Source organism: Harmonia axyridis, chromosome 7, assembly GCF_914767665.1.
Source record: "Harmonia axyridis chromosome 7, icHarAxyr1.1, whole genome shotgun sequence".
NCBI classification, from domain to species: domain Eukaryota; kingdom Metazoa; phylum Arthropoda; class Insecta; order Coleoptera; family Coccinellidae; genus Harmonia; species Harmonia axyridis.
In genome coordinates, this window is record NC_059507.1 from 21274593 (window position 1) to 21400558 (window position 125966).

General features: G+C 33.2%; 15 protein-coding genes across 20 annotated transcripts; 6 read left to right on the top strand and 9 right to left on the bottom strand.

Annotated features, from left to right (window-relative positions):
- Positions 1–2713: 2713 nt before the first annotated feature.
- Positions 2714–5757, bottom strand: LOC123684293 (acidic leucine-rich nuclear phosphoprotein 32 family member B). The gene is made up of 3 exons (XM_045623490.1): positions 5340–5757; positions 4136–4277; positions 2714–3885 (listed from the first exon to the last, which is right to left on the bottom strand). Exons 1-3 carry the CDS (start codon positions 5442–5444, stop codon positions 3812–3814), a joined length of 321 nt encoding a protein of 106 aa, XP_045479446.1. The 5' UTR covers positions 5445–5757; the 3' UTR covers positions 2714–3811.
- A 3865-nt stretch (positions 5758–9622) lies between these two features.
- On the bottom strand, positions 9623–11914 carry LOC123684380 (KIF-binding protein). Its single transcript, XM_045623616.1, has 2 exons — positions 11511–11914; positions 9623–11457 (listed from the first exon to the last, which is right to left on the bottom strand). Exons 1-2 carry the CDS (start codon positions 11725–11727, stop codon positions 9884–9886), a joined length of 1791 nt encoding a protein of 596 aa, XP_045479572.1. The 5' UTR covers positions 11728–11914; the 3' UTR covers positions 9623–9883.
- A 6328-nt stretch (positions 11915–18242) lies between these two features.
- Positions 18243–19419, top strand: LOC123685083 (deoxycytidylate deaminase). Its single transcript, XM_045624664.1, has 3 exons — positions 18243–18382; positions 18442–18677; positions 18778–19419. The coding sequence occupies exons 1-3, from the start codon at positions 18366–18368 to the stop codon at positions 19134–19136; spliced, it is 612 nt and encodes a 203-aa protein (XP_045480620.1). The 5' UTR covers positions 18243–18365; the 3' UTR covers positions 19137–19419.
- Positions 19407–20304, bottom strand: LOC123685086 (copper transport protein ATOX1). The gene is made up of 3 exons (XM_045624668.1): positions 20147–20304; positions 20009–20090; positions 19407–19665 (listed from the first exon to the last, which is right to left on the bottom strand). The coding sequence occupies exons 1-3, from the start codon at positions 20168–20170 to the stop codon at positions 19529–19531; spliced, it is 243 nt and encodes an 80-aa protein (XP_045480624.1). The 5' UTR covers positions 20171–20304; the 3' UTR covers positions 19407–19528.
- A 22-nt stretch (positions 20305–20326) lies between these two features.
- Positions 20327–21293, top strand: LOC123685084 (transcription initiation factor TFIID subunit 12). The gene is made up of 2 exons (XM_045624666.1): positions 20327–20850; positions 20913–21293. Exons 1-2 carry the CDS (start codon positions 20437–20439, stop codon positions 21117–21119), a joined length of 621 nt encoding a protein of 206 aa, XP_045480622.1. The 5' UTR covers positions 20327–20436; the 3' UTR covers positions 21120–21293.
- Positions 21294–21425: 132 nt separating this feature from the next.
- Positions 21426–23957, bottom strand: LOC123685079 (E3 ubiquitin-protein ligase SIAH1A-like). Of its 3 annotated transcripts, none has more exons than XM_045624659.1 (4): positions 23756–23957; positions 22748–22924; positions 22570–22695; positions 21426–22416 (listed from the first exon to the last, which is right to left on the bottom strand). In XM_045624659.1, the coding sequence occupies exons 1-4, from the start codon at positions 23792–23794 to the stop codon at positions 21598–21600; spliced, it is 1161 nt and encodes a 386-aa protein (XP_045480615.1). In that variant the 5' UTR covers positions 23795–23957; the 3' UTR covers positions 21426–21597. The 3 variants fall into 3 exon arrangements, with proteins under 3 accessions (XP_045480615.1, XP_045480616.1, XP_045480617.1); XM_045624660.1 differs by lacking the exon at positions 23756–23957 and adding an exon at positions 23519–23672; XM_045624661.1 differs by lacking the exon at positions 23756–23957 and adding an exon at positions 23478–23658.
- On the top strand, positions 23953–25706 carry LOC123685082 (palmitoyltransferase ZDHHC3). Its single transcript, XM_045624663.1, has 5 exons — positions 23953–24181; positions 24230–24381; positions 24470–24649; positions 24827–24923; positions 25006–25706. The coding sequence occupies exons 1-5, from the start codon at positions 24069–24071 to the stop codon at positions 25265–25267; spliced, it is 804 nt and encodes a 267-aa protein (XP_045480619.1). The 5' UTR covers positions 23953–24068; the 3' UTR covers positions 25268–25706.
- An 858-nt stretch (positions 25707–26564) lies between these two features.
- Positions 26565–39674, bottom strand: LOC123685078 (transportin-3). The gene is made up of 10 exons (XM_045624658.1): positions 39425–39674; positions 39018–39373; positions 38367–38913; positions 34429–34775; positions 34023–34345; positions 31835–32047; positions 31627–31769; positions 30958–31187; positions 27269–27718; positions 26565–26729 (listed from the first exon to the last, which is right to left on the bottom strand). The coding sequence occupies exons 1-10, from the start codon at positions 39539–39541 to the stop codon at positions 26669–26671; spliced, it is 2787 nt and encodes a 928-aa protein (XP_045480614.1). The 5' UTR covers positions 39542–39674; the 3' UTR covers positions 26565–26668.
- A 525-nt stretch (positions 39675–40199) lies between these two features.
- Positions 40200–41289, top strand: LOC123685085 (60S ribosomal protein L44). Its single transcript, XM_045624667.1, has 3 exons — positions 40200–40356; positions 40509–40682; positions 41121–41289. Exons 1-3 carry the CDS (start codon positions 40354–40356, stop codon positions 41256–41258), a joined length of 315 nt encoding a protein of 104 aa, XP_045480623.1. The 5' UTR covers positions 40200–40353; the 3' UTR covers positions 41259–41289.
- LOC123685081 (phytanoyl-CoA dioxygenase domain-containing protein 1-like) lies at positions 41281–45427 on the bottom strand. Of its 2 annotated transcripts, XR_006748252.1 has the most exons (6): positions 45267–45427; positions 44004–44156; positions 43661–43928; positions 43236–43481; positions 42978–43186; positions 41281–41465 (listed from the first exon to the last, which is right to left on the bottom strand). XR_006748252.1 is itself a non-coding variant. In XM_045624662.1 (5 exons), exons 1-5 carry the CDS (start codon positions 45285–45287, stop codon positions 43029–43031), a joined length of 846 nt encoding a protein of 281 aa, XP_045480618.1. In that variant the 5' UTR covers positions 45288–45427; the 3' UTR covers positions 42975–43028. The 2 variants fall into 2 exon arrangements, 1 of the variants encoding a protein (XP_045480618.1); XM_045624662.1 differs by lacking the exon at positions 41281–41465 and having other exon boundaries at positions 42975–43186.
- A 12550-nt stretch (positions 45428–57977) lies between these two features.
- LOC123684235 lies at positions 57978–76518 on the bottom strand. Its single transcript, XM_045623412.1, has 3 exons — positions 76093–76518; positions 60695–60894; positions 57978–58195 (listed from the first exon to the last, which is right to left on the bottom strand). Exons 1-3 carry the CDS (start codon positions 76169–76171, stop codon positions 58145–58147), a joined length of 330 nt encoding a protein of 109 aa, XP_045479368.1. The 5' UTR covers positions 76172–76518; the 3' UTR covers positions 57978–58144.
- A 1384-nt stretch (positions 76519–77902) lies between these two features.
- Positions 77903–80132, bottom strand: LOC123685419 (mitochondrial ribonuclease P catalytic subunit). Of its 3 annotated transcripts, none has more exons than XM_045625108.1 (6): positions 79665–80119; positions 79360–79593; positions 79047–79260; positions 78727–78979; positions 78334–78666; positions 77903–78276 (listed from the first exon to the last, which is right to left on the bottom strand). In XM_045625108.1, exons 1-6 carry the CDS (start codon positions 80041–80043, stop codon positions 78145–78147), a joined length of 1545 nt encoding a protein of 514 aa, XP_045481064.1. In that variant the 5' UTR covers positions 80044–80119; the 3' UTR covers positions 77903–78144. The 3 variants fall into 3 exon arrangements, with proteins under 3 accessions (XP_045481064.1, XP_045481063.1, XP_045481065.1); XM_045625107.1 differs by having other exon boundaries at positions 77904–78276; positions 79360–79583; positions 79640–80132; XM_045625109.1 differs by having other exon boundaries at positions 77905–78276; positions 79360–79583; positions 79665–79805.
- A 1441-nt stretch (positions 80133–81573) lies between these two features.
- LOC123685421 (lipase 3-like) lies at positions 81574–95344 on the top strand. Its single transcript, XM_045625110.1, has 7 exons — positions 81574–81772; positions 82849–83168; positions 86544–86790; positions 92931–93089; positions 94532–94619; positions 94680–94822; positions 94888–95344. The coding sequence occupies exons 1-7, from the start codon at positions 81641–81643 to the stop codon at positions 95035–95037; spliced, it is 1239 nt and encodes a 412-aa protein (XP_045481066.1). The 5' UTR covers positions 81574–81640; the 3' UTR covers positions 95038–95344.
- Positions 95345–95457: 113 nt separating this feature from the next.
- Positions 95458–99423, top strand: LOC123685417. The gene is made up of 8 exons (XM_045625105.1): positions 95458–97687; positions 97835–98004; positions 98058–98202; positions 98416–98546; positions 98602–98769; positions 98829–98985; positions 99039–99251; positions 99303–99423. The coding sequence occupies exons 1-8, from the start codon at positions 95573–95575 to the stop codon at positions 99390–99392; spliced, it is 3189 nt and encodes a 1062-aa protein (XP_045481061.1). The 5' UTR covers positions 95458–95572; the 3' UTR covers positions 99393–99423.
- On the bottom strand, positions 99414–107251 carry LOC123685418 (apoptosis-inducing factor 1, mitochondrial). The gene is made up of 11 exons (XM_045625106.1): positions 106785–107251; positions 106653–106729; positions 106443–106598; positions 106315–106384; positions 106122–106261; positions 105913–106043; positions 105492–105859; positions 103743–103861; positions 103458–103682; positions 100805–101110; positions 99414–99905 (listed from the first exon to the last, which is right to left on the bottom strand). The coding sequence occupies exons 1-11, from the start codon at positions 106894–106896 to the stop codon at positions 99633–99635; spliced, it is 1977 nt and encodes a 658-aa protein (XP_045481062.1). The 5' UTR covers positions 106897–107251; the 3' UTR covers positions 99414–99632.
- Positions 107252–125966: the final 18715 nt, after the last annotated feature.

Sequence of the window (125966 nt, forward strand, 5' to 3'; positions counted from 1 at the left end):
TTTAAGCTCCTTTTTGGTAACGTGTTTTGTTAGTGACAAGTGACATTTGTTTTGGGACGAAATTTGAATTTCAAACATAGCAAAGATGGAAACTTTTAGATATTCTTTTAATAATATTACTTATGATGTGACAGAAACTGCACAAATTCATCAGAGACTTCAAAATGGTAAGTAAATGCGTGAAATGTTATAGGTTAATGTTTCTGTTGATTGAAATAAAAATTTTCTGTTCGTAATGATATCCTAATCGGAACGCATTTTTTTTTATTTTCGTACTAAGAAAGAAATTACTTTTTCCAGATATTGTTTTCTGCCAGAAATACTTTGAGGGGAACGCTTCAAAATCGGACCATTCATTATCATCCTCAGAGTGTCCTGATTCACCCTGCATTTCAAAAGAATCGAATTCTTGAAAAAGACCTCGATCTGAAAGTAATATGATACGTCAGAAGAGAAAGAGAAAAAAAGACGCGAAATAAATCATTATATGATCATAGAAAAAATATGGTTGAAATTGAAGAGAGGCGATTGAACCTCCTTTCCCAAATATCAAAGGATTTGAAGGAACAGACTAGGTTGATGGCTGAAAAGAATAGGTTGACGGCAGAAAGGAATGATATATTAAGGAAATTGTTAACTAACAACTCAAAAGAAAAGAACTAATATAAAAATCAACTCGCAAATTAATTTTATATGGACCACTTGAATTTGCTGTGATAATACGGGAAAGATTCTACAATTGCATAAATAAGATTTCATTTATTGTTGAATTTGAAAGAATAAATAAATATTGTTTTTTTTTACACTTGTTATGAGTGTATTAGCTAAAAGCCTCTGTTCCAGGTTTGTAGTATGAAATAAATGATTTGAAAAAAAAATTATATTTTTCCTTGATTACTTTTGGTTCAATAAGTATATTTGCACCTCAAAACTTAGAACAGGGATTCTACTCATGAGAAAGCCCAAAGCGATCACCACTTGCTAAAAAGCATTCCTGCTTTGCGATCATCTAAAGTGTGAATAACATTTTTTTTCCAAAGGAATTTTCTGTGGACCGCTCGAATTTGCAGCGATAATATGGGAAAGATCCTTGAATAGCAAAAATTAGAAGATTTCATTTATATATAGAATTGTTGCTTTATTTTTTCTCGAAACTGAATTATTGTTGTTTAAAAATTTTTATGTAAACTCAGTCTCTGATACCAGCAGATTTTGCTGTTTGGGAGAGAGGAATGAATGAATAAATAAATATATATACATATAAAGTACATACATCAAAAGCTGTTCGGGACATTCTGAAATGTTCTTTGAATAGATCTCCCATATCAAGAGGAATTGTATTTTCATAAAAATTTTCATTTTTTGGAATTAATTCGGCCGAATTCGGAATACTCGACTTGCATTCAAAATTAGTGGTTCAAACATATGATGGGAATAGTGTAACCTCGGGAGAAGTAAACGGTTTACATTTACAGGCAAAAATCAAATATATAGCACCAAAAGCAATGGTTACTCAATACTATACACACGTATTCATTTAGGTTTTTAGTAATGCGAGCACTTCAATTCAACAGATTAAAGTTTTTTCTCAACCCTTTCAGGATTTTCATCGTATTATCAACAATTCCCTATTAGTACTAACATTTTTTACAATAATTATTATGCAACTGACAAAGTAAAGTTCCCTAGATAAACTTATTTGTCCCTAATCTCAAAATATATATATGCACATTAGGATAATATTTTTTGTGATCATCATCTTATACTGTCTCCTTATAGAACCATATTAAAACCATAAGTCTATAGGACTAAAAATATCTTCATAGATAGGTACCTAAAAATTTGCAATTTCATTAGATAAAAATCTTCAAAACCTTTTTGCATCTTGTTCTTCATTTTTACGGTAATTCTGTTCAACGGTTAAAAACCGAACACTATTGATTGTCTGTGATTGGAGATTCATTCAAGATGAAAATTTGCATTTGGATGTAAAATAACAATTTCAAGCCCCGTACAAAATTTCATCAAGACCATAGAAAATTCAAGTTGAATATAGAAAAATAAACAAAATTTCGATGATTACAGATACAATCGAGTTGAGATTTTGCGTGTATTCCGAATGGAGCCAACGAAAACTTTGGAAATAAAATTTCCACCTTAACATGGAAATCTGAAAAAACAGTCATACTTCCATGTCGATTTCTGATTTGTGGGAAAAACCCATTTGTTTTTTTTTCATCCTCTGATTTTGAATAACAAATTATTATACAAGAAAAAGAAAATTTTTTTGACTTCAAATGATAGAATCCTTTTGAAATTTTAACTTTAGTTTCCCCCATTTCTAAATTAAGGTAGGATCAGATGATAATTTTTTTAGTTACGTAGAAAAAAAAGCTTCATAACGATTAACTTGCGAAGCATCCAACAGATTTTGCCCATTAACGAGTTCAAAAAAATTTGTACCCTGAAAATTTCAAACTTTCAGCACTACCTGTTTTCAAGATTTCGTGTACACGTCGACCGGACTAGCAGAAACGATTTTGACCTCTCTAATTCCTCATTTGTGAATCAAATTCAATTATTTAAGATTATTCTCAACCCAAAATTAGAAAACTGCAAACATTTGGGATAAATCTGAAGCTTTCAAGGTTCAATCCATTATAGGACAACCAAAAATTATGGTAATGATAAGAAGGAAAATAAAACCAAGAGATATGAAACAATTTGTATCCATTTTTATAATCACTCAAGAAAGTTCATACAGCACTGTTACAAAAAAAATTTAGTTATGTCGTCAAACTTTGTCTACAAAATAAGTAAAATAGGCGAAATATTTTCACCATCCAAGATATACATAACCTCATTTCATCAAGAAATTTCTTGTGTAGAAAGCCAAAACAATTAAATATTCACGAAAAAATTTGTTAATTTTTTTGGCCTCTCAACTTTCTACAAAAAATTTACTGATAAGACTCATTGAATATATATATCACATAGTTGTAACTCGTTTCGACAGAATTACTTTGTTTGTGGAATGGATGAAACCAAAATGTTTCAGTTCGTAACAATCACCTAAATTAAATTCGAAATTTTGATGATTCGAAAAAAAAACACAATTCAACGGATTCAGCTCAAGTTTGTTACTTTCATAATGTTAAATTACACAGGAAATTAAATTAAAGTTTTTCATGCACACAGGATACAGCATTTAAAACAGTTTCAGGGATTAAATTCTATTCCGTCCTACTTATTGTTATTGCCATCATCGATAATAACACACAATTCATCCAGATACCAGCCAGAAACATAAAAAGAAATATATGTTCAGTGTTAAAAACCATCGCAAACTCCTCGCAATCAACTTTCACGATTTCTCAATGGATTTCAAACCCAAAAATTAAAAATTACTGTACTAAGAGACAAACTTAAGCTTATCTTTAAGTCTATTTTTACACAAATGGACATTTTTTTACAAATTAAAGATGATACGTAATAATAAGTTAAACGATAAGAAAGAGTCAGGTACTGCGAGTTCTGTCGCAGTTCAAAACAAATTCTCCGTTAGATATTGCTGCAAAGGTCACAAGGTAGATCGTGAACACAAATATGTAATATTTTCCTAGACTATCAAACGAACTTCGATTTTTTAACAATTCGGATGTGGTTGGATGCTGATTGAGGTGAAATTACACAAAATAATTATTGAGAATTTGTCGAGTCTATTTACAGTCACAATGTAGCTTGGGACTTTGCACTTCAATAGTCTGTCACTAGTTGTTCACACAGATAGCCGTACAGCTACCCAATATTATTATGCATCATCTTCTTCTTCACCTACACTTTCTTCTCCTTCTACTGCCTCTTCTTCATCATCGTCATCTTCCTCTGAAAAAAAATTTTCATTATTTATATTTATCAAATAACAAATAGGTTTCTTCAGAAATCTAATTGGAAAAATAATTCGAGGAGGCAGTCAAAACACAATTTAACCTAACATGGCGTCAGTGACATCACTTGGAAGTGTAAATAATGGAGTATCATTTATGAAATGAGTGATTCCATTATTAATTCAAGAAATACAACATTTACAAAAGCACAACAGACTTTTTTTTCGAAAATATATGAAATATCTTACCGTCTCCCTCAATTTCCTCATCGAAACCTTCTGGGATATCTTCATCATAATCCTCTTCTTCTTCCTCTACTTCTTCACCTGCGGATCCTGCACCATTCTCCTCTTTATCTTTCCTTGCCTTTTTCGCGTCATCTGTTTTGTCCTGAAACACAATTAATTCACATCAAAGTTTGAAGAAATATTTTTTCTTTTGCTATTAGAGTTGTTGCCGCAATTTTCAAAACAAATTTAGGTACTATAATTTTTATCTCAAGGGAGGAGGTAAACGAATGTTGAAAATTGTTTTCAATATCATATATGTACAAAAATTGATTCCAATTGGATGTATCTATTGAATCAATTGGAAAATGTATTGAAACAAGGTAATGTATAACATGAAAAAGATATAATAATTAATAAATTCAATTATCAGAAATGATTAAGAAAATTGCAATCAATTTCTCAATGGAATTAAATTTAAAAGACTTTCGAGGAAACGAACTCGCCTTGCCAATGCTCAGCACTTGAAATGTGAATGACAAGTTAGAAATAAAAATTCAAACTTAACCGCCAAATGCAATACAGAATAATCAAATGATCAGCACGCGCATTTGTTATTCAATATAAATATTAGAAGTATTCGTGAATATTCGATACAAACTTCATGATGGAAAATATCAGTTATAAAATATTGAAAATAAATAAAAATATCTGAAATTTATATGCAAAGCGTTCAAAATAGTCGCATCTTTCGCAACAAGCAAATAATCTCAAACAGGGTACGGATGGTGACTATTGATCAGCCATGTTGAATTGAGCGCCAAGCCTCGCAATACGAAGCGTCTAGCCTCCTTCCGGGTACCGAAAGTATTATGGCGGGATGGACAGCATGTTTACATCCAATCAAAATTGCCGAAATATTCAAATATTAAAAATTTTTAGAAAATACACGAGCTGCACAACAGATTTAAATAAAACTAATACCTCTAACTAACTTTTCCGAATGCCAAGCCAGAAAGAAAACATTCACATGGCGGCATGTTAATGTCGATACTTGTGGAAAGTGTTAAAACATTCAAATCAACAACATATATTTTATTTCCATAATTAAAAACCTACTATTCATATAATCATGCAATAAACACATATGCCGTAGTTATATTTAGCAATCAACCACTAAAATAACTTCCAATAAGAAGTTTTGATTATCAAAATTTATTCTCACCTCTGCCGCTCTCTTCGTTCCTTTTAATTCACATTTCGCATCTCCGGAATTCTGATCATTCTCGATCTTGTCAACCGCAACTTCGTTATTTTCTTTTGAACTCATTTTGTTTATATTTTAATTTGTTCTTCACAACACACCAAGCAAGTCCAACGCGATTGAGTACACTACTAACCGGCACCGCGAGATATCTGTAAGTGATCGTTCAAAATTTAATATGGCGCCGTTCTAACGAAGACCTCCGTTAACAGCCGAACGGCCGATAGACGGACGTTCGGCTAAATTACCGAAAACGAAAATGCTACCGCGTCCGACAAAGATAACGAAAATTTCGTGGAAGATTCATTGGAATTAATAATGGAATAATTGAAAAAGAGTTTTTATAATTTTGAGGATATTGAGAGTTGTGAGCCTACGATAGATATCGGTTCGAGATTAAATTTGTCTTATCTGCATTTCCGCTAGGTGACTTCTGAAATGTTTTTTTAAGATTTCGAAATTTGGCGGCAAAGGATTCACTTATTTTGTAAATAATATATGAATTTATTTGGTTTTTTTAACGTTCATTATTCTACTACAATGGAGTATAACTTCAATGGAGTCCAAAAAATGTTTGCTTTGCCTTATCTTCAAGGTTATAACACTTTCCAGTAAAACGTATCATGGTTCTTGCAATTATAAAATTTATATGGGTCGATAAAGGTAATAAACAAAATGTGTGACAAAATGTGCTATAAGCCCAAATGCCTTATTGTAAATAGCAGTCTGTGAAATAATATTCCAAAAATAAAATTCAAATAACGCAAGAATTATGCCATATTTTTCATCTTGAACGATAAGCGCCTATCTCCTTCGATCAAAAGCACCTTTATGTTCATTGAAAAGAGATGGAAGTAACGCCAATTATCATCATGGTGGCTGCATTGAACGAAAAATTGTACTGCGCGTTGAATGTTCTAGAATGAAATGCTCTCTTTTCCACCATGTTTGCTTTTCCTAAACAGGAAGTTGAAGAGATTGTCTTCAACCCATCTACGATTCCATGAGTTTTATTACTGATTTCCCACAGGTTCAACCAGATTCAAGGAATAAATTTAGGCATCTCATACTAGTTAGCTGAAAGAATCAACATCTCTTGAGATCTGTTTGTATGGCTATTTTCTGTTGCATCTAATTCAATTATAGATACAAAATCGAACTGTTATTCACGAAAAACTTTTTTATACAAACTTGATTTGAGAATTTTTTTTTAATATATAGGTTCTAATTTTCCTTATGGAAATTCACGTTCAATATAATATACAGGTACCTATAATACTCATAAATGTTTTTGTAGTTTCAGTCAGATGATTAGCAAAAGATTTTTCTTCAATTTTGAGATACCTCCAACCTACAATTTATAGATTGATTGTTCAATAAGTAAGTGAAAACAGTTCAAATATTCTCATGATTAACTAAATTAATATAATAATATATACCTATATAGGTATCCTCTTCTTTCATGGGAAAATTTAGTTGACGGTACATTATTTCTACTATAATTCCAGAATATTAATCGATATTGTTTATATTTTTGCTGATCTCTGAGAACTCAAATGATAAATCGTGAATTGAAATAGAAACATCTTTCAATAGGCTTTTACCTCTACTCTGTAATTTCTTTTAATAATAATAAATCCACGTGTTCTCATAGCAACTTTTTGGCGGATGCGCCGTGTTTACTTCAAAAGTTTATGAGACATTGGCGAATATAGTATTTCCCTAGAACGGATAGAAGATATAATTTCCCTAAATCTTTTATGGATAGGGGTATAGTGAAAAATTATCCTAATTTCTAATAAACTGGATTATAATTCAATTACCAAAATGTGCATCCACCAAATCCAGCTTAAAAACTGACTACACTAGGAATGTTAACTAATCATAATCTTATGGTAAACTTTCGTTCTTATCACAAAAATCATAAGTTAAGCTTTCAGCTATATTCAACAGAATTATGAACACTTCCCGAATAGTGAATAATTTCAATATTACAGAAGTATAGATGCAGGTTTACCAAGATTTCAAAGTATCTCATTGTAAATCAAGCTTTCATAAGCTGAGTAATGAGATGAATATGATAAATTACAATTTCGTCTCTCATGCGTTGAAAGAGAGTGGTTCGACTATCAGTATATGAGATTAATGCATTTCTTTAAAATAATGCTTGAGATTAGTTGAAGCATTAAGATTTTTATCTAGTCTTGAGGGTTATTTATTCCTTTAAATTTCTTTTCTTAATATATAAATAAAAGAAAGTTCAACCTTTTATTGTACCTAATACTTGTTAACCTACGAACTATTAATGAGGCATTATTCTTGATCCTTATATCTATCATATATCCTCCCTTCTTAACATCTGCTCCTTTCATGGATCCCCCATTCCATTCACGTTATTTTTCCCTTGTGTAATTCTTATTCACTAGACTAGGGATAGGTTAGTTGAAACCAGTAGATATTGGATTAGAACTTCTCAGAAAATTAGCATACTCCCGAATGTCAATTCATTTAAATTAAAAATGGTAAACGTGGACAGTATTTTTATTCTCAAACGTTTTTATTTTTCTAAATTGATTGATAAAATTTGAGATGTTATTTTTATTCATATATGTATTTCTCAATAAATATAAAAGAAATGATCAGGACGTATTACTTTTAATCATTCTATATTTTACACATACACATTTTAGATATTCTATTTTGGTTCCTTATTATTTTCATTCAAATATATTTATAAGAAAAGCACAACATAAATTTAATACATTGTCGGGCCATCTAATGAATCATATTTAAAAAAAATCTGACATCTATATTATGAAATAATAAATAATCTCAGAAGATTAGATTTTCATAATTTTGGTCATTGTCAAAATGAAAAATGTGAAAAAGGCAATAATGGTTCCTCTGACTCTCTGGAGCATATTCCAGAGAAATTATGAAACAAATATTTTTCTTATGAATTCATAAAATTACCAACTCTAGGGTTCTACAAAATTTGAACAATCAATATTTATATTGGCGGTTAGTTAATTTTTGTGAACCATGCGCTACGTAAATACATATTGTGGTACCTACCTATAGCCATTCTTCAAGGACCATGTGCTCCATCTATTTTATTATAATAGATGCTGCTAAGCATGAAATGGAGAAGTCGCAACAAGTGTTGAGGCATATCGTAATGAATTCAATGAAATTTGAAGACTTCACATTCAATGTTCGTTGGCAACATTGCACATCTTGAATGATATTCTCGAAATTGAACCGGAAATGATGCAGCCACATGACCACTTTTGATGCTGCTCTGCGCAGAAAATTACTGCGCCTAACCGAAGGATCGATAATTGAAATCTAAGGGTTTCCACACATCTGGCGATTTGTCAAGGGTGTTTCGTTCACCTGGACTTTGGTTTTTGTTTCTTCGAAAATCGTTTTGAAAGTCGTTCAAATAAAAAAATTTAGTTGCACATTTTGTATAATTTGGAATTCAAAAATTAAATATGAAAATTCGTTTGTCCGCTGTACAGAAATTTTCTCTGACCTCTTGCACGAAATTTTGTATAACAATGCATAAGTATTGATAGTCTAATTCTAACGATGAACTAACGGGAAGCGACCGAAAATAAATAAACCAAAATCTGACTGGCAAATTCTAAATCAACTTTTAGTCTCAATGCTAGTTCATTTAAATCACAATATTGTGATTTAAATACCTTCTTTCCACCCGCTTTTCATCGTTAGTTGGGTTGTGCGATATTTAGCTCTAAGAAGAGCGAAAACCATCTATCATTACCTACATACCTCCGATGTCAGCACGTTTCCCTGTGGTTATTGATCTGGACTTTTGCCAGTCCGATTTGACTGGTGTTATATTAATCCTCATACCTCCAACATGATCCATTAATTTCAAGAAAATCAATTAAAAAAATTATTACTGATAAACTGGACGATATAGAATCATGAAATTGAGTCTAATGTATATTTTTACCCTAAGGTAGATTGTTTGAATATTAAGAAAAACGGTTTGTTTTCATATTTGTTGAGATACTTTGTGATAAAAAAGGAAACGATATGAAGTGAATCAAGTGGGGCAATATTAAATAGATAATTTCTATAGAGTGAAATTCTTTCATTTTTTATTTAGTTCCATGATCATTCTGCAAAGAATGATCACATAATTTTTGTTGAGACATCATGGGAGAAAAAATGGATTTCCTGCTACCTGTCAAATGAAAAATAATCCATTTAATAAAATAACTTTAATTTGATTCGTATATTGAGAATCATAAAAAACAAAATGGGTTTGGATCGACTGCAACAAAAATAAAACAATATCACATTGATTTGAGATTATATAACAACTAATGTGTGAATTCAAGCATCTATGTTTTGAATATTAAACTACAAAGAATCAAGAACACAATAAAACAGTATTACAATAAATGCTTCCACAAAAAATCGACGTTATTCTTATCTCATGTCCTTATATCTATTTTGGATAATGATGTTTAATTATCAGTGTGTATTTCATTCTTCAATAAACAAATTTTGGCTGGAAGTAACTCAACCATTTCCTTACAAACACCAAACTCAACCATAATAGAATCTTTTGCATCTGGATATTTTTCGCAAAATATCAATACTTTCTGATATGCCAGTAGACTAGCTTCAGTGTTTTCTAGCTTCTTACATTTGTCTAATGTGATATATTTTCCAAGTAATACTCCTATATAAAATTGTGCCCTAGCATAAACCATTAAGTAATCATCAATCTGCTTGGATTTACCCTCAAAAGATCTCAAAAATAACGTAAAATAGGCTATTCCTTTGGAAATAATGTTGTTTATTTTAGAGAGCGAAGCTGGATTAGGTCTTTCATTAGACTCTCTCTGTTTATCCAATTTTATGTCAAGAAGATTTATATAAGCATTCCCAACTTCATACCACATTTTTCTACAATGACTCAAATAAAATTTTGAGTTTATTTGTGATAATAGGTTCTCTATCAAATCAATCCTCCTTTTCTGATATTTGGCTTGATTATCAGGATTATCATCAAAAAAGAGTAAATCAAGATATAACTGACAATGATTAAGGTTAATATCTATAAAATCCGACGCTAAACTTTCCAAGCTGTAATATTCCTGACTTTTCAATAACCATTTTTGTGAATTCAAAAATACAGCTTTAGCTTCATCTAGTGTTAATACATATTTATCACTAACTTCTTTTTCATATTCTTCAAGATTCAATGATTCAAAATATAAATTGCCCAAATCGTCTTTAGATACTGTAGAATCTGAATTTTGAATATCTGCTAAATCAGTAGAAGATGGCAAATAATTAGGGTCATCCTTTTCTGTTTCAGCAAGTAATCTTTCTTTTGACTTAGAAAGTAACAATGACCCATATTGTGCCCAACAACGTGCTACATCGGCATTCCTATGATTGAATTCTTCTATTTTACAGTCATACATTTCATCATGAATTTCAATACTGTCAAGTTCCTTTTTATACATATCTAAAATATAGGAAGCTGCACTCAAATGATGCCTTGCTTGTTTAAAACCTTTCTGTTCAGCGAAAAATTGAGATAATGTTGCTGCATTCAGTGACCAGTCAATATATTCAAATTCATTGTAAACAAGTTGCCTTTTAAGGGTTATATGACAATAAACTGCACTTTTCAGTGCATCTTTCAAACTCCCATGAATTTGTGCCAGATAATAATATGTAGCTGTACATATCTTTTCAAATCTTTTCCATGCTTCATCACTATCAACACATGTAGAATCAAGTTCAAATAAATCATCCAAGCATTTGGGTGGCTCAGAATTATTCTTATTTTTTTCATATAATTCCATTGATTTGGAAAGATAACTTTTACCTATTCCTGGTTCGCTTTTAAACCATAATATACCAAACTGATTATAAGCATTCAATGTAATACTTATGTAATCAGGCTCTTCCATAAAATTATCTATGAGTTGGAGACACTTGTTCAAATGTTTTTCAGCTGTTGAAGGATCCTCAATTTCAATTGCAATAGTACCCAGAAAAATGTGTACGGTTCCAAGCATAGCTATAAAATATTCTTTCAAGTAAAATTTACAATTGCATTGAACATATACCCACCTGACAGTTTTTTTTGCTCGTCTTTACCCAATTCTCTTTCCTTCAACAAATTTTCAAGCGAAGTATTCATTGAAATCAATATTTCTTTTGCTGCAAATTTAGAAATGAAAGGTTCTTCAAGTGGATCATTCTTCGAATCTTCTTTTATTAGTTTTACTACTTTATGATATTTTTCCTTCAAATCATTGAGACTTTCTTTAAAGTCCAATGTTGTCATTTTCGTAGTAATGCAGAAACAATTTATCTCTAGTCTTTTACGGCTCAAAATTTAGCCTCTAATTGCTTTTAAACCAAATCGTCAATTCCAAATTATTACCACAGATTATTAGATAGTCTTTGTTATTACTTTTTTACCAAAACTCAATACATAACACAATCATAGACCTAACATGGCCTGGGCGTTAGTAGAGTTGTATTGTGACAAGGATAGAAACCTTAATGAACAGTCATAGACAAATATTCTCTATATGCCCTTTTTTGAGTTATCTCGTTGGCAATTTGACTATCGTTGCCAACGAGATAACTCAAAAAAGGGCATTTTGAGTTATCGCAGCCTACCACTTGAAAACTGATTACTGAGCATGTCAGGTGGTTCTTAAAATTTGAAACTCTGTGGTACTCAGAATAAGAGAGATATGCCAAACATATGTTATATATTCGAAATCAGGGGAAAAAGAGCTAGTCAAATATAGAAAAATATACAGGGTGTTCCATTAGAAAAATTGAAGTTGCAATCAATATGTGGCCCACTCTGTATATATTTCGTTTTGTGAAATCATTTTAAAAAACACTAGTTGATTTCGTGAAACTTTTGTAGAAAACATTTTTTTGTACCTCTTCTAGTAACAAAGTTAAAGGGGGGATCAAATTATGGTGAAAAACCCGGTACATAAACGCCCTCATTGATTTGTTAGCGTTCAATTCTTAGTTCTAAGTTCTTAGGTTTAGTCTTAGTTCTAAGGACTGGTGCATAAATCCACCATAAGTCACTATAAGCGCTATGCCACCTGGTGACAATCAGGGTAACTGAAAATCTTGACATAGTTCTTATATTCTGCTTTGTGTTTGTGTGATATTCTACTAATATTTATATTTTTAAATCATTTTAATGGTTATGAGTCGTTCGAATCGCTATTGTTCAGTTCCTCAGTGTTTTCCCTGGGAAAAAAAAAGTTCAAATATCAATTCTATCACATGCATCGATACATGTAGATGTGTTTTTCAGCGAGCTCTCGAATATTGAATTGATACAGAACCCTGACAATTTCAAATCTCGAAAACTCTGGGTTAAGTTGTTTTTTTTGCATATAGTGTGCTACTTGTATTATCTGAAAATGCCTCCAAAACAACAAACGGACGATTTGAAGTCTATAGTTAACTCTTCATTACGACAATTGTGGGTGGATCCAGACTTTATCAGGACGATTGTAGATAAGGTGACAGATGGAATATCGAAAGAAGTAGATAAGAAATTGATATTGTTTGAAAACCAGCTGATGGATCTTGAAGACAGACATAAATCCAAAATGATTAATATGGAAACTGAACTGAAAAATTTGAGGAAAGAAAATGAAGAACTAAAGAGGACCATTGAGCAGCTTGATCAGAATACACGTAAGTGCAATCTCAGAATTTTCAATTATCCGGATACTACCAAGGAAAGCACGATAAGTTCACTAGTGAGCTTTCTCAATTCTAAAATGAACATCGACCTCAAGGAAAGCGATGTACAAGAGTGTCACAGAATTGGAAAACCGAATGATAAAAATCGGAGAGTAATATTGCTTAGATTGAGGGAACTTCAGACAAAACATAAAATTTATAAAAACAAAAAACTTCTCAAAGGCACTGGACTGGTAGTTAGGGAAGATCTATCGTCAACTCGGCGAAAATTAATGGAAGAAGCAATAAAACGTACAAATATCAAAAGTGTTTGGTCCCAGAACGGAATTATTTTTGTGAGAAAGAACAAAGATTTCAAACCAATTTTTAGTGTAAATGATTTAGATAACTTGTCACTTTGATGGAGAATAATTTCATAATTTTTATATATGGTTCAAAGATTTTTCTCAATAGTTTATAAGGGTTTTTTTTTTTTTTTTTTCGTGGTTTAAGAATAATTTTATGAGGTCGGCTCGCTGAACGGAGAGAGTATTAGTTAAATTCTGCATTAGAGATGCTGGACTTTTTAGGTAATTTGGATGAGATGATTGAAACAGAGGTTGTGGACGGTTTTGAAGAGGCTTTTAGGGAGGTAAGGATAGATGATTTAACTATTTTACATCTAAATATTCGAAGTGTTCGCAAAAATTTTGAAGAGTTTCTTGTATACCTTGAATCTGTAGATGATAGAGTCGGAGTTGTTGTATTGTCTGAAACTTGGAATGTGGAGGAGGTGAGTCGGTTCAGAATTCCTCACTTTAATATATTTTACAATGAGTCAAGATTCAATAAAAATGATGGTTTGATTGTCTATATTCGCGATGTGTTCACTGCGCAGGTGATCAATTATTCCTTGACTGAAACAGTGTTATGTAGGGTATTGCTCAGGATAGAAAAACTCAGTATAGGAATCACGGCATCATATAGGCCACCCTCCACTGATGCATTGCTTTACATTAGAGATGTTCATGAATATATGAAAACTTTGAAAAGGAATCCACTTGAGATATTCCTGGGAGATATTAATTTCAATTTGCTGGACAATTCATCATTGGATGTCACAAATTATCATAACATGTTAAGTGAAAATGGTTATATTTCTTACATCAATGAAATAACAAGAGAAACGGAAACTTCCAAAAGCATATTGGATCATATTTTTATTCGAAGGGCAAGATACATCAATGACTGTGTCACTATAAAACCCCTAGTTGTACGGGCGGCCCTCACGGACCATTTTGCTACTCTCGCCTCCCTTAGATTCAAGTTTAAAATCATCAATCGTTCACCGGGAAATTTGATGCAAATAGATCGGACCGATTTCGATAAATTGAGTCAGTACTTGAACGAGGAAGGCTGGGAGGACGTTTTGAAAGCTAGGGATGTACAGTCGAGTTATAATATTTTCATTGATAAAGTTCAGGGGTTATTGCAGCGTTGCTCTGTGAGGAAAACTGTTCACCGAAAATTTGTAAAGCTCAAACCTTGGATTACTCGCGGTTTGATTGAGTCCATAAACAAAAGGGATCGTTTGAAGAAAAATCTCACCAAAAATTTTTCAATAGAACTTAAAAATGAATATTGTCAGTACAGAAATAAATTGAATAAACTTATAAGGATTACAAAGAATGATTACTACATGTTACAAATAAAGAATGCGGGAAACAATTATAAAAAAATATGGAAAACAATTAATTGCGCTACTAATAATAAATCTGATAAATCCAGTTCGAGCAAGATTAGTTTAAGAGATGAGAATGGTGTGAGTATAACAGATGATAGGGAGAATGCGGCTATATTCAATAATTTCTTTGCTAGAGTGGGTACGAATATAGCTGAAAAAATAAAAACGGTTAAACCAGATGCTTGTAAGAGAATTAAGACTAACAAAATAATCCGGGAATCAGTTTTTCTATCTCCAGTTACAGAGAACGAGATAATAGAAGAAATCAGCAGCTTAAAGAATGACGCTGCGACTGGACCTGATAAGTTACAAGCTAAATTGTTGAAACGTATACACATGTTTATCACTAAACCTCTCTGTCATATTATAAATTTAACATTCACATCCGGTTCACTTCCCCTTCAATGGAAAGAATCTATGATTGTCCCTGTTTTCAAAAGTGGGAATCATGATAATCCATCTAACTATCGGCCTATCTCTCTCATAAATAATTTCGCGAAGATTTTTGAAAAATGCTTCAAAAGGAGACTTCTCTCATTTTACGATCAGCACCATGTTATCTCGGGCAAACAGTTTGGTTTTAGAAAGGGTGTCAGCACGATGGATGCTGCTTTGGATCTAGTGGGGAGGATTGTGACCAGTTTGGACGAATCAAAAAAATGTATGACTGTATTTCTTGATTTAGCTAAAGCGTTCGACACTATTTCACATGAGCGGCTGCTTACTAAGCTCAGCAATACGGGAGTGAGGGGAATCGCTTATGACTTGTTGAAGGATTACCTGAGGGACAGAAGCCAATGCGTTAGAGTTGGTAATTCTCTTAGCGATTCAACAACGGTCGTGTCGGGGGTACCTCAAGGTACAGTCCTTGGACCGTTGTTATTTCTTATCTATTTCAACGATGTTTTTGAGATGAATAATATCTCCGATAAGATCATATCATACGCCGACGACACTGCAATTGTTTTCGTGGGTGATTCATGGGATGCCCTTTATAGAACGGCGGAGAGTTGTCTCTTTGATCTTTATGAGTGGTTGAGTTTCAATTCAATGTCCTTGAATTTTTGCAAAACTAAATTCATTACCTTTTCGATCACTATTGATGGGCAGCCCGATAATGATCTTTTAGTTGTTCACAATGATGAATGTACTCTCCAAAGTTGCGCATGTCCATCAATCTCGAGAGTTAACGAGATAAAGTACTTGGGTATCATGGTGGATAAATACCTGAGATGGGAGGCGCAGTCCGCTATGTTGATGAAAAGGTTGAGATTGCTCCAGCATAAATTTTATGTTCTAAGAGATATATTCAATACGAAAACCTTATTATTACTTTATAATTCTTTAGTAGAGTCAGTTCTCAGGTATTGTGTGATTGTGTGGGGGGGTCTTACTAAGAACGCTGGAAAGGGTCTACAAATATCACAGAACAGTTTGATAAAAATAATGTTTAGAAAAGACCTGCTTCATCCTACGGATGAATTATATTATGAATCTGGGATTATGAATGTGAGGACGTTGTACATTTATCAGACTCTCGTGTACATGTTCTCCCAGGATCATCCACTCATTGAACTAGAAAGAAGATACGTGACCAGAGCGGTGGACAATGAGTCGCTTGAGATTAGGTTGTTCAGGAAGAGTTGCTCACAACGTTTCATTTTCTATATTGGGCCTAAATACTATAACAGAATCCCACTAAATGTTAGAAAAATTAAGAATAGAAAAACGTTCAGTAGGGAGCTCAGGAAACTTTTGTTCGAGAACCGATTCACCTTCGATTTGTGAATTTGATATATTTCATTTTGTTTTTTTTTTTTTTTTTTGGAATCTTTAAGCTGTTGATTCTTGCCGTAAAGTGCAAAGTTTTTTGTTCTCTATGTCCGCGCCTCTCCTTTCATCTCATCTAGGGTTTTCTTTTGTTTTATTTTTTTTTTTTGTTTATACTACTTGATAAGCCTGTGCTCAAAGTCCTCAGAAAGTCGGAACAACATGAACAAGCTCTGCTTAGTTGTTGTTTCGTCTTGATGGGGATAACATTGAAATTGTTGTATGTATTTTGTACTATATTTGAGCACATTGTAATTGTGGTTGGAATCTCAAATAAATTGAAATTGAAAATTGAATAATGTTTTGAATGTTTTCAAAATATTAGAATTATCCTAGATTGTACGGAAATTTTTAAAAACCAAAATGCCTTTGCTGCCGAATTAGATTTTACTCTCAGTATGAATCGAATAACACAGTTAAATTTATGACGGGAGTTTCCCCTGGAGGTTTAATTACTTTTATTAGTAAACCATAAGACAGAAGAGCATCTGACAAAACTATTTTTCAACAAATGTGACCTGATTTTGAAGTTAGAAAGGATGCTATTATGATGTCATCACTTTAAAGAAGAGTTGATCAGGCCACTCTTTTAAAAAAATAAAAAACAGTTGAGTACCAAGGAAACGTTGTTAAATGCTTAAATAGCAGTTGCTCAAGTAAGTTACATATTGAAAGAGTCAATCAGCGTATTAAGATATTCAAAAAAAGAATGTAAATTGCAGTGGTCTCTTGAGAAGAAAGTTAAAGAAGTATTTGCAATTGCTTGTGCTATAACCAATTCAATATTTTTAATATTTTTTAAGGAATTAGATTATTTGAAAATAATGAAATACAGCATTTTCCAATTAGTATGCAGCAAATGGACTAGTTCTTCATAAATTGATTTCTCGAAGAAATTATTTATAATAGACAATAAAAAAACTCATACTGAATTTATTATTTTGAAATCTTCAAAACTAAGGTATCTTCACCCAATATTGGAAAAATTCCTTAGAAATACTTGGACATGTACTATGAAATTCTAAAAAATTTTTTTCAGGGCATACGGATCATCTCTATCACATTTTATGAAATATTTGCAATTGAATTTTCATTAGTCCAGCCATAATATAATTGGATAAATAGGTTTCAATATGATTAGTTTTAAGTAGCATAGTTATATAAATTTATTTTCAGAAACATCTTATGTAAATTGAGTTATCTCTTAATAAATAAATAAAAAATGGACATGTGACTTTCTGTAGTATTCCTGAATATATTCAATACATTAGCATTTGTAATACTTTATTGGGACTGTAATAATTGAAGGTAACGTGGAGTGATCAATTCGGACAATGTCAATATTTAAAGTTCTAAGTCTGCCCACCTTGGCGCTGCATTCTTATTTTCAGATGCCTTTACCCACGTTTATTAAGTCACTGTACCCACATTCATAGATATGAATATTATTTATGTCTAGCCCACATTAAAAAAATAATATAATAAAATATAAAATAATATAATATTAAGGTCGCCAACTCTGTGTAAGATACTATTCTATGCTTCAGAACAGATACATATATATTTAGTGTTCTGTTCTGTGACTTGTGAGAGTCATCCAGTTAAAACACAGACAGAAATTTTTGTATGTAAATATAACCTGATTTGAATATTATAAAAGAATAATTACATAAATCAAGATGAATGCGGATTCTGAGTAAGAGAACTACCACATCCAAAACGGATTATAACTAAATTAATATTTTGTATTTTCAGAGATATAAATTGCAAACGGAAAAACTATATTAGTTGGCATGATTATTTTATGGCAACAGCTTTTTTAGCAGCCAAAAGGAGCAAAGATCCTTGTTCGCAGGTGGGAGCTTGTATAGTTGATAGAAATAAGAAAATAGTAGGAATTGGTTATAATGGTATGCCTACTGGATGTAGTGATGACGAGTTTCCTTGGTCCAAAGAATCAGAAAATGCATTGGATAATAAATATTATTATGGTAATTAATCAATTTTTGAAAATATAGATCTGAAATAATATGTCCAACATGAATAATGATGTTATCACCAAAAATTCATTAATAATTATTATATTTTCAGTCTGTCATGCTGAAGTAAATGCAGTTCTAAATAAAAATAGTGCTGATGTGAAGGATTGTACCATCTATGTGGGTCTTTTTCCATGCAATGAATGTGCGAAAGTAATTATTCAAGCAGGAATTAAAGAAGTCATATATTTATCAGATAAACATTCACACAAAGCAAGTACAATTGCTTCAAAAAAAATGTTAGACGCTGCAAAAGTTGAATATTGGCAATATCTGCCCCAAAATAGTAAAATTGTGATAGATTTTAATGAAATTGATTGGAATAATATGAATCAACTTCCTAAAACTCCAAGAAAAAGTGATGATGAGATGGATGATGTTGACAAACCTATGAATGAATTGAAATTATGATAGAGCCTATTTAATTTTCAACTTGAAAAAGATGTAGTTATACAATCAAAAAATGATAACCAAGGCTAGTGAATGATGAATGATTTAAATCTTTGGATTACAAAGTGATAGCTATATCACATTGGAAGAATTTTAAGACTTGTAATGAATTTCTATAAAATTGAACCACGAAAAAATTCTAACCTTAGGTTGAAATTATTATATTTCATTATACTCTGTTTCAAATATTTCATTCAAATTATAGTATTTTACTGAATAAAATGTAATCTCTACTTTTTATAAATATGAATTTATTTTTCACTTGAAATTAATACATTTTATATAATAGATATTTAAAAAATTCTCATATTTTACATATACTGAAGCTGCGCATAAGGGATAAAATTCTAATATTAAATGTGAGAAGATAAGTATTTGACTTCTTTACCAGTCTTCTTTATAGTTTCTAGAATCTCTTCAGATGATAGTGAAGTTTTCACTTCAACTTTCTGATCAGGCAAACTGATAGTAAAATCTTGCACTCCCTTGTCTAAAACAAATAATTGAACAATTTCATTTTTGTTAGATAACTAAACAAATTACTAAGAAATGTATGTAAACTCAGTTAATAAATGTTTGTAAGGTAAGAATAATCTGTTGAACTGGTTTAGAATTCTTTCTCAATGAATCATTTCAAAGTACTTATGTTAATTTGAATTAAATATTACATTAGGTACTTTTAATGTGTGATAAGGATTCTAGAGAAATGATAAGCATTTGTGATGACTCAATAAAGATATGATGTAAATATTACAGAAATAATTCAACATATACAGAAGAGCAAAGAAGATGCCGTTTAGACGAATATTCATTAAATAAATTGGAAAATTTACCTCTCAACTTTCCCAAAACTCTTTCTACAGCACCCGAGCAGCCTTCGCATGTCATTTTCACGTTATATTCATGTACTTGAACCTTTGAAAAATTAGGGAATATTTTCAATTATCCATCATCTAACAGTCATAACTTACCGCAGCCATTTCATATGCTGGCATAAAACAAAACAAATAAATCGATAAAGATTCAAGGAATTTGAAAAACAGTTGTGATTCTGTCAATCATGTGAGTTGAGACGTGTATTTTATTCATAGAAAATATTTATTTTCCATGGTCAGAACAGAACTAATAGTTTTTGCTTTTTTCTATGCGTCACACACATAATACTTATGCATAGGATTCTATGCATACTTCAACCTCAAATTTATTCGAGTGAAATCTCGATCTTTATTTTTAATATAGTGTTAAATGAAAATTCAAAATCATGTCTGTTCCCGTACAAAATATTCAAGGAAATATGATTCAGTCCTCAAATATTGTTCTTAACCAGGTTCCTTTAACACATACGATGATTACAAATGTAAACCCGAGTAATGGAATACCACTGGCAACGGCAATTCCACAACCTGTAGATCATCATCAGCCTGAATTAAAGCAAACAATGGTAGTTGAAACAATGCCCATACAGAATTCAAATATTATTCAAAATGCAGCATTAAGTTCATTGACTCATGGTGTTAAATCATCTCAAAGTGGCCCGACAACAAGCACAGAGAATGCTCCAATTTTATCAAAACAACGTTTGCAAGATATCATAAGAGACACAGATCCTACATTGAATCTTGAAGACGAAGTTGAGGAGATAATACTTAATTATGTTGATGAATTCATAGATAAGGTAAGTTGAAATTGATATATGTACATATTATATGGATTAGTGAGTTCAATGTTCTTTTTCAGGTTCTCAATGGTGCAGCACTTATTGCCAAAAATAGACATGTATCTACAATTGATGTTAAGGATGTGCAACAATATCTTACCAGAAATTACGAAATGTGGACACCTGGTTTTGGAACAGATGAACTGAAAACTCTTAAACGAAGTTTCACAACTGAATCCCATAAACAGCGTTTAGCATTAATCAAAAAAACACTGAAAAAGTATTAAGAACACACACATATTGTATGTGGAAATTATATGATAGGAATGTTGCAAAAAGGAATGTATCATCAATTTCATATATAATTTTTTTATATGAGCATCATTCGAAATGGTGAAAATTAATTAATCTATTTTATGCTGATATCCAGTTATAATTTTCATATTAAATTATTAAAGAGATATTCTGATCTGTTTAAATATATCATTGTCAAAAATGGTCTAAATTGACATAATAGGAAGTGAAATCAAATATCCAAATTTAATAATAATAATATGTACATATATATTATTATTATAAATAATGACAAATCATTATATTTTTGGGTATATCTTTTTCAATTGAATAAGTATACCTATATATTTTAAATTTATGTATAAATACATAACACAAAACAAAAATAACATATTAAACAATAAGGGAAATTACTCATGCCAGTGCAATGCAAAGACAAGTCCTCATTTAATAAAAATTCCTAACCTAATACTACTGGTTGGTGGTATTGGGCACCCAATGCATATCTCTTTCGGTCGTTTTAAAAATTTGGAATTTGAATTTTAACTGTCCACTACTATCAAGGTAAGTGATTAAATTTTTGAAAGGGATTGCAAAACAATTCTCATTTCCAAATATTTTATTGCAGTCAGTAGTATCATTTTCGCAAATTTCAGTCTTTTTCAATTTTCTTCGTCCGTTTGATATTTCAAATTTATAGTTATATTCTTTAGCAATATCTTTACTTCCTATTAATTGAATTGCCCAATATGCCTTCTGTAATTTCACATCTCTTCTATGGCGCAGAAGAAAATAGTGTCTACCATTCATGAAGCTAATGATTGAGAAATTGTTGACATTCACTTCCAGATTTATGTTTGCGATTCCTTCGTTATTGTTCCGCCATACTTTTTCTTCATGATATCGTTCAAAATGGTCAACGTATTCTTCTATTGGCCCCACATATCGGCAATTTTCATAAGAGTCTTTAAGAAGGCATTTGATATCTCGAAGTATACATTCCCTTTCATGGGCAGATTTATCACTTTCTCTTTCGAAATATTTGGCGCATCCTCTTTCTAAATATTTACAGGTTTTGTCGAAGTTGTTCGTGGGAGTCAAATTTAAATCGCTCATAAACTTTTCCAAAGCATAATTTCTTGTTTTAGATATCAAGGCCTTGCACAGTGGACATTGACTAACCTTTCCAGCAACACATACCTCGCACATGCTATGACCCTCTGTGCATAAAACTATGGGTTTCTTCATAAGGTCTTGACATATAGGACAGTTTACTATTTTGTCAACTACCTGAAATGAAAATAAAGGATGAATTTATGAATCCCAATCTACTTCAAAACATTTTAATTTAGCAACAATCTATGAAAATTTTTTTAAATTCTGACATCTGAAGAGAATTTTTTAATAAACCATTTCTTGAAATTATGAAAGAACTTGATTGACCTTTGATAAATTGTTCTCATCTAGAAGCTTATTTGTTGGAATAGGAGCGACATTTGGTGTTGGAGTTGAAGTATTTAACCCCTTATTTGAAACTTCTCTAGTCGAACAAGTATTGCACATTTTACCCTAAAAATATAACTTTTACAAGTTCAAGATTTATAAATGTACGAAATTATACCATCCTTCCATCTTGTGAAGGTATGTGCCGTGTACATTCTTTACAAAGAATTTTTCCACAGCTTCTGCAACTACATTTCTTTTTATTTTTTCTTGAATTAAAAGTAAGAGGCCTCTTACATACGTTACAGTTACAAAAAAATTTATTTCTTGATTCCATTTTACTACTCAGCTTTTCCTGAAAAAACATATTTAGTCTTATAAAATCCATGATTTCAAGGAGTAAATATTTTGTTTAATTTTTGGTTATGATTTGGGGGATTCCCTCAAGATAATTTTTTTGAAGGAACATAAATGGACAAGATTCGACAAAAAAAAAAACAACTTTGTTGGTGTGGGAATCAGTATCGATTGTTTTCCACAGTTTCTCCAGAATAAAAGATAAAAATTAAATATTTGCAATATTTCTACAAATTTGTATTCTTCTATAGTTAGAAGATGACAGGAGTAAGGAGATATCAGTATAGATTGTTTTCATAGGTTGAATATAAATTATCTTCTGGCCTTACAGTGATTGTTATTTATTACATTAAATTATGAAATAATACTGCGTTTTTACTCTTCATCAAGTATTATAAAATAAAACAAGTTATTCATGAATGAAATTATTCTTTATGATAATCTATTACTTCATAAAAATGTTTTCAATAAGAAAGGAACAATATAGAAAAAATATAAAGTTTTTCTGAGCAATTTCTTAATTATGTTATAATTTATAACGCATTACTCACTTGAAATGAAACCTTAATTTGTACATTATATACAATCTCACCTTTTTCGAAGATTTTTTTCAAAATTTTGAGGGGAACAGGAAAATATATCAAACACCATCAAAACTCATATTACTAACAATGCGCAATTGAATAAGCAGATGCCGATTATACTTTTTTGTGTATAACAATATGGAATCATATATGTGAGGAAATTGTCTGATCTAATTTTTTTTTTCTAATTTGTTGTAACAGAGTATTACACCATTTTTCTGCAATGTGTATTGTTTCAAACTTACATGCCTAAAACTTCCAAATGAGTTAATTTTTTGTTTCATTAAAACTCGGGTATGGAAATTCTATAACAGAAGTTATTTCACAAAATCCTACTGGTTTCATTCACAAAGTTAGCGTAGCTACCTTGTTAATTAAGCGGAAAATACCCCGAACATAGCAAATCAAGTCAAATTTTCTATGGTTCCAATTATTCACAGAGTATTAAATGATTATTCCCTTCTATCAAATTTAATAACAGAAACAACGTATAAACAATTATTATGACAAAACAATAAAATCGAAGTCGGTTTTTTATAAGCCGTCGAATAAACGAATATGTTGGTGAAAGACCCTTGTGGTATTGCATGTATCATTATTACCTATTCAGCTATTTTTTATGCAGATTATGTAGTTGTAAAATGGATAATTTTACAGACTATGGTTAACAGGTAGCTCAGAAAAAAAGATTTTCCTTGGCTAATTTCGAATTTTTTTAGCCTATGGGGAGCCTTCAACCTTCTTACATTTAATGCAATTATTTTCCTTTTATGTATGTCCCATATAAGAGCCGTATTGACTGATCCTGGAACTATACCTCTACCAGAAAATAGAATGGACTTTTCTGATTTACATTCAAATGCCAGCTTGGGTAGTTACAAGAATCTATTTTATTGATTAAGAACATTCAGTTTTAGCCTTAAAATTTTAATTTTTAAATATACAATTTTTAATTATAGGATGTGACTTGGTTAATTGGACTATTTGTACAAGGTGTGAAACTTACAGACCTCCAAGGGCCCACCATTGTAGAATTTGCAAAAGATGCATTTTAAGAATGGATCATCATTGCCCATGGATCAATAATTGTGTTGGAGAAAGAAATCAGAAATTTTTTCTACAATTTCTTATATACGTTGGTATGTTCACATTTTTTTCAAAATATCATTCTTGTGAATCTGTATAATTAGGTATTTTTTCATTTTCTGGAGTATTTCATTTTAATTCCATAATAGTTTGAGAAAAACAAATGGACAAGAAATAAAAAGGTAAAAATTTGATTACAAGAAATTCTACTAAACTAGAGTTGTTTTTAGGAGCTCTTGCAGGATATTCTGTTATTCTAGTTGTAATTTCTTGGTTAACAGAATGCTCCACATGTAGCAATGACATTATTATTAAACAATCCAGAATGTAAGTATTGGGATTCATAATTGTTGAGAGTTGTGTTTGAAGAATTCAACTGGAATTGTTTACTGAAAAATATATTTTTCAGAATGCATTCTGTAATTCTCATGTTGGAAAGCACCCTATTTGGTATGTTTGTGATGGCAATTTTCATTGATCAAATGCAAGCTATTTTGGGTGACGAAACAGCAGTGGAACAAATAACTCATCAAGGTCCATATAGGCCTTTCAAATCTAAGATGGCACTCTTAACAGAAGTTTGCGGTAAAGAGCATCCACTTCTTTGGCTGCTTCCATGTTCTTCCGTTCATAAAAGATATGAGGAAAACCTTTTAAATTATGAAGTATAAAGATCTCCTATGTTATTTTTTGGAATAATGGTGCACTGCAATTTGAAGCAAATTTAGTTTCAAAGTGATAACCTCTTCTAAGCCATTTGATGTGAAATGTTAAGAATATTGCACACAGCTTAGTTGCAATATTTGACTAGAGCAGGCGATTTCATATCATAAATCTCCCTATATCAAATATACTGGTCCTTATTTTCTTCCACGTCAATATTCTTGATGAATATACATATATCGAAGACTTTACATTGAATGTACAAATAAGAGTATTCTACCAGAAGCTCAGTAAGATTTTGTGGTTTTGAAAAAGCAGTGAACAATTTGTCATCAAGATGAAATAGGTTTCATTTTTAATCCGTTATTTGGGCAATTCCACATTTACAAGATGCATCAAAATGTAAGAAAAAAGAAATAAATCAGCAGAAGTAATCAAAATACAAAAGAATATCTACTTTTAGATTCATTTTATTGTACTTTCCAATGCATTTAAAAACTTTCAAGGGACCAAATTTGGATTACAAGATTCAGGTTTCTTACTCTTTCAGGTTAAATGAAGATATTAAACTTTCTGTCTCTTGTTATTTTTGCATTTAAATTTGATGGTTGCATTTTGTAAAATTTACAAAATAAAATATTATATGGAGAATTCTAAATGTCTTAGATGAAAATAGAATTGAATTATAAAGGAATAAGTTGCTGTCTGCTTTAGGCTCTATTAATTCAAAATTTGAATGAAGGGAAATAGAGTAAAGAAGCTATGTTTTACCTGAAATGAGAATTATTTGTAAGTATGTGCATCTTAATTGGGCACACTGTACATATTTTAGCATTTTATTATAAATGTAAGTTCTATTTATTCATTTAGTTGTAATGAGTAGATTAACAAAATTCAATGTGAAAAGTTAAAGCTAATTATTGACGGTACGGATTATATTATATTGTGCTCTTCCTCAGCGAAAGTTTTGTCATCCCTCCATCTTGAAATATTCTTAATCTTGACTTGAACTGATTTTTATTTTGTGAAAAGTGAAATTTTTTGTAAATATAATTTTAAGTGTTATCAATTTCTTTGTAAAAAAAAAAAAACATTTGCTGCTTTTCCAAAATAGAATGCCAAAAATGATATTACTATTGTTAATAAAAGATGGAAATTAATGATTTTGTGTTTTTATTAATAAATATTTAACTATTACAAAATTTAAAATGGATGTGACCAATGCTTGTTCGTCTGTCTTTGTAGTTTTGGATTTACGTCAAGTGAAAAGGACTTGAACTACTTCCTGAATAAATATTGACCAAATAAAAAATAAAAATTTATTCTTCAATTGGATAAAACTGTTAAAATACAGTCTACTTCTTTAAACATATATGTATATATATTACAGTATCTTGAATAATATTTTATCAGCGGTAATATCTGATGAGGTCCTTCAATGCATGTGTAATAGCTTTTGATGTGTCAGATCTGTAAAAAATGAAAATATTAAATATTTAAAAGGAAATTTTGCCTAATACAACATTATAATAATGAAAAGAAAGGTATTAGAAAATGGAAGAAATTTCTACCTCAATATTTGCCAATTTTATACATATAGAATGCGAGGGAGTCACTTGGAGGAGACATTGGGTGTGTTCAGCGGACACAACAGTTGGAAGAATTTTCGCTGAATGAATCTGATCAGTGAGCGCATGCTCAACATGTTTAGTGAGTGGACACCATTTTTTTGAGCGACTTTGAATTGCGCTCACACATTGTGAGAACTGTCAAAACAAAGGTTTTAGAGGTTAGGTATTTTTTAACCGTTCAGTTCAGAATACCGCTCTCTGATCACTTTAATATCTGTGAACGCTCAGGGATCAGATTTGCAACTGATCTTTCCGCTGAACGTAGCCATTAAGATACATGACGATTTCTCGTATTCTGGGTTGCGGAACATTTTCTACCATTAAACGATCAAAAACTACTTGAACAATTAATTAAAAAAAATAAATTTGTTTACTCACTTTGATATCTTTGTATGTATTTCTTCCAATTGGTGAGGAGTTGCAGCATTTATACTGCCGTTATCTTGTTTGGGTAAAGTCTCTAGAGCATTAGCTAACCATTCTTTTGTTACTTGTCTATCGAATTCCAATAATTCTACTATCACATCACTTAATTCGCATAACATATAAGAATGAAGGTAAAAAACACTAGCATGTATCAAGTTTGTAACCAATTGCTGACCAAACTCGTTAAGTATACGTTTTACTAAAGAGTTCCTCATTTCCCAATCTGACTGTTTCTTGCCAATATGCCCAGTGCTGATAACATCATACAAAAATTTCATTACTGATGTATTTGCTTCTTTATGTACAAGTGAACATGCGGAAAGAGCACACTGAATAATTGGACCCATCGCTGTACTCCGTAAAAAAGGTATAGGAGCTCTTTGCATGAATCTTGCACATAACCTGAAAAAAATTGACAAGATAAGAGGAGATAGATTTTTGTGAAGAATATTTGGCAGAGTAAAAATATTTTCCTACCTACATATAGAAAAAACTATAAAAATTCGAATAATTCAAAACCTATCACGACATAATGAGAATAAAACTGGATTGGAAGAATTATACAATGACGTCATTTTGATTAAACACCATTTCTAGAATAAAATATTCTAGTATTTTGTGTGAACAGATTCATTTTATCTATAGAAAGGTTGTTAAAAACTTATGGCCTTAAAACAACATCGAATGAGGAATTCTTCTCAATTTTGGTTATTACTGAAATGCCAAACGAAATTTAATTATTATGGGTTCCATTAATAGTTCTTTTAATTAGCTGCAGAAACCATTCCATTTCAGTTTTCAAAAATGGTAAAATCATTTTGTTACAGATGCACAATGCCAAGAACTATCTGTTCTTTTATCCCTTGATTCATCAGTCCGTCCCTTCTTTTTCTTCATCTCAAACATTTCCATGCCTCCCTATCTTGTGCCTTGCACTTAATTTTTTTCAACCACTTTCCTTATATTGTCAACCCATCGTTTCTGGGGACGCCCTACACTTCTTTTGTTTGTCTGGGTCTCCATACGGTTGTCCTATGAGCCCATCTGTTTTCAGTCATACTAGCTACATGATCAGCTCAATTCCACTTCATCTCAGCCTCCTGAATTAAGTCTCTAACCTTGGTCTGCTACCTCATATATTCATTCCTAATTTTCAATTCTATTTTTCTTGTGATGAATTCTGTTTTATATTTGTTGTCATCTTTTAATTCTATATTGAAGTCTCCTGCTATTGTGTGATGTACTCAAGATCTTGATTTAGGGTGATACTATTTAGTCATCAGCAAAAAAAGTGAGTGTAAGGTATTCTGATCACTTAAGGGAATACCTCCTCTGACAGTGGAGTTCTTGTACAGGTTCTTGATGGCTCTTAGTTAATATATTGGTTTCTTCCAATACGTCCCATAATTTTTGATATGGGTATGCTGTCTTAAGCTTTTTGGAGGTCTACAAACAAATGGATTTCCTGGTCCTTGGCAGTTTTCTTTTCTATGCTTTGGGTTGTCGTAAAAGAGTGGTCTACGGTCGATCTTCATGATCTTAATCCCGCCTGTTCCTCCAATTCTATCTCTTGATACTTGTTATCTTCAATATTTTCCAGACATATACACAATCCTCTATAATTAGAGCAATCTTCATGATTTCCTTTTTTGAAGATTGTAGTAAACACATTTGAAATAGTTTTCTAAGATGTCTAAATAAGTTTCCTGATCCATGTTTTAACAATTCCCCCTGGTATTTCTCCTGGCCAAGTAGATTTTCCGTTTTTCAGATCTCTACTTTTTTACCTCTTTAAATCTTAGTCTTGAAGGAGATGCGGTAATTGTAATCTGTTATTGTGTTTTATCATTCAATTTGATTTTTTGTCTATCTTCATTCAGTACTTTTTCGAAATACGATTCCCATTTGTTCACTGATATAATAAAAATAAAATCTTTATTTTGGTTTTGTCAATGTTTTATCAATCTCCAGCTTTCTGTATTTTTCCTTCCGCCAAGATAAGTGAAGTTGCATTTTCCCTCCTGACTCTCATTTTTCTTATGTGTTATTTTTTCCTTATTAGTGCCTGCAGCTTTTTATACCCTTGCTTATCTTTATCAGTTTTGGTGTTTTAATTTTGTATTTGTAGTGGCATAATGCATAATCCTTTAATTAATTCATAATATTCGTCTGTATCTGTATGCCACAAGCATCTTTCCGTTAGCTTCTCATCTATACCTTTTAAACTTCAAATTGAGACTTAACAAAATCAAATTGGGAATTACCAAATTCAAATTGGGAATAACCAATTTCAAATTGGGACAATTTTTATTGCTATATATGATTTTTTCTATGAAATTCATGCATCCTTGTATGTCCTTGTAGGGAGTAGCGAACAAATCTATACCAAAGTTTAATTCAAAAAAATGCTCTATATCTAAATGTAAGATCCAGAATATTTTCAAAATTACATTATTGAATGTTTTTTACAGATACAAAAAGGGAAATAATGAATGCCCATAGAAATGAATGTTGTCCCAATTGAATTTGATTATTCCCAATTTGAATTGTCCCATACTCTTATTTATTAATTTTTTATGTAATTTATGGCAATCAATCATAACTAATGTTAAGAGGATTTAAGATGAAAACAGTGAATTAACATCAAGGTTAAAACCTTAGAATATAGATAGAAGGAACGGAAAGTAAACATTTGCTCTCGAATAGAAGAGAGATGGAAGTTTAGTGTCACCAATTACAATTGAGCTAGCCGATTGTGTGTGCAAGCCATAGGCGTGGAGAATCCTGATTTGATTGTTGAATGCTTTATCAGGAATTCTCTTTTCATAACTTCACAATAGCTAAATCATTAAACTAAGAAAAACATTGACCCTTTTGAAACACGAAAAAAAATTTCTGAATAAACCACATTGTTAACTATTTTTGAGCATGAATTGATAATTTCGAAATCAATCAAATTATGTTACGCTACTGCTATAGCGTGCCGTCAGACAAGGAGTGACGAATGTTGGCATCAAAACAAATGCATCAGTTACAAGGCGATTTCTGTTCCTCTTATTAATGTTCTAAGGTTTAATCTCAATTTTATGTTGAAAAGGTATAGTTTTAATGTGCTCTCATGCACCAGGCTGTTAAGTTTGTATTTTATTTGTTTGTAATTTTTCTGTTGGCTGCTACTCTAACCTGAACAAATTATAGCAATCTTTGTTTATCTAATCAATCTACCGATTTGATGTCCTTTCAGTTAAAACAAAATGCTTAAAATTTTAATTTCCCATATTTAGTTTCCTTTTTAGGTTTATGAATAAAAGGATGAAGGGGTATGTTTGAAATGTGACATCTTAACGATATTCCAACCCAAGTACTTAATATTTGTTTTTGAAGCAGAATTACCCATAATAATCTCAAATAGATTGCTATGATATAAAATGGAGTGGATTGAAATTCAATTAAGTTATAAGTTTATTACTTACATCAAAATGATGTTCACAAAAGAAAACTTCTGAATCAATAATGAAAACAAACGTCGTTGTATATGAAACTAGATTATTCACATATCCAAGTGACATCACTGACGCCATGTTAGGTTAGAATTGTTAGATTGAAGAGCATATGAAATAAGTGAATATTTTCAAACTTACCTAAAAAAATCATCAACAGTGTCTGGATGCTTCACCAATCCATTTTGCTGGAATAGTATGAATGTCGGTTCAAGAAAGGCATGCATCATATCTATCAACCCCAGAACACATGTTAGATTTGTGGCATATTCGTCCACCAATATACTCCCAACATACAAAAGACAGGAATGCTTGTAGTTACTATAGATAACTACAATTTGATGAACTAAATTCTGTAAAACTTCTACCAACTGAAACATATATAAATAAATTAGAAATTTTCTCCCTTTATTATTGAACTAAGTGGTGGTTGTTAAAGGGGCATAAATCAGTGTATGTTATTTGGATAACTACCAAAAGATGTTCTCCTAAATGACAGACATTGCAAAGTGGAAACCCCTACAATTGACAATTTTCAGGGCCAATTTGTCATAAGATTAAAAGCCGATTTTCACATATTATGTTGCTTGGACCATTATGAATATTTGTACTTTTATTTTGCAATCAATTTCTAAATTTTAGTTTGATCTGATTGGTACCTACTTTTTGAATTAAAAAAATTTATATGGTATAACTTAGGAATTATACAATATAGGATTTTGCTCAATAACAAATTGAACCAACATATTTGGATCCTCAACCTAATCATTTTACACTATTTTCTGCTGAAAAAGTATATCTCGAACTCACCTGTTGACTGACACATCTTAACATAAACCTTAGACACCTACAGCACCTTTCCATTATTCTACCATCATTTTGATACTTATCAAATGTCTTTGATAATATAGGCCATACTTCTAAAATAACAGACTTGCAGGGGTGTTCTTCGTCTAAAAAAAATTATTCATTATCCACCAATCAGCAACAGATAAAATACACACACAAAACAACTCACCCTCTATTTGCTTGACTGTAACACTCCTCAGTATAGAAGACAGTCTGTCCAACCAAATAACAGGATCAGATTTTGTGCCTTTAGAGGTAGGAGTATTTTGCTCTATTAACTGAACTAGAGGTGTTATTGGAATAAAACAAATTTCTCGGAAAGCTACAACAGCATCATTTCTAGGCATATAACCAATAATTGCCGCTACACCCTTTAAAAGACCTACGACATCGATATAAAATAAAATTAATAGTCCACCTGAGATGATGCAATCTAATATGCTCGATAGGGTAAGGTAATAGGCTATTTGACAGCATTTAAATATTTTCCTATAGATTAGAAAAATATATGCTTTAATGACAACAAAAATGTTATTAAACCTCAGATAATTCAAATTCATCTTGGGATGAGAAAAGAAGTGGATTTGACAAACTTATAATTGGAGTAAATTTGTGTTATTTACATTTTTGATATTTTTGCTAATTTCTATATTTTCTACAATAAAATATGACAGTTATTTTGAGTTTGAACCGATTAATTTTCTCTCAAGAACAGTCATTGACAACTTAGGGCATTTGAAGATTAAATACTAACTTCAAACAGATTGCTATTAGGCAATCCAGAGACCTAACACAAGTAAAATTCAATGTGGAAGAAGTTGGTCTCATGTTACATAAGAGTAAAAAGTGGTGTTACTGTTTGTATTCTCGATTTCCTCTGCATATTCGAGTTCTTTTATTAACTGTGGACAATGATTTGAGCTTAAACTGAACAAAATGCTTCGTACGTAAAATAAATTAGTTGGCCGTGGATCTTGTCATGGCAAATGAGTATTAGATTTTATAGCATATCCAAAGTCAATTGAACTAGTCCATAAAAACGCTTGGACCAGATATCGCTTTGAAGTGGATACTGCGATCCGCTAAATACCGGGGTTTATTTTAAACTATTGTTAGGCAATAAATTCACTGGTCCCAAAGGAATTTATGGAAACTTTTATATAATGGAAATATTCTGGCGTCCTCCAAATGACTTTGGATATACTATACCATGTTCTGTCTCAATTTTTAAGCGTATTAAGCAGAATTTTGAATTTTTATTTGGTTTTGTGTAGCGTTGCCCATCGCAGTTTGGATCGTCGGTCGATAGGTAGAGGTAAGCAACTAAGCGAAAGAAGAGCTCGAAGATATTTTATAGGCGGAGTAGATTAACAATGGCTCCTAAAAAAAGTGCGGCGTGGAATTTTTTTTCAAAGTCAAAAAAGAAACAGACTGTCGCCAAAAAAAAATTGACCAAATATTATTTATGAATGCATATACTTTAGATAACCAAAAAAACATTTGAAATAATTTTATATTTTTTACATTTCTTCTATAGTAAGAGAAATTTTATTTTGTCATTGTTGATTTTAAGATAAATGATATATTTTTGAGTGATATGATGTATACATATTACGTTTATATTTTTTATTAAAATGATTTGTTTCAATAAAAGATTTCTTCATGAATAATCTATGATAATGATTTTTCAGGAGATTTATAACTTTCAAAATTATTGTCGTGAGTACCCATTCCATATTTCATAAAAAAAGATGAGAAATATACTTGATTATAATATAATTATTAATTGAATTATGAGACACTTGAGCCGTCAAACGAATCGAGACGAATGCTCTTCGCGTCGACCGCCGAGTTGAACCTTCCTTCACCGAACTGAACTCAGTTCAACCGAGTTCAACTCGAGTAGATCGTCCCATCACTAGTTTTGTGCTGTTAGACCACATAAAAATAAGAAAAGCTTGAAGCCAATAGCACTTTTGGAGTTATATGGTCTCCATATCTCAAAGAGACATATTCTGTAGTTGTGCCAACTGACACTATCAAAGTGACTTGTGATCTGGTGAGAGTTCAAATGAATCAAAAGTAACCATTAAAATGGCATATTGCTAAATAATAAGAAGTTTATTACTTTATATCAAAAAAACCCCTACAAAAGAAAATTCATAATGACAACCAATGCTTTCATATCTGATATTTAATTGTTTTTTTTTTAAGGAATACCTATGCAAATTGAAAATATTTATATGGTCAAAAAACATCACAGTATAATTTAAGATTTTAAAATTTGTCAAATAGCCTTTCAAGGGGACATAGTATTGAATAATTGAAAAAAGTCACCCTATACATTCTCTACTCACCTATAATCGCGTCATTACTTATACTGAATTTGTCAACTTGGTGCAATATTTGCAACAAGAAAGCCATATGTTTAGCCATGTGACTACCACATGTAGTGCAAATATTCTGCAGAGCTATAGCGGCAGCCGGACCAATACCTGGTTGTGGTAAATAAGATACCAAAAAATGCAATATAGGATCTAACGTGTTAGGATGCAATTCCACCCAATCGCATAATTCTCCAAGGAGCATAACCGAAGTATACTTGACAGCAATATGTGCGGTTTGGTCCTGAATATTCAGTATTGCTTCAACAACTTGGGGCACAATTTCGTTTTCATCACTAAAATATTCAAAAATGAGAAAAACACTGCCAAGCACAAACTCTACACATTTTATGATAAAAATAATTTTTTGATTACTCACGGTAATATATTCTTTCCCACAGATTGCATAACAAACAAAGAGGCTTCACTCTGATCCCAAGTCGCAGTCGGGTTTTGTAAATTTAAAAACATTTGTTTGAAACAATTACTACTACCAACAACAAAAACAACGTCTTTTATCAAGTCCGATGCCTTGGATCGGAAATATTTGAAGTCATCATTATCTTTAAGAAGTCCTTCGTGATCTGGTTCTATTTGACAGTGTCTGCACAGAGCAGTTATAAGCCTTTCTACAAATGGTTTGAAAAGTTCATTGCTTTCTTTGCTATTCTTATGATATAATTCTTCGCTGAGAACATACCAAAGACTGAAAGTTAGGTCAGCTACCTAAAATCAATAAATTAATTAATTGCGAAGAAATATTTTTTAAAATCTATTATTGATTTCAGGGTAATCATGTAGAATAGGTATATGACCTTGAGATCTTCGAATCTGCTACGTCAAAATAGCAGCTACATGCCAGATTGCAAAATTCAAAATAAGTTGAAGTCAATTAATTGAAGCAAAGTAAGAAATATTTTACCAATCCCCGCTATCGATAGCAACAGTTATAATAATAGGTTACCTATATCTCCGACTATAATTATTTTGATTACCTCTGTTAATGCTACAAAAAATTCATCCTATCAGCCCAGATGTTTATGTAAATGCATTGGCTACTGACAGAACTTCGAATGGAAAGGAAAAAACATTGTTATATCTACATGATAATTGATTCACGTATATAATTTACTAAACCAAAAATATTTAGTATCTTTTTTGTAAATAATACGGAACGCTTGTAAGCAGAAAGGAAGATTTTCATTGCTCAGTTCTTTCCTCCATAAGTTCTATATTCTAATTGAGTAAAATATTCAAATGAATTTTCTGAAATAAATGTTTCTTTCCAAGCAATATATTGAAAACTGGGAACTCTGAATTAAATGGTAATAATATATCATCATCACACAGCTCTCTACATGACATGAGCCTCCCTATTAGTAACGAATAAATAAACGCTTCTTCCAATCTGGCAATGTAGCTGCCAATTGGACATAGAAAATTGGATGTCTTTTAAGGGTCTTGTGGTCATATATCTACATGATTAGCGATTTTAGAACTAATGAGCAGGGTAAATAAGAAAGAATACAGCATAATGTAGTAGGTACAATATAACCTAAAAAAATGTTATAACATAACTATCATTATTATTGGAATGTTTATAAAAAAAAATTGAAATGAAATAAATGACAGAAAATGAAATACTAATACAGATTGATTTTATATTCAGTACACAATTTTCAAAGGAATAAAATAAATCATGATATATGAAACGAAAAATTGAAAATATGTATGATATACATTAGTGTTGGGCATAATCGGATGTTTACAATACTCGGTTATTCGATGACGGAGAATTTCAAAAATCTGATGTTTATTCGAATAAAAATCCTCGTATGCTATATGACCTTCAATGCGTTGAAATGTTGTCGGCATTGGCCAAAGATTTACGAACACGTTGCTCTAAGTATTATCATTATTTGAACTGGGGTCGTTTTGCCTCGGTAAGCCTTCCGGGAACTGCGACCATGCAGATCTTTTGTTCACTACCCTACTCATTCATAGAAACCCAGAGAGGTCGTCAACGACGTTAATAAAATTGACAACCTCCCTAGGGGCCTTGGCCATTACCTCTCTGGTATCCAGGACCGGCTTGCCCATGTGAATGGTTCTTAGGCCAGCCAGCTCTGGACACTTGCATATCAAGTGTTCAGCCGTTTCTACTTCCGATCCACAGAGCCTGCAAATCTCGTCTGCTGACTTACCCATACGGTACAAATGATGTTTGTACCGACAGTGCCCCGTCAGCAGTCCCACCATCACCCGAAGCTCTGCTCGTGACAGCTTCAGGAGTTTTCTGGTGTAAGTAGGTGAAATCTTCACGAATTTCTTTGCCTGAGCAAGTCTAGGAGTGTTAGTCCAGTGGATTGTCCTACTGTTCAACTCCCATAGCTGGACCGCAGCTTTGTATTGGTCTTTTCCTATCCCACAGAAAGGCTCAGGTCCAGCAGGTCTTAACTCTTTGCGGTACAGGAATTCCAGTGAAAATAGAACCCTAGCGGTACACTAAAAGAATATCGCGTAAGCCGGCCGCGGCGGAATGATACAAATCATACGCATTTCTCGAATGAACAACCGTTTCCAGTCAAAACAAAATGAGTCATAATACTCTGTATAACCCAATAAACGGTCCGCAATAGTGGTGTACGATTTGAACCGGTGTCCCTTTTAGGTAGAAGACTGAATATATGGTGGTTTAAATTTTACCCCACCGTCCTGCACCGTACAAAAAAAGCGTGGTTCAAAATTTGAACCACTGTACTTGAAAGAGTTAAACTTGATGCACTTTTTGCAAGCTCATCCGCTCTCTCATTTCCTTCAACCCCACAGTGCCCTGGTACCCATAGTAGCGTAAGTAAGTAGTGCGCTAAGTAATAAACTACACATTTTATGCCTTTGTGGACATTTGAATCATTCAGTCACTGGAACAATTTATTACTCAGCCCAAGATACGTCATTGGAAAATCACTCTGATGTCTGAGATTTACGACATTCATGATATTTTCAAATTTTTTATTTCATTCACACCAATAATTAGGAAATACTTGAGTTTCTATTTCTAATTTATTTGAAACTGGAGTTGAAGTTTCTTAAATTGTATATAATATGTAATAGGCATGTCAGAGTGATCTCAACAAAATAATAAAATTTCGGAATTGAAGGCAGGAAAGTAGGAAGCTATAATATAATAAATGAATTATTAGAAACCCTTCTTCCTTATTCCTATTAAATAAAAAGGGATAAGCTCTCATACATTTCAGTCTCTTTCAGTTTGAATGTTCCAACGAAAGACATTTCATTTGATGGATGATAATCAAGTGGCTGTGTGTATATTTAGTAAAAAAAATTCAAATATTTTGAAGGAACAACTAATCGCAGACAATATCTCTTGAGAATTCATCCTATCCATATAAAAGAAGATAGCATCGAAAGAAACAAAGCTATAATATAATAAATGAATTATTAGAAACCCTTCTTCCTTATTCCTATTAAATAAAAAGAGATAAGCTCTCATACATTTCAGTCTCTTTCAGTTTGAATGTTCCAACGAAAGACATTTCATTTGATGGATGATAATCAAATGGCTCTGTGTATATTTAGTAAAAAAAATTTCAAATATTTTGGAGGAACAACTAATCGCAGACAATATCTCTTGAGAATTCATCCTATCCATATAAAAGAAGATGACAGAAGCATCGAAAGAAACAAAGAACTTACAACTCCATCCACATCCAAGGCTGCCAGCAATTCATTAGAACCTATTTTTTTTTTAAAAATTTGGATAGAAATGCAGAACAATTGAGGACCCATACAAAGCAACTGAAACATTTTGGAGCTATGCAACGCCGATAAATTCAAATATTCAACACCTCAGTTTTCAGTAAGGTGCTGCAAAATATTCCCACAAAAAAAAAAGATCAACCACACACATATTCTTCGCTTATCAAGTCCAAGTTATTTTATAATTCGTTATTCCTAAATCATAATTCTTTCTTATCCTATTCGATTCTAATCATCAACACTATTTAATTTACGAGCACGAGGATAGTAAATTAAATAATCGAGGATTCCTTGTTGGTTATGAGTAGGTACATCATAGGAATAGCGAATTTAAACGCAGACTTTGGAGATGCGAGTTTCCGCACCGAAGATTGAGTGCTGAGTATTTGGCGATGTGAACATTTTTATGCTTGGAAGTTACCGAGGATTTTAAAAATCGGTTAACCAAGTATTTCTCTCCAAGGATGCTCATCACTAATATACGTACATATTTGTATACATATAATTTGTAATATTATGAGTTGAAAGTCCACTTACCTCATAATCATGATGGCCAACACACATCAATACTAAATCTAGGGCTTTGACTGCATAGTAGTATGACTCTCTAGTACTATTATTTATAATTTTTTCTAAAAAGGATTCAGCTAATTCTGAAAATATTTTGCAAAAGTTCTTTGATTTATCTTGATCTTCATTTGCTACAGATAAATGATACGATCCTTCTAATTGTACTATGTTATTGAAAAGGAAACTTTCAAGTTCAATAATATCATCTTCTAAACATTGAAGTAGCATACAAATACAGTGAGTTGCAGCATCATGTAGAGGACCTGATACAGTGTTTTTTGCATCCAAGATATTAAATGCATTTATAATTATGACATTATTATGAGAGCTCTTTAGTGGAATTGCTCCGATCGAAACCCAAGAGGTGAAACAACATAAAATTGTTATGTTTACTAGAACATTATCGTGAAAATTCCCAGAATAATGCTTACAACAATGCTGTAGAAATTGTTCTATAGTTTCTGCACATTGCTTGAATTCATCAACAAGTTCTAAACGTCTGTTTTCTCCTAATCTGAAAATGAAAGTCATCATAAGGCTACTTGTTTCAATATTGCAAAATATAGTATCAGGAAAAATTAAAATTTTTGTCCTTCTTGATTGTGATAAGATACCAACCTTATATTTCTTTTCTCTATCTCTTCAGGTAAAACTGTAAGAATTTCTAACAGTGGCCAAACATTGGTTTGTGAAAATTTACCAATAAGGTCTAAAGGAGCTCTTTTCCATGAAGTCATTTGTAATGCCAAATCGGCCAAAGCTAAGCATAATTGTCTAACAATAGCACTATTAGTATTTTCGTTCACTTGACTGATATGTTCTACCAGAGAGTCTCTAAGGGAACTATGAGCTTCTAGTGGTAATTCATGAAAACTATTCAAAATTTTAGACCTCATAGTCTGTGCAGCAAAGGTACAGGATTGTAAGTCCTTCTTACGATGTAAGATTTCATCTGCGATTGTCCAAGCATAAACCTAAAATATAGCTTTCATAACAACCTTAAAAGGGACAATATGATAACTTACAGATTTTTGAAGACTATCCAGCCATTGGGCTGCTTTTTCATTTTCGTTAGCATTTTTGCTGTCAAATAAGGCAGATAAAGCCAAATATACAATATCCAAAGAGGGTTTTTCTTCCATTTTCCCAAAGGGAAAATTTCAGTTATTAAAAATTATTATTCAATTTCAAATATTATTTTGAAAGTACACCGGAAAGCGAAACACTCTGCATATTTTGACACAAAGTCAAGTCAAAACTGCAGTGTTACCAATGCTACTTCACCGAAAAATCCGAATTCTATGTCAAACAATCCGAAAAAATCCGCGCCATGCGAAAAAAACCGGTTCATAGAACCATATATTATTTAAAAAAACTCAAAAAATTTGATATTTTTCATCCGCTCAACGAACATCACAACATATTAAACCATCCTCAATAGAAAGCAGTGAGTAACTTATGATAACCATATTTCAAGAATTCCATATCTTTCAAACCGGCCCGATATCTATTGCCTCAATCAGTAAATGGAAAAAAATCCGAAATATTTTAAAATTCGAAAAAATCCGCCAGACCCAAAAAAAAATTGGATTAAAATCTGCCGATTGACAACGCTACAAAACTGTAAAATATTTATAATCATAGAAAGAAGTAGTTGCTTTGAAAAATCTGAAATGAAATAATTTGTTACTTAATAATTTTTCTAAAAGTGCCTTTCAAAGAAATTTTAAATGTCTACAAACTGTTACTTATTTTACTTGTAAAATTTTATCTCTTCAATTTGAAGTCATTGCAATTTTGAAGTCTGTGCATTCTTTGTCCATAGAATATAAATAAAAATATCCGTATTCTGAGTAACCTCTTCTTTAACGCGTTCTTTTAGAGATTCCCAGGGAAAGATTGGGTAGAAATCCGTTCTTACTTTGACGGATCGGAATTTTTAAAGAGTTTCAACATGGTGAGTACATTTAATTTCATCTTTAGAAATCGCTTTCTGATTCAACAATTATCATTCATCCATTGCTACAGAAATTTTATCATTCTCTAAAATTCTTATTCGTCTATTTATTTTTCTTTGAGTAGTCGTTTTAATATCAATTTTTTTTTTAGGTTAACGTACCGAAGACCAGAAGGACCTTCTGTAAAAAATGCAAGGTCCATAAGAATCATAAGGTTACCCAATATAAAAAATCGAAAGAACGTCATGCTGCTAGAGGTAGAAGACGTTACGACAGAAAACAGCAAGGTTTTGGAGGTCAAACCAAGCCTATTTTCCGTAAAAAGGTACATCCACATCTAGAATTTGAATATAGTATTACAGTTGAAACTTCATGGTTAAATCCCAATTAGTTGATTTATCTTGCAACTTGAATAATTTCATCAAATATTGTCACATAACATAGTTCACATGTATTTTGCTTTGAAATTTGTTTGTTGATAATTTTAGTTCCTCATTTTGTTATAAACTAAAAAGGCTTAACATTATTGTCTTCATCTTAATTACCATTTGCTGATTTGTTTATTGATTGAAATACAATTATTTTGGGCTTGGAAAGCATTACTTTCTAGTTTGGATATTTTACCTTGATGTTGATATAAAATCTACAAAAAACGTAAAATAGTACCAAAGATCTCATAGCTGCTATAAGTTCACGTCTAGATCTTTCATACCATTTATTTGAAATTAAGATGGATTAATTACTAATGAAATAAATTTTCTAGGCCAAAACAACAAAGAAAATTGTGCTCCGTATGGAATGCAGTGACTGTAAGTACAGGAAACAAGTTCCTTTGAAGAGGTGTAAGCACTTCGAACTTGGAGGTGACAAAAAAAGGAAGGGACAGATGATTCAATTTTAGTTGTATCAATAAATAAAGTTAATTAATTAAATGTTTTTGTTTTCATTAGTATTTGCATGAGTAGTGATGCTAATCCCAATTCAAACCGATTATTTGAAACTCAACAATATAATTCTACTGATGTTCTCAACTATTTCATACGTAACAAAATAGAAATGTTCATTTCATGTTGGTTGTTGAAATTGATAATTTGAATCAAGCTAATAGAGAGTTATTGCAACGCACAAATAAGCTATCTTTTAATAAAGGATCCTCTATTGTGGACGTTAAAAGTGAACTATTGCAAGATGCTTTTAACGAAAGTTAGTAAAGTGACAGATATTTAAATTTGACAAATTTATATTTGGTCACCTTTATTTTGTATTCTGATAAATCAAATGATTCATTTGGTAAAATCGAAAATGAAAGAACAAATAGCGTAAGCAATTTTAGCTGGTTCCATTATTGAGGAATTGATTTTTCATAATAGATACAGTTGGTGTAGAAAATATATCAAACCAATTAAAACAAATCGACTAGTTGACTTGAAAAATTTTAACTGCAAGTCCTAAATCATTATCGAAGTTTATTTTTATAACTGCAAACCTTATTGTGGAAAATCATGGACACTTCTAAGATAATTTGAATGCACATAAGTGGCTTCATAGAAATAGTTATCAGCTATATGTACAGGAAAGCTATTAGCTGAATTGAACTTAAATTATATATTATATTACCTTAATTCGTTTTTAGTCTACCAATTCGTAATATGGAAGGAGCTGTACCAAACTACTGGGGTTTTATTGATGGAACTATTAGAGAAATTTGTTGACGCAGTATCATCACTATGTAAAATATCAGTCTACTTTATGTACCTGTTTGAATGGAAGTCAATCAAGTATTTCTTTTTATGTGAAACCACCAGTATTGGAAGATTATTTTGTTTAACAGAATTATGTAATGTATTTTTGTACCTTTTCCTACAATAATTTTGAAAAAAGTGTACTTAACGTATAATTTTATAATAACATTACTGATAATTAATTTGGTTCTGTATTGTAATTTGCTTTTTTTAAGCTATGTTGATCCAATATATAAAAAAGTACTTAGGTAGCAGTTTATTATTTTTCTTTCAAAACAATCCCATTGGTGTGTCCATATTACAGAATAAGTTATTTATATTCAATATAAAAAAAATAATATTCACTATGCAGTAGCATTCTATAACAATACTACATTATACATATAGGTAAATTCTTATTTCTAATAAAATTCAGGATTTATCAGTATTTTAATTCTTTTAGTAGGATCAAATTAAATATGATGTTTTGTTGAGAATCGTATAAGTTCTTGAAAAATTCGTTATTGAAAGCACATTTTTTTCCTCGAATGAAATGGTTCCCACAGATGCCCAAAATCAAGAAATAAATTGCAAATTTCTCAAAAAGTTTACTTCATTACTTTGTTTACCTAAACAGCTACAAATATTTATAGGTTAGTTCTTGCTGAATATAACGACGGTAAATATTCGGCATAAACAGATATCTGTCAAAATAAAGGATCCTTAAATAAAAGTTGGTCGCCTGTATTTAAATAAAGTAAAAAGGGAGTAAAGGGAGGCCTGTATTTTAGATTTAGACAATCCTTAATATCTGACTCAATGCGCATGCGTACATGTCAAAATAAGAGATCCTGTAATAAAAGATCGCTTATTTGTGTGTTGCAATAACTCTCTAATAGCAATGAAAGCACTTTATTCTTCACATATATCTGGTTAATATTTATTCAATTTTAAAATATTGATAGATATGGAGGTTGTGTCCAATTCTCCTCAGAAAATGTCGTCTTGTGCCCTTCATATATGTGGAAAGTGTAAATATTTCTTGATAGTTGTGAGGTATTAGGCTTGCTGAAGTGCAATACTTTTCCGTGAATGACCACACAGGTTCCTGAAATGCAGATTTAAATATGGGGGGCTAAACTTCTTGATTAATTCACCTTTCTTAACTGCTACGGGAGCAAAGTCTGTTTCTTTGAAGTTTAAATTTTCTCCAGTGTAAATTGTGAGGGTACCCGATGTTTTATCTGGATTTTTTATGAATCGTCTAAAGAGAGGACCTTTATGAGAACCTTTTTGAAACCAGAGACATCCATTTTCTATGGTGGCATCTTCAAGAGCAATCCAAATTCCATAAAGATTTTGTGGGGAAGTGTATAAATATGATGCGTCTTGGTGGGGGGCAACTGAAAGTTAATAATTGATGAAATTATTATTAGGAATAGACTTATTGTAGTGATACAGTAGAAAAGAAAAGCATGATAAAACTATGCTAAACCTAAGGTATCTTGGTGAATAGAGTAGGCCATGAGCCATGGTGTTGTGAAACTGTTTATTCTCAAACTTTTACCAAAATCTAACTAACCTTCACCCCCTATCCTGGGGTTTTTGAATATGAACATGCTTTGACATATTTTGGGGTCAATTAGATTTAATTTTCGGCAAATATTTTTTATTCTTTCGTCAAATGTATATTTTTTGAATACTGGATTGAGGAAATGTAAGGCATGTCCAATTTTGTTGAGGCCCAAATACTCCTCATCAACAGTGAGCTTTCCATTAGTGTCCACAGATCCTTCTTCGTAGAAGAAGCTTATTTTATGAGAGCTATCTAAGAAATATTTTTCTTTCGACTGAAAATTTGTTATAGAAATTTAATTTGACTGTTAAATATTTTCTAGGGTTTAAATTGAATTATTTATTTTCACCTGTGGTGCATCGTTTTGTGTTGAAGCTTTAAATACTACTTTCTTTGTTGCATCATTGGTATTTTTTATTATCTGTCTTATTTCGTCGACCATTTCATTACATTCTTCGGGTGTGAACAGATTTTCTATCAGAGTGAATCCGTCTTTTTCAAGCTGAAATTGATATATTTCTGAAGAAAAATATATATTTACCGGGTTTTTCACCATAATTTGACCCCCCCCCTTCAACTTTTTTACTAAAAGAGGTACAAAAAAATGTTTTCCACAAAAGTTTCACGAAATCGACTAATGTTTTTTAAAATGATTTCACAAAACGAAATATAAACAGAGTGGGCCACATATTGATAGTAACTTCATTTTTTCAAATGGAACACCCTGTATATTTTTCTATATTTGACTAGCTCTTTTTCCCCTGATTTCAAATATATAACATATGTTTGGCCTATCTCTCTTATTCTGAGTACCACAGAGTTTCAAATTTTAAGAACCACCTAGCATGCTCAGTAATCAGTTTTCAAGTGGTAGGCTGCGATAACTCAAAATGATCTTTTTTGAGTTATCTCGTTGGCAACGATATGACATATAGTCAAATTGCCAAAGAGATAACTCAAAAAAGATCATTTTGAGTTATCGCAGCTTACCACTTGAAAACTGCCAGCTTGCATGCCAGGTGGTTCTTAAAATTTGAAACTCTGTGGTACTCAGAATAAGAGAGATAGGCCAAACATATGTTATATATTTGAAATCAGGGGAAAAAGAGCTATTCAAATATAGAAAAATATACAGGGAGTTCCATTTGAAAAAATGAAGTTGCTATCAATATGTGGCCCACTCTGTATATATTTCGTTTTGTGAAATCATTTTAAAAAACACTAGTCGATTTCGTGAAACTTTTGTAGAAAACATTTTTTTCTACCTCTTTTAGTAACAAAGTTAAAGGGGGGGTCAAATTATGGTGAAAAACCCGGTACCTATATTTAACAGTAACACAAATAGTATGCATAAATACTCGATAATACTATAACAGTAAAAAAATGTCTAACTGTAAGCCGTTTTCAAATCACTGATTTATTAAAATATTGCCGTAATATTATTAATATTAATTAATATTATCATTGAAATATTACCTACCTATGTTTCACTTTAAGTCGTTTTCAAAAGTTACTAATTTATTGAAAAATTGCCGTAAATCTAGTATAGGTTCGTATCATTGATAATATTCATGAAAAACTGAATAAATATGACATATTCGGATCTACTTACATCTTCAGCTATAAATTCCATGGTTAATAATGATGCTGTACTGATACAAAAACACTTTGTATGGATAGATGAATTTCCAACTATACTTTGTCAAGTTATAAGTTGAATTGTTTATCTATTGTTGACGACCTTTATAATTACCCATGGTTATCAGAATTGCTTTGAAATATCTCGTCAAAGTAAATTGATTCATTCTAAGAAATACACAAAGGACAAGAAATAATATTTAATATGTTTATTCCTTATATCATTTTTACAATATAATTTTTTTTCATTCAAATGAAATTTATTTTTCACTATACATCATCATGTTGTTCCAAAGTAAGATGAGTAACAAACTGATAAGGTAGCTAAAATAAATAAGGATAATTTGGATTGTAAACATAAAAAGTACCTATATACCTAACTATAATACCGCCTATTTCTGGATAAAGGAAAATCAGAAATTTTATTACATCCATAAAATTTAATATTAAATAAAATTATTTCGAATATTTCCCTCCTGTCAAAAATTCTATGTATCTGGAGAACAATTATCGAAAATTACAGCGACTATTTCCCTCGTCGTAATTTGCACCAATCAGAAACGCGCAATTTTGAATTACAAATGGATTCTAGGTGGAAAAACTGTTTGGCAGGACCTGTCAGCAGTTTATTCGCGTTTACCCGCGGCAAAACTTGACAGTTGTTGTCACCAAAAATTACAATACCTTTGAAAACAAAAGTAATTATAATCTCCAAGGACACCAGAAAACGACGCTCAACAATTTTTTCTGATTTTATTGTCAAGTGCTAGTTAGTCAGCTTATATCGTGAAAATGAGTCGCTTTGGAAGCGATTCTTTGTCTAATATTGATCTAGCGATTGAGAAAAGTATACCGTATAATACCCTCAGAACTCATACTTCAATATGGAAACAGTTCATGACATTCTGCAAAGCAAAGAACTATGAGCTTATGGGAAACACAACTTTAGAACAACTAAACCTAATTCTGAGAGATTGGGCGTGGAATATGAAGAAGGAAAACGGTGAAAATTATTATACAAAGAACTAGTTGTGAAGACAATGTGGAACACCGTCGCAAAAAAAATGCAAATGCGTTAAAGTAAAAAATTACCGAAATGTATTTTGTGAAGAGGAAAATAATTTTTGACATAGTAGGGAAGCTCGTAATGCGAAAAGAAGGAATTTGCAGACGTGTGCAAATAAAAGGAAGTGCAGCTCTGCTTCATTGAAATTGGATGACTATTATGCAATGATTTCATTATGGGATGAAAACAAAATTCTGATGGTTAAACGTTCATCTAGAATAACAACTGATAGATTATTCTTAACGATTAACCTATCATGGAACAAAGAACTTTCAAGTGGATGGTACAAAAACACTCCAGTAGGAAAAAATGAACTTTCGAAATGGACTAAAGAAGCGGCAGAGAAGGCAGGATTGAATACAAAAGGAATAAAACTAACAAACCACTCTATGCGGTCGACAGCAGTCAGTAACTTAGCTAAAGCAGGGGTAGGTGAACAACAATTAATTAAAATTACTGGCCACAGTTCAGCCAACTCAATTAAACCTTATCTGCAAATGGATAATGAGCACTACTCTAACATCATAAACACCCTTAGAAGTGACGCCTCAGAACCTCCAGCTAAAAAGCAGAAAACAGAAGATCCTGCAGTCACTCCTCCCGCTTCTCACTCAACAGATTACATTAATGATGTACCTACACCCCACATCTTCAATGAATCAACAAAAGTTTCAAACAATACCCCTATCGTGTACCAAAATTGCAATTTATATTTTAATTGTACCATAAATAATTAAATTTGTAGTATTTTGGATGAAATAAAATTGAGTATCTGTTTTTCAGTTTTCAAATTAATACCTATACATAGGTAATGCATGCAGAATAATCTGTTACTCAGGAAATAGTCTTGTCAAATACCATTCGGGCATCTAATTTTTCCTGTGAAAAAAATCGAAAAAACACATTGCAAAGTAATATTTTTTGACAAAAAGCATTCGTGCAGGTGCAAAAATCCTCGTCTTCGACTCGGATTTTTGTTGCCACCAGCACTCATGCTTCTTGTCAAAATATTACTTAGCAACGTGTTTTTTCGATTCTTTTCGGAAAAATTAGATGCCCTTATGATATTACTTACGAATATTTCCCTCCTGTCAAAAATTCTATGTATCTGGAGAACAATTATCGAAAATTACAGCGAATATTTCCCTCCTGTCAAAAATTCTATGTATCTGGAGAACAATTATCGAAAATTACAGCGATAATTGCATTGTAGGAAGCGAAACTGCACTGCGATAATTGTTCTGTTCATAGATGCATAGTTTCTATGCATCTTACACAGTTCAAATCTATGGCAATTCCATTCTACATCAGTTTGACAAGTAATGTAACAGTTCATTCGGGAAATATTCCTCCGAATTACACTCGTGCATCAAAATGACCAGATAATTTCGCATTCCAGCGTGTTTTCTTTGAAAAACTGCATTCGGTCATTTTCATTTTTGGAGAAAGAGCCCTCCACCTTCGGTGTCGGGCTCTTTCTCCAAAAATGAAAATGAACTCATGCAGTTTTTATGACAACACGCTGTCATGCAAAATTATCGGTAATTTTGATGCACTTGTGCAATTACCTACGATAATTGCATTGTAGGAAGCGAAACTGCACTGCGATAATTGTTCTGTTCATAGATGCATAGTTTCTATGCATCTTACACAGTTCGAATCTATGGCAATTCCATTCTACATCAGTTTGACAAGTGATGTAACAGTTTATTCGGGAAATATTCCCCCGAATTACACTCGTGCATCAAAATGACCGGATAATTTCGCATTCCAGCGTGTTTTCCTTGAAAAACTGCATTCGGTCATTTTCATTTTTGGAGAAAGAGCCCTCCACCTTCGGTGTCGGGCTCTTTCTCCAAAAATGAAAATGAACTCATGCAGTTTTTATGACAACACGCTGTCATGCAAAATTATCGGTAATTTTGATGCACTTGTGCAATTACTTACGATAATTGCATTGTAGGAAGCGAAACTGCACTGCGATAATTGTTCTGTTCATAGATGCTTAGTTTCTATGCATCTTACACAGTTCGAATCTATGGCAATTCCATTCTAAATCAGTTTGACAGGTAATGTAACAGTTTATTCGGGAAATATTCCCCCGAATTACACTCGTGCATCAAAATTACCGGATAATTTCGCATTCCAGCGTGTTTTCTTTGAAAAACTGCATTCGGTCATTTTCATTTTTGGAGAAAGAGCCCTCCACCTTCGGTGTCGGGCTCTTTCTCCAAAAATGAAAATGAACTCATGCAGTTTTTATGACAACACGCTGTCATGCAAAATTATCGGTAATTTTGATGCACTTGTGCAATTACTTACGATAATAAACTGCATTTGCTACAGAGTATTCATCTGAAATGTCTAAACTCCGTAACAAATTATGCAAACATATAAGAGAGTCTATGAAAAATTTTAGGAATGCTTTCAGGTATTGATGTTATTATGTTTTTATAGATTTTTATATATTGAAGCAAGTAGTATTAACTCTTTATTTCTTTGCAAATCAATCATATAAATAATAATAAAGGATATTAGTATTGTAAACATAAAATATATCTTACAATCTATATCTATACCTATATATATTTCTTGAATGAAGGAAAATAAGACATTTTATTACAGCCATAAAATTTAATATTAAGTAGTTACATACAAAAAGTGGTTTTTCTTTCCAGCGAGCATTTTTTGAGGTCTGATAACAGAAAAAGTCGCTGGAAGCCAGATCTGGCTAATACGGTGGATGCAGAAGCAATTCGAAGCCCAATTCATGGAATTTTGCCATTGTTTTTCATTGGTTTGTGACATGGGGCACCTTCTTTTCTTCAAATGGAGCCGTTTTTTTAACGATTTCATCCTTTAAATTAAACGATCCAATAACGCTATATAATGATCGCTGTTGATGGTCTGGCTCTTTTGGAGGTCATCAATGAATGTTATACCTTGCGCATCCAAGAATACTGATGCCATAACCTTGCCAGCTAACGTTTGTGTTTTTCCCCGCTTTGGATTCGCTTCATCGTGTGCAGAGTCCACTCAGCTGACTGTCGATTGGACTCCGAAGTGAAATGATGGAGCCATGTTTCATCTATTGCCACATATTGAAGCAAAAATTCAGGTTTATTGCACTTAAAGAGCTTCAAACACTGCTCAGAATCATTAACACATTGTTGCTTTTGATCGATTGTGAGCTCGTGAATGATATGATATACACATTCAGATTATATCTTCACAATATCTGCTATCTCGGTCAACTTCACTTTACGGTCATTCAAAATTATTCTGTGAACTTTTTCAATTTTTTCGTCGATGACAGCCTCTTTTGGTGCGTTCACCGTCTTCGGTGCTCATTTCACTACGTTTAAACTTAGCATACCAATCAATGATGGTTGATTTTCCTGGTGCAGACCCCGGAAACTCTTCATCAAGCCAAGATTTTGCTTCAACTGTATTTCTTATCTTCAAAAAGCAATATTTTATCAGTACACGAAATTCTTTTTTTCATCTTTTTTCAAATAACAAAAGTAGCTACATTCACAAGGCAATATCTCACAAACTAATGGTCGGACTGCTGTCAAATTTTGTCACGTATCGTTTGAAGGTTAGTAAAAACTAAAAATCATACGGGATAAACCCAATTACAAAATCAAACATAAAAATTAATGATAAAGTAAAAGTGAAACGCCTTCAACATAAACTTTATAAAACAATGGTTCACTTTTTATACAATAGCCGAATACGATGGATTCGTAAAATTGATCCCCATCTGACCAAAGACATTCGCCATCCTTAAAGTTCTGGGAATTGTTGATACCCAAGCGTAATTAAACCGATAATTCGGAACACCAAGCAAGACTGGTCCACTAATATTCCTGGGCAGGACATGAAAAACAAAGAAGGATAGAAGCTCCGCCGTTGATGACATCCCTATATAAAGCCTACTGAACAGCAGCACATTCTACGAGTTCTCAACGTCGCCAAACGGAGCTAAGCTCTCATACGGGTTACCGAGAAGCTCATCCGAGAGATACCCAGTCAGTATGAAGCACAAAGAAGGAACCTATTCTGCACACTCTCGATCGATCCTATCACTATCCAGCAGAGTATAGGAGCACCACACAGAGGATGCATATGGGGTCTAACCAAGCTGATGTACAGATGTTTAAAGGTGTTGATATCCCTAAATCCATAAGTATGCCTCATAATGAAACCAAGCGCCCTAAGACCCCTATCGACAATACTCTCAACATGCTTATCAAAACTCATCTTGGAGTCATACATCAACCTTTTTCAATTTTTTTCCATTCAGTATATATCCTGAACAGGTATTTGTTTTTCTAGATATCGACATATGCTCACACTTCTCAATCAATCAATAAGTTTATTAAGACAATTGTCAATAAACATACAATTCGTTACAGAGGATTCCTAATGAATCCTGTGAGTAACAGAAAAATAAAAAAAATTCCTCAATTACTCCCCGAAAAAATTAAAGTACTTATGGCCTATAACTATTCTATAATTTTCAACATTCACTAACTTAACCTTAACTCTAATATACACATTATGTGTGATCTCATTCCCCACAACTGTGGCAGCAGAGATCTCGCACCAGAGATGAGATGTTTGTTACCTTCCGTATTCATTTTTTCGTTCATCATGTCTTTTTCCACTGTATTCATCCATCCAGTATACCTTTATGTTTTCTTAGATTTGTCGTTTTCATTATCTTGTGTTCGTAATTAATCATTCCATCCTATTAGTCCATCGAGAATATGTTTGAATGTCCCTTCGTTTTCAGGATCTTTTAACCATTCAGAAACTTTTTTTTTGAACGCTGAAGAATTCATTGTGTTTCTCAGACTACTCGATACAACGGCAAAAATTCTAGGTGCCAAGTAAGAAGCAGATCTTCGATCAATTCTTTTATTAGATCTAATGGTTTTGTAGGCCTGATCTCTTTGGCGTGTGTTATGAAGGTAATCGACTTTATTTAATTTGATCTTTGAAGCATGCACATTAGTTAAAATCTTCAATACGTATAATTATCTTATATCTAAGACTTGAGACAACTGGAACAGCTTATCAGACGGGTACGTTCTTTTTTTGTTATGAATAATCTTGAGGATCCATTTTTGTATGACGTTCAGATTTCTAATATGTCGTTCATATGCACCACCCCATCCTATGATACCGTAACTGATCTGAGACTGAACCAACGCATAATATATTTCAGATAACCTTATAAATTGGTTTTTGTTTTTAGCCTGATGAAGGAGCTAAATGCTCAGAAACGTTGCCATTGAATAAATTGTATACAACTGTTCCTTGTGACTGATATTCCTCACCAGCATAATATATTATTTTAAGATACTTCCTATCTTTCAAATATGTTTCCAGTGTTCTGAACTTATGAAGAAGTCGTCTTAATTTTCCAACCAAGAATCGAACATGATGGTCCCATCTTAGGTGAAAGTTTATTATGACTCCTAAATATTTAATACTTTTTACACACGGTATACGTGTATTATCATCCATTTGTAACTCCTTCAGTAGTCCAGACTCATATGACGCGAACGGTATACACTTTGATTTCTCCAGATTGAGAGTCAGTTTATTACGCTTGAATCAATTTTGTAGATTTGGAAAATCATTTTTTACTTTCAGTTCCAAGTCGGTCCAATTGTCTGCTGCATATTGTACTGTTGTGTCATCTGCGAAGCTCATAACAAGACCAGAACTCTTCATTTTTAAAAGGCTGTTTATGTATATTTGGAACAGCACTGGTCCCAAAACTGTTCCTTGGGGTACTCCGTACTCAACCGTTCGTCTGCCACTTTCAGCATTATCTATTTTGACAAACTGCTGCCTATTGTTCAAATAGCTATTAAGTAAATTGTGAACAGGTCCTCTAAATCCACAGTTCCAAAGTTTGTCGATCTTTTTGTTGTGATCCACGGTGTCGAATGCCTTCGAGAGGTCCAAAAATATTAGAAGTGAAGGTATTGTTTTATCAAGATGTTCGTAGATTTGTGCTGTTAATTCTCTTATGGCATCCTCCGTGGACCTGCCTCGTCTGAATCCATACTGATTATCGTGAATTATGTTATACTTATCCAGGAATCCAATCATTTGCCTCTTCAACACCGTCTCAAAAATTTTTGCAATACTCGAGATTAATGTGATCGGTCTATTGTTTCTAATTTCTGATTTATCACCACTTTTATAAATTGGAGTAACCATTCCTAACTTTAATTGATCTGGGAAGATACTTTTCTCCATGCAAAAATTTATGATGCGTGCAATGGGTTGTGAAATGACATCTTTTATTTGTTTTAGAGTTTCGGATTTCAGTCCATCAAAACCTGCATTAATAAACACTCCATTATACCTGCATCATCGCTCAAGCCTCTCAAGATCAGACTGAAAATTCAATGAGTCCATTGTTAACTGTTAGAAAAATCTTCAAGTCATCGGCAAATAAGAGGAACCTAGCAAACCTAAAACAAGTTGTTATGTTCTCAGTGTACATGAGAAGAAGGAAAGGTCCAAGATCATTGCCCTGCGGAACACCCGATTGAGTGACGAAAGATGAGGAAAAAAAATTTCGAACTTTAACCTTCTGGGAACGGCCATCCAAAAATGACATAAACCACTCAAGCAAATAACCTGTGATGCCAAATGCTAACAGCTTCCTCCGCAAAATAACATGATTGACCTAATTATACTAATAGGTCTATAGTTGCACACATTCGTTTTAATACCAGACTTGAACAATGGCTTCACTATGCTACATTTCAAAATTGAAGGGAATATGCCCGATATGTTGAACAATAACTGAAGCGGAAGAGCAAGGGATGAAGAACAGTTCCTAAGGAAGAAGGAGGAAATCTCGTCAGGTCCAGGACCTTTTCGGGTATCCAAAGACTCTAGCCGACCCAAAACCTCCTCAACAGAGAAGGACAAAATATTTTCACAAAAATCAACGGGCGCTGGCACCTACCGATCATGAATTGTTACATAAGTGGATTTAAAATATTCGGCAAAAAGCTCTGCAATATGATGGTCGATACCAGCACTATGACCATCTAAGTGCATAATAAGCGGTAGGTCATTAATGCCTTTTTTTTAGAATTTGTGAAATTCCAAAACGATCTTATAGTCTTCCTCAAAGAACCTTCCACGCTGGAAATATACTCTGCATAACATGTGGCCGCTCTAGCAGTACTCTCTGATCTTAATTTACTAAATGTGAAGTAGTCCTCACAATGTTTGTGCTCCTTATATTGTCGGTGGGCATTTTTCTTCTGGAAAATGAGGCTCTTTAAATCCGAAGAGAACCAAGGAGGAAAGGTCGACTTCCCAATGCGGATCTTGAGTACAAACTCCTCTATGGCCCCCATGACCACTTCATAAAAAACATCGATTAGGTCGTCCACTTGTATGGAATCACCCAGAATTTCAGCCCAGTTCAAACCTGAAAAGTATAATATCTGGGAATAACACTAGACAGCCAACTTCTTTGGAGGAAACACATTGAGGTTACGGCTAACAAAGCAACAAAGGCCTTGATGGCGTGCAGACCTTTAGCTGGTAAGACTAAAGATGTAACCCAAAAATACTGCGATGGAGGTACGTTATGATTGTGAGGCCGATAATAACTTATGGGGCAATAGTTTGGTATGCTAGAGCCGAGGCTAGAGCAAATCAGAACAGCACGAGGAAAGCCCTTGATGCAATACAAAGGTTAGCCTGTGTTTGTATCACTGGAGCTATGAGAACGTGCACAACTAGGGCAGTGGAGATCATCACAGATCTCACACCTTTTCTTCTAGTGATAGAGAGAGTGGCCTATGAGGCCACTCTAAGACTATCTAGGGAAGGTCTGGCAATGAGGGAATTAGGAATAAGAGAGCCTGGTCCTCCTTGACTAATTATATTATATACCATATATACCATAGAACCTTCCCAGATGATAAAAAATTAGCATCTACAATCCCATAATTTAAAATATTGCTAGCCTTCCATAGAATTTGCCCAAAATGATCTCAGGATCAACAAAACTTTAATTTAAGGGAAGAAATAATATAAATATGGCTATATTCAAGCGTGCCGTAATCTAGTCATAAATATATCTGTTGAGCGTCAGTATTTTCAAAGGTGCCGCATTCAGATCTAAATATTAGGGTCGAGCTTCAACATGTGTTTATTACCCCTATTTCAACGAGTATTTTGCGCTTCATCAAACTTGTCGGTATTTCTTCGACAAACGTTACCATCTATTTTTGAATGAAGTGCGGCTTCTTTTTATTTCATACAATTTTATAAGGTTCGGTTTTTTAGATCTTTAGGAGTTATCTCTTTATAGTCTTTATATGTACCTATATAAATATCAATGGTTTCAATAAAAATGAGTAAATATACAGGGTGTTTATGATTAGGTGCGAAAAAATTAGGGGGAGATTCGTTTTCAAATAATAGGCTGGGTCTTTCAAATAAACTTTTTTTGAGCACTCTCCCGCTTAGTGGGAAAAGTAGTTTTTTATTTGTGAAAAGTTAATAAATGTTTTTTTTTTTTGTTACATTCATTTTATATTTGTACCAGTTCTCAATGAAAATATCGTTTTGACATCATTTTTCTCTTGAAAACCAAAAAAACTTACAAAAATAAAGTTGAGCTGACATTTCATGCGAGCGAGAAGGCATTCGAAAAATTTGTTGGTGGTGTTTCTCTAATATTCCAAGGGGTAGAAAAAGCCACTCTCCGAACTTATTTCGCGATAATTTTTCTTTATTCATATTTTACAATGAGTAAATTAATTTTGGATATACTAATCCATTCTTAACAAATAAGATCTCTTGTAATTTTTTGCTTTTATTCACAGTTTTCGAAAAAAAAAACATCAACAAATAATAAGTCTGAGTTGTGGAGGTTGGAATTATTTTCGACCTCAAATTTATCCAATAGGGGGATCTCAAAACGATATTTTTATCGAAAAATGGTACAAATATAAAATGAATGAAACAAAAATAAACAACAATCATAAACTTTTCACAAATTGAAAACTACTTTTCGGGAGCCATCTTAAGGGGGCTGCAGCTAAGGAGATGGAGGCGCAAAAAAAAGTTTATCTTAAAGTTTTATCTTAAAACTTCAACGAAAGTATATGACTCAAATTATGAATAAAAAAATACTATAAGAAAATATAACGGGTGAAAAAAAAAATCTTCGAAAATGGGGGGCGCTGTCTAACATATTGCCACAGGCGCAATTGTACCTAGATACGGCTCTGGCTCTGCCAATGCTAATTGGCATGGTATCCTGGGCAATTTTTGGGGCGGTCTTGGATGAGTACAAGGTTACGATTTTGTTGAGATTTGAGGAGGAAATAAGTATCGCTGAGGGTCTCTTATTGAGAAGGATTTAGAACTCAAACGTCGTTCGCGAAACCGGACTAAGAGTAAAACAATTTCTTCTGAAGATCACAGTAATTTTTAACAAGGTCGAGTCAAATAGTAAAGGAAAGTTAGTAGATCAGAGAGTTTAATAAATTTTCAGTATTTTACGAAAGAAGGAATTGTTTTCGCTCTGAGGAAGGAACTAGGCAGAAATGGAAAAACAAGGATTTATTTTTTTGGATAAAGTTTTTAAAATTTGTTCTGGTATGAATTAGATTAGCTTGGAGTGCGCGAATAGGAAGTGGAGTTATTAAAAAATAAAAAGGATATACACGTCTCGTGTGATAAAGTTAAAGATTTAAAACTAGGTATAGGAAGGGCCTATTAACTTACCTAGCACCGCGGGATAAGGGCAACTTAACAATTTTTTGGCAATTTAATTTGAATTTTTTTATTTGAGAAAATTAATACTTTTTCGATGAAGATAAGTTTATTTGAGTAGTCCTGATTCTCCCAAATTCAAAGTTGAGTAGACAATTTTGGTTATTTTTTTTGAATAATAGATTCTTTGAGACATTTTCTTTTCAATCATAAAGTTTTTGGCCGTTGAGTCAAATATATATATAAATTTTGTGGATATTGTAATTTTGGATATTTTTTATTTATTTTTTGCTTTATTATATTGGATTTTAAAATTTTAATCGATTTTAATTAATACAGATATCTAATCCTGTCCCTGTAAAGAAAGTCAAATAAAAAGACCTGTCCATAGAAGCGACGGGCCGAATTCACAAATAACACCTTTGTGAAGTTATATAATTATTCATTCTCCGAGACCTCTGGAAAGCCGCTCTTCCAGGGGTTGAAAGAACATCTCAACCGGAGATAAGTGAACGTTGGTCAACATTCTCTGACCAACCCGTTCATTACACTAATACAAAATACAACTTCAATAGCACACGCATGATCAGGTATTAACACAAATTCGACCTTATGTACAGTGCATCCCATTTTGGGTGAGACAGCCAGGTTTCTCGCTTGTTATTTAAGATAGAGCCTTGCGGTTTTCACGTTCCTGTCCTACTTTTTCGTGAAACTCAAGTTGGTCTAATCAGATTTTGCATAACTGTTTCCGTTCGAGAGATACAGGGTGATTTTGGAAATTGATACTTTTCGGACCCCTTCTTTATCTCCGAAGTTATTAGAAATAATGCTGAGGTAAAAACTACGTCTGAATCAGAATTCTGCGTAGAATCCAGTGGCGTACTCAATATTTTTTTTCGGGGTATGGTTTTGAAGATTCAACACAAACTTATGTTTTTTTTTAATGGAACACCATAAGAATCATTACTTCGTTGAATTCGTTATTTTTTTCCCTTCAAAATGATATATGACACTATGTAGGTAGGATGTTCAGAAATGTTAAAAAAACACTAAAACATCAAATAATGATGATTTTTTGTTAATGGGCAATGGATTTCCCATAGAAAAGAAGGATCAATAATGATAACAATAATTTATAGTGATGTAAGCTAGATCACATTGGTTTTTTCCCTCCAATGCCTACTTGATAAAACAATGCTCCCAAATGCATAGTAGCCATTATAACAACAAGGATGTTTGTGTCATCAATGACCTACTACTTTTAAAAATCGAAAGTAATAATCCTCTTATTGAAACATAGAAAATTAATGGCCCATTTACAAAAAATCATCATTATTTGACGTTTTAGTGTTTTTTTAACATTTCTGAACATCCTACCAACATAGTATCATATATCATTTTGAAGGGAAAAAAATAACGAATTCAACGAAGTAATGATATATAGGGTGTTCCATTAAAAAAAATATAGGTTTGTGTTGAATCTTCAAAACCATACCCCGAAAAAAAATATTGAGTACGCCACTGGATTCTACGCAGAATTCTGATTCAGACGTAGTTTTCAGCTCAGCATTATTTCTAATAATTTCGGAGATAAATGAGGGGTCCGAAAAGTATCAATTTCGAAAATCACCCTGTATCTTTTGAACGGAAACAGTTATGCAGAATCTGATTAGACCAACTTGAGTTTCACGAAAAAGTAGGACAGGAACGTGAAAACCGCAAGGCCCTATCTTAAATAACAAGCGAGAAACCTGGCTGTCTCACCCAAAATGGGATGCACTGTACAGTAAGAGAGCATTCGTTCATTGGTTTTTTACATAGACCAATTGCAGCAAGTAGTATTAACTCTTTAATTATTTGCAAATCAATCATATAAATAATATATTATATATAAACATTTTATTTTATGGATTTTTCGATAGTCATTAAATTTTAAAATATATAAGTGTTTTAATAAATATATTTCCCGCATTATGATGTTTTTTGTCGATGATGACTGAACTTCAGATCTCGTTCTGACCATCTTCGTAATGTTGAGAACTCCGGGAAGAGATCTAAAACAATAAATTGTTATTATGGTTTATAAATTGTATATATGTTACGAGGGCTACTATTTATGTGCTGAGAATTGGCAACACTGATATTTCCAGGTGAAATCTGATACTGACATCGTAAAATTTGAAATTTTTTGTGTTATACCTAAGTACTCATAACGTTTTGAAGTACGAGCACAATTTTTGTTGATTACAGTAAATTGAAAATTTCATCTCTGCCAAAATATGGATTTAACTCGTGAAAATTTTCGAGCTATGAAAATTATGACTTTCGACGTGGTCTAACTTAAAAAAAATGAATCTATCAACTAAATTCAACTTTTGGCGATGAAGCAGCATTAACATGGAGACACTGTATATCGCTTGTACATTGATTTCAAACGTGGACGTAGTTCGCTCACGCAAGAAGTTGAAGAAGGTCGTCCAAAATACGTCGTTGAAAATATTGATGCTATGCGAAAACTAATTGGAGAAGATCGACATGTGACATATCAGAAAATCGAGAGATGTTTAAGCATTAGTATTACTAGCATACATAAGATTTCGCGCGAACATTTGTGTGTTCGGTAGCTCTGTGCAAGTTGGATTCCACATTTGTTGAATGCCGCTCAAAAAATTTCTCGTGTCGATTGGTGCCGTAAAATGATTTCGAAATACCTACGACTGTGGTGCATCCAAAGCGGTGTCGAGTCGTGGATTTATGCATACGAGCCAGAAAGTAAAGGCCAGTCGTCAGTTTGAGTGTTTCAATTTGTTTGCCTGAAGTTTTCGGTAAATAGAGAGAAACACACCCAAAACGACTAATCATCTTGCATCATGACAATGCGAGCTCATCACACATCAAATGCAACGAATGAGTATCTGGACACACAAAAATCGAATCAATGGATCATCCGCCTCTTACAGCCCTGACTCGGCGCCGAATAACTTCTTTTTCTTCCCAGAAATTAAAAATATATTTCGTGGACAACGATTTTCATCGCCTGAAGATTAGGTTGAGGCCCTCAAAACGCATGTTTTCGAACCACCATCTTCTGATTGGAAAAAATGTTTCGAATGATAGTTCCATCGTATGCAAAAGTGTATAGATATTAAAGGCAATTATTTATAAAGCAATAAAAATATTTTGCATCAAAATCGCTTGTTTATTTTTTGTATTCTCAATACATAAATAGTAACTTCCGTATAGTATAAGATCTCAGAATTAGAAAAATGGATATGTCACTATTTTGAGACGTACTCTTGTATATTGTTTTCAAATGAAAATCTTCAATTTAGTAATTTTTTTCAACGTGTGATGTTTATTCATATCTACATGATGCCCCTGTATAAACTTAGAATATAGATAGAAGGAACGTAAAGTAAACATTTGTTCTCGATCCCGAATACAAGAGAGATGAAAGTTTAATGTCGCCAATCACAATCGAGCTAGCCGATTGTGTGTGCTAGCCATAGGCGTGAAGACTCCTGATTTGATTGTTGAATGCTTCATCAGGAATCTTTTTTTCATAACTTCACAATAGCTAAAACATTAAACTGAGAAAAACATTGACCCTTTTGAAACACGAAATTTGTATGACTAAATCACATTGTAAACTATTTTTGAGCATGAATTGATAATTTCGAAATTAATCAAATTATGTTACGCTACTGCTTTAGTGTCCCGTCAGACGAGGAGTGATGAATGTTGGCATCAAAACAAATGCATCAGTTACAAGGTGATTTCCGCTCTTTTAAATAATGTTCTAAGATCTTCCGGATACATTTGATCTTGGACTGACCAATATGGCAATTCAGAATATAATCAAAGACTAAGTATAGTCTGTGATATAATCTCATAGATTAATGAAGAATAAATAATCTTCGAAGACTAGAAGCTAGGTTATTTCAACGCGTAACGATGGGGTTATTGGGGGACATAACTGTTAGTTATGTATTAAAAATGTTATATTTGCTAACGCCATTTAGATGTGAGACTAAGATATGTTTCTATGAACATAGACACAGGATAAATACTCTGTGGTCGTTCTGTGATTTGTGCAGTTAATAAAATGGCGGTTTGAGCGTTAGCAGACTTGAAAGTTCATGTTGTTTTATTCCCAATCCTAAACTAAAATATTCAATATCCACCGTTTTCCTACAATAACTGGTTATGAAGTAAGTACCGAAGCAGTTTTTAGCATTCAAATTTACCCAATATCCTTCGCACTGCACTGGTCTCATTCCGTCTGTCAGTGGCGTACGCTTCGCTCTGTTAAGAGTAATGAATATGGCCATCTGTATGACAAAATGACTGTTCGATCTTGAAATAGAGATATATTCGAAATGGAAATCAAATGAAATGAACAACCTACTCCTAACTCGAATTTCTGAGTGTCTCCATCCTTACAAGTATTCTAGTGGAAAATTCCGATACAAGAAAAATTCGATGAAAATAATTATGAAAAGCGACTGCTTTGAACTACGCTAAATTTTATAAGAATTCTATTAGCAAATTACCCATTGTTTGAAGAATCGTGATAGTTGCTGATATTGGAGGGGGTTCAATTTTAGTTTGACGTAGGGTTTGTCACTGATAAATCTCGATCCAATCAAAATTTCTCCTTGCTCTTGTGTTGGATCCAGTATTGGAAGTAGTTCTTTATGGCCCCTCTTTCCCATACCACCATAGCAGGAGTGGCCAAAATTTGCGCAACCTCCTGAAAAAAGTAAATTCTAATTCAACTAATGATTTTGTTTAGTTATATTTTTATATAAAGTCATATTGTAGTTAGCATATTTTTTCAAATTAGTTACCTAATTATTAATTAATCAATTATAAAAAAGAGGCAGTGGCGTAGGGCTTGCGAATTCGTTACACTATTATAATGTACTAGAATGTGGTATGAAATAAAAAACTTCTTACATTTTTCAAGAAGAATAATCGTGGAATGAAATCGTTCCTCATATATTTTGAATGCCATTCTGAGGAATGAACATTCTGATTGGAGAATTGAAAAGAAAAATAATCACAAGAGGCAATAAAATTCGGCAACGTTTAAAAAAGCGAACGCCCTATGAGTGCGTGTAATTTTTTTAGGGGCAATAACTCGTGAACAGCACTATGAGAGGGGATTACGCCCAAGAGCGTAGAAATAGCGGGGGTACTGGGGGTAATAACCGCCCAAGAATTTCAAAATATAAAATTTCAGAAATCTCGCAAAGACGAAGAATGAGAATTTCTCCATAAAATGAATCAATAATAATTATTTTACTTTCCTTCGAAGTCGACACTTCAGTAAAAAATCGGAACCCTTTAAGGTTTACGAGTTCATTATCGCTTTCAAGATGAGTACTTTTATTGCACTACGAGCTCGCCTTTGTCCGAGGTTTATTATTTTCTTTTATCTATCCGTTTTCTCGGCATCGTCCCTTATTTGCCATCTGTGATTTTTGAATTCGTCATAGCTATACACTTACCCGTTGTTTTCAGTTTTTTGTATCATTCTCGTCACAAAATTCCAATACTGTAGTTATCAAAGAACTGAAATGAGTAATTCGCATCGAAAAATTGGCTTGGCTGTGTTGCAAAAATTTATTGTGTTGCATTCAAATTGCAATCTATTCGTGAAGACATTAGTTTTGAATTGACTATATCTACAGGGTGTTTCTAAATTGGAGGTACAAATGAAAATGACATATTTCTCGGATCATTTCAAGAAAAAAAGTATTATATCATGTGTCCGCAAACGCTTTGTTTTCGAGATACAGGTGTTTTTCTCTAATAGCTCTTTCCCTTCACAAGACATTTAACTTGAATTGGCATAGATATATTCCAATTCAAAGTTTTCATCATGTGATATCCTAATTTTGAATGCAAATCTATAGGGTGAATATTTCTGGAAGTGTAAAAGCTTCTTTCCTCCAGAATTATTTTTTTGTGAACCACTGGTAGTTTAGAAAAATTCAAAAAAAAACTCTGGTTCAGTACTACACTTTTTGGTTTGTTGTAGTTTTGTCGTATCTGCAATTGATTTCGAGAAAAAATTCAAACAGCTCTCTATAATAATCCTCAGGAAAATCCAAATTACTATAAATATCAAGTTTGGTAGCTGTGATACATAAATTAATTAGAAGTTTTGGTACTTATCTACCAACTCTGTAGCGAAGATTAATAAAGAATCGATAAACTGGGTTCAGCATCACAAAGAAGTAAGAGTACAAGAAACACCCTGTATCTCGAAAACAAAGCATTTGCAGGCTCATGTTTATGGGCCATTTTATTTTTGAAATTATCCAAGAAATCTCTCATTTTCCTTCGTAACTCCAATTAAACACCCAGTACAAGATGAGAACAATCGAATTGGTAATAAAAAAAAAAATATTTCGAGTAATTTGGTTCAACTAATAACTTCGTTATCAAACCTTTTTTTCTCCCATTATAGATATGAGTAAACAAAATGGGTAAAAGAATAACGGTCTTTTCAGTCTGGGTTCCCGGCCACTCGGGAATCAGAGGGAATGAGGAGGCCAACACACTTGCCAGAAAAAAAGCACAAACTCCTTTCATCGGCCCGGAACCTTTCTGTGGTGTAGACAAATGCACCTACAAGAAAGAGTTCCAGGAAAAAGAGGTAACCGAAAGAGAAAACTCTGGCGGAATCTTCCTGGCCTGGATCACTCCAAAAAGTTTCTTCGAAACTTAGACTCTACAAGATCCAAGAAGTATCTGGATCTTAGTAAGAATATGCTACACCTCCTCAATGGATTCCTCACAGGGCATTGCCGCCTTAGGAAACACCTCATGAGAATGGGTCTTACAGAAAATGACGAGTGCAGATTCTGTGGGGAGGAGGAAGAAACTCCGGATCACCTGGTGACGGAATGCCCCGCCATCGCTAACCAACGCAAAACCTGCCTTGGACACGAAACTTATAGAAGTGAGGAATTAGCCTCCTTGAAGCCATCCCAGATATTGGAGTTCATCAGAACTCTGGAACTGGAAGGCGATCTGTAGATCACGTTATGGAGAGAATAGCTCTGATGGGGGGCACAATAGACCATTAGATCGCAGTGAAACCTAACCTCCTTAATTAAATCTAATCTAAATGAGTAAACAATGTCATCAAAAAACTTTTTTCGATTACCCCCCAAGAAAAAAAGATCTACGCTCTTGAATTCACGACAAATAGCTCTTAAAAATTGAAAGTCGACTTCAAATCAAAGTTCATGTCCATTATGTCCATTTCACTGTTAAGACATTTGAAAGATAAACATAATCTTAATCCTCCATCAACGCAATTGCTGTAGCAATTAATTTCAGTTCACTCGACATCAAATTGTTTCGTATGTGTCAAACACAACAAGCCATTCGTATTAATTCTGGTAACCTTTTATGTTCACAGAAAATTCTATCCGGCTTCTACAATTCCTAATCTGATGAGTGTGAACAAGCGTGGATGGAAATCAAATTACCGAGAGCGATAATGTTCGTTTGGGACTCCAAGGGAGATTCAGATTGCTATTAATCAGATGGCGCCACAGGGGTTATGTAGTTACGCCAAGAAGTAAATCAACAGTCGTTACAATCTGGACTAATGTTGTGTTGATCCATACTGTTGTTTTACATGGCGATAGATTAATATTCGATTGTCCGAATAAATTGGCCTTTCTCTGAACTTTCGGTGGAAAAACTATCGAAAAAACCTAGAGCCGGTCAATTTTGTTAATGAGCAAAATCCGACTAGGGATTCCAAATATCGTTCTAATTAGAACTGTGATTGCGGGAATTTGGAAAGTTTTCTTCTTACAAATATTAATTTTAAAAACTTGCCGACGTTTCGGAGACAAATTTCTCCTTTTTCAAGGCTGTGGGGACAAAAAGTGAAAATTAATGTCATTGGAAATTGAGAGCCATGACAAAGCACCAACCTTATTTTATTTGAAGATGAAATTTTGTAGAAATTGTTGAAAATAAAACATGTAGAAAGTGAAAATTAGCATTCGCCAGATATATCATGGATGCTAATAGTACCTAACAGTATCGTTTTAATGATAATTTCAAAACCACGAATTCGATGGAGATGATTATTTTGCATTTGATGTGAAATAAATAATAAAATGAATAATTTTCATTGAATCATTATATTGGAAATATACAACACATATTATTTCAGTAAAAAAAATATTCTATCGAATTGATATTTTGCCAGGTACCTATACAGCATATTCCTATATTGGAGGTACAAAAATATGTCTAGTCATTTTGAAAAAAAATATATATATATAAACATGGGACCGCAAACGCTTCGTTTTCGCGATACATGTTGTTAAAGGTTGATTTTTTCAAGTTTTTTCCTCATAGCATCTGCACTTCGCAAGATACATATTCTACTGAAATTTGGCACAGTTGTTTCAATTCAAAGTTTACATCAAGTCATATGATAATTTCGATTTCAAATCTAAAGGATGACATTTCTTCTGGAGAAGTGCACGCTTTTTTCCTCCAGAACTTTTTGATGGAACACTGGTAGTTTTCAAAATGACTCAGTAAGCTTTGATCTAGCACTCAACTTTTGATTCCTTGTAGTTTTATCCTATCTGCTACCGATTTCGAGAAAAAATATTTCGAAACTATTCTCTAGAAAATCCAAAGTATCATAAAAATCCAGTTGGGAAGCCCTGATGAGTAAATTAATTATTAGTTTTGGTGCTTATTTTCCCGAATTGTAGCAATAATTCAAGATACAATAAACACGTATACAGAGTGTTAGTTTTACTTAAAAACTGACTATTTATTGCTCTGAAACCGGTCGAGATATGGAAATGAAATTCCGTGGGTTTCAAGAGGTAGTTATTACGCATTTTCTGACATGCAATTAAGAATTTTATGTTCATCATTGGTGCGCATACGGGTAATGATCTCAATTTTTTCAAGATAAAAATGGTACGCCACTGAGATATTTCAAGCTAACAATCATTTAGAATTATTCGTTCAATTCGTGACAAAAAATCTCTCCTGCCTTTTTTTCGTATGAGGCACCGTTTTTGTGCGACAAAATAAAACATTTTAAAGCGTATTTTTTATTTTTTTGGTACATTGTCCAGTAGGGTTGTTGTCGCAAATTGGAATTCAAAAATGATTTTCAGTTTGAAATATCCTAATGGCTTACTATTTTTTCTCTGAAAAATTGTAATAATAAATGAATGTTCACTTTTTAATAAAAACTTTAGCACCCTGTATTTCGGAATACGAAGCATTTTGGAACAAAAGTTATATAGCAAAACTGTCATTATTTTTCATGCAGAACCACTCCTTGAAGTTTGTCGCACTTATTTACTAACACCCCGTATAATTACAAAATTAGCAGTAGGACTTTTTCTTCTCAAAATTAACCAAGGAATCTTTCATTTTCATTTAAACTTCCAACAACCAGTTCCGTGCAAATTTATATTTTCAGAACAAATGGAAATTCAATGAGAACATCAAGAAAAAACTGATTATTCAATAAATCTGACTGGGCTGAAATTTAACGCATTCGGCAATTTGTTGAACATTCGTGTTAATTTTCCTTTAATAAATAAGCCTTAAAATTTCCCAGTTCACGTTTTGAACTCCAAATGACGAGGCAAAAAAAAACATCCATCCACTGTCCGAGTTTTTCTCACAAACTATCCGATGCAAAATAATAATAATAATAATAAAGGTCATTATTGAGAAAAACTTAGAAACACATTGAAAACACTATTGGGGGCGAGATTTAGCCCGCATAACTTATGTAGACAATATATATAATAAATAATAAATTTAAGGGTATAACTTACAGAATCATATTTACGTAGACAGTGTATCAATCTCAGACAAGAATTCTGTAGTATTTGAATCCTATTTTCATCGAAAGCAGTTAAGCAGGGACTGTAAACAGCATCACAATTCACATTAGTTCATATATGACAGTATACCGTAGACTCACACAGCAGAATTTTACTGGATTTACTCAGAATACCTTTAAATTGATATAAATACCTCAAACTTGCATAAGCTCTCAATAAGCAGTTGGATATATACCGCAGGGCCCCTGCAAGGGACATCAACGCCCGCGTGCGGAACATATTTTGGCGCCCTTTAAAGGGGGGAGGTGGAGAAAAGCACTGCTGGATAATCGGAATTTTTTTTTGAGTTTTATTGAGAATTTAGTGTAGAATGGTTGAAAATCTATCAGCAACCTTCATTGCCTTAAGAACTTTATGGTGTTAGTTGTAACATAATACATTCCAAATGAAATTCAAAATTCAAGCTGTATTCTTCTATAAATTATTCATAAAAGCATAAACATTTAATTAGAATCAATCCAGAAATTGAATGGATGTTTTTCTAGATTTGGCTGCTTCAAATTTTTTTATATTATCAATCAATTTTATCGAGTATCTCTTGCTCTATATCTAAGATTGCCAATCCAGAAAATTTTTCTTATGACATGGTAGCCTTCAAATCAATTAGTTTTTAATTATTTTTAATTTAGTGAATGATCACTCACCAGAAGCAACAGACACAAGTAAAGTGAGAAGGATTCTTGAGACAATACTAAGATTCGGTAGAGAAGAAGTTAGATTATTTTCAAAAATATATTGTAGAATTTCAAGAGGATTCAAGAGGCTATTTCGTACCTATTGCGACGTTCGGAAACTTGTATAAATTACAAGAAAGAAGTTTGGAAAAAAAATTGTTGATAAAATTTGAAAGAATCTTTTTCGAAAACCTTTGGTCCATCGGTTCTTCATGCGGTCTATAAGAGGTTTTGGCGCCCTTTTAGAGTGGCGCCCGCGTGCGGTGCACGCGTTGCATGCGCGGTTGCGGGGGCCCTGTATATACCTACTGAAACGCATATCGGTATCGACCGTTAGACCCAAATTTCTTGTAAAATCCAGAAAACTGATTTTGTTGCCATCCATGATAACATCCTGGTTAAAAATCTCCAAGAACCGTATCATTTCTACAACCAAAAAGTTGACACACTGATTTATTTGCGTTCAAACGAAGACAAAAATTTCACACATATTATTAAGATCATAATTTAGGGCTACTACAGCCTGTAATGACTCGCACGGCTAAAACGACAAATTAAGTCAATTAATCGTCTGCATAAAAAAAAAGTTACCGAAATACATACAGAATAAATAATAAAAAGAAGTGGTCTTAATATAGACCCTTGTGGAACCCAATCCGAAAAACGAGGACAAATTGTTTATATTCTATAATTTATCCCCCTATCTCTAGGATATAATTTTTGATTTCAAAGGCTGGAAATCAAGGAATCAAATTGAAGTCATTAGCCGAAAACTTGATGACATAATTATCATCAACTATATTCTCCATACAAGGTTTGATATTCCGTTGTTTTATGGGATAAAATGATGAACACTGATGAATTTCCCATTTCCGCATGAACAAGATGCATTGTGTATGGGAAAGAGCCCAAAAACCTAACCACTAACGAACAAGTCTGAATATCCATAACAAATTTCATCAAAATCGGTCATGTAGAACGCGAAATATTGAGTTTGGAGTATTTCCTGTTTTCGTAAGAGCAACCCTGGAAATTTCCCTTTGCGCATGTTCAATGTGGCCCTTCCATGTGTAAAAACATAAAGAAACATCTATAGCCCAAGCATTTCTAAACAAAATTCCATTAAAATCGAATATGAATAGAAAAAGTTAAGGCTATGACTAGGATTTAGTGCTACACAAACTGACAGACACAGAATCAAAGTTAATCAGGATGGATTGAAATGTATCGTGCGAGGAGTGAATCGGTAAATGAGAATCACAAAAAAGAGCAAAGAAAAAACTACCATTGGTAGATTCGGAAGCAAATGTTGAGCGAAATAATTCTACACCTGAGCATCCGCCAATTTGCAATGTTGGTAAATTATTTGGTGGTTCAATTCTATCAGGAAAAAAAACGACTTGAAGGTGTGCGAAATGATTCCTTTGATTTTGATAATTTGAAAACGAAATTCATATACATGGTGAGCCAATAGTGCTCAATTGGTCGGTAACTTTTGGAAATATTAGGCTAGGAGAATGATTCAAATATTGACGGAATTGACAGTACCAGGCGCATAAGCTTAGATTATTTTTGACTCTAAATGCTGGTCCGAACGGGGTGAAACACGATACCACTCTGTTTTTTTAAAAGAGATTGCCCAATTTTTATATCATACTCATAATCTCTATGAAATTCCGTTTTTGAAATACTCCACCACTTGTCATTATTTAACTGTGGACAAATTCCATGGATATTAATGTTTAAAAGATCATTTCTTCGAAACCTTCGAAATAACTCTACGATTTTTTTATTCCTCCAAAAGTTTTCAAGTCTTCTGCAAATTCGATTATCTCCCTACAGGTGGTCCGAAAGCCTCTAAAACTTTTCAAAAATGACCTTTAAATAATGTCATTAATCCCATTTCTTTCAAGTCTTTTCCATCTGAAAATATGCAATCATTTTTCGAACTTCTTAAGAAAATTCAGAATGTTTCTTTTTTTTTTACGCGGTCTCCTTTTCATTTCCTCAAAATTAATGGCTCCAAATATTTAGATGATTTCTTTGATTTGGCTTATCTTTAATTGAAATTTTTAGGAGGTATTAAGTAGAGTTAAGTGATCTTATCCCTTTGAAACTGTGGCTTAACTAGAGGGGGGTTATCCCACTTCGAAAAATCAAAATATTTAAACTTTTTATTAAATTTCACTTACAATTTTTTTCATTTCTTCTAATCAATGGAGAGGTGGGGCGGTTATGTCCCCAATTGTTACATGCTAATGTGCATGAAAAGTATACTACCAGACCCCGAATAAAATACATGAAATGAGAGGCATTTTGAAAACTATTCATTTTAGGCACAACATGTCTCATCAAAAAATGTCACTAGGGTATCCGACAGGCAAAAAAAAACCAGGCCATGCCATTTAAATGAACGGGCTTATTGAAATTTTTTAAAGGTCATTTTTAAAAAATTGTGGTGTCTTTTGGGCCACCTGTAGAATGATAGGTAAATTTGCAGAACACTTGAAAATTTTTCGGAATTCAATAAAAAAAATTGTACGATTATCTCGAAGGTTTTCAAGATACGATCTTCAGTTTAAACCTTTATATCCATAAAATTTTTCGAAAAAAAAGGCCTACGTCAAAAAGTACTACAGATAAATGAGGGTGTATTTCGAAGTAAGTATTTTATGGAGATTATGAGTATGATATAAAAATTGGGCATTCTCTCTTAAAAAACAAAGTGGTGTCTCGTTTCACCACTTTCAGACCAGCCTGTATGTCAAAAAATAATTTAAGCTTATGCGTTGGGTACTATCTATTCCGTCAAAATTTGAATTATTCTCCTAGACCAGGCACCAGCCTAATTGAAAAACTGCCACCTGTTAAATTTTCAGAATTTTCATATGTTGTAGAATATGACCTCCTGAACAAGAAAGTCTATGTCGCCTAATAAAGACGGTTATTATTATTATTATGTGTCCAACTCAATCCTATGAGTACTTTTCGAGATATAGGTTTCAAAATTGGAAAATGGAATTTCTTTAAAGTAACATTTCTCAAAGGAAAACATCTTAGGTAATAATTTTAGACTGGTTTTTGATAAAATTATTGTTAGTTACGGGGTGAGTCAAACATCGTTCAAAATGAAATTCGTTTAGTTCATAATTCATAATTGCATTTTTCATTTTTTTGTCATTACTCATTTCACTATTATAACATCAAGCAGTATTGGCTTTGCAATGACTAGTTTTTGAGATACATAAGGGATAATAATAATGTTTGACTCACGCCGTATCTCATAATATTTTTTATTAAAAACCAGTGTAAAGTTATCACCTTCTGGTTGAGCAATATTTGTCGCGCAAAAGTGTTTCATTCGAGATGTTTTCTTAGGAGAAATGTTACTTTGAAAAAATTCCATTTTCCAACTTCGACACCCTGTTTCTCGAAAACTAGTTGTAGGATTGAGTTGGACCCATATATTCTCTTGTTCAGAAGGTCATATTCTACAAAATCCGAAAAATTCAGACATTAATTTTTCCAAGAGTTATCGACCGATTGCGCACCCTGTAGAAACAGTAGAAAACTGATTGAAAGGAATTAGATTTTTCCAATTCTCTCTCTGCTCTGTTCTCCGACACCACTATATGTGGGCTGGTAAAATTGGATACTATAAAATGCGCAATAAAAAAGGGATTGATATGAAGATTAGAAATACAATGAAGTTTTGATCGAAATCGACTTTCTCCATATTGTTTTTCCTATTTAAAAGGTATCCTATTTCTGTTGATTCTCTACCTTTGTTGATCGATTGTATTTTTACTCGACCACGTAACCAAAACGTTCGTATAAATCCTTTTATAGCTTGTATCCGACACAGACTATAATCTGCGGATTTGATCTCAATTTTTTATTTTCAAACGGAATTATAAAGTGGGTACACCTGAAAAGATTGTGATTGCGTTTTCAGCATTTTCTAGATATTATCCTCATACGTTTTCAATTGGTACGTCCAGAATTGATTTTTTTTTGGGTTAGCTGTAGAATACGCTCGATGGCCTTTGAATAAGTCGTTTATTTCTGCTTTTCACTTGCTGAAGAGGTTTTTAACACTCGTACGTGTAGGTCAACAATGAAAACAAATTATTTTCGCTATCCCTTTTATGAAAGACTGCTGCTTTATTGTAATCACGTTTTATATCAGACAAAATACAGGGTGTCCCGGGAAGAATGTAACAAACGGATACCATGAATGAAGGTCATCATGGAGGACTCGCATCAAGAGGGATATACAGGGTGAAGTTCATCTTATGAGTGAAATTTCATAGTTCAATCACTCTTTAACTAATCGACCGAATAATTTAAAATTTTGTCACCCTTTACTATTGCCTTTTTTTAATATTTCTGAAATCGAATAAATCAGATCCGTTCTAGAAAAATTTTTGCCTTTTTCTATTTTCGTGACTTTTGGATCAAACTGTAGGTAAACATTACGATTTTTTTCGTTTTCGTTACACATAATTAATTCATAATAAAAATTGTAAATCTCTTCTTGACACCGTCTTAAAGGTTGATCAACAAACATTCCCTTCCGAGTGATTTTTTTTTAGTTCAATAACTCTTCAACTAATCTAACAAAATATTTGTCACCCTTTACTATCACCTTCCCCCAATATTTCTGAAATAGAATAAATCAGATCCGGACGAGGAAAATTTTAGACTTTTTCTATTTTCGTGAATATTGGATCACCCTGTACATTAATATCATGATTTTTTTTTCTTTTCAGTAGTCACAAAGAAATAATTCAGAATAGTAATTCTGAATCTCTGCTTGGCACCGTCATACAGGATGATCAATAAACATCCCCTACTGAAAGAAATTTCATACTTCAAAAAATCTTCAATTTATCGGTAGGATTATTTCGAAAACTGTAGTTTTTCACCCTTTATGATTGCCTTCCCTAAGTCATTCTCAATTTATTTGTTAAAACTCTCAATCCACAAACTGGATAAAAAATAGAACCAAAAACAGTAAATAAATTGAAAAAATTTGAACTTGAAAACAATTAATCAAAAACAAAATAAATAAAATATTTTCAGTTCAACAGGAATTGTTCAAAATGGTATTCCTTCATTTCAATACATTTTTGAACACGTTGATAAAAGTTTAACAAATTTCGCTATCGTATTCGATTCACATACAACAATATTTCTTTGCAGCAGTTGCTCCCTACTTTTAGTCTGTACCGCATAGACCTCCTCATAATAAATAATACAAGGATGTCAGATCACGTGATCGAGAAAACCAAGCCACATTTACACCTCTGCCAATCCATATGTTTTCAAAAGTCTCAGACAAATATTCGCGCACTTCATTTGGATAGTGCTCTGGAGCTCCTTCATGGTGCAACTACAATGTTTCAGTTGGAATGTTTTCTAACAAACCTGGCAAAGTATGTTTCGAAAAATTTTTATCTATTTCTCCTGTTTACCTATTTTCGAAAATAGAAGGACAAATCAGATGATTGTTGTAGCTACATCACCAAACATTTGTCGAGAATCTAACTCGGGAATTTTTATGAATCACTGATTCTGGATAATCCAGAACCCATACGTGAAAATTACGGGAATTGTTGATTCCATCCCTACTGAATGGCGAACTGCAAAATTCAAAATAATTTTTTCGATAGGTTCAAGATTTTTTGAACTATGAAATTTCACTCATAAGGAAATGTTAATTGATCATCCTGCATTATGGCGCCAAGCAGAGATTTAGAATTTTTATTATAAATCAATTATTTGTGGTTACGAAAACGAAAAAAAATCATATTGTTCAAGTACAGGGTGATACAATATTCATGTAAATAGAAAAAGTCAAAAATTTTCCTAGTCCGGATCTGATATATTCGATTTCAGAAATATTGAAGGAAGGCATTCGTGAAGGGTAAAAAAACTGCAATTTTCGAAATAATTCTACCGACAAATTCAAAATTTCTTGAACTAAGAAGTTTCTTTCAGAAGGAAATCTTTATTGATCAGGGTGATAATTTTAAATCTCTGTTTGGCACCGTCATACAGGGTGTATGACGGTGCCAAACAGAGATTTAAAATTATTGTTATGAATTGATTCTTTGTGTTTATTAAAACGAGAACAAATCATGATATTTACGTACAGGGTGATCCAATAATCACGAAAAAAAAAGTCAAAAATTTTCCTATCTGATTTATTTAATTTCTGATTCGGATCTGATTTATTTAATTTCAGAAATATTGTAGAAGACGATAGAAAAGGGTCTTCCATGATGACCTTCATTCATGGTATCCGTTTGTCGCATTTTTTTTTCGGGAAACCCTGTGTAAGACCAATTGAGGAAGAATATGATTTTCACTCCTTTTCTGAGGAAATACATTTTAACACTAAAAAGATGGAGATACCTGAGAATACTAACTTGAGTGGAAAGAAAAAATTGAGAATTTCACATTATGGTTCATTACTATAATAACACTTACAGCATAAAATATCTCTACCCTCGAAGAAAAAATAAAAAAATGTATTCATTACGAAATTAAGTTTCTGAGGAATGTTTTTTTTTATTCTGATTAAGTGATTTTTGCCTTCAAAATTCAATGATCAATGAATTCAATTGACCTAGGGGAATAAATGAGGTTTAGCAACCGGTTTTGTACCAATTTAGGTGAAAATCTAACCGATAGTGTAAAAGGTGTAGTGTTGTTTTTTTATAGCATTTGTTTTCTCTTTTGAATAAATGATGAATCTCTTAAGTTTATATTGAATAATTCGAAATAACCAGATAAAACCAAAAATAGTTCGGAATCATAATTTTCACGAAGTTGAATCTGTCAAACGAACCTTCCGATTAGAAATTAAATGAAATCTTCACAGAAAAGTTCGCTGAATGTTTTCCTTAGTTTTGTTCCGCTAATGGAGATAGGATTTATGAATCGCTCTATTCCGTTTCCCAGAAAAGTCGAGAAAACTATTGTGAGTTAATTTGTTTACTCTGTCGACATTAAAACTAATCGCTAAGTTTTCGCATTAGTAATTCTATTTTGGTAATTAACTGCAAAAATACAAAAACTTTGGGCCGGATGATTTTTTCATCCGATTTTAGTTCACCTGTTTATTATTACAAATATGCCACGAATTATTTAGCTATACAGGGTGTTTCCTAAACATGCGGCAAAAATTCAGGGGGTTGTTCCTTGGACTATTCTAAGAATATTTTGTCCTTTGATGATTTTTGAAAAACCTATTTGTTTCGAAGATATAGGGGAAACAAAATTTCAGATAATAACATTTTATTATGAAAAATTACATGAAAATTCAACTCAACCTACAAAAACTGTTGAAAATGACCACCTCTAGCCAGCATACAAGCATCCAATCTTCTCCTCATTGACTGCCGAATCCTTTCAAAAACACCAGGATCATTTCTTATTAAGTTACACCCAGCAATGATCCGATTTCGCAAGTCTTCCACATTTTCTACTGGAGTGGTATAAACTTATCAATTTTTAGTCAAAAAACTGGCCGTTTTTAGTAATTGGAATGTTGTTAAACAAATTTAAAAATAAATTGTACCTACTTAGTAAACACAGTGCGGTACGCATTTTTATTTAAACTATTATTAATTTTAAAAATATGAAAAATGTTGTTCGCCCTGTATCTTCGAAACAAAGAGGTTTTTCAAAAAATCATCCAAGGACAAAACATGCTTAAAATAGTCCAAGGAACAACCCCCTGAATTTTTGCCGCATGTTTAGGAAACACCCTGTATATATTATCGAGGAGTCGCTTAAGCAGTGAGAGAGTAATATTTCGAGATGATACTACTACTTTATCTACCACTAATTGATTACTTTAAGATTTTTGAAATGAACAACAATAAAATCAGTAAATAATAGAACAATAAATAAATTGCCGTCTCTATTTTGACCTTCAGTAAAAGCTGCATAAAAAATCATTAATCTCAATACATTCGCATAAACACATCAGTGACACTTATGACTTAATTAATCAGGTTTCTATGATATTATAAATGTTAGATTAAAATGTGACATTAAAATAAAAATGACATTATCCTATTTTTTCGTAGATATTCAATTCTCAATATTGAACTAGCGGTTTAGTGCAGAAAGTATTCTGAACCTTTCCCAATAAATCATTCAGTAAAATTAGTTCAGGAATTCCATACATTTTAATTTCAATGAGAAACAAATGCCTAGATTTGGTTAATTGGTCCTTTTCGATGTATGGGGTGATCAGGATGTAATTGATGCTTGAATTAGAGGTATATTCAACAAATAATTAGGTACAATTGATAAGCAGGATTTGATTGATCACAATAAACAACAAGAACCGTATAATAATCCGAAAAGTGAAAATTCCGATAAAGTTTTTCCGAAATTGATTTCATCTATACCTACATAATATAAATTTTAATATTCACTTATAATATTCACTTGAAACGTCAAGTGTTTGAACTTGAAATTAAGTTGGTACTTGAGAATGATAAGTAATACCTACCTATATGTTTTAACTATATGTACACAGTTTGATACAGAAAAGAATTTACAGAAAATCATAACTCTGAAAATGTTGGGGCTACTTATAGTTATTGAATACAATCAGCATGATTAAGACAATAGGCACTTGTTTCAAATTTCGTAGCTGTGTGTCGTAATTTTTTTTGAAGAATTGGTATATTTTTTAAAATTTGATTCCTTAATTGAATTAATGGATTATGCTAGGGCAAAGATGAGAAGTATGTTGAAGCAAACGATTTTTGTAGCAAAATTAATGCAAATAGCTTCAATGTTGCATCAATTAAGTACCATCATATCATTTTTCATTGTTGATTTCGTGATGTTGCTACAACTTCAGAAATTAGATATAAATAGTTTGTTTGTTCGTTTTCCAAAGATTTATTTTCCTAGCTCAAGAACTTGATCCATCAATTGAATAAAACAACTTTTAAAGAAAATTATATATCGGAAACTTAACAACATGAAATCATGAAATTCAAAGATATTTTTGAACTATGATACTAAATATGTAATGTTTTGTATCACAAAATTCTAGCTCAATGGTTTTGGAATTATAAATTTTTGAAAATTTCAACCAGATATTCATTCCATCAAACTCTTTCGAGAGTTAATTATTGGATAATGATCATTTGAGAAGAAACAGGAGAGACCGACCATATATATTTTTTTTATTTCAATGCAACTTTGAAATTTCTATAGCATTTTATATGGTAGATTTTTGAAAAATAAATACGATGAAATCAAAAATAAAACATAATTTGAATTCCAATATATATTCGAAATAAAATAAAAACTTACGTTTTCCTTCTGAAACTCCGAAGTTCAGTACCAAGAAAATGAAGAGAAAAGCAAGTAGATTATACCAACAACAACCCATGAAGAATCTGTTGATAGTAACAAGTTCGTAATTTGTGGTCAACTGCCTGAAGACCGCTAGCTTAGTTTCTATATGCAGGAAATTTTCAAATATTGTGGCAAGTTGTTAAGAAAGCACAACGCAAGCGCAAAAGCCACCATCTCATTGGCCACGAGAGAAAATTCAGAGATACGGTAGAACAAGATGAATAGTCCATTCGAAAAAATTATAAAATCATTAACTTGAAGTCAGGAGCTTTTGCGCGCTTGTTTAAATTCATTCTCATATTGTATGGATGAACCTTCAATCTGTTATTTTAATTTACAATATAATAATTGACTCTGATTCATATTTATAATTTTCAATGTGACATTTCATGAAAACATAGAATACATGACACTTTCAACACAAAGTCATTTATCTTCTTTTAATTATCTTTAAGAAACAAATAATCGTATGAAAATGATAAATTAATCTTGGAGGATTCGATATATGCCATTGACGCGGTGCTCCACATCGACAGGGATGGACTAATGTAGTAGTATTTTTTTTTTGTAGAGGGGGTTGAACTCGAATCTTTTTTAATTGCCTTCAACCTCCTATCCTATCTGCCTGAGTATTATCAGAATGTAGATTGAATTGTACCGATTTATGGCAAATAAATGTATTATTATTGTCTCTAGTTGGGAAAGAGATAGAAATCTTACTTTTTATAAAATTACCTTGAGCACTACGTAATAAAAATATTTTCGGTCACATAGAATGTTCAGATTTTCTTGTGCGAGTTAAAACTTTACCTTTTCAATGGAAAACTTATCATTTTTTACTATTTGGGTTTCTACATTTGAAATATAAGATGTAGGTACTGCATATCAATCTTCACTTCGAAAATATTGACGGTTTTCTAAATATTCAGCATTACATGATTTTTTCAATATAAGTTACTTGGAATATTATGATAATAAAGTTATGGTGATTCTTATTGGAATTTCTTTCTGGTCAAATATTGTACATGAATATCTCTCTAGAACTAAAATGGACTCTAGTAACAGTACAGGTTAAAAAACTTGCTGAATGTTTATAATAATATAGGTATAAATTTACAAGATGAACAAACAAAGACAACAAATTTTATCACCATATGACGAAATCCAATGGTAGCATTGGAATTTTATGGTAAGCATACCAGTATACTACATGAAATTTGTAGAGCCTTTGTTTGGGCATCTTATTAGAAATCGATAATATATAGTATGTTTTATGATGAGAAAATTTTGCAAATTTCCATTTACAAAATTTAACAAACTGTTTTTTATACACACCATAACACATTTCAGGTATACTATTTGAGAAATTAACTCATGTATTATATATGAACAAAAATAAATTTCAATAGGACTCACCATATCTTTGTAAAATCAAATATTCTGAGTGAAATAATAAAAAAAAAACTTGTCTTGCTAAATATCTCGAAAATCGTAAATATTTTAGAAGTAAGAGTATCTTGAATTTTTTATGTAGAAACCAAAAAACTTAGAAAAAAACGATTTTCCATTGAATAAACAAAGTTGGGATCCATCTAGGAAAAACTGAACACTATGTGACTGAAAAATTACACTTAAGCAGAAAATTAATAATTCAGCTGGAAATCGAGATGTTTCAGATTTAAATCGTTGGAGAACGAATAATTTTTGTAATTAAAAACGACCCCTTTTCAATCATTTGGATATTCTATAAGATAGGAGGAAAAAATAAAACATTATATAAAATTGGTAGTGCTCTTAAAATTATTCGTCTGTTGTTTAATACATATAAGTTATTCTTTTATTGTTTAATGCATATAAACGAAATGTTTTTTTATTGTAAAGTTTTATACATATACAATATTATAATCTTTGAAATTAGCTTATTGTAGCATATAAAATCCTTAGACATCCAATTATTTATTGATTGAATTCAAAAAATTTTTCATTTCGAAAATATACTGCTTACATTCAAGGTTTTCTTATACACAGCCACTTATCAGCATTTTTATTGATGTCCTCAGTTTGATCCTCCACAACTCTCAATGGTATATGTAAATGTTTATTGTTATGTTGTACAATTCTCGTATATGGTCGAGGATACTACAAAAATTGATTCATCAATTAAAATGGAATGAAAAGATAGTGCTGACTACGTACTTTAAAAAATACTTTCCCGTCATTTCTGACAAAGGATAATTGCAACAGGCTCTGTTCTAACCACCTAGAAAACATTATTTTATCCTTAGGATCCTTCAATAAAAAGAGATGACTTCTCATCAAATCTCTGCTCAATATTGTGGAATTTTTTCCACAATGTAAAGCACAGTAGAGTAAGTAAGGATCGTCAAGAGATAGATTTTCCGTTAAAAATAAATCGGCATTCCTTTTAACGTAACCCCATTCCTTTTTTGGCCATGATTCCATATGTTTCCTTCCAAGAACCACTACTTTTTTGTTTCTCTCAACAAAATGCGCAACAACATGTGCTAACTGGAAAAATCTTTCATGAAATTTCAACAGAAACACTACAAAATTCACATCAAAACTTACAAGGGTTGCATACACTTTAGTAGTTTGATTAGTTCCACAAACATAGGCAATATTAAGTCCATCTATAATAACATCAACATTATTCAAAGTCTTGAGGAATTTTTGAAATCTAGATAATTCTGCTGGTGTTGTTTTGCTGAATATATTTTTTCCAACAATAACATTTTCAAGAATTTTTTTCTTCAAATTTTCAAATACATCATCGCTAATATTTGCAACTTCAAGTTTCTGTTTACAATTTCCACAAAAGCCACTGAAATAAATAACATTTTGATACAAATATCTTTCTATCATCAGGATGCATTTTTTTACTTACTTACTTGTTATTTACAATTGAATGTTCATAAGAAAGTCCGGAATTATCTAACACTTTACAGAGTTCCAATGATATATTATCAGTTAAAATGATATTATTGTCAGAACACATTTTAAGGAGTTTATCTAGATGTAGTAAGATTTCTTTTCCCCCAGATAACTTTTTCAACTTTTCAAAATATGCTTTGAACATGTTAGCATGGGGTTGTTTCTGTTCAGCTAAAAAATATTAATTTTAAACATTTGGATTATCTAATTATTATAATTAAAGATATATTATCTCAGTTGATTGTTTTTATCTTTTTAAATATTACTCACCGAACATATCCCTTAAAAGAGTAAATGCAGTTTCCTCTTCATCATTTAAGAAAGCTCCTGCTATTACAGCACTATAGACAGTACCACTTGGACTTTCAATTTTTTTCAAATCATCCAATAAAGTTATGCAATGTTTCCAATTAGCAGTTACTGATAAAGCTAATATAGAATTTTCTAGTGAAGTACAATCCAAAATAGTTGATTTTTGTTTCAAATTATTGTACCTACAATATTCTTTCATTAATTTTTTCAAGCATTAATACAAGGTTCAGTAACTGACAGTTGTATTATTAACTGTTGCTCACTTGTTGAAAGATTTCCATCATTATATCGTTTATAAAAGTATATCAGAAACTGCTGATTAATCAGAAATAAATTCAATTTATTCTTAGTATCTTCATCAAGAAATTGTATATACTTGAGGGCAGTACTGAACTGTTTGTTATTTATGAAATGTATAAGTAAGTTACGATCAATATTTTCTGTTGAAAACGCTTCTACATTATTCAGTATTGTGTTTTTCAAACTAGCTACATCCTGAGTACTTTCTATTACAGGGTCAGAAATAAATTGTCCCAAACGTTTTTCGTTCTGCATTTTTTTAAATGCAGCTCTTCGTGAATATCTTAAAAGTCCCATTGCATTAATGTGCCGTAATGGTATAAATAATCTGGATAGGAACATTCTATCAAGGGGATAGTATTAATCAAAAATATATGTAAGATGTAAGTAAAAACAAGTAATTCACTAGGGTAAGGTTATGTTGTTTAGTATATAACCTATAAAAATAGTCTACCATAGAAATTATAGATAATGCACAGAATATTAAAATCTATTCGGGTATGTACCAAATTTATGGCATGCATCAATTTCATGTTGATTTATAATTTAGCTGAAAAAGAGTTTGAGTGGTCGTTTATTGAACAAATAGATCTTTCATTCCATCACTACTTCGGTTTTTTCGAATTTTGAACAGGAAATGGTCTAAAACTAACACGAAAATGAATATTGTTGCATCAATTCAAATTTACATTCTGGGTAATACCTCGAGAGGAAGAGAGTTCGATTCCCCCACAGAGATTCATTGAAATTATAGCGAATTTTTTTTGCTTTTTGATAATTTTGTACTACCATCTGGAATGCTTCGACAATGCAATTTCAAAATTTTGCCCCTCATAGCCCAACCAGTTGTTTTTTTCAATTATGTTAGAGAACCGGAGGAGAAATTTAGATGACCGTTATACCCGCCACTCACGAGGCGTTTTTTCGAGCGTTTGGAAGCAGGCGTCGAAGAGATTCAAATTTCCAGTCGAGTTGAAATTTTTTTTTCGCTGTAGGCATGTAGTTACAATAAAATTTTTGTTCGACTTAAAAAAAAAAAATTCACAGAAATTCTTAGAAAAATGAGTTGATTCAGAAAATGAAATTCAATTTGATAACCGAGGAAAAAAAATCAAACTTTGCAGGTTTTCCGCCATTTTGATCTCCCACATAACCCCCCTTATCTTACCTAGCCATCACCAAAAAAAAAGAAAGCACTTGCTCCGATGTTAATACAGAACTCATTGAGATTACAAACATGTGTTCCGTTGAAAGTATTTAGCATTTAACAGTAGCTACTTTTGAATGCAAAATGGTAGGAATTTTCCATGAGCCAATGTGTAAACATTGGCATCCAAATAATTCGAAAATATTGTTTTTCATCTTTGTGAAATGCATAATGACTTTATCCCTCTTTCAATGAGCGTAATATGGAATTCTGTTCATATTGGTTGAGCTGTCATGTGTTATTTATTATACAGGCGGCTTAATAAAGGAGGTTTTTCAAGGATGAAATTTGAAAAGGCGGCCAGCAAACTTGGCCGAATTGCCGCCCCTCAAATTGAGGCGCCTGATACGATCGCTTCCCTGTTTCACCCCTGCTGATAATTTCGTTACATGAATGAACGAGCGCTTAAAAGCTAATAATAAGAATTAAAATAATTCCTGGAGCTAAATCAAGGCTGTTTTAACTTTTCTTCAATCCATATTCATTATTTACACTGAGCGAATTTTTTTAAGTGTCATCGTGAAAATACTTTATATCAGAAGCAAATTTGATATTTCTGTCCTCTCAATAGAGCACTTGATTTAATCTTAGATCTAATTTTAATTGAAACAATCATCGATGAAACATCTGATAACATCCCTGAATATCTTTGCACATATTTACTCGAACTATAAATGATTTCTTGATGGTGTACGCGCACATTTGAGAAATTTCGTTGTGAATATATAATTTATGATGTCTGTTTACTTTTTTTTTGCTTGTTTAGTTTTCGTTGTACTGAGATTCGATGCAAATGCTGAATCTTTCAATAATCCTGAAAATAAAATCAGTTATTATCTGCATCCTGATGCAGGGCTAAATATTGTAAGTATGGTATTTTCCTACACTAAAAAAAATCGAGTCGAAAATGTGTTGAGTTTAACCTTATTTCATTATTCACGTTTTCATGTATAATTATTTTTCATGCTTTCTTTAGCTTTGTTTGATTACAGGTATTTGAAAGTTTTCCCTCATAAAATTCAGGCTGATTTCTTTGTATTTGTAAATGTCTCGAAATTAGTGTTTCCTACAACTGCTATGGAAAGTAGATAGCTTACTCAATTTCGAAACTTTGTACCTATTGCTCATACTGTGAGAAATATTATTCCACACGGCACTTTGCCCACACCTCGCTTGGTAGACCAATGAAATTGGGCTTTTGATAGTCGTTTCTATGAAACAAAAGAAACAAAGAAATGAACAGATAATGTCAACAAGGCCATTTTGATTTGAATCAAGTCCATTACTTGAATTATTGAAATTTGTGCAGCTGTAGGAAATAGTATATTGTGCAACAAGTGGAGAAAGTCCAACTTTTCTCGCGAGTGTGGAAGTTAGTGGCACGAGCCTGAAAGGCGAGTGCCGCAAACACACGATCGAGAAAAGGACTTTCCGACTTTCTCCACATGTTGTACACTACACTTTTCCTACAACTGCACAAATTTCAATAATTCAAGTAATGGACTTGATTCAAATCAAAATGGCCTTCGTTAAAAGTATGTGATAATTCATTGCGTTTCCATAGAAAAAACTCAAAAGCCCAATTAAATAATTGTGTGAAATAATATTTCCCACAGTATAAGCAATACATGGTTTTGAAATTGAGTAAGCTGTGAAGAATACGCTACTTTCCATAGCAGTCTTAGGAAAAAGGACTTTTCCTAAAATTGGGCTTTTGAGTCGTTTCTATGGAAACGCAATAAATTAGCACATCAATGATCGAAGGCCATTTTGATTTGAATCAAGTCCATTACTTGAATTATTGAAATTTGTGCAGTTGTATGAAAAGTATAGTGTGAAACATGTGGAGAAAGTCCTTTTCTCGCTCGTGTGTTTGCGACACTCGCGAGAAAAGTTGGACTTTCCACACTTAGGTATTGAACAATATATTTTTTTCTTAGAGTCAACTGTTGGAAAAGTATGGATATCCTTTAGAAACCCACGTGATACAAACAGAAGATGGATACCTACTTAGTGTCCACAGAATAGCTAATGGACATCAATATTACTCAAATTCCCCTAAAGTTCCTGTGCTTTTGGTCCATGGATTGATGAGCCAATCTACAGACTTTGTTAATGCTGGACCAGGTAGAAGTCTTAGCTATTTATTGGCCGACGAAGGGTATGACGTGTGGTTATTGAACTGTAGAGGTAATACACATTCAAGACGTCATATCACTTTGGACCCCGATAAGGATAAATCAAAATTTTGGGATTTCAGGTGATAATTTTTGAGTGCTCGTTCACATAATAGATCACATAAATTCATCAAGATGTCTAAGTTTTTCGAGTTTTGAACCGGAAATGATCTCAAATGATAAGGTTTGATCCGTAGATGACTAAGCCGTCCACAAATTTGGTTTTGTCTGTTGTACTGAAGTTTGGTTTTTTTGTTAATTTCAAAATTGCAGATTCGGTTGTGATGAAAATTTTCATTTGAATGATATGATAGCTAATTTGATTTTTCGTGCAAAATTTCATGCTCATAGGGTAACCAGAACTATATGTATAAAATTCAAGATTATGGAAAAAGGTCAACCAATAATTCCATGTCCATAGAATAGTCGGTACTGAGACTTCGGGTGTTGATAGGAAATGCTAATTTCAGTCTCCGACACGACAAGGGTGAATTTCTTTTTTTTTTTTTGGGGGGGGGGGAGTAATCGAAAAAATTTTTTTTGACGACACTGTTTATTTATATCTATAATGTGAGAAAAATATGTTTGATAATGAAGTTCGAACCAAATTACTCGAAATATTTTTTTTATTACCAATTCGATTGTTCTTATCTTATACTGTGTGTTCCTGAGTTTGAGATATTTCTTGGATAATTTTAAAAATAAAATAGGGGTGATTACTCCCAGTACCCCCCCACCCCCATTTCTACGCCCTTGGTGTCTCCGAGCGGAATTTCAAGCTGATTTCATCGCTAGAGCCGTAGAAAATTCTAGAAAAGTACTGCAAAAAACAAGTTAATACTGAATATTTCCGTAATTACAAATCCGATCGGGTTGAGATTTCGACAATATACAGGGTATTCTTTAATGGAGGTACAAAGGTAAATAACAGATTCCTTGGGTAATCTTTAGAAAATAGTCCTATATAATCGTAATCGCTTCGTTTTCGAGCTACATGGTGTTTCTTGTAAACCTACTTTTTCTGATGATTATATCAGTTTATCGAATCTATTAATTTTCGCTACAGAAATATTGTGTAAATAAATACCAAAACTGATAATTAATTTATTCATCATAGCTTACTAACTGGATTCTCATAATAATTTGGATTTTCCTGAGGATAAATGAAGGATTGTTTCAAATTTTTTTCTCGAAATCGGTAGCAGATGTGACAAAACTAGAAGAAACCAAAAAGTGTAGTACTCGACCAAATATTCTTTTTAATTTTTATACTACAAGTACTCCATTAAAAAAAATTCTGGACGAAAAAAGCGGGTACTGTTCCACAAAAAAATATCACCATGGAGATTTGAATTCAAAATTAGCATATTACACATGGGCGCCCGCAGGGAGGGGCCAGGGGGGGCCATGGCCCCCCCTGAGATTTTGATTGCCTCATTTTTCAGCACAAGACCCTCGTCACCCTCAATATTATTTTCTCAATCCAAAGGGAAAAAAGGAAAGTAATGGATTGGCAGCAATTTTCCGGTTTTCAATGTAATTACATACTATACATATAACAATAATCGGCAGAGGTATTTTTTTAATCGAAAACTTTTTTAGGCGCGTTGAGCACTTCTTGGGTGAAGAAAAATCATGGAACCGAAAGCACTCCATGCGTGTCCATTTGTTTATAAATTCATCTTATATATACTCTCCATGCGTGTCGGCAATCGGCATTTTCTTTGAACGTCACCAGATGATCGTTTTATGGGCGGCTTCTTTTTAGGCGCTTTCTTTGATGTGGGTTTCTTCATGCGGCTTCTCTCATATTTCAATAATAACTGTCCATTCTCCGATCAAGATATTTTTTTTCTCGAGAAGAAGTAGGAATGGAGGGGATAAATATAGAATTTTTTCATTTGTATTTCTATTCTAGACAAACCACGTTGAGAGTGTGTTCAGAGAGTATTTTTAATGTCTGTGACTTCATATTACGTTATTATAGATAAGTTCTATAAATAATTACAAAGCTGATTTTTCAGTTAGGCGCCTTTCGGCAGTGCCCAAAGACTGCTCCGTTCCTTGTTTTTTTTTGTTTGTTGAGAGTCATTTTTACTTATGTTCATGTTTTTATGATAGATTTACCCTTGGAAATATGGATATTCGGAAATTTTTCGAAAGGAAATCAATTGCCGATGACAATTGCAATCAGCCTCCTAAAAATATTAAGCTTTATATACAAATGGCGGCTCATTCCTCCAGTACTAATAAAGAAGCAATACAAAAAAAAGGAATATAGCGAAATTCAACATGCGGGCTTGAATTTTCCCAAATTTTGCGGTGGACTTTGGACAATCAACAGATATTGGAAATTTTATAGCTTTCTCATCTATTCAAAACAAACAAAAATATGATTTACTAAGAATGCCATATAAGCCACCAGCAACTTCTTATTTTAGACAAGATGTTGGACCAAATGAAAGACCATTTATTTATAAATGGCTGGATCAATATGAATGGATGGTTTATTCCAGAGCCCTTAAAGGTGCACTGTGTAAATACTGTGTAATATTTCCATCATCTGTGATCCATGGTAGTACTTTAGGCGCATTCATAAAAAGACCATACATAAAATACAAAGATTTACACATGCAGGCAAAAATTATGCTAGTTCCGCTTGGCATAAGGATTCAACTGTCCGTGCTAAAAATTTTATTGATGTGCTATCAAATGAAAAACCTGACATATTGTCTTCAATAGATGAAGGTAAGAAAAAAAGTATTGCAGAAAATAGACAAAAAAATTTACCGATTATAAAAACAATAGTTTTTTGTGGAACTCACGATATACCTATACGAAAGAGCAACAAGAACTCTGGCAATTCTAGTGATCTTTTGAAATTCAGAATAGACGCTGGTGATAAATATAAATACAGAAATAGAAAGAAACGGAATACTGATGTCGCTTACGACAATCAGGGACGCCTTATCGTTTTTCAATAATTTTCATTTTGCCCCCCCTGAGAAAAATTTCTGCGGGCCCCCATGATATTACATGATCAAAAATTTAAATTGGACTATCAGTGCCAAATTTAAGTTGAATATCTTGTAAAGGGAAGGTGCTTTGAGAGAAAAACTTGAACTTCAAAACAAAGTGTTTGCGGGACTTTTTTGTAAATTGATGCGATGAATTTGTCATTTTCGTTTGAGCCTGCAATTTAGGAACAATTTCTATATACTGATGGATAAAGAAAAAAATCATTTCAAGCTTCTTAGAAACTTGCATTTTTTGATAGCTTCATCAGAACCATAGACAATTTTATTTCGGCTGAAATGCCGAGTCTTCTTGTCACGATCTCGACACCCAACGAAAATTTGAAATTTCCTTTGAAAATTAAGTTGAAGAGATTTTTCTTCAAAGGAATAAGACTTCTAATGTCATTGAGTATAAATCAAGATAGCCATGATTTTTTTTAGTTGGCATGAGATGGGAAAATACGATTTACCAAATACTATTGACTACATATTGAATGCTACCAATCAGGAGAGTCTGTTTTACATCGGACACTCCCAAGGTACGACAACATTCTTCGTGATGGCTTCCTTGCTGCCAGAATACAATAAAAAAATAAGACACGCTTCTCTGCTTGGACCTGCAGCACTATTCTCTAATAACATGGATATTAAATATAGGACAATGGCAAAGTTTCACAAGGAACTCAAGGTGCTAAATGAATGACATTCTACTAGGAATTACACAATTTAAAATGGTTATAATGACGTCACTGTGAATTATATTTGACATTTCTTACGTCATTTATGTTCAGTAGGTTGAGCGGTTCAAACGTGGAAAGATATACGCTTCAACAACGTTTAAAAATTGTTAAAATGGTGTATCAAAGTCAGTGCTCATTTAGTCATTTGTGAATACTGAGAATACACTGGTGGGCAGAAATAACGGGTCGTTTGTTCAAATACATTTCTTACTTAAAATTTTCATGAGAATTTGTCATGAACGGGTTGTTCAGAGTATGTTGACCAACGTTCACTTATCTCCGGTTGAGATGTTCTTTTAACCCCTGGAAGAGCGGCTTTCCAGAGGTCTCGGAGAATTAATAATTATATAAGTTCACAAAGATGTTATGTGTGAGTCCGGCCTGTCGCTTCAATGGACAGGTCTTTTTAGTTGACTTTCTTTCTCTAGGGACAGGATTAGTTTACTGGGTCAATAAAAGTCGATTTAAATTTTAAGACCAAATATAATAAAGAAAAATAAGAAATATCCAAAATTACAATATCCCCGAAATTTCTATGTTGACTCAACGGCCAAAACTTTATGAAAAAACAAAAAATGTCTCAAATAATCTGTTATTCAAACAAAAGAAACAAAATACCAACTTTGAACTTGGGAGAATCGGGACTACTCAAATAAACTTATTTTCATCGAAAAAGCATTCAAAAATCAACAAATAAAAATAAAAATTAAATAGCCAAAAGACTTGCCCTTATCCCGCGATGCTAGGTGAGTATTTTAGGCCCAGCCTAAACCTAGTTTTAATTTCTTCAAACTGTTCACTCGAAACGTGTAATTCCTTTTATAATAACTTCACTCCCGATCCGCGAATTCCGATCTAATCTAATTTATACCAAAACGAACTCTAAACTTTATCCCAAAAAAAATAATCCCTGTTTTTCTATTTCTGACCTAATTCTTCCTTTCTCAGAGCCAAAACAATCCCTTTTCTTGAATACTTAAAATCTCGAAAACTCACTCATATACCAATTTACCGTCTATTTAACTTATCCTCATCAAATATTACTCTGATATTGAAAAGAAATTGTTTTGCGGTTTCGCGACCGACGTTCGAATTCTCAACCCTTCTCAATAAGAGACCCTAAGCGATACTGATCTAAAAACTTCAATCTCAACAAAATCGCAACATCGTACTTATCTAAGACCGCCCCAACAATTCCCCAAGATACCATGCCAATTAGATCATTGGTTAGAAAATTTTTATCCTTTTTCAATAAGAGACCCTACCTCTACTTCAAACTAAATTTTTCTGTCGATTTCAGCAAGAAACATACTTCGACTTTGCCTAACGACCTTTTTGCTGTGTCATTTGAGAACGACCCTGACGGTTTTTCGCATGTATCGAACTCAGATAAGTCAAGATTTTCCCATATCTAAATTATTTTTCTTATCCGTAAAAAATATATCGATTTCACCAAGGCAGTGAGACGATAACTAAGAAAAGCATTGATTGAATAATAAAACATCCTTATTCTAGGATAAGATCAGTTTACACAAGTCACGATCGCTCTTTTGAATTTAACGTCCATCTTTCTGAATAATAATTCCAATAATTTCAAAAATTTCCAATAATTTCCGATTTACTACAAATTTTCCATATAGTAACAAAAAGAAAATTGCCCTAAGAGGAATGAAACTTTTTATTCATTTTATACAAAAATAATAGGCTTTTTTTTAATAAATCAAAAACTTCGAAATTGAAAAACTGAGACTGAAAATGTCAGTATCAGAATGAAGTATGACCTCCCCTAGCTCTGATTATAGCTTTCAAATATTCGAATATTCTCTTATGGAATATTCTCCCATCCATGACGGAGGGCTTCACGGAGCTGTTGTAAATTATTGGTCGATGATTGACTCACCTTCCCTGTTGTTCTCATAGATGTCCGATGGGATTCAAGTCAAGACTTCGTGCTGGCCAGTTGAACCTTCCAACCTCATTCAAGTACGCTGTCACTATTCCAGCAATATGTGGACTTGCATTTGACAGGCATTAAAATTCCCTCTCTCCCAGTAATGGTATATAAGGTACAACATGGTCCACAAGAATTTCCTGGCAGATTTTCAAAGACCAAATGACGACAAATATGGGTCTGATTAAACTCATATATGACTCCAAGTAACTGAACTCAGCCGTCGAGTCCTTAACGAAGATCTTCAAAACGTCATTAATCGCTTCAACACGAATTTCTTCTTTGCCTAGTCAGAAGAACTTGATCCCAGAGGATATCAAGGACTGAGGACCGTCAAGAGTTCAATCAGCTCGACGCTAGAGTCAAGGAAGCTCTCAGAAAGGTCCGGAATGATCGTTGGGAATAGACAATAATCTCTTTTTCCAAAGAAGACAACAGTGTTTGGTGGATGGCCAAAGCACTGCGCTCAGATAGGAAACTAACCCCACCGATTCACGGTCTACAAGGAATGGTATACAGTCCAGAAAAAAAGGATGAAGCTTTCACAGATAACCTCGAAAGCCAATGCAGCCCTAATTACAACTATGTGGATTTGGACCACATCGAGGACGCAGCCGCAAAGTGAGAAAAGACTTGAAAAAGGAATCAACGGAAGCAGTTGGTTTTGCAACCGTTCAGGAAATCCAGAACACTATTATGTCGAGTAAAGTGAAAACGGTACCAGGACCGGACGGCATCACTAACTTGACGTTGCGAAACCTCCCTCGAAAACCTTAGAAGCATTGATGAATATAGTCAATGCTACGCTACGACTAAGGTACTTTCCAAAGGAATGGGAGAAAGCCAATGTGGTCTCAATCCACAATCAATCAATCCTCTCGTGCATAGGGAAGGTTACGGAAGCAGTCATTCTGAAAAGATTAAAGACAATAACGGAAGGAAAGAAGATCATACATTTAGAACAGTTCGGTTTTCAAAACCAACATTCTACTGTGCAACAAGTGCTCCGAGTAGTGGAACAAATCATGGATGGGTATAACCCATAGACGTATCAAATAAGTCTATGGTATAACCGCAAACAAGTCACAGGGGCTGTGTTCTTGGATGTGGACAAAGCGTTTGATAAAATATGGCACAAAGGACTGTTATACAAACTGCTTGCGTCTGGTTTCCCACTCTCCATAGTCCAACTTCTTACCTGCATTCTCGCAAGTTCTCGCCAGATTTGACAGAGTATTGTCTTCAGAAAGGTATTTTTCAGCCGGAGTCCCGCAAGGATCTCTGCTATCTCCATTATTGTTCACAATATATGTATCCGACATGCCAAAAACGGAGAAAACCTCCAAGGCACTGTACGATGACGATACCGCCATTCTTGCTAGTTCGTGGTGTCCCAAAATGGTAACGAAGTACCTGCAAGTAGCCATCTACAGACTTCAATCTTGGTTTGCTCGATGGAGAATTGAAGTAAACCCTGAGAAGAGCGAAGCCGTTCTTTTCAGCCGAAAGAAAAAAGATCCCCAAGGATACGTCGTAATGTTCGGTAGGAGGATCGAATGGAAAAACGAGGCCAAGTATATGGGAGAAACTCACTTGCCGCGTTACAACCGCTACTTTGCAAAAACAGCAAAATGTCTCTTTCCAACAAGCTTCTTCTCTTTAAGTCCACCATTCGGCAAGTCATGTCTTACGCATGCCCGGCTTGGGGAGACGCCGCAAAGACGCATCTGCAGAGACTTCAAGTCGTGCAGAATACGATCCTGAGACGAGCCATAAATGAACCATGAATTGTCAGCAACGTACGGATACATGAAGACCTGCAAATACCATTCCTAGATAACCATCTAAAAGACCAGAGCGTGAAGACCTTCAGTAGGATGAAAAATCACGCAAACCCCCTTATAAGCAAGGCTTGTGACTATAATGAAAAAGCCCCTAAGAAACACAAAAGACCGAAGATGGCACTTCCCTAGGAAGTGTGTGTCAAGGCCAAACTTACACTGGCACAGAGATTGTATAATGATTACACAAATCTTCTGAGTGGCATATTACCACCTGCTAGAGAAGATCAAAATAGCTCACCAGAGGTGAATTATATTGAGATTGAGCAGTAAAAGGCTAATAGCCTAACTGCAAAAGAGAAAGAAGTTCTAAGAATTGCCTCTACCTACCTTATTGCTGTTAAAAAGCTATTTATAAAAACCAACTCTCTGTGCGACCTCCTAAAGACACACTTCCTCAAACCATAAGAGATCCTCTAGACGTCTATAAATGCGTCTATGACTATCAGCACCTCGAATGCTAAAACTAATATCAGGGCCAACTCAGCTTCTATCCAAGAAAAAAGATGATTTCGTCGTGCAAATTGATGACGCACAATTAGATGCTCTCTGAGAAGTTCTGGATTTGATTCTGATTCACTTATGTTACCTACCTGACGTACCTCCATCAAACGATTTAGAACATCAACGGCAGTAAGATGGCGATTTCGAAGACTTGTGAAAACCATAAATCAGTCATCCCTCAACGATGTGCACCGTTCTCTTCCAGATCCAGGTCTTCTGTTCAGCCTGCCTGCCTCCTGATGCCTTGTCAATATTCTCTCGAATGTGGATAGGCTAGCATTCATTCTTCTAGCAACATATCTCTGGCTCAGCTCATTTTCAATAAGTGCCATTATTCTTGCCCAATCTTCAACTGGAAAACTCATTTTATGAAATGTTTCATTCAGAGAGTGGTTAACAAAATTTTCAATAACCAATGTTGAACGTAACTGATAAACGATGAATCGTGAATAATTATTCGAACATGGCTTCTTTTATCGAGTTTTTCAGCCTATATGTCTATAACAGTCGGGCATACTTAGTTGTTTTTCTAATGAAAGATAGATGAAGAACAAATTATTATTGAATCAATTGGAACATGTAAGTATATTGGAAAAAAGAGTGTAAAATCTTAGAGAATCTTTTCTTTGGCTCGTCAGTGTATTTAAGAAGAATTAGTTAATGGACTCATAATTCGCCGTATTCAAGACATGTTTGAAAGTGAATTTTGTGTACGAGATACAAGAGTACCAATGCCAATTACTGAGCAGTACTCGGTACCACTTTCAACTTTGTCTAGAATACGATGAAATGATGAATAATGAGTCGATTAACTGAATAATGTCGTCCATGAAATATTCCCAAATTTCTCTCAGTATTCACAAATGAGCAATGAATAAAAAAATGTTTCTAAACGATGTTTAAGCATGTATATTTCCATCCTTAAATGACATAACCCACTGAACATAAATGACTGAAGAAATGTCAAAAAATAATACACCATTATAACTATTTCAAATATATAATTTCTATTGGAAACTCCTATATTATAAGATGAAGTAAAAAGAAAACGATTATTTTTGCAGGAAAAAAAGCTTTAATTACCATAATTAAAATGATCCGATTGATGTCAAATATGGGCCGTTTGGTTCGATAACTTGTTGCCATTATAAAGGTAATATCATTACGCCTCTCTTTTAGAAGCCTTCCCTATTGGAAAAAAAAAATTCAGAATTGAGAAGAGGCAGTTTCTGGGTGGTTGCTTCCTTCAGCTTGGTTACCGTTTCCACCGGCTAACCGCGTTTCGAATATGACCGTTTTCGCTTGACGTTGTTGTAAGTGATCCACTTTTCACCAACCGCTTCAAAAAATGGGTCGATTTTGTTGCGATTCAGCAGCGATTCGCAGATGGAAATTCGGTCCATGAGGTATTTTGCGTTAACTCCTGTGGTACCCATACATCGAGCTACTTCTTGAGACCAGCCTTATGCAAATGGTTCCAAACGGTTTTTTGTGGAATCTTCGACTCTTAGGAAATCGAAAGAGTGCTTATATGACGACAATGTACCTATATGCGTTTTTTTCTTTGCTAGAACCATCTTCGACTCGCGTTCAAACAAAACTGTCAGGAAAGTTTTTGTAGTACGAAATCTCATTTTCCTAACGCCATCTCTTAGAACCCGAACGGACGTACACAACGCGAGATACAGATAACTAAAGCCACCTATTGGAAAAATAATGGATTTCTTTTTACTACACTTAATATTCGATCTTATTAATTTTTCTTATTGTTTTATTAATATTTTAATTTCAGCTAGCCTCTTTGATTTTCAATGTCCATGAATTTTTGCGCCATAGTGAATTTTATTTGGATGTGGTGAAAACTTTATGCCTCGAAGGACAGGAGACTTACGACTTGTGCAAGGCTTTGTATACAATTGGAGCTGGTTATTCTCCAACTGAGTTTAATATGGTAATTTGTTTTATTACTTACGCATAGAAGACAAGTTGCATGAAATACTTAAATTAATCTATAATCTATGCATAAAATTTATGTATTATAAGCATTTGTGAATTTTGATTAATGATAATATGTAAGTAGATAGCGCGTGAAGGGAGAGGAATCGACTAAGCTTGGCGCATAGATGATACCTCCAGTGCTACACCATTTTTTCTAGTTAATACCAAGCTTCAAAAGGTGCCTGTCAAAATTTCGCAATATTGAAGATTAAGTAATGCTACATATGTTGTTTGAAAAATGGATAAAAATGAGTTGCGTGTATAGTTATGGTAAAAAATACCGTGCAAGCAAAGCAATGGCTTGATACGTGTTAAGGTACGGTTTCCTCGGACAGTTTTCATAGACCACCTCGTCTCGACGACATTATCTAACCAATCGCAATTCTAGCAATCGCTAGACTCCGCTCCATCGCCAACAACGGTTAAAAGGTGGTATGCTGACTTAAAAATTAGGCTCTAATGATGAAGTGATTGCCTTTTTCGAAAGCAAGGACGAATTTTTCCATATGCAATATGCATCAGTCTTGAAGATGACTATGTTGAAGTCTTATTTTCAAGAAAATTTGTGTTTTTACTAATTAGGCTCAAGACTAATTGCGTGACCAGTGAAACGCATGATTTTTGCATCAGGCCATCAGCTGACCGGAGTTACAACATAATTTTATTGGTTCTATATAGGGTGCTTCATTTAAAAGTGTCCACCCTCAATAACTCAACAACGAATCAGAATTTGTGAAAACAACAAAAAACATTTTTGATGACAAGAAACATGATCTGGGATACGAAGTTTGCTTCTACAAGTAACTCCCTGGATCTGGTTGAAACCCCATCAGGAATTTGAATAGGGAAAGTGGGTAGTTTTGTAGCACAAATGTATGCATAGATTCAAATTTATATGAACCTGCAGTTTGTGTTCTATAAGGTGAATATTCACAAAGTTATAGGGTGTTTTTTATGGAATTATGTTACCGATAAAACTAAATGAAACAGAGATGTTCTAATTGATCGTATAATTTATATTGAAAGAAAAATATTTTTAACAAACAGTATTAGTAAAAATTTACTGCAAATCCTTAAAGTGCTCGCCCTTAGATTGCATGCAGCGAAGAAATGTTAAAAGAGGTACCCTGTATATTGAACTAATCAATTCTATTCTATCATTGGTTGATATTCAAATTCTGTCTTTACTGGTCTCAACTCAACCTTTCTCCCTTTAATGTTGGAGTCCGTGCTTCATCCTCTACGATCGACCAAGGGCTCATTTATGTATAATTAGATCATTGATATTGAGTACAAATAACAGAATACAAGTACATAACGTAAATCAATCAATAATGAATGGCTTCTGATGGCTGAATGTTGTGCATTATATATTTGATTATTATTTATTTTCAGACAATATTACCGGTTATAGCTTCCAACTCACCTTCTGGCTTTGCTGTTAAGCAAGGTTTCCATTATTTCCAGTTATTTTTGAATGGAGGTATATAATTTATGTTCTCTGACAAAATAACGTGCATTTTAAAATTAAGAAATCTTTTAGGTCTGTTTAGGCAATATGACTACGGCTCTATTGTGAACTTGGTGAAATATGGTGCATCAAAACCCCCAAATTACAACTTATCTAGCATTTCAGCACCAGTTACTCTTCACTACGCAAAAGAAGATCAATGTGTGGATTATAAGGTGAGATTTAGAAAAAAGCTGATCTTATCGAATTTGGTATTGATTTAAGAATTTTGGCTTTACAGGATGTTGAGATCATAGAAACTTTACTTCCTAATGGTATTAAACGTATGGTTCCAGAAATCCATTTCACTCATCTTGATTTTCTATGGGGTAATAATGTTAAATCTTTGATATATGACTATATGTTGGATGAAATGGAAAAATATCAATAAAAATAAGCAATAAATATTTTGTCTGAACTATTTTATAAAATCAAAGAAAATGTGGGATGTAAAATCGTTTTTTACAAGAGAAAAAGCAGAACACTCAGATAACTTATATTTGCAGCTTCAGGACAAATAAAATAAAGCTTCAAAATGTGTGGTTTATAAGTTCATATGATTGTGAACCATAGAATAATATGACAATGTCCTATAAACCATAGAATAATAAGACAATGTCCTGTAGACCAGAGAATAATTATATCTTTGTTTTTTGTATGTAACACATAGCTAAGAAATTATAATTTTTGATAAATAAGTAGCTTTTTATCCTTATCAGAAACTCCTTATTTCAAATGAATAATAGAGATCGTGAATTCAGATTTTCATGAAGAGTAAATGCATCGAGTTTATTGATGAATGTCTGGAATGTCATATTATTTGACATTTTGACATGCCACCACATTTTATGATTTTTAAAAATACATATTTTATAATTTTACATGATTAATATAGAAAGAATTTTTTGATTCTTATACTTTGTGCAATGGAAGATTCCGAAATAAAAAATGAATTATTGAAAGAAATACAGCGGAACATTGATATAGAACAAGACAAGAATATTACTTTACATTTGTTGAAGAACAGAAACAAAACTTGTTCAGTAGAAAAAATGATTGAAGAGTTGAATTTGGTGCCCTTCCAAAAATATTTATACAACAAATATAGCACGCTTAATACTTCCGATGAAAAGGAATATGAAAATAATGAAATTGTTTGGCAAAACTTGACTGAAGATGACAATTATGAGGAATTATTAAGTAATTTGAGCCAGTGTTCATTTTTGTCATCTGAGATGTTAGATGAATTATTGAAAATTAATTATATAGATACTAGACATAGTAATTGGCAGGATATATCATATAAGTTACAAGAATGCTTTTCCTCGCCAAATTATGATCTCTTCTTGCAAAGTTTGAAGTTGCATTATAAAATGATAATTACTCAGAATTGCTGCATTGATGGATATTTAAGTCTTCTGAAAGCAACCAATAGAATTGTGGAAACTCATTTTATGGAAAAATTTGAAGAGGACAATTTATCACTTGATAATAGGGTCTTATTATGCATTAAGGTTATTCTCAGCTCAGAGCTTTTTATGTTGCATAGTATTCATACTGGTAACAATCAAATATTAGAAGATATTGTTGATAACCTATTCTCACTGTTCAGTTTTCAAAAAAATATTCAAGATAAACAGATAGTAATTCTAGATTATATCAGCTTCATAGATGAGAAAGCTGAGTGGTTTAAATACCTTTGCCTATCTGGCTTCACAAGAATCTTCATTTTTAAGAAAATGGAAAAATATCAAAATCTTGGGAAGTTGATTTTCGAGAAATTTTTTATACCTTTAAATGATAACTTATCAAATATCGATAACAATCTAGAAAAATCTATTTACACTCATAGCTGCTACTTTTTAATTTATTTTTTTAATATCCAAGAAAATATAGATGAATTTGAATTAAAGATTCATGATACTAAATCATATAATTTTTCACATTTGATTACATTGATAAATTATGCTATACATAATCATATTTCTTCTGAAATTAAGGCAATTTTAAAGAATTTTATAATCTTATTCTTTCAAACAAACCCATTCCTTATAAATCAGGGTATTTTGGAAATATTATTTAAGCCATTCGAAAACATTATCAGAGATAATTCTTTGACTGTGATCAATAAAAATGCTTATCTTTTCACATTGATACAATTTACTGTACAAAATAATGAAAAGATATTAACTGATGGTTATTTATATAATAGGAGAAAATATAAGTCTACTTTTAATTTTGGATCATCTGAGAGGGGTACTGTTTCTGCATCTAAGAATTTTGTTAATCTGCCGCAACTTATTGTTGATATTACCATTTTAATGCTTAGGAATTATATAAACACTAGTGAAAAAAAGCAGTCTGTAGATGAAAATACTCTACTTTTGCTAGAATGTTCTGAGAAAATATTCAATTCTCATCCTGTATTTTTATATAACTCAATGACTTCAAAATTTATAGTGAATTTATTGAGTTTTTATAAAGTCTTGAATAATTTTTCAACTACTAAACAGGAAATAGAAAAAGTTTTAAATATATTTAACTTTTTCTTCAAATATCATTCAAATATACTAAAATTGTTAAAAGATAAAACATTTATAATTAACATCTTGAACAGTGTTATTTCGAATAAAATAGAAGTGAGTAGCTGTATAATATTCAACAATTTCTCAAATGAAAATTCAATTATGAACGAGTTGCATATTCAACTTCATTTGGCGACAATAAGTTTTTTATTGAGTGCGTGGAGCCAAGAATGTGGTGGAGTTTTTGAAAATATTTTGAAGGAAGAAAATTTCATCGAATTGCTACAGTTTCTTTATGGAATATCACATAGCACAAATTTGATCAGAATGTTGGTTGCTGAATATCCAAATATGAATTTCAAAATGAAGAGTGTTGTACCAATCTTCAATTTGTTGAAATTATCAACTCAGAATTGCAGAAATTCCCTTGAAACTTATACTGGATTACACATTATAAAAGTTCTTATAACTAATCTTGATGGGTTAGTGTTACTTCAAACAAATTGTGACTTGAAGGTAAGTTACCGTCTCAAGGTAACTTTTTGAATTTTGTTTTTTATAGTGTCCATTTTGCCAAATTCGAGTTTTGCCTTAAAAATTTACAAATCCTGTTCTCGTGCTATTGTATTTCGATTTTTGGGTAATCAAAGACATTTCCTTCAGGAGAACCTTCTTAAATTAGAAAATGAAGACTCCGACAGTGAAGATGAAGGTTCAAATCCTAATGGATCTGATATTATCCGAAAACATCTCATGCTTAATATTGATTACGTTGGATATCCTAATAAGGTGCTGAATGATTCTGATGATTCATTACATCATAATAATTTGAGGTAGATGTACATTTTTCCTTTGTATTCTTTTCAATTTAACAGTGTTATTTCAGTGGCACGAAATTTTTGGGAATGAAGTGTTTGCATAATTGTGATCTACAAAAGTTTCTACATAACACTAGATCAGCTCTACATGACCACAGTTGGATGAATCAAGTTAAATCCTTGTTCTATAAATTCTGTTCAGAAGGATACAAAGTATATAAAGCTCTATTTAGAATAAAAGCACATCAAATTATTATTTCATACACAACACATGGTATTCGTATATTAAATCTTTGCAAAATCACTTGAAGTGTACACAAGTTCAAAAATTTGGCTAGGTTTTGTTACTGTTCTTATGCACTTTGAAACAGCACTGAAGGGAGGTTTGAACCGTAGACTCTCTTTTAATAATACTCAAATTCTCAGGTTGGTGTGGTGTATGAAATCATAAGTCAGTGCCCAAAACAAGGAAAGATTACAAAAGTTTGGCCCGAATCTGGAATAAGCTTACCTCAGCTTCATAAAGAGGATATTGTTGCTGTTTCAATGATAGTGAGGTAATTTCCAAAGTGAAATACACACAGTGTTCCTAAATTAAATTTGGTTCATCAGGTATGGATTACAGAACGGATTGTTGAAACCAGGTTATAGACATGAGGAAAATTTAGCTCTCTTAGTCAAGCAGAGTAAAGTGTTTTTAGAAGAACGTTCTGAGGAGTTTAATGGCTTTGACTGGTTTATTGCCGTGTGCTTTTTGGTTTGCTCTGGCAATATCGAGAGGTGAGTTGTTTCAAGCTCAATAAATCCTTGAGGTGATTCTTCAAATTTCTCTTCTTCAGATGTAAAAGTTTTTGCATTAGTATGTCTCAACTTCCTTGCGTCAATTTAGTTTGGTATAAATATGGAAAGAAATTTGGTGGTTCTTGGTTGGAGAACTTTCTTCAACACTTGAATGTATTGATGGCAGAAAATACTATACTTTATACAGCGTTGAAGGTAAAAATTATCAATAGTTAGGTATTGGCTAAATTTTTTTATGTTTTTTCCAGATGGTCAATTTGAACCCTGCGATGATAATCGGAAAATGGCTAGGCCAGTGCTTTTTTGATATTCTCGATTTCAGGGAAATCTGCAATTTCATTTTATTTTTAGTATTATCTCCTTTAGAATGTTCTGTCTATTATATGTTGTGTTTGTTCATACACAACAAAAAAAGAATTTGCTTGATGACCCATACTCCTAGTGTGAAAACTCTTCTAAACGTAAGTGAGTTGATCAAAGGACTACACTTCATTAACACACTTCTGTTCCAGATGATATCGTTGGAGGACTTCAAATTAACCACTTACTTACCTAAAATCAATCAGCTTTCAGCAAGATATAGAAATATCATAAAACTATAAAGTAACAATAAAGCACTTATACAATATTTTACTCCAAACTCTTTATTTCATATTAGCATACTCAAAACTCAAACTCCTCTATATACAGTATAATCATAAAATGCTCCCATCGAAATATATGAAATGGTTCTTATAATACAATATCCATCAGAATTAATGCTCATCGGTATAAAACAAGGTTTTTCTTTTCCATTTTGAGGTAGATCGAAAGAAGAAATTCACAATTTTTTGTCTTTATTTTCAATCCTGATGTATGTTGAACAACTTGGCAACTTCATTTAGATCATCGTAGGTCTTGTCTTCTTTCAAAATTTGCCTCGCTGTTTGAATTCGATTAAACACGTTCCAGAGTAAGACACCAACAATTTTATCATTTCGCATGTAGAAAACGACACCTTTGCCAAAGTCTTCCGGATTTTCTGTAGTGGGTAAATCGGGCCTCTGAGTTTTAGCACTAACCTCAATTTCTCTTCTTTCCTCGGCATCTATCCTAGCATCACACGAGGGAGGTGCCTAAAAAATAATGAGTCGTTCAAATAAGAGATCAACACCCAATCCATCATAAGCGATTTCAAGCGAATAATCACTAATGACAGCGTTTATTGCTGGTATTGCCCCTGGTTTTGGCCTTTTAGGAATAACCACGAACAATCAAATTCCACTTGAATATAGTGTGGGTTATGCTGTAATCAAAACAAGCACAATCAACTTTTATTTTAACATTATCCTTCTGTATGACCGTTCGGTTGTCACCAACAGAGAATTGTTTGGGCTTGCATAATTTCGAGAATTCATCAAGTTTTATTCCCATAAAATTCAACCTTACTTCTTTAATGACCAGAAATTTTTGTTTATCTGCAGTCCAAATCGATGACGTAGAAGGGCTAGTTCAAGACATTATGTGATATAACCAATAATGACCAAAAGCGCTTAAATACACTTTTATATTCAATAATAATAAATTCTTTTACTTCTGACATCTAATCAGTATAAATCGTCTGGTAACAAGGCCTTCAAATATAATTTGAATCTTTAAAACTGCATTCATTTGTATAATAAAGTTCAATAATTAACAAAAATATAAAAACATCAATTGTGTTCTAGATATCTTCTTAGGTTACAGCATATTCTTTTAAAATGGTCATTATGGATTATATCATCTGGAATAGTATTGTTGGTACTTACCAATGATAACCAGGTTATTCGCTTGAAATCGTTTCTAGTGTAAGCAGACAAAATACTATCAAGAATCTATGATCGTCACGTAAGAAAAAAGCGTTATGCTCCCTCAAAAAGAGTGCATTTTGGCTATGTTGAATAAATGTTGATGAATACATATTTTTTCATGTCATTGATTTGTTCTATTCCAGGTACTATTAATAATAAAATTACTTTAGTTGGCTACGACTTACCTGATTAATTTCAACTCTAGTTCTGACTGCCTCAGAATCAGTTTCTGTAATGTGAGCTTTTGGCGTATCGGACATTTTACCCTTTGCGAACACCCCCACTGTAGGCAGTTTCGAATCTACAAGACCGATTGCTTCGAAACCAATATCTGGTCCAAGGTCTGACCAGAACATGCTCTGGTGAATATACGGCTTGTGTGCTCCAGTCATATTCTCACCAGCTAATCTACCAGTGACAACTGCATGGTCGTGGTGCTCAATACGTCTGCGTCCAAATTTAGGATCATAGAAACATGCTGCATCACCGGCCTTGAAAGAGGAACTTATTAATAAATGGAAAATGGTAGATTATATACCATCAAAATAAAATGCAAGATTTTTTCCAAGGTGTGTTTGTACAAAACACTAAGGGAAGAAGCATTCCCAAAAGGAATATAGTATTTTTTGCATGTACCAATGATTTTAATTGAAAAAAAAACTCTAAAAAGAAATTAATCAATTATAAAATATGCCATTTCAAATTTACAAACACAAAAATCTGGATGACATAATAAATTGTATTTGATTAGCATGACACCTGATAAATACTCTTAATTGCTTTTGTGAATATCGAAGAAACTGATGCAAAAATAGTGGAGGATTTATTGTAACAGAAATTTCAGAAAAGGCCTTCAAGGAAGTTTGTGATTGATGTCTGATGAAACAAATAGATGAAACTCATGTTTGTTACTTGTATATTTTTCCGAGAAGGTGGACAATTTTGAGGCTCCCACCAGATTCATACTCCTACACGGCCACTGTTTTTGACACTCATGAACATCTTCACCGTCTGATACAAGTGACGATATTAATGTTATAAACCGCCATGGTGGCTGGAAATCCTAGAGTTATGTTGAAAATAATACACAGAGTAATGTTTTTTCTCCTTTCAGAAAAAATGAAATTTTTTATTACCGACCTGGAATTTCAGAAAGTATTTTTTTCACTACTCTATTACCTAATCTCCTCAATCTTACAAAAAAAAAACAACCAAAACCGGTCAACTGCTTCGAAAGTGGGAGACGTTTGAAATTTCTTCAAATTTTCAAAAACACCCTATATCTCGAAGGAGAGAGTCCCAAAGTAACTTTAAATATCATTTTCCAACTCACACTGATGCTCTCTATCTCAGTAATGCTATTTTTCGCATAAACGTTCATTCCAGTATTTTGCAACTGATGGTATAACCATTGAACGGATTTTACTCATTCGAATTCCAATTCATTAATGAACTTTAAATTTATTTGCACTTGAGGAGAGATCAGATGCTTCTATTGAGTAGGATAATTCTAGATACCTCCGACGAATGGACCCCCCCTCATCAATTTGGGACAAGGGCACTCAACAACTCAGCAAACACATAGATTAACAAGCAACATTAATCTAGCCTTCGAACAAAAATTGTATTGCACCTCAGCATTCCTAGATATAAGCCAAGAGTTCGATAAAGTGTGGCATGAAGGATTATTACACAAAATTAAGACAATTCTTCCACTTCTGTATTATCCCATACTAAGGTCATATCTCACAGATAGGGAATTCAGAGTCAAAGTAGGCGAAGCAAGATCTAGAAATTTTTCCATAAAAGCAGGAGTTCCTCAGGGAAGTGTCCTTGGCCCATATCTATATTTATTATATACTTCTGATCTTCCAACATGCTCAGACACAACTATTGGAACTTTTGCTGATGATACAGATGTTTTAGCCTCTGATGAAGATCCCTCAACTGCAACTAAGCTAGTCCAAGACCACTTTACTAGTGACATGAACAAGGAAATGGACATTTGGACCCATCTGACTTGGAAAGAGCACATTAAGAAGAAAAGAAAATGAATCGATTTCAAAATTAGAGGAATACATTGGCTGTTGGTAAGAAGATCAAAACTTTCATTAGAAAATAAGATTTTGCTGTACAAAACTATTATCATAACAATGTGGGATAGTTAACGAGGGGTATTGTTCATAAAACAAAGAAAAAGGAATAAGGACAGTCCCTTACGGAGAAGTTCTAACCTTAGACACGTGTTTCGGGCTTTCGGCCCTCATCAGTACGGTGAGAAGTGTTAGGATGAGCAACACTTGAAGGAAACGACAAACAAACAGTGTCAACAACAGGAGCCAGCCGTCTATTTGTAGTTCCAACAGGAAGACCCAATGGGTTTCATCAATTATCTATTATCATACCAATATGTTTCTATGGAATAGAAATTTGGGGATGTGCTAGCAAATCGAACGTAGCTATTATACAAAGATCTCAATCAGAAGCTCTCCGAATGATGGCCAATGCACTTTGGTACATAACTAATCAAACGCTACACCATCTAAGAATACCATACGTCCATGAAGTCATAAAAAACAAAAGCACAAAACATCACACAAGGTTGGAAGGGCACTCAAACATGCTTCTGCAATCACTTCTATCAGACAATCAGCTAAGAAGATTGAGAAGAGTAAGGCCAGCTGACTTACTGAAGAACTAGAAAATTCTCTCAATGGAGGAGACTTGTCATGCTAATCCTTGAATGTTCTATTGCGCAAAAACGCATCCTGAGGTATAATAGTAATTCAGATCAATGATTCGAACTAAAAATTTCAAGTTTTCTAAAGCTTCACTTACAACATATAGATCTGATCGTGCTTGAAGTTCAGAATTCACCAAGTAACCTCCAAGCTCTGGGTCAATCTCTAGACCTCCCTTTGTTGCAAGCGCTGTATTCGGAGCTACACCTGTACACAGAACCACTTGTTCTACCTTCAAGGTTTCTCCAGTGTTTAGAATGAGATGGATCATTTTATCTTTTGCGTTATAACTGCACGAAACAACTTCGGCATTCGGTTTAACCTGGAATGAACAATTGTGACGATCCATACCCTTTTTGTCACTTTAAAATTAGCTACTAACATGAACTCCCTCTTTTGTAACTTTATCTGTAGTCCACCGGCTCAAATATTCTGGCAACATCTTCCCTAAGTTTCCACTTTCCTTGAAGATTTGGTACACAGTTTTCTTGTCATAACAACCTTAAAAACACAAGAAAACTTTGAAATTTCATATAGCATGTAGTTCAATGGGGAAATTGTCATAATTTTCGAATTCTTTCGAAGCATTCAGTGATGCTTACTGAGCACATAACAGAAAGTACATATTTTTTCAAACCGAATAATAGCAATTAAATGAGTAACATTCAAAGAGGCCGTCAAAATGCAATATTGTCCAATATGGCGTTAGTGACATCACTTGGAATCATAACCAGTCAAGTGTTGTTGTGTTCATTATTGATTCCATTGTTTTATTTTTTGAAGATCATTTCCATGTAATTAATTAACTTATTATTTAATAGCATATCATTGCGAATATTATGATAATTCATTATATTCTTATTATCGTTACTATGTGTTTGAGGTTAGAATTCAATGTTGTATTAATGTCGTAAATTTTCAATGCACGGTCCATAGGGAAAATGAATTTGTACAAACTCTCGAAATGAGTAGCATATTTTAATGTAGAAAATAGTAGGTAACTCAAAGGAAAGAAAATGCAAAAAATAAATGTGTATTTTCCACAAATTGAAATCAATATAATTTTGCCCAATTAACTTCATTGTTCATCATAAGGAAATAGGTTTGAATATTTGAATCTTTAAAGCTTTGTTGCATTCTCAATAACAAAGAATTTATACGTATTGGCTATAAGAATTGTCTATCAATTAAATATTCCTTGATAAACAACACTCTATACTTGGTGCTGATTGCCAAATCATAATAGTTTAAAAGTCCTATGACATTTAATGTATTACTAAAACAAATGTATCTTAATATTGACATTGGAATGAAAACTTGCTTTTAATTTGGAAATCTTATAAGGAACATGTTATTTCTTCTGAACAGAAATTTCATATCATCTTATGATATGCAGATAATTACATTACATTCAGTATGTCTCCTTACTCTCGTTGAAGCCTGTGATTTTGAATAACCCCTGTATAATTAGAGACGTATTTTATTACACGTAGATGATACACAGTATATTGGTAATCCATATTAGAAATTACAGCTTTCTAGGATTCCACTTACCGAAATGATGAATGTTCAATTGAAGCTATGGCTTGTACAAAAAAAGAAGTAAATCCAGATAGGAAGAAGGAAGTTAATACATAACTAACCAAGAGGCTACGGCAAATGGAAAAAAGTAATAATGTACAGGGTATATATTATATTGTTTTGAAAATGGGATGAAAACCGAAACATGCATGTCAACACTAAATTACATATTTCAATTAAAATTGTGAAGCGTATAACCCAGTGTTTTATTTCTTTTATCAATATTGAAATTATATTTCACCAAGTGACAAGGAACAAATTTCAATATACAGGATGTTCTATTTGAAATATCAATGTTATTTATACTTTTTCATAAAAGAGGCAACACCACAGCATTGAAAATATTTTAGATCGATAGAGCCGTACCTAAGAAACAAAATTTTCACTAAATTCCTAGCTTCCATTCTCTGTAAAAGTCTAGGGTACATTCAACCGTAGGCCAACCTGTATATATCATATTTTTCAAATTAACATTAAAAGTCTAATACATAATGGTGTGAATGAACTGAACAATATTTTTCATTCTATCAAATAACCTATTCAAACTTACCGATTCTTGCTAAAGCACAGGCCAATTCACTTCCCAAAAATCCACCGCCTATAATAGCCACTCTTAAGGATTGTCTATAACATTCTTGTAAATCTTCAAAGTCATAAATGTTCCTAACTTCTTTCACCCTCCTGCTAACACGCGGATCATTTTTTGCTGAATCAAAAACAGGTATTGACTTTGCCCTAGCACCAGTGGCAAGAAGAGCCTTATCATATTCAATTTCAGAGCCATTATCTAACTTTACTTTGTGACAATATGGGTCAATTTCCACAACTTTGTATCCAGATGCTACTGAAATACCACCATTTTCTTTTTCAAGGAGTTCTTGAATTGGAGTGTAAAATTCCTCCGGTTCATATAATAAACTACAAAAAAGCAATAGCTATTAAAGTATCAAGGGGTAAAAATACTGAATTACCTTCTTTCAGTTCCATTCCATTGTTTGAATATAAGCTTCTCAACTTTTTCTTGGTCAGCATTGAACCACATCTCCTTAGAAAGAGGAGGTCTCATGTATGGTAAATAAGGTTCATCTGTTACAATAAGAACCTAAATAAAAATGAAAATAGAATAAATGCAATAACTAAGTAATAATAACTATCTTAAAAAGTAAGATTTATAACTCACTTGAGCTTGAGGATCTGATGATTTGATAGCCCTAAATGCAGAAAAAGATGCTGTACCACCTCCTATTAATAGGTAAGGAACTTTACGAGGTATATCATTTGACAATTCCGGATTTTTCGGAATAGGCCTCTTGTCTTTTCCTGTTCAATATATTACGATTATATTGAGAAAAAACAAGAACCAATTAACTTACTCTTTGTATGTGTAACATTTTTAACTTGTGCTTTAGGTACCTTTTTTTCAAATGGAATATTGACATATGCCTGAAAATACATTTGATCAGTCCTAACAGATTTTTTTGTGAATAATAATTCAACTCACTGCAACAACTGATACAATGAAGATAACTACACCTAAGTAAAGTATTCTCCTATTTTTCTTTTTGAGTTTATCATATTCTTCTTGGAATGGCTCTTCTGGATGTGGACCCATAGACATCAAATTTGGTTTGTGGCATGCTTCAGGAGGTATTATTTTCTGAAATAATAAGTATGATTTTTTTCTGGTTTTTCTGAGTCTACCTCAACTCACTTCCGATGTAGGTGGAATCTTTGGTCTATCATCTTCAGTACTGTAGAGCCTTTTATTACATAGTGTAGCTTGTACCCCTAAAATGAATATTCAGTCATGAAATTATCAAAAAATTGAATGTAGGATACTCACTTAAATTTATAGGTGCAGAAACACCAACGAATCCCCTGTTCAGGACATACCTATGAGTTCTTGCCCTGTTTAAATTGGAAACGATACTACATAAGTGTTTAAAACTTAACATTTTCTATCAGTGACGTAATTGCCGATTATAATTTACAAGTCTTCAAATTTGTGGTGATATGAAAACATTGCATTGAAGTCTAGAAACATAAATGCCATAAATTATAGGCTTTAAGGAAAATGATTAATGCCATTCACTAAGAACAGTCATCCTCATGCTTTTGTTTTAAAGGTTACTTCGCGAATTTATTGATCATAAGCCAATATCTAAATTTTCCGAATGAATCGTAATATTTAATTCAGTCAGAAAAACAGAAAGAATATATAATGGGCAGAATTTGAACCATTCAGAAAATTCTGGAAAATATCGATAGAAACATTGAACGGAAAATTATGTGATCATAGAAAAACATATCAACCTGCGAGAAAACTTCCATACATAGAATATTATCGACTCAAATTTTATTTTCAAATATTGCCGCCGATAGAAAAAATGAGGAGAGAACTGACGTGAAGCAGGAGCTTTTGAGTGATCGTTCATTAATGTGACAAATGCGCTCATGGAACGAAATATTCGTATATACAGTACGTGTAGTCCAATGAAAATTTAAATCCTCGATTTTCCGGTTTTAAAATGAAAATATGGAAAATAGCTCGGACTAGTCAATTTCTGATTCGAGGTGGAATAATTTTGCCGCTCTTCGCATCCCTGTTACTGCAACCCCCTAACGAGGGGTGAATACAAGCCCCATGCTTTTGAATGGGGATGAGGGGTGTTGCGATACTTCAATCGAAACAATTTTTGTTGACGACTACGTTTACTCATATCTGAATGGGAGAAAATGAGGTGTGATAACGAAGTTTGAACCAAATTACTCGAAATAATAATAGCATTTGTTTTAGATTTTCCTGAGGATCTTACTAGAATACTAGAGAGCTGTTAGACATTTTTTTTTCGAAATCGATAGCAGATACGACAAAAATATGCCCACGGTACGTCCGTGAGAAGAACCACACTACTAAAAATGGAACGATACACGCTTCAACAACGCACTGAAATTGTTAAAATTTTAAAGCATTTTTGGGTCGTTGAGAGTCACTTTCTTGTCCAGTATTAGTGGAATTGGTGTAAACATTTGAGCTGTTAGGACAAGTTAGTGATGTGACGAATCGAAATCGTGTACGTCACACAAGAACAACTGAGAATATAGTTGATGTAGTGTTGATGAAAACCCAGGTTAGGAATTTTTTTGGCCCTAATTGGAAGATATTGTGTATTTTAAACAAGACGCCGCTACGTGCCACACAAACAACGAAACAATCGCAATTTTGCACGAAATGTTTTCTGGCCATGTTATTTTCTGAAGAGTTGATTACAATGATTGGCCACCTAGGTCTTATGATTTGGCATGTTTAGATTTTTTTCTTTGAGGGCATGTGAAATGAAATATAAGGTCTATGCCAATTTGATTCAAGACCTCAGAGTCAAGAAGTTCAAGAAGTTATCGACATACAGTCGTAAAAGTACGAATTGGTCATGGAAAATTTTATGACACGAATATTGTGTTACAATCGCAGCCGTGATGGCCATTTGCCCGAGTCTTTTTCCATTGTTAATGGTATGCCTTCCCTACAATCCTTATAATGCAATAAACATCAATTGATTTATCTTGAAATATAACTACGGTTTTTTTTTATATCAAGATGAAACCTCTTATATTTTTTCTTTCGATATTCTTTTTGAATTTCCTATGGTTCTGATGACGCTATCTACATGACATGCGAAATGCTTGATCTGGTTATTTTGAACAGGGTTAGTCTTTGACTAGTACATATATTTCAACAGAAGATTTCAAGGTTGAAGTGGTATATCTTATGGTTGGAAAAATTTTAGTGTTCAGGTTTTCAGGGGTGGCATATAGCTCATTATGAAAATTTGGAATGTCCATACCTTCTCATCTATGCCGAATCGGAAAAATGGTAACGGAAAAAAGTATTTTCTACTTGATCTCAAGCATCCTCAAAAACTTACTGTGTTATAGCCAAAAGTCAACCCAATCGAATTTGTAATCACCGTAAATTGATATTTTTTTCTAATATTTTTCTCGAATTCTCTATAATTCTGATTATGTGATCAGCTTGAAATTTTGCAGAGAGCTTGAAACTGCCATTTCAAATCAACATCCAAAATCTGAACTATGTCGGTGTCGTCGGCACAAAAATATTGAGTAATTTTTTTCGATATTTATTATGGTTTTGCTTATGCGATCAACTGTGACGATTTTGCACGCTTTTTATTTATGTTACGCTACTGGAATTTGCAAAAGCCAGTAATTTGTCGATTCGTCGTACGTGATTGGTGGCCGATGAAACGACTACTGGTAGGGGAGACCGGGCATTGTGGGGTACTTAAGATTCATCAGCTAATTATGTGGTACCCTATTAATGGAAAAATGTTTCAATAGTTTACATCTTTATGTGCTATGATGTTTCATCGCTACATCAATAAATGATCGAGTAAAAAAACTTTTTCGTTTAAACTCATTTACCCCGTTATGGCTCGCCATAGGGGGCAAAGTAGGGAACTTATTGGGGCAATAAGGGATATCAGTTATTGAATGAGAAAAATCGAACAGATTTGAGAAAATATTTCTAATTGTCTTAAAAAATGAACAGAAACATATAAAACACAGAATATATTTTAATATACTGTAACGTTTTTTTGTTGATTAAATCGATAATTCTTACTAACACTAATTTCTTTCAGATACACAACAATAAACAACTATTTACAGATGATTTATTTCATCTACTAAATCAATTTATTCTACTACTACATTAATTTATTTCCACAACTTATATCTACTTGAGTATACGGTACTGACTGCCGTTTACGTCGACACTGCCCTCCTCTGCGGTTTTCATTGGTTTGTATACCGCTGGCATCTCTATCTAGAAAGGACTTGATCTTTCTATCGAGCTCTCGGTGTGCCCGGTATCTTCTAGAAAGAGGCAGTTGCGTAGGACTTGCGAGTTCGTTACACTACTCCCTTTCTTGGCTGTTCAGTTCCTGAACATATCCGGAACGGTGGCTAAATCTACAGGATTCTCCTTTTCTGCAATTTCCTTGTCCACAGAAATAGCACCCAACGGTCTTCTATTGAACCTTGGTCCTCTCCTCAAAGTCACAATGCTTCCTAATCAGACCTTCCACTTGCAAGATAATGCGCTCATTGATTTCTGGGTATTCCTCGACAAGTTTCTTGGCCTCTTGGTCTCTAAAGTCCGCCTTGTCCTCGATCACTTTCATATCGCCTTGGAAAGCCTGATATTTTCTGAGAATATCTTGGATAGTTTCTAAGTCATGACCATTGGTATCGTAACACAAGTCAACCTCTTTTTCGTTTATCCAAAATATTATTTCTTCAGCGGCTCTATCGAACATATGCACCTGTTTTGCTCCGACCAAGAGTTCATTCGGAATGTTAACCAGCTCCAAAAGATCCTTCCATTGAGACAGAACCTCAATCATCTTCTCCTGGATCTTGGCGCTATATCTGCGTTTAGCTTCGATCAGAGCATTTCCGCTAATTAAATATGATTGGAGCCTTGTCTCGCTATTTATTATACTAACGTAAGAAGTGTCGAAGGCATGAATTAGAAGTTCCACATCAACTCCATACTCTTCAATTTTTGACTTGGTCATCTGGTCCTTGATCCGTTCCTGGAGCTCGCTGCACTCCAGGAGGAACCGGGAATACAGGAAGGCTTCAGAGAGAGAAATTTCACTCTGAGCTACTAGCTGACGTAACTTATTGAACTCGTGCACTATTTCTTCCTGTCTTTTCTTGATGTTAACTGCATCGTAGTGCTCTCTTTTCAGAAGATTGCTACATCTCTGAAATAACTTATCGATCGTTTCCTGGTAAGCTTTAACTTCAGCAACTATTATATCCAGCTCTCCCTGCAACATCTGAATGGGAATCTCATCTCTACCAACCTCACTTATTATCAGAGCTGACAACTTGTCATGAATCCAGGCCTCAGCATCTGAATTCTCATCGTAAAACATTTTCAATTCGAAGGCATCTTGCAACCTCAACATCCTCAAACTGGCCATATTCCTCACCATCACAAATCGATTCTCCAATTCCTTCACTTTCTCACTTATATCATCGGAGAACTCATGACTGGACATCATCATGTTGACCACCATGACCATCAAATTTTTCACGATGTGTTCCCTCGAGTTCAGTTCGACCTCTAGCGTCCGATACTTTTTCTACAAGCTCTGAATCGCGGTAAGAGTGATACCCAGGTCCGAAAACGCTGCCAGCGATTTCCTGTCGCTCAACCACTGTAACTGCTCGACTATCTTGTTGATGCTCTCGCAGTTCTCTAGGTGCTGTTTGTAGTCATTTTCCAAGGCTGGATAGTATCTTAGGATGTTTTTGACTGAAGCCAAGTCGTTTCCAAAATCGTTAGAGCTAATTTGAATCTCGACTTCATCTAGCCAAACCTCAAACTCTTTGACGAACCTGCTGAAGAGCAGTGCTTGATATGCCTCATTCAGCTTCTTGCGTTTGATCTGCTTGAGTTCCAACAGTCTCTTCCAATCCTGTTCGATTTCTCCCGGCCTTACGACTATCTCATCTTTGGCATAGTGATTCGAATGTAGCAACTCTTGTCCCTCGTTTATTACGCTCTGCACTCTTTCATCGTCTGCCATAACCTCTGCCTCGGACGTAGAATGTTTCTGGATTTTACTTTTCAGGTTATGAGGTTCCCTATAGCTCTCATCTGCCTCTGCCTGAAGCTTTTGGTACAACAGATCTCCACGCATTCTTCAGGAATTTCTGAAAGGCCCAGTATTCTTACAGTTTCAGTCTCCTGGCTTCCGTCATTTGCAAACGCTCTTTTTTCCTATTTGGTATAGCGTCCATAATTTTTGACACTTCCCGATTATTCTGGTTCGTTTCTTGATCCTCCAATTTCTTTGATACAACCTCATTCCAAGTACTCCCTATACATTTCATGCTATCCGCCATTTATCTAATGTTATCCTTCATTTCTGTATGATCATCCTGCAGTTGCTTCAAAGCTTCCTTGAAGAATTCCAAGCTTGTCTGATACATTTTCAAGATCTTGTAATTGGCATTCAAAAAAATAGGCACAAAAATGTTCACAATACTGTCCACGAAAAAATTTCTACGAGAATATGCACAAAAATGTCCCCGAGAATGTCCACAAAAATATTCACAGATTTATTTAACTCTCGGTTCGAAGCACATGCGAACCCCACAGGCCACATCTGACACCAATTGTTACGTTTTTCGGTTAATTAAATCGGTAATTCTGACTAACACTCATTTATTTCAGATACACAACCATAAACAAATATATACAGGTGATTTATTTCAACTACTACATTAATTTATTTCCACTACTAGGTACATTAATTTATTTCCACAACTTACATCATAGTAGGTATATACCTATACTATGTTATAGCTGTGGAATTTTTGGGGTTCTTGAATCATAGTTGGTAGATGTGTGGCAGGTTTTTCATTTCGAGACTTGTTTATTTCATTTATCGATGATCCAGATACTTCAATTGAGAGGGATTCCATTTGTAATTTAGTACTTTCTGAAATTTTTACATAATTCCATTGCATTCTCAAGCGTTAGATCCTTCGTTTGTAGTAGAGTCTGTTTTACTTTAGAATCAATTATCCCCAGAACTAATCGATCTTTGATTAAACTATCACGAAGATCACCAAATTCGCATTTAGCACTAATTTGACTCAACTCCACAACATAGGTATGTTTCAATGCACTCACCATCTTGTTGATTTCTCAAGAAGAATTTATATCGTTCATATGTGATATTTTTTTACGGTGGGAAATGCTAATCGAATTTGCGTAAAATTACTTCGAAGCCCATTTTATTTTCATCACATTTATATTCGAAATTAATGAATATTTTCAAAACTTCATCGCCAATAATACTTAATAGAATTGATGGTTTCATCTCCGACGATTTTTTAGAAAGATCAATTCAAATTTTTGTTTAAAGAATGTCCAGTTTTCATCCAGTGATCCATTAAAAGTTAGTTGTAATTCCAGTCGCCATAATGGAGTAATTTGGTGTTTTTTTCCTATTGATTATATTCTTTAATTTGATGACTGAATTTGTAATATTTATAATATTCAGGTTTTTATACAGTTGTTCAACTGTTTGTATGTAGGCATCTACAGTTTTTATTTCGACTAATTTAATCCTGAATTTCACCTCAAAAACTTTTGTCGCAGCGCCATGTGTTGTTCTTATTCAAAGGAAATTTAGTAGGAAACTTGTCTGTTTATTCAAGTACGAGAACTACATGGAAAATGAGTAAGAGTAAATACATGCGTATAAAGATTATGAATAACACAATAATTTGAATCTATATCATGACAAATACACTGAATATACCATTTGGAACAATAGGTACACTTCACCATTTTTGTATGCGTCAGTAAAAATCATCAATATTTAACTATCCTATGGAACTATCTTGGACATTTCAAAAACACATCCAAAATTTCTTGGCATCCAAATTCCGAAATAATAATAAACATTCAAGTGTATTGAGTTTCGTAAAAAATTAATGTCAATGAATTTTCGTAGCAAACAGTTCACAAGAATATGAAGAAATGTGAAATCAGTTGTATTGTTTAGTTACTCGAGATTTGATCTCTTAAGAATTGAGAGTATGCTTATAGAGTTGCTTTTCTATGATATTCTGGGAAAAATGTTTGAGTCTTCAGTTGACACTACGAAAATTTCCGAAAAAACAGGAACGCAGTTGCAAAATGGCGAAAGCACAATCCTACTCTTCTTGAGTAAGAATGTTGGAATTGGACTTGCAGTTTCGCTAGTCTGAAGTTAACGCGGTTATTGAAACTTCTTTCAGGTAAGATTCCGGGGTTGCAGTGCCCTCTGGGGGAAATTTGAGGGCACCTAGATTCAGTTACGGCGTTCTACTGCACTAATAAGAAATTCCCATGTTCAAAATTCAAAGTGCCGAATGAGAAAGCAGTTTCTTCAAGTTAATATTTTTCCAAAATGTTCGGATACTATGCCTCCTCGGGGAAAATTTTCTGAAAGAAACCATGTTTGTGACCTTCAAAGTACTAAGTTTTTTGAATAAACTGAACACAGATTGATGAAAATCAAAGTCAGATTTGGTATAAAGGGTGTTTTGGTACAAACTCGGGTTATTTGTGGTCAGAGGCAGATACTTAAAGTAGTTTGTTCATGTTCTCAGGAGAAGCAAAAAAGGACCTTGAAGTAATGCATGTGTAATAAATCGGAAATTGGTAAAACCTTCTGAATTAAATCGAACCAAATTCTACGCAGTGCGAGAGGTTCGAATTATCGATAATTCATAATTAGATCTTTCAGCAGTTTCTTTGTTCTGTATCTCAAGTATATTGATCAATAATGCCACATAAATTGAGTGGTCAACATGGTTTTTAAATTTGTCTTTCAAGGTTCAATACGCAGTTATGATGATCTAATATATTTGAACGGAATAATTCTTTGGAAAAATATTTGGTAAATAACATGAAATTGCTTTTAATTCCCTCAACTAAGCCCCTCTGTAAGAGATCAATTGGGAAAATGGATTAGAAAAATTAAGCAGTATCGATCGGGGATTCATTGAAGTCAATAGTAACGGGAATAGTACGTCGGTCGCGAAACCGGAATTAGAGCAAAGCAATTTTTTTTGAAGATTAGAGTCCTATTTTTAGGGTTGAGTTAAATAAAAAGGAAAATTTAGTAGATGAGTGAGTTCAAGGAACTTCAAGTATTTAAGAAAGAAGAAATTGTTTTACTCTAAGAAAGGACGAGCTAGGTCATTCTCAGAAGTAGAAAAACAGGGGTTTTAGATAAAGTTTCAATTTTGTTTTGTTATAAAGATAGATTAGCTTTGAGTGCGTTATTCGGGGGTGAAGGGAATAAAAAAGAATTACACGTCTCGTGTGAAAAGTTGAAAAGGAGTTTATTAAAACTAGGTATACCAACCTAGCCCCGTGGGATAAGGGCAAGTAACAGTTTAACGATCTTTTGGGTTTCTTTTTATTTTTGTCTTGTTGAGTAGTCCTGATTCTCCCAAATTCAATGTTCAATGAATAATTAGTGGATCATTTGAGATATATTTTTCTGCATTGAAAGTTTTGGCTGTTGAGTCAAATAGTACAAATTTTTGAATATTGTAACTTTGGTTTTTGCTTTATTATATTTGATTTTAAAGAATCAATTGAGTTTGATTAACCTGGAAATATAATCCTGTCCCCAAGAAAGAAAAATCAACAAAAAGACCTGTCCCTAGTGCGACGGGCTGAACCCACAATAACAACATTTTTTTTATTTTTAGTCAGTGGAAAGCCGCTCTTCCATTGACATATATACCCCCAAAGAAGGGGTTTATTACACATGTATAAAGAACACTACAAGGAACGTTTCCAGCAGTAAGGAATGTAGAAACCGTCTGAAAATGAAAAAATTACGATTTCCGAGAGATGCTTTGAGAAGTTCGGGCGGAGTGGCTTGGAGCACACCAACTGGAATTAAACACGAAGAAAACACAGGAACTTTCTTTCTATACCAAGAAACACCGAGTTCTGACCCGTTGTTATTATTGGGGTTCACAATGGATGGTTCTGCTCTTTTGGTGAGAATATATTGTAAAGGGAATGGACTCAGAGTTGTCAATTTTTGATATTTATAATATATTGAGCCACTTTGTGTAGACTTTGTTGTAGACTTTCGACAGCTATTTTTATTGTGCACAAATTCATTCTATCGCGACATATGGTAAAATTATGTGCGGAAATTCATGTGAAGCCAATAAAGTCCTTCTACAGCGGAAGAAAACGCTGAGAGCCCTAGCAGGGGTACCTTCTGGCACAAGCGGTAGGAATCTATTCAAACAATATGGCATACTTAGAGCCACTTGATGTTACGAGCTCGCTTGCGTATGTCACATTCACCCTAATAGGGATAGTCTAATCAGTGAAAAGGAGCTTGCTCTTTGAGCTGGCAAGTTTTTTTGTGAATTTCTTTAGATAGAAATAGATAAATTTTCACTCAAAATTTTCTCACGACAAGTTCTATATAATCGACAATTTCTATATAAACGACAATGTCATGGGCGCCCGCAGGGGGGGGGTCAGACTTTGATTGCCTCATTTTTCAGCACAATACCCTCAATATTACTTTCTCAATACCAAAGGCAAGGAAAAGAAAGAAAGTAATAGATTTACAACAATTTTCCGGTTTTCAATGGAATTACGAACTACACATATGTATAATCCATAATTGGCAGAGTTATTGTTTGAATTGAAAACTTTTTTAAGCGCGTTGAGCACTTCATGGGTGAAGAAAAATCATGGAACCGAAAGCACTCCATGCGTGTCAATTTGTTTATAAATTCATCTTATACCCTGTGTCCGTATCCGTAAAGTATGGAACCAATTCATTTTTAGCTAAACAGAACATTTTGAAAAATAATCCTGAAACACGTCGATTTTTTATTACAATTTACCGTATTTTGAAATGATAATCTAATATACAGGGCGAATTACTTTCGAGTAATGACGTCAGCATCATTTTTTTTTAATGGAACACCCCCATTTTGTCTCAATTTTCCGATTACGCTATCTGAGCAGATTCCCAAAATGTATCAGATGTTGATTCCAATTGAAACAGGGTGGACAAAAATACAATAGTTTTGTGTGTGCTCATAAAGTACCGAGTAACATTCTTTATTAGTTAAATTAACAATATTATCAAAAATACGGCAATTGGTTTGAATATAATACCCTGTAGTTTGTTACATTTTTAGATTAATAAAAATGTATAAAAATAAGAAATAATTTCTTTCATATTCTGTCTGCTAGACCACAAGTACAAAACATGTTTGGAAACAGCTCATTTTTATTAATCTAAAAATGTAACAAATTACAGGGTGTAACATTCAAACCAATTAGCGCTAGACAATAAGTATTTTTGATAATATTGTTAATTTAACTTATAAAGAATGTTACGCGTTACTTTATGAGCACACACGAAACTATTGTATTTTTGTGCACCCTGTACCAATTCTAGTGATCTTTTGAAATTCAGAGTAGACGCTGGTGATAAATATAAATACAGAAATAGAAAGAAATGGAATACTGATGTCGCCTACGACAGACCCCCCTGAGAAAAATTTCTGCGGGCGCCCATGGACAATGTCATATGAAGTTGTATAATGTATAAAATGATAATGATGATTCTATTTTCGTGAATATTGGATCACCCTGTATACGTTAATGTCATGATGTTTTTTTTTTGTTTTCGTAACCACAAAGAATTAATTTGTAGGATTTCACATATGCCTACTTATGCGTTTCGTCCCTGGCACACACACCGGACTCATCAGTGTGACTTTGGTATACTTGTGTGTGCCGTGTCACAGACGCTTGGGGAATTTATTATTATCGGGAGCCGCCGGGACTCGAATCCGGCACCTTGTCGCATCTCGGTCAGTGAGTTTACACTTTTACCTCTAGGCCACCGAGTGCTGTGTTTATTGTTGCTATGTGGAGCTTTATGAGAAGCCGCCACATGACTCCCTCCCCAGTGACGGAGGAACGAAACTTATGCGTGTTACGAGGTCATCGGTGCAGCCGGGTGATTGCCGCCTAATCAGAGCTGCACCTTGCAGCATCGTGCGGACGGTGAATGCCGCCTATTCAGGTCCGCTATACCGCGGCAGACCAAGGAGTACGTATTGCACGTCATGGAAATGGGCGTCTAGAGTTTCGTTGGAAATTGCAGATATATAGGAGCTACGCATCAACCTTCTGCTTTCTAGTACACATCGTTAAGACGGCCATTCCCATCACGTCGGGCTTGCGTGCTGTGTTGACGGAAACACGAGGCTCGGCGTGCCATCGGCTCTAGTGTCCGATGGACACCCCAGTAGCCGTAACGTTGAGCGGGACAGTGAGTCGCCTCTGCGCTCAAACGCCGCAGCTTTCCGCCATCACGTCGGGGTCACCAATGTAGGATTTCACGTATACCTACTTATGCGTTTCGTCCCTGGCACACACACCGGACTCATCAGTGTGACTTTGGTATATTTGTGTGTGCCGTGTCACAGACGCTTGGGGAATTTATTATTATCGGGAGCCGCCGGGACTCGAACCCGGCACCTTGTCGCATCTCGGTGAGTGAGTTTACACTCTTACCTCTAGGCCACCGAGTGCTGTGTTTATTGTTGCTATGTGGAGCTTTATGAGAAGCCGCCACAAATTCATAATCGAAATTCTAAAATTTGGTTTGTACCGTCATACATGGTGATCAAAAACATTCCCTCAAGAAAGAAATTTCATAGTACAAGAAATTGAATTATCGGTAGAATTATTTCGGAAATTGCAGTTTTTTCACCCTTTACGAATGCCTTCCTTCAATATATCTGAAATTGAATAAATCAGATCCGGACTTTTTCTATTTTCATGAATATAGGATCACCCTGTACGTGAATCCAAATCTCCCGCTTAGCACCATCATACAGGGTGATCAATAAACATTCTCTTATGAGTGAAATTTCATAGTTCAATAAATCTTGAACTTTCCGAAAAATTATTTCGAATTTTCCAGTTCGCCATTCACTAAGAATGAAATCAACAATTCCCGTTATTTTCACGTATGGGTTCAGGATAACCCAAAATCAGTGATTCATAAAAATTCCCTGTTAGATTCTCGATGAATGTTTGGTGCGGTATCTATAACCATATCGGTTGAATTGCCCTAATAAATTTGAAAATATGTAGACAGGAGAAATTTATGAAAATTTTGTTTTTAGAAAACATTCCAATGAAAATATTGTGGTAGCAACATGATGGAGCTAAATAGAAATAGAAATAGAAATAGAAATTATGAATTTCAGCAATTACACCATAGTGAACTATGATCAAATAGTGAAACAAGTCAAGTTGAAGAAAAAAAGAAAACTCAATAATCCTATGTACTACAAAATTGAATGAATTCATCAATACTATATGGTTCACATAGAACAATGAAATTGAAATTTGACTTTTTATAAGTGTATAAGTTTATTTTCGCAGAATCCAAAAAAAGTCCGCGAATATTTGACTGAGACTTTTGAAAACAGATGGATTGGCAGAGTAGAAATGTGGCTTGGCCTCCTCAATCCCTTATCTGACACCCTTGGATTATTAATTATGTGGTGGTCTATGCGATATCCACTAAAAGTAGGGAGCAACTGCTACAAAGAATTATTGATGTTTGCGATATTATTAAATTTCAACCGAATACGCCAATAGCGCAATCTAAGAAACAACTACATATACAGAGTGGCCACTTTTTTAATGGGAATGCATTGGTAACTTTAAAACCATAAGAGTTAGAAGGTCGGTCAAATGGAGAAAAAGTTGCATGCATAGAAGCATTATCAAGCAGTTCAAACAAATCGAGATTATCAGGGCCGGTTATTGAGATATCATAAGAAAAGTAAATTTTGTCATTTTGATTTTTCTTTTTTCCCCACTTTATTTCAAATATTATCAACGAATGTTGCAGGAATTTTTTATTCGACAGTAAATTATCCTCAATTTGACGTTATCAGATTTTGTATCCAACGTTTCGTACTTTCTGGGCCACCCTCAAACTCATTTCTTCAATACGGACCTGCATATTTTATGACACTTTTCGAAATAACTTTTAACGCTGAATTCAACGATATATCATACAATGTCATTCAAAGTTGATTTTCAGGTGATTTTGACTGTTATCCAAATTTACTGGTGTGTATGTAAGAAAAAACAAGTCTCAAAACAATATCAATGTTCTGAAGCAAATTCAATTGAACCCAGAAAAAAAATCGAGAGCTGTGGCCAGTGAATGGAATTTATCAAAAACTACTGTTAATAAAATAGTCAAGAGACGCGAATACAATGAAAATTTGAATACCATGCCTTGCAAAAATTATATCGTAATGATCTCAAAATAAAGTTCTATTCAGTAATTTGTTACAACGGAACAAATGACAAATCCAACAATAGTGATAGATTGAGAATGTATTGGAAGGTATTCGAGGAGACGAAACAAGCAAATGTATAAGAAGTATTGGTTCCAGAACCGTGAAGTGCATTTTACAAAATGATGGACATTTCGAACACTTACTTCATTAATTTTCATTTACTTTCGAATGATCATTTGATTTTTCTTTCATTAAATGATACTTTCGTTAAATTATTATGAATTGAAATATGTAAATAATTATGACTGGATTCTTGCTTTGATTCTGATATGTTCCATTTAGTTCAAGATGGGTAAGTTGATATTCTTATCGAAATGTATTGCATGTTGTTAATCAAACTAAAGGTACCTAAATGTAATTCAGATCCGACCCAAAAGAAAATTGGATAAGGGTCAAAATCACCTGAAAATCAACTTTGAATGACATTGTATGATATATCGTTGAATTCAGCGTTAAAAGTTATTTCGAAAAGTGTCATAAAATATGCAGGTCCGTATTGAAAAAAATTAGTTTGAGGGTGGCCCAGAGAGTACGAAACGTTGGATACGGCAAATTGAGGATAATTTACTGTCGAATAAAAAATTCCTGTAACAAATTTCGATAATATTTGGAATAACGTGGGAAAAAAAGAAAAATCAAAATGACAAAATTTACTTTTTTTATGATATCGCAATAACCGGCCCTGATAATCTCGATTTGTTTGAACTGCTTGATAATGCTTCTATGCATGCAACTTTTTCTCCATTTGACCGACCTTCTGACTCTTATGGTTTAAAAGTTATCAATACAATCCCATTAAAAAAGTGTATTGAAATGGAGGGATACCATTTGAACAATTGCTGCTGAACTGAAAATATTTTATTTATTCGTTTTTGATTCATTTTCAATATATTTTCAATTTGTAAGCTGTTTTTGTTATATTCTTTAACCACTTTGTTGATTAAAAGTTTTCTTAAATAATTTGAGAAAAAATTACGGAATGGATTCGTGAAGGGTGAAAAAACTGCAATTTTCGAAATAATTCTACCGATATTTTCAAGATATCTTGAATTATGAACTATTATTTGAACTATGAATATTCTTTCATAGGGAAATGTTTATTGATCATCCTGTATGACGGTGCCAAGTAGAGATTCAGAATTTTTATTATGAATTAATTTTTTGTGATAACGATAATGAAAAAAACATGATATTAACATACAGGATGATCCAAGATACACGAAAATAGAAAAAGTCAAAAATTTTCCTAGTCCGGATCTGATTTATTGGAATACAGAAATAATGAAGGAAGGCGATAGTAAAGGGTAATTGAAATTATTCGGTGGATTAATCGAAGAGCTATTGAACCTTCCACTCTTAAGGAAATGTTTATTGATCATCCTGTTTGGCCGTGCCAAACCGAGATTAAGAATTTTTAAAATGAATTGATTCTTTGTGGTTACGGAAACGGAAAAAAACCATAATGTTCACGTACAGTGTGATCCAATATTCACGAAAATAGAAAAAGTCCGGAATTTTCCTAGTCCGGATCTGATTTACTCAGTTTCAGAAATATTGAAGGAAGGCGATTGTAAAGGGTGGCAAAACTTCAAAATTTGAAATTTTTCTATAGATTAGTTATAGTGTTATTGAACTGTGAAATTTCACTCATGAGATGAACATCACCCTGTATATCCTAAACGAATTTAGGCAGGCGATCGAAACCTCTTGATACTAGTCCTCCATGATGACCTTCATTCATGGTATCCGTTTGTGGCATTCTTCCCAGATCACTCTTTATAGTTACCAAAAATCAATATGAAAGTGCAATTACTGAAGTATACAGGGTCTTTCACGAGGAACCTCACCCATATTTATACGAGAAACTACTGAACGTATTTTCATGAAATTCTGCACTTATAATTATTTCACGATGCTGATGAAATCTGAAATATTTTCAAGGCATGAGCACCTCCGGTTTTTCCGGAAATGACGTCAACTTCCGTTTTTCAAATTAGAACACCATTTTTTTATTGCAGAAATAGATTCCTTAGAAAATTTCAAGTTATTTTAATGTAACATTTTTCAGTTTTGGTTGGAAAATTCTCTCTGAGCGGGAAAATTGGGAAAAAAAAATCGAAAATAGAGCTCCGCTGAAACAAGAATAACTTCGAGGTTTTTGGATGGAAAATTTTCATTTTTGGGATTTTTCAAGATGTGAGATTGATGTATCCACTTTAAAAATCGAAATCGCGATTCATGATACAGGGGGTGAAAAAATCGCTTTCAAAGTTAGGGATGACAAAATCGTGAAAAATCAATTTTTTCAAATTAGAACCCCATTTTTTTATGGCAGATATTGAATCTACGTTGAAAAATAATGTGAGTGTATGCATCACACCCTTGCCCTAAAATGGATATTTTCTGAGTTATTCACAAAAAACTGTTTTTCGTCTTGAATTTTCAGCTATTTCTTTTCCCTTCACGCCAAAAAAATGAAATTTTCAGGAACTCTTATTTGAACCATGTTGTAGATTTTTCACCCCTTCTTGAAACCGACTTCAAGTTACTATTAGGAGAACCATGGCAAACTTTATTACATTCTCCATGAAGTAGAATGAGATTTAAATAATCTTCATTGGTAAAATTAGGCATAGTGATCGATTTTATAACTTAGTACGAATTATCATCAGATTAATAGTAAACACAAAATGCTACTGAATAAAGAGGAATTTGGCAGATGTATCAGGTGTGTGAATAAGTCTTTCCCGTTTTTTGTAAGAGATGGCGCCACCAATACTGTGCGAGTATTTAATGGTTACATATGTCATAATCAAAGCTTATTCATCTGTCAAAAATTCCACACTAACACATTAGTTGAAATTTTTTCGCATCATAAATTTTTGAAATCGTGAAAATGTCGAAATTTGAGCCGAGTCGACGTCATTTGCGGGAAGTTTCACTTTATTGGTTCAATTTGAAGAAATCTGCTGCCGAGGCGCATCGGTTGCTTCAGGAAGCTTATGGAGAAGGTTGTGTCGATGATTCAAGTGTTCGCGGATGGTTTCGACGCTTCAAAAGTGGCGATTTCGACGTGGAAGACAAGGAGCGTTCCGGGCGGCCGCAAATCTTTGAAGATCAAAAATTGGCGACTTTGCTTGATGAAGATTCGTGTCAAACGCAAGAAGAACATGCTGAAGCATTGGGAGTTGACCGAACAACCATTTCCAAGCGTTTGAAAGCCATGGGAATGATCCAAAAGCAAGGAAATTGGGTGCCGTACGAACTGAAGCTGAGAGACGTCGAACGGCGTTTTTTCACTTGCGAACAGCTGCTTCAGCGACATAAAAGAAAGGGTTTTCTGCATCGTATCGTGACTGGCGATGAAAAGTGGATCCGTTACGATAAACCGAAGCGAAGAAAATCATGGGGACTACCCGGCCATGCATCATCATCGACGGCCAAGCCAAATATTCATGGCGCCAAGCTCATGCTCTGTATATGATGAGACCGCTAGGTGTGGTTTACTATGAGCTTCTGAAACCGAATGAAAGGATCACAGGCGAGGTCTATCGACGACAATTGATGCGTTTGAGCCGCGCACTTCGAGAAAAACGGCCACAATACTCCGACAGGCACGACAAAGTTATTTTGCAACATGACAATGCTCGCCCACATGTTGCACAGCCGTTGAAAACATACTTAGAAACGCTCAAATGGGAAGTCCTACCCCACCCGCCTTATAGTCCAGACATTGCTCCGTCTGATTACCATCTCTTCAGATCGATGACGCATGGCCTGGCTGACCAGCACTTCCATTCCTACGAGGAAGCCAAAAAATGGGTGGATGACTGGATAGAGGCCAAACCGGTCGAATTTTTTCGCAACGGGATTCGTATGTTGCCAGAAAGATGGGGAAAAGTTGTAGCTAGCGATGGCCAATACTTTCAATAATTCATTTGTAACGATTTTTTCACAATAAGGGCTCAAAATTTGAAAAAAAAACGGGAAAGACTTATTCACACACCTGATAATTAATGATATCTATCATTAAAAAAAAGGAATGTAAAACATGGTAACTTTTGGCATATGGTTCATAAGGAATTATTTATTTATCACTGGAGAGAAAACCGATGGCCGATTAGTTGAAATAAAGAGGTTTCCGATACAAATTCGAATCAAAATTCGCCATCTATTTAGGAACAACCTGTAACTTTTTTCTCTTGCATATTAGGGTAGTAAAATCTAAAACATGGTTTAAGTAACAGTTCCTGAAAATTTCATCTTTTTGGCGTGAAGGGAAAAGAAATAGCTGAAAATTCAAGACGAAAAACAGTTTTTTGTGAATAACTCAGAAAATATCCATTTTAGGGCAAGGGTGTGATGCATACACTCACATTATTTTTAACGTAGATTCAATATCTGCCATAAAAAAATGGGGTTCTAATTCGAAAAAATTGATTTTTCACGATTTTGTCATCCCTAACTTTGAAAGCGATTTCTTCACCCCCTGTATCATGAATCGCGATTTCGATTTTTAAAGTGGATACATCAATCTTACATCTTGAAAAATCCCAAAAATGAAAATTTTCCATCCAAAAACCACGAAGTTATTCTTGTTTCAGCGGAGCTCTATTTTCCATTTTTTTTTCGAATTTTCCCGTTCAGAGAGAATTTTCCAACCAAAACTGAAAAATGTTACATCAAAATAACTCGAAATTTTCTAAGGAATCTATTTCTGCAATAAAAAAATGGTGTTCTAATTTGAAAAACGGAAGTTGACGTAATTTCCGGAAAAACCGGAGGTGCTCATGCCTTGAAAATATTTTAGATTTCATCAGCATCGTGAAATACTGCTGAATTTCATGAAAATACGTTCAGTAGTTTCCCGTATAAATATGGGTGAGGTTCCTCGTGAAAGACCCTGTATATACCTCAAAACTCTTCAGAATCAACAGGTTCTTCAATTTTAATTTCTTAAAAGAATGCACTGTAACTGTTAGGATACATGACATGATATTAAAATGCTGTGCACAAACTGAAGGAATAGGCAATTAGTCGACATAATGACAAGAAAAGCAGTGTATTCAGGATATTATATAAATAGCAGGATTACTCGTTTTGAAATTATCTAATCTAATATACTGAACTTGTCCAGATCGCTTTCATTGATTTCTATTTTCTTGGGTTGAATACGAATGCAATTTCTATTCTGAGCAAAATTCCAAACGCTTCCATTCCATTAAAAACTGGAACTATCAACGGAATAAGAATCGCTGTTGTTTCCTCTATCTTTCAGGAAATCTAAAGTCATAAAAAATGAGATAACAAATAATCCTTCGAGGTTCGAACCAGGGACCATTACTTTCGATTTATAGTTTCGGAAAATAATTTTTTCTAACCACAACATTAACTGTTAATAAAGAGAGTTTATTCATATTGTTTTGTCTATTAGACTCGACATAGTTTGATATATCATGCAATATTATTTGTTTTCTCCTTAAACAATGTATGCATTGTTAAAGTCCAGGCCTTGTTTAGGTTTCTTAATTATGACCATCAAAAGGAACAAAGCTGCTATGTCTGCCTTCGAAAGTTAGTTATTGCGACAGTAGATACTAGTATATACAGGGTCTTTCACGAGGAACCTCACCCATATTTATACGGGAAACTACTGAACGTATTTTCATGAAATTCAGCACTTATAAGTATTTCACGATGCTGATGAAATCTAAAATATTTTCAAGGAATGAGCACCTCCGGTTTTTCCGGAAATGACGTCAACTTCCGTTTTTCAAATTAGAACACCATTTTTTTATTGCAGAAATAGATTCCTTAGAAAATTTCAAGTTATTTTGATGTAACATTTTTCAGTTTTGGTTGGAAAATTCTCTCTGAGCGGGAAAATTCGAAAAAAAAAATCGAAAATAGAGCTCCGCTGAAACAAGAATAACTTCGAGGTTTTTGGATGGAAAATTTTCATTTTTGGGATTTTTCAAGATGTAAGATTGATGTATCCACTTTAAAAATCGAAATCGCGATTCATGATACAGGG

Bases quoted from the DNA above. Each gene is read 5' to 3' on its own strand.
- LOC123685419 (XM_045625107.1), bottom strand. From the start codon at position 80,043: ATGTTCCTATCCAGATTATTTATACCATTACGGCACATTAATGCAATG. The intron at 78,980-79,046 runs GTAAGTAAGTAA...TATTTATTTCAG, and splicing joins CATTCAATTGTAAATAACAA to TGGCTTTTGTGGAAATTGTA. The intron at 78,277-78,333 runs GTACGTAGTCAG...CAATTTTTGTAG, and splicing joins ACGGGAAAGTATTTTTTAAA to TATCCTCGACCATATACGAG.
- LOC123685418 (XM_045625106.1), bottom strand. From the start codon at position 106,896: ATGTTAAGTTTTAAACACTTATGTAGTATCGTTTCCAATTTAAACAGG. The intron at 103,862-105,491 runs GTAAGTTTGAAT...TGTGTTTTTAAG, and splicing joins CTGTGCTTTAGCAAGAATCG to GTTGTTATGACAAGAAAACT. The intron at 103,683-103,742 runs GTTAGTAGCTAA...TGTTCATTCCAG, and splicing joins TTACAAAAGAGGGAGTTCAT to GTTAAACCGAATGCCGAAGT.
- LOC123685079 (XM_045624659.1), bottom strand. From the start codon at position 23,794: ATGAAACAAAAAATTAACTCATTTGGAAGTTTTAGGCAT. The intron at 22,696-22,747 runs GTATAATTTCGT...TTATATTTTTAG, and splicing joins CTTCACAAGATGGAAGGATG to GGTAAAATGTGCAATACTTG. The intron at 22,417-22,569 runs GTCAATCAAGTT...TTTTCATTTCAG, and splicing joins ATGAGAACAATTTATCAAAG to GTAGTTGACAAAATAGTAAA.
- LOC123685078 (XM_045624658.1), bottom strand. From the start codon at position 39,541: ATGGAAGAAAAACCCTCTTTGGATATTGTATATTTGGCTTTATCTGCC. The intron at 34,776-38,366 runs GTAAGTGGACTT...TATTGATTTTAG, and splicing joins TTGGCCATCATGATTATGAG to GTAGCTGACCTAACTTTCAG. The intron at 31,188-31,626 runs GTGAGTTCGAGA...TATATGTTTCAG, and splicing joins TAAGATGTGTCAGTCAACAG to TTGGTAGAAGTTTTACAGAA.
- LOC123685421 (XM_045625110.1), top strand. From the start codon at position 81,641: ATGATGTCTGTTTACTTTTTTTTTGCTTGTTTAGTTTTCGTTGTACTG. The intron at 93,090-94,531 runs GTAATTTGTTTT...ATTTATTTTCAG, and splicing joins CTCCAACTGAGTTTAATATG to ACAATATTACCGGTTATAGC. The intron at 94,620-94,679 runs GTATATAATTTA...GAAATCTTTTAG, and splicing joins CCAGTTATTTTTGAATGGAG to GTCTGTTTAGGCAATATGAC.
- LOC123685081 (XM_045624662.1), bottom strand. From the start codon at position 45,287: ATGGAATTTATAGCTGAAGAT. The intron at 43,482-43,660 runs GTTAGTTAGATT...ATTAACTTTCAG, and splicing joins CCCCAGGATAGGGGGTGAAG to TTGCCCCCCACCAAGACGCA. The intron at 43,187-43,235 runs GTGAATTAATCA...TCTGCATTTCAG, and splicing joins TCCCGTAGCAGTTAAGAAAG to GAACCTGTGTGGTCATTCAC.
- LOC123684293 (XM_045623490.1), bottom strand. From the start codon at position 5,444: ATGAGTTCAAAAGAAAATAACGAAGTTGCGGTTGACAAGATCGAGAAT. The intron at 4,278-5,339 runs GTGAGAATAAAT...ATTGTGTTTCAG, and splicing joins GAACGAAGAGAGCGGCAGAG to GACAAAACAGATGACGCGAA. The intron at 3,886-4,135 runs GTAAGATATTTC...ATTTTTTTTCAG, and splicing joins TGAGGAAATTGAGGGAGACG to AGGAAGATGACGATGATGAA.
- LOC123684380 (XM_045623616.1), bottom strand. From the start codon at position 11,727: ATGACAACATTGGACTTTAAAGAAAGTCTCAATGATTTGAAGGAAAAA. The intron at 11,458-11,510 runs GTGGGTATATGT...AATATTTTATAG, and splicing joins CGAGCAAAAAAAACTGTCAG to CTATGCTTGGAACCGTACAC.
- LOC123685085 (XM_045624667.1), top strand. The intron at 40,683-41,120 runs GTACATCCACAT...TAAATTTTCTAG, and splicing joins AGCCTATTTTCCGTAAAAAG to GCCAAAACAACAAAGAAAAT.
- LOC123685417 (XM_045625105.1), top strand. From the start codon at position 95,573: ATGGAAGATTCCGAAATAAAAAATGAATTATTGAAAGAAATACAGCGG. The intron at 97,688-97,834 runs GTAAGTTACCGT...CATTTCCTTCAG, and splicing joins AAACAAATTGTGACTTGAAG to GAGAACCTTCTTAAATTAGA. The intron at 98,547-98,601 runs GTAATTTCCAAA...TTGGTTCATCAG, and splicing joins GCTGTTTCAATGATAGTGAG to GTATGGATTACAGAACGGAT.
- LOC123685082 (XM_045624663.1), top strand. From the start codon at position 24,069: ATGTTGGTGAAAGACCCTTGTGGTATTGCATGTATCATTATTACCTAT. The intron at 24,182-24,229 runs GTAGCTCAGAAA...GAATTTTTTTAG, and splicing joins TTACAGACTATGGTTAACAG to CCTATGGGGAGCCTTCAACC. The intron at 24,650-24,826 runs GTATGTTCACAT...AGTTGTTTTTAG, and splicing joins ACAATTTCTTATATACGTTG to GAGCTCTTGCAGGATATTCT.
- LOC123685086 (XM_045624668.1), bottom strand. From the start codon at position 20,170: ATGCCAGCATATGAAATGGCTGCG. The intron at 20,091-20,146 runs GTAAGTTATGAC...AATTTTTCAAAG, and splicing joins CAGCATATGAAATGGCTGCG to GTTCAAGTACATGAATATAA. The intron at 19,666-20,008 runs GTAAATTTTCCA...TATTTGTTTTAG, and splicing joins AGTTTTGGGAAAGTTGAGAG to ACAAGGGAGTGCAAGATTTT.
- LOC123685084 (XM_045624666.1), top strand. From the start codon at position 20,437: ATGTCTGTTCCCGTACAAAATATTCAAGGAAATATGATTCAGTCCTCA. The intron at 20,851-20,912 runs GTAAGTTGAAAT...GTTCTTTTTCAG, and splicing joins TTGATGAATTCATAGATAAG to GTTCTCAATGGTGCAGCACT.
- LOC123685083 (XM_045624664.1), top strand. The intron at 18,678-18,777 runs GTAATTAATCAA...TTATATTTTCAG, and splicing joins GGATAATAAATATTATTATG to TCTGTCATGCTGAAGTAAAT.
- LOC123684235 (XM_045623412.1), bottom strand. From the start codon at position 76,171: ATGGGTTGTTGTTGGTATAATCTACTTGCTTTTCTCTTCATTTTCTTG. The intron at 60,895-76,092 runs GTAAGTTTTTAT...TACTTTTTTCAG, and splicing joins CGGAGTTTCAGAAGGAAAAC to GAGGTTGCGCAAATTTTGGC. The intron at 58,196-60,694 runs GTAATTTGCTAA...TTATTGTTTTAG, and splicing joins CACGATTCTTCAAACAATGG to ATCTCTTCCCGGAGTTCTCA.